The sequence below is a fragment of the Mesoplodon mirus genome (assembly GCF_964341445.2).
Source record: "Mesoplodon mirus genome assembly, chromosome: 7".
Classification (NCBI taxonomy): Eukaryota; Metazoa; Chordata; class Mammalia; order Artiodactyla; family Ziphiidae; genus Mesoplodon; species Mesoplodon mirus.
In genome coordinates, this window is record NC_138983.1 from 49,949,695 (window position 1) to 50,093,873 (window position 144,179).

A 144,179-nucleotide genomic window follows, 5' to 3' on the forward strand; every position below is an offset into this window, starting at 1 on the left:
TAATCAGCATCAAGATAGTCTATCATTTTTAGAGGCAAGTTGGTAATTGATGGAAAAGGAGTTATGGAAAATACTTAACACTACTAAACTGCATGCATTTCTTCTAAAAAGTCTTCTCTGATTAAGTTAAAAGATGATTCTGATTCATATAGGTCTCTCCTATTTAAATTGTAAAAGTTTGTCACTTTCCCCACTCTTTTAGCACAGGTCTCTTCAATTCACGGGCCTTATCTTCTCAGATGTAATTGTCTCCCTTATGTCTTCTAGTAAATGATAAAACACAACACAATGTAGTAAATACTAATCCACTGTCCTCCAGAAGCACAAAAACATAATTTACTTTTCCACCTTGGGAAATATGGAGAGGTTGAGTTATCCAATGAGCAGTTTTTAAACACACACACATACACCACTTATGCAGCTAAAAATATTTTTTAAAACCACTACATTAAGGCTTTAAAATATTTTAAATTTATACATCTATTTTCTAATTGTTTCAATAAAAATTTGTTGAATGTCAAATATGTCAGACCTTGTATTTAACTATACAAATAATAAAAATTACACACTCTTCTGATTTAATTGTAAACAACAAAGTCCATAACTATTATTGCTGCTGTTACAACTACTATTTGTATTACCAAGATTTTTTATCATTATATTATTTAATCTTCCCAGTGGTCCCATATATTGCTGAAGCAGATAAATATATGTTAAATCAGCAAAGGGAAAATGAAAGAAACATTTTGTGTATGACTTAGCATGGGCTTTAGATTTAAAAAATAATTAATTCCCATGAGAAACTGTGATCTGATTCAGTTTTAGTGTTCAAATTTACACTCCTTCTGAAACCCCCAAATTATAAGCTGGCTAGTCAAATAAGAGCTGTCCATACTGGAAGCATATGAGGGCAATTGATGAATCAAAAGTAAAATTTACCCAGAGGGAAATAATTTTCTTATTATTTCTACAGATTTGTTTTACAAATGAAACACAGATGTCAATATAAACTCACAATACAAATTACAGAACACACTGGAAATTTAAAAAAAAACAAACTGTGAACAAAAGTCAGCATAAATAGTAAACAGAAGAGATCACCCAGTTGAATGGATGGGTAAAATAACAGAACAGAAAAGACTAACCTGAGAATTAAGAAATATAGAAGATTGAGACTTCCCTGGCAGTCCAGTGGTTAAGACTTCACTTTCCAATGCAGAGGGTGCAAGTTCAAACCCTGGTTGGGGAGCTAAGTCCCACATGCCTCACGGGCAAAAATCCAAAACATAAAACAGAAGTACTATTGTAACAAATTTAATAAAGACTTTAAAAATGGTCCACATCAAAAAAAAAAACAAAAAAAATGAAATATAGAAGATAGATTGAAAAGAACTACACAGAATGCAACACAGTGAGCAAATGTATAGAAACTAAGAAAGAATGATTAAGAGATGTGGAGGACAAGCAAAGGTCCAATATATTTTGTTGTAGTTCTAGAAGTCAAGGATAGACAGAATAGGGGAAAGGCAATAACTAAAATGATAATGGTGGATCATTTTTTCTATAGATTAAAGACATGAATTCTGACTTCCAGGAAACCCAGTAAGTCACAAGCAGAACCAAAAGAAATGCACAATAAGCAGATCTTAGGAAAACTGCAGTATACCAAACATAAATAGAATATCTGAAAAGTACTCAAGAGAAAAGTCAAATAACTTAGGATAAAATGATAGTCTTAAATTTGACTTCTCATTAACAACCAAGGAAGCTAAAACAAGACAGTGGGATCTCTAAAGTGCTCCAAGAAAATACGTTCTCGAGCTAAACTATTATTCAAGAATAAGAGTAAAATCAAAATAATTTTTGACAAACAGAATATGTCCCACCTACAGCACTTCAATAAATGCATTTCTAAAGGATGTATTTTTAAACGTGATTTACTGAAAGAATTCTAGGTGAATAATCCCAGGAAAAGATATGAGGTGCAGGTAGAAGTAGTGATCAAAGAAAGTAGATAAGTGAGTTAATTGAAATTAACTGATTATATAAAATTATTAAAAAATATTTCATTGGATGGTAACAAAAAGTTAGAACAAACATACAGGAAGTGAAGAATATCTGAAATGGGGGATGTAGTGATAATTAGATTGAAGTATTATAACTTCCTTCAATGTTTCCAGGGGATTGCAGCTACCAATTTTAAAGTTCAGAAATGCATATTAAAACATATATAAGTTAACCTCAGAATAGAAATAAAATTTATAGTTTCCCAACTAAAAGGGAGAAATGGTGTTTTATAAACAGAATAGGTTCAAAGAAAGCATCAAAAGAGAAAAAGGAAACATAAAGAAGGCAGAATTAATTTAAAAATATATAACATGGGAAATATAATTCCATATACACAAATAAACAGAAGTGAGAACATAAAAAGTCTTGTGTCCTTAGCTAAGGAGTTTTCTATGGAAAGTAGGGAGTTAGTGAAACCTGCAATTTTATCTCTATCTCCCTGTATGACCGTAATTTATTTTATAGGCAATTCTTTCTGATGCCTCTATGTATCAACATGGGCAACCTGTGGTGATGTGCCTCAGTGCTCCTAGAGACTTAAAATTAAATGGGTCTTTGAATGATCAAGATGATTAATCAGATTGGCAGCTTCTTGACAGCAAATGCAATCTTTCTTTTGGTCCTTAGTTTTGAAACTGCCATGTAACTAGTAAATATTTGTAAAAGAGTGATCTCATCTCTTTTCTAAAATTGTGTTTATTTTATCCTACTGAGTTAATAAGAATTTGTAATGAACTTGTACCAAGATTTCATGACCATAACTGTTATGGATGTCATACTAAAAATGAGAGTAATACAATATAAATAAAATTAACCTTTATTGAGTGTTTACTATATCTAAGACCCTGTATTAAACATACAGTATCTTTCTGAATCCTGCTTCATATGTAATATATATTTATTAATTCCATTTTGTAGATGAGGGACTACAGACCTTGAGAGATTGAATGCCTTCTTAAGATTACACCTAAGCAGTGGCTAAGTAGAAATTCAAACTCAATCATTTTGCCTTCAGAGTTTATCCATTATGCTATACTGTTTCTCAGGCCTTCCCAAGCGTATCCTTCAAGTTCAGTGAAAGTCCATTTGGCTTGTTTTTATGTTGATGAATAAAAGAACATTCAGACAATCAAAGAGAAATGACATTTTATTTGCATAGTCGATGAGAACAGCAACAACAAAATTCTAAGATCTGTTTGTTTAAAATGTACATATTCTGTTGTTTACTTTAGATAGATTCTTGATTGTCATCAGAAGACTGCTCCCTTTTTTTCTTTTCAGTCTTCTATTCTCTTTGAATCTGACTCTTTGCTAGGAGATAAAAGCAACCTTAAAAAAATCTCATTATGAAAGATCAAGACTGTCATTTAATCATTTAATCAGCAATTATTTATTAGCAACCTCTCCTGTGTATATAATTGTATAGGCTCTGGGAAAAGGAATGAAAAAGTTTCTCTCCTGAAGGGCTGTATTGACTAGTAGAGGAGGAAGAAGAAAGCAAGCAAGTTTACTGTCTGGCATATAGTCAGCATTTACTAAAATTTGCTGGCTGAATGAAAGAGGAAGAAAGTGTTAGGGGGTATATGGGTTTCTTAGGGCTGTCTTATCAAAGTACCACAAACTGGTTAACTTAAAACAATAGACATTTATTTTCTCCAGTTCTGGAGGCTAGAATCTTGAAATCAAGGTGCAGGCAAGGCTGTGGTCCATCTGAAGGCTCTATCTGAGTATCGTTCCTTGCCTCATTCTAGGTTCTGGTAGTTGCCAGTAGTCCTTGGTGTTCGCTGGAATGTAGATGCAGCACTTCTGCCTCTTCCTCTGTTATCATGTAGTAAGCCCCCTGTGTCTAAGTGGACACTAGTCATCGGATTAGGGCACATTCTAATCAGTATGGCTTCCTCTTAACTTCATTATATCTGCAAAGACTCTATTTCCAAATGAGGTCACATTCACAGATACCAGGCTTTAGGACTTGAACATATCTTGGGGGGAGCAGATGATTCAATCCATAACAGGAGGTTATGACAAAGTGGCATAGAGGACAAGAGCTCACAGTGTGTGTGTGTGTGTGTGTGTGTGTGTGTAAGTAAGTGTGGATAGGGGAGGGCGAGGGATGACTTCCTAGAAAAGATGAAGCTTAGGTGACATTTGAAAAAATAAGGTTTTCCCAGGAAATGGTGGGAGATGAGGCAGGCATTGCAGATAGAGAAAATCACCTAAGAAGCTATAAGTATCTGAAAACATAATTGTAGATCCTGAGCCTCAGCCCAGGAAGTCATCACTGTGTGAAAATGTGTAAGCTATACTTTGCTTTTATTCTTTATTGTTTCAGCTGATCTTCTTATCCATAATTATATATATATATATATGTATATTTTTCACATATATATGTATATTTTTTCATATCTAGCAATCTGTATGTAAGCTTTATGGTAATGCTTTGGCATCAACTTTCAAAAACCTCCTGTCCCAGTGAGAAGCCCTTTGTACTGTCTCAAGTTCTGAGAATCAGAAATGGTAATGTTTGCACCACGCTAATAATGAAGAAGCTTTCCATGTTGAAAGTACCGACATCATTTGCACTTTCACTGTTATTGATAGCTGTGCCAAGCTAAAATGCATTGTCTTTTGGTAGTTTTAAGTGAGAAAACACTAAAATGAATCACAAGTACAAAAATTACAGGATAAAGTGCAAAATACTGCAACATCACCAAAGCAGTTAAGCTCTTAAAATAGCTCATAATTATTGTGATTTTGAGCAACTATTGAGCCTTTATATATGGACTTCAAACATCTTTGATGTGAATATCATGCCCTTGGTTAATAAAAGAGGTTATAAATGTTGCCATAAAATACACATTTAAAATATATCTGTTATCTGTCCAACAACATGGATTTGGAATTGGTCAAATATATTATGAATAAAGCTATATTATGGAAGGTCAAATAAATTAAGAATAAATCTATATTATGGTCCTCCATTAAAGCATGTTTTAAAGGCATATTTAATAACATAAGAAACCTTCCATGATACATTGTTGAAATTCAAAACTCTATTCACAGTTCATCTTAATTTTGAAGTAATTTGTGTGTAAAAGGAAACACCCCAAATACTGAACTATTACAAATAAATTTTATTGTGCTTTCACTGTTCCATATTTTTCAAATTCACTGCAAGAATGAGTAATGAAAAAGTGAAACAATGAAGACGTTTGTGGGAACTTCATTCATTTATTGGTAACAGTGAGGAACTTCTTTGCTAATTTAATAATAAATTTCAAATACTGGAAGAATATTTCCTCCATTTATTTGTGCTCTTCATGACGTAAGGGCTACAGACATGATACAGTTTTAAATTTAATCTGCTTTATTAACATTTTCTTCAGCACTTTCTTAAATCTGTACAATTATCAAAATAATAAACCACACCCTGATTTCTAGACTTTGCTCATGTCCTTGGTGAAAATATTCCCATTGGTTTTCAAGCTACTACTGCAATAATACCAAACTTGTAATTAGGAAAAGGTGCAGATATATAGATATGATAGATGTAAATAACCTCCAGGGTATAGATAATAGTGAATTGCAGTCAAATTCTTATAAAATGATGAGTTTTGAGTACTTATCGTATTTAATTTGAAGTGCATATACTCAATGTTGAATAATAGCTAACAATTAAAAAAAAAACCTGACTCTCACAACTTGGTACTAGCTAGCTCCAGCACACTATTATCCAGGAGAAAAAATATATATAAGCATAGGAGACAGAAATTAGGCAAATTTTGCAACTAGTCTGCATTTTAGTTTCCTTGGTTATATGAATGTTGTGAAAACCAGAGATATTCAAACAATTAGTGTATATACATATGGTAGAAGATAACCTAAGTACATTAATCTATCACCAACTCTGAACTCTGCTCATATAAAATTCAAACACACACACATATACATACATAAATATAATGTATGTTTGTGTGTATATACATATACACACAGACCTTTATACATATACAGGTAAGTATGTTTCTAAAATTTTACAAAGTTATTTATGAATATAGTTAAATATCCTCCATTGTGGATAGTTAGAACCATATGGAAATTGAGGCTAGAAATAGAAAGTAAAGGTAAAATGAAGAGCAGACCAGGATATGGTTTCTTATACTTTCTCAGTGTCTCCATTTCCTTATCTGTAAAATGGGCTGATAATAATAGGACTTACTTCACAGGCTGGCGGAAATGAATGAATGGGTCTGTATAGGTAAAGTGCTAAGGATGGTGCATGACACAAAGAATGTTAGAAGGAAATTAGTATTTGTGGTGATTACTATAATTTTGATTATTTTCTTAGAAAAAAATCCCAGAATGAAATTGCTGTATTTTGTATTTTCTATATATTTTAACAACATTCTTTCCAGAAAGGTTGTATTAATTTGAACTTCCATTAGGTGCATTTGAGACTGTTTAATAAGTGACAGTCTCTTTAATATCCTATATTGTCTTTTTATCTCAACTTTATAAATGAAAATCATAATTATTTTAAACTACAGTTTTTTATTGTTTATCAAGTTGATATATTTAATGTATTGGCCAGTAATAAAATGATTTTTCATTTATAAATTGCTGTTCCATGTCTGCCCATTTTTCTATGGGAGTATAAAGATTTTCCAAAGATTTTCCTCTGTTATTCACATCAACAGTTTAATTATTATGTATGATGAGATGTTTCCATTTTTGAGTTTCAGTTTTATTTATAGAAATTTTGAACGTGAAAAAAGTATACATATTAAACAGTCAGGTCAACCAGTATTTCCTTTATTGTTTCTTCCTTTGGTATGATCTTTATAACTGACCTTCTCACTCTTCATATTATAGAACTATAACTTCTTTATATTCTAAAGTATTTGAGGGCTTTATTTTTCACGTATTTTTATCCAAAAATTTTTATGATGTATGAAATTCAACTTTCGATTTTCTTTCAAATTTTTATAAATCCATATATTGACAATTCTATTCTTTCCTGCTTGATTTAAAATGTTACCTTTATCACATATTAGACCTCTAAATATAATTTTCTTTTTAACTTTCTGTTGAGTTTTATTACTATGCCAGTGCAATCCTTGTTCTCCTTACCTTTGGTCTGTTTTCAAAGCTCTTGTAACTTAAGTACAGAGCGGTATGTGCTAACTCTAAAGGCTGAAGTGCAATGACTGGCTAACATGGTCTCACTGTAACTATTAAAAGTGCTTCACTTAATTGTGAGGAGACATATGTGTTTTGTTTTTTGTTTTTATCATTTTATTTATTTATTATTTATTTATTTATTTATTTTTGGCTGTGTTGGGTCTTTGTTTCTGTGCGTGGGCTTTCTCTAGTTGTGGCGAGCGGGGGCCACTCTTAATCTCGGTGTGCGGGCCTCTCACTGTCATGGCCTCTCTTGTTGTGGAGCACAGGCTCCAGACGCGCAGGCTCAGTAGTTGTGGCTCACGGGCCTAGTTGCTCCACGGCATGTGGGATCTTCCCAGACCAGGGCTCGAACCCATGTCCCCTGCATTGGCAGGCAGATTCTCAACCACTGCGCCACCATGGAAGCCCGGCATATGGTTTTTTATTTTTGCCATTGCTTTGATTTTGGTCTTATTTTTTCCCCCTGAAAATAAATATCCATCTAAGTTAGCAAATAATGATTGAGTTTTGGAAAATAGGGGCATTGACTCACAACATCTGTGATGATATGCTTCTAACTTATGTTATTCATATATTTAATGTTTTAATTGCATGGTAGAATATTTTCTGTGTAAAGTAGATATTTCATCTTAATAGAGTTTTCTTTTTTTTCTTCCCTCAGTAGATATTTTAAGCTAAAAAGATATTTCATATTTGGCTAAAGAGAGATAATTAAAACTTTCTTTAAAAAAGCAATATGTTAAAAAGAATTCTATTTTATAGACTCACAGATTATCATTTCTTATCTCTGTGAATTAGTCTTAGAAGCTTCTAATTTAATTAATCCTTAACCAACTATAATACCACAAGGTGATATTTTGTGTATCTGCCAGTGTGCATGGATTTAATTATGGATTTGCAAACAGATTTAGATACATCATCTCCAGCTGACCTATCCCTATTTTAGGTTTAAGGTAAATGACATTTTAGTTAATTTAAATGTCTTATATTGATCTGCATTTGTTTGTGTAGTGTAGTGTGTCTGTGTTCATGTATGTGTTTTTGCACACTTATTTATTCTTTGTTTCAAGTTACCTAGAGCACCTGAAATATTTTTTGGGATGGGGTAAATAAATCTGTGTGAGGTAATAGAAAGAGATTGGGTCTGGAAATTGAGACCTGTTCTCCATTTTATCTACTCTCTCTTTCTGGGATTCATTTTCTTGAAATGTAGATATATTAGATACCTAGGACCACTTCAAATTCTAATATACTATAATTCTAAATTTAATAACGGTGAAATTTATTTCAGAAGGAAAATTATTGTTACATTATTGACTATTTATGTCTTCCATATCTAGATCTGAGTTTTAGAACTCTTGAACAAACTTTATCTTGGTCATTTGCCTTTCCAGTCACTACAAACTCTAGAAATGTGAGTTGGGACTTTTGATGATGAGTAGGTACAAAATATTAGGGAACCCTGGGAAAAAAAATATATATATATATCTCCAAAATGTATGTGCAACACATTATATGGCTAAAAGGAACATTTTCAAAATTGGAAAAAGAAGATACATTTATTATTGTTACAAGCTATATACGTAATAAATTATAAAAAAAAATTAATGAAGGCTAAAGTTTTAAAATACAGTTACTATCACCAATTAATTGGGGAAATTCTTTTTGTTTAGATTGTTCTGCTCTAAATTAAGAAAGAAAATATCTTCTACATGAAATGATTGTAGGGGTTGAATGAAACAGCACATATAAACCTCCAAGCATGGGTTTTGGCACAGAAGAATGGTACTTCTTACTTTTTTCTTTATCTCTGCAACTTTTTATTAAGGAACATTTCAAAAGTATACAAAAGAGACCTAAGAGAATAATGACCCCCATGTATCCATCATCCAGCTTCAACAAGAGTCAAGTCATTTTGTCCCCTACTCATTTAGCATTATTTTGAAGCAAATGCCAAATGTCATAACAATTTATCTGTAAATCTTTAAGTATGTCTCTGAACAATGTCTTCTTTATGTAAAAACAACCCAAATAATATTATCACATCCAATTAGTAATGATTTATTGGCAGTTGATCCAATCAGATGCAAACCCAGTTCTGCACACTAGAGGAGAAAGTAAGAGCAGAAGATGATCATAAGTAATAAATATTTTCTCTTTTTTTTAACATCTTTATTGGAGTATAATTGCTTAAATATCTATTTTCTTATAATGTGTATATATATATATATTTTTTTCTTTCTGTTTTATAATTTTAAAAAATGGGACATGGTACCTGAATCCCAGAGCAGTCAAATGGTTAGGTCAGTTATGAGCCTACAGCAAAAGTACTCACTTTGTGACACTCAGGTCAGTCCCTTCCCTATTTCACTCTAACACTTACATTTTAGGAACTGATCAATTTCCCACTGTACAGTGGAAAACACACTATTTGTAATAGTTACATTTTGTAAAGTAGCCATGAACACTGAATTAGTGAACACTGAACCATTGTTCCTAAAGGAAATACAGGATTAAGTTCCTGCAAGCCTCTGATCACAAAATTTTTGCTAAGTGATCAATATCTAACCTTGTTTTATGTGTGTTTCTGTTTAAAGACATCTTATCTGATATACATTGTTGATTAACTAACACTTACCTCATGGCCAGGAGCACTATATTTCATGCCTGAACAAAGCTTCTCTGCTACATGTATTTTCTCCACAAGGCACGTCTCAGCTTTCTTGCCCTTAGGGACACTAGATAGCACTTCAGCACTGCCCTCGGGACCCATTTTAGACAGTGAAATCACCTACAGAAAAGCACATAAAGATAAAAACTGTAGCACTAAATGTGCCAGGCAAAGGACACTTGTGTACAGTGCGAGAGCTGAAATGAGAAGGAAGAGCACCACCTTGTTTGACCTTAGCTGGGAACCCACGTGTCATACAACTCAAATGTTACACTGTTCCGCATGTGTACGTGAAAGCCCAAAATTATTGATTTTGGGGTTGCAAATACACTTTAGTAAGCAGGCAAATTTGCAAAAATGGAATCCTTGAATAATGAAGATTGATTTTACATACATTTATATATAGATATACATTTAGAACTTAAAAATTAACCTTAGAGAATAATAATATATAATAGATTAAGGAACTTAGGGGGCAAAGTAGGGGAAAAGTATATGGCAGAATGACAATAGATAATCTTTCAAAACTGAGCACTGAGGGAAATAAAGTAGGTTGAGATAAACACATCCAGAATTTTTAAGTGGCATCTCTGAGTCTGTTGATGAGGAAGGAGCTGGGATGTCTGGAGCGTGATGTGATGGAAGAGAGCACAGAAATCTGCTATGTGGCTATGTCCTGACCTGCCCTCACATGTATTCATCACAGCAGAGCTATTACTGTGTATGCCTGTGGCTTGCACTCTGAAATTGCTCCTTCAGTTCTGCCAAACTAGAATTTCCTAAAGACTGTTCAAAGCTTTCACCAATTTGACTGTCTAAGATTTTATTTCGCGGATCAGAGTGAACAAGTAATTTTCAATGGGACCAAGAGAATTTACATGATAATTCAGAAATTGCTTAGCAGTCAATAAACAGTAGGGAATAAAACAGCTAGTCACTGAAGTAAGGATTTTTTTTCATGAAGACATTATATTTTTAGGTATGTAATTGAGGATTAAAATGAAACAACCCTTAAATAGGACAGACTAACTCCTGTCAGATAATGCCTGGACCACTGTGGAAAAGCCAAACCCACAGTAACTGTAGCCTTTGAAGATAAGGACCACGGATATAATCCACTTGACTTATAATGATCTTACAAAGCCATTGGGCCTCATTTTATCTTTAATGTTATTAGGAGAGAGAGCAGTGGCCATACAAACTGCCCCAGCCCTTAAAACTAACTTTTGAACAGAGCAAAATTTTGAGGCTGAGGACAGGAAACATGGAGGGGATGATCATTAGACTGATGAATTCCAAAGGATCTAGCCCTGAAGCTTCTGTTTCATGGAGTGACGACTCGAAAATGTTGAGGATGTCTTTCCTGGAGATCTTCAAAGGCTCTTTCCTTCATTAATCTAATTCTTTGGTCGAGCCACTAATTTTGCTGATAAGAATAAGGGGTGTTTTATCTCATAAGAAACTCCACAATCATGAAGCAGCAACTTGATGCGATTAAAACAAGGTCTTTCCATGATAGACTCAGATGAGGAATTTGGATAAATGCTAATTCTGTGATTTTCATATTTCAGTGATTTGGCTCTCTTATCAGTTCCCGTTATGCTGACTTTGTTCATGGAATTGAAAAGAAAATGAGGGATTGCAGTTCAAGTTTCCTCTGAATGTGATGGCTGCCTTCTGTGAGAGTCATCAGGAAATCATCTCACTCAAATTTTGAAAACTGACTAGAATCCATAATTATTCATGTCCGAGGCCCATGCTCTTCTGAGGACCCGTGCATGCTCCTTGCCTTTCACTTAGTCAGAGGGAGTCCGTGCTTCTTTTCTTCTATCTCTAAACATTCCCAATAGAGGGAGCTAGTGAACTGCCCAGGTTATTTATGCTTGTTTCTAGAGTATTCTGAGCATGTAGGAGGACTGGAACCATCCCAATGTGATGATATTAGGAGGTGGGACCTTTGAGAGGTAATTAGGTCTAGCTGAGGTCATGAAGTTAGAGTCCCCATGATGAGATTAGCTCCCTTATGAAAAAAGGAAGAGACGCCAAAGCTTTCTATCTGTCATATGTGGACATGGCAGGAAGGCAGACATCTGAAAGTCAAGAAGAGTGCCGTAAGCCAGAACCAAATCTGCTGACACCTTGAGCCCTCACCAAGAATCCCCAGCCTCCAGAACTGTGAGAAATAAATGTCTGTTGTTTAAGCCACCCAGTCTATGGTACTGTGTTATAGCAGCCCAAGATGACTAAGACAAACAGCATTAATAACAACAAAATCACAATAATAATAACTCTAATGTATCTCATATACCATTTAGGAGACTTCTTTCTCTGTGACCCCACCATCCAAGTTACTATTGATTTGAACCTCTTTGCATTCCATAGGCTGTACAAAACTAAGTACTCTCTCCCAAAGTTTTTTCAAATTCTGTGTTCTTTTATCCTCATGACCTTTCTGCTTCCTGGCCTCCCATTTCTACACACCATCTCTGCGACACTATCCCTTGCCCTGGAGATGCAACTTAGCATATCTACTTGAATAAAACATTTGTAGACACAATTGACTTTGCAGATTTTTTTTCTTTTTGAGGAAGAGGAATGCTAAAATGACACTGATGGTGAAACAATGTAAATGATGTTAGAATCCATATTAAACCTCTTATTTTCTAAAATGTTTTTGTGAAACACCAAGGAGTTTCACTGGTGGTATTAGTTTTCTGTGGCTGTTATAACAAAATGCCACAAACTTAATGGCTTAAAACAACAAATCCAAAAATCAGTATCACTGGGCCAAAATCAGGGTCACGTTTCCTCAGTAAGTTCTAAGGGGATCCATTCCTTGTATCTTCCAGCTTCTGGTGGCCGCTGACATTCCTTTGTTTATGGTTTCATCATTCCAGTCCCTGCTCCCATCTTTGCATCACCTTCCCATCTGTGTGAGTTTAATCTCTCTCTGCCTCTCTCTAATAAAGACACTAGTGATAATATTAGGACCCATTCATATAATCCAGGATAGTCACTCCATGCCAAGATCCTTAATCACAATGTGTAGAAAGACCTTTTTTCTTATAAGGTAATTTATAGGTTCCAGGGATTTGGACCGGATATTTTCGAGTGGCCATCATTCAGGCTATTGTACTGTTCTCACTTAATTCCAGCCTATCTCTATTTTGTTGGCTGCCTTTGTCTCTTTTCCCTCCACTTCTCTCTTCTTAGCAACCTCTTCCAAGGACTGTCTGAGGAAAGCTGAATTCTTCTCCTTCTGTTATAGAAAACAAGTGAACTCTCCTCTATCCTTAGTGTGAAAAACCCATCTGTTGAATACTTATCAAAAAGTTCATATGAAAACAAAACAAAACAAGAATAATAAACAAAAACCTATTTAACAGAAACCATGATCTCCACCATATTTTTCTATTATGACAAAAGAATTGTATTATTTTACTTATATTATCTCTTAGAAACTCATGACAATTGAAAAATAATTGCAGTATCTTAATATTCTCATGACAATTCTGAATGAAGTATGTTAGTTTCACTATTTTAAAGATGAGGTAACTGGCCTCAAAAAGATCAGGCGACTGTGCAAGGTGGTACAGCTAGGAAAGGTCAGACCTAGACTTCTAAAGCATTGCTACCTGACTCCAAGACCTTGTTTTATAACTAAGCTTTACTATCCCTTGTGATTTAGTTTGCTACTCTGTTACAAGAGACAAACTTATTGTTAACCATATATTACTTGCAATGTTAAATGAAGTAAGTCAGATAAAAGGACTCTTTAGCATAAATTATAAAACTTTTTGCTAAAGTGACCATGATTACCTTCATGATCACCACCAATGCCACCATCACTGCTACCACCACCACTATCATTAGTAACACTTCCTTATCATCATCACTACCATCACCATTGTCACTATCATCACCATCATCGCTATCATCACCATCATCTCCACAATGACTATTACCACCATTACCACCAGCTCCATCATCACACTCACCACTGCTATCATTATCGTGACCACTACTAGTAACACTGCTGGTACCATGAGTACTAGTACTACTAATGGTACTACTACCATTATCTCTAGTGGTATGTTGGAACTGGCTCATACCAGCTCATGAAGTATGACTTGAAATATGATTGTTATTCTCTCTTCTTAACTCTGCATTCACTGATATCACAGTGGTAGCTCAAAATAGACCATGGTAGGGGTATTTATCCCATGAAATTTAGTGAATACTGCAAACCAGTGATGTTTGTCTTCTAGCACACCAAGAATCCCCACAACCACCACTACTACTATCACCAATACCACCATCATTACTGCCACCACCATCACCCCCCCACCCTAACTACCACCATCATCTCATTCTCAGTGCCATCTATGCATTGTTAATATCACCATCTAAAAGATTAAATTTTTAAAACATATATTTTGCAAATGAATCAGCATGTGATTGTGGTAATCATTTAGGTGCTTATGCATAAGGAAATAATGTAAATGTTGGCCTTGATTCATAAGCCCCGTGTGAGAGCATTATGGAACATGGGATGGGGGGAGGGGCTGACGGGACAAGTTTCAAGCTTAGCATCCTTCTTGGCTATAAAACATGCTGTGAGGTTTGCTGGATTTATAAAACAGGCAAAGTCTATCCACACCAAATCCATTAAAACAATCCTGCTGGCACTCTATTATTTTCACATGAGTTAAGCTGCAGATTGCTTGAAATACATTCATCTCTGGGAATAGGAGAGAACGATGAGTAAAGCTGACAAGTCTACATGCCAGGGGAGGGTTGAGGCGTGAGTAAGAAAACTCCTCTTTTCTTACAGTATTGGACTGGGCTAAGAAGTGAGTTGATTATGGCTTTAGGATGCTGCAAATCAAAATTCTGCAGTCTTTCCTTAGAGAGAAAAGGGAATAGAAAGCAAACAAGCGGATACATAATATTTGCTAAACACTTATGAACTCTGTCTTTATAACAAATCTGTATGAATGATATTATTTACATCTTACTAATAAATGGACTGAAGCTAAGAGAAGTAAAGTTATTATACTTGGCGTGGTGCGGTTTTCTGATTGAAACTCTGCTTTCCTACTGCATCTTACTACCTCATAGACAAGAGGAATGAGGATATCCAGTAAGACTTAACAGGTACAAAAAACAGTGTGATCTTTTCATTTGTATCTCTTTATATTATCAAAGCAAACTTGTAAATTATGCATTATCTTTATTTTACAGTTCAGAAAATGGAGATTTAAAGAAATTAAGTTACTTATCCAAAGAAAATCAGCTTATAAGAGCCAGAATCAGGATTCAAATTCATAGTGCAGTATTCTAAGCCTCTTCTTCTTACCCCAGACTTTGGGGACAATAGTACATGTGCATTTAGGAAGAATTTAATCATACTCTTTTATGAGATGATGTAAAATGTCCATTTCTCAGCAGCCACCTAATGCTTCTATTTTCATGTTATTGACAATTTTCTTTGTTTAGGTTTGTTTTGTTTGTTTGTTTCTTTCATTAGTTGCTTGAGCTAATATCAATTTCTGTTGTGAGAGTGCCTTTCAGGTTGCTTATTTAATAACACCCTCCTTGCAGATTGCCTGTACTTAATCCAATCTATTTGAAATCTGGAGCTTTATTCATTATTGTGCACATTAAGATAAATTAATTAGTTGACCTTTTGGGGTTCTTTTTAGACAATGTCATTTATTGTCCTAATTATTTAGGTCTTCCTAACCCTCTTTTAATGCCACGTATTGATTCTAATTACTGTTCCTTATGTGACTATTGTCTAATGTCTTGATAAAGGCAATCTCATGATCATTTATCTTGAATTTTCTGTATTTACGTTAAGCAAGATTTTTTAAGTGACTCATCTTCCCTTTAATCAGCTGTCACCTTTTGCATAATGCCAGTAGGAGAAATAAACTGACAGTAATCTCATGGTGAGAGGCACTAGAAACAATTTAATCCTAGACTAAGGAATTCCCAGCTGCTTCTAATGTGCATGCAAGATGAGGTTTAACAAGAATTCTCTTTTTCCTATACCCTCCGTATTTCTTCAGTTTACTCCTTTTCCTCTACTTTTACTGCACCTGACTTTAAGAGACTCTTACTTTCCTTCACGTGGAGTCCACATTATTACTTAATAGGGTCTTCATATGCATTTGTATTCGGTCAGATTTACAGCATGACCAAGCTGGATGTTCAGTCTTGAGCCTTCTCTGTGAAAGAGAAGGAAATGGTGATGTAACTGGAATGAATGCTTGTGTTACTTCTTCCTGTACCATTTACAGTTACTTAGATGCCAACTGTTCTGACTTAGGCACTGTCCTTTGTGCAGAAGAAACAGAGAATGCTATCACAGATAATATTACAGATACATAAACAGTACTTCATTACAGTGTAACCAGCACTAAAACCATTCAAATTAGTTGTTTTATAAAGACAGATGGCAAGTGAGGGCTAATTTACTTTGTCAGTTTATGGAGTGTGATGCATATGGGAGGGTTTAGGAGGCCAATAAGCCAAATTTTTAGATCCTTTCTGATTCTTAAAGGATACAGCCATTAACCAGGTAGAAAAGGGCAAGAGAGGAAGGAAAATTAATTCTAGAGCATTTTATATATGTGATATTATTTAATTTTCACACTGACCCTATTAAATAGACATCAGTTATTACAACTTGAAACCAAAAATCAAGGGTCAAAGAAGCTAAATAATTTGCCCACAGTTGTCAGTTAATAAATGGTCAAGCAATAATTTAATTCTGTATTGGTTTCTTAAAAACAAGATAATAGGCCCAATTTGCAGCAACATGGATGGACCTGGAGATTACCATACTAAGTGAAGTAAGTCAGAGAAAGACAAATATCATACAATATTGCTTATATGCAGAATCTAAAAAAATGATACAAATGAACTTATTTACAAAACAGAAACAGAAACACAGATTGAGAGAACGAATTTATGATTACCAGCAGGGAAGGGTGGGGAGCAGGGAAAGATTGGGACTGACATGTACACACTGCTATATTTAAAATAGATAACAAGGACCTACTGTATAGCACAGGGAACTCTGCTCATACTCTGTAATAACCTAAATGGGAAAAGAATTTGAAAAAGAATAGATACATGTATAGTTATAACTGAATCATAACACAACATTGTTAATCAACTATACTCCAATATGAAATGAAAATTTTAAAACAAGACAATAGGCCCAAAATAGAGTTGCCTATGCTAAGCTCCATGTCACCAACCTGAGACTTGACTTAATTACAGTTTTGTCTCTCCCATAAATGCAACCTTTAACCAGTCAATCAAGAATCATCTGATCAGCATTAGTTAGGTAATCTGCCTGGTAGACCTCTGCCATCCTCTAAAGGAAAGTAACCTTGCAGTAATCAACCTTCTTTTTGCCCCATGTAGCTTCCTTGTTCCTGCTTCCATCTGCCCTATAAACATCTTTCATTTTGTACAGCTCCTTGGGGTTCCTTTCTGTCCAATAGATTGGATGCTGTCCAATTTATGGCTTATTGAAAAAGCCAATAAGCACTTTAAAGTTTACTCAGCTGAATTTGGTTAACATGTTTGATTCTCAAGCTCACTTTTTTTTAATGGACATTTATCATAGGACTTCCAACATTATATTTTAAAAAGTAATGATGTTTTTAAAATATCTATTATCTATTAAAAATCCACTTAATAAAAAGGACTTTGAATAAAAAATTAGCACAAACATACATAGAGAACAAAAATATAGTCCTTTCCAAGAAAGTAGAGTTGGAAATCTCTATCTCACATATATATATACATACACAGACACATTATATTATTGTAAAATTTATTTTCTTCAGATTTTTGAAAACTTATTTGTGGATCAGCATTTGGAAACCACTACAGTAGACTAATAATTGACTTGGGACAATTAGCCAGGTACTATGCTATTCAATATACATCCTTTCTTATGGGGAGAGCCACCACTCAGAGGGTGCCCATGTGCTAGCACAAATGGCTGACTCCTGGGGTTGGGGGCTGTGTTGTGATGCTCTGTGCTTGTTTACATATAGGCCAACTCTATTTCTAACTAGTGTTTATTTCTTGTGGGGGTGGGAGTGTGGAGCCAGACTTCTTTTCTTTAAGAATGGATGGTCCGGGTGAGAGAGTGGAGCTCCTACAATTAGAATTAGAAATGCCAGCTTTCCCCTCTGGTTTATTGGGAGGAGGAAATAAAACTTGCCAAGTGCCCCACCAAGCCTCCCAATATAAAGTCCTATTTCAAATACTTATTGCCTGCTGTGGTCTGAATTTCCATTTAAATATAATTATCAAAACCATATGGGTTAAAGGGTTGAAGGGAGTCTCAAAATGGAAATATGTAAATTGCAACAACTTTGGCCTTTTGCATTTGGCTGAGTCTCCCCCAAGCTTCCCTCTGTGCCTTTTACAGTGTGCTTTCCCATGCTGCTGCCCCCACCAGGACATAGGCCAGCCCCATCCCTCCCTGCAATCCTGCACTCCAGCTCTGAGCAGTAGAATAGAGTGAACTTAGTTCTCTAGGTCCTAGTGGCTCTCCACTCATGCCTTAGAATCATTTTAAGCTCTTCTCCTTAATGAGAAGTCTTTTCTAGTTTCTTTCCCCACCACCAGGTAAAATAACCACTGACTCCTGTGTGTCCCCAACGTGTCCTGTGCTAACGTCAGTCAAAAACAAGCTCTCTCACATCCCAAATCCATTTAGTTATTTGCTCTACTAGATTATGACCTACTTGAAGGCAAGGAATAATTACTCATCTGACATATTCAGAACATGGCTATTGAATCACCAGATGCTAACAGAAACTTGATTTAAGCTATAGTGTTAAGTTATGCAATAATTAACTGGCTTTCTAACATAGACTAAAAAGGGTTTATTAGGAGTCCTCAATCCCACTATTAGAAATCATGTGTAGGAGCTTTCTTACAGGCCATTCAAATTTATGTAAGATAGTTAATTGAGACTGTTCCTAACTAGAGTCATATATGCCATGAAATTGTCTTCCTGAGTTAGGATTACATGAATAAAACAAACAAACAAAATCCCACAAAACAGGAGAAACGATAATATTGAGTACTAACTAGATGCTTGTTCCATAATGGTACTAACGTCTTAATGTTTCGGCATGGTGAAGGCACAGCTTTTGGTGTCAAGGACTACTTTTGGAGACTCTAAAATAACGCTAGCACTTTTATATATATAGAAATGGTAATGTGAATTTTTAATATAAATTTCTGACTGTTTTTCATATGAAATTCTATCACAATTTAGCTCTTGGAACTTTATTTTTATATAATGTCATAGACATAGATAATATGTAAATCTGAGCTGTCCAATATAGGTCCATGTATATCAATATGTGGTTACTAATGGCTTGAAATGTAGTCTGAACTAAGAAGTGTTGTAAGGATGAGCTATATACAAGATTTTGAAGACTTGGTACAAAAAATGTAAAGTACATATTATCTTTGTTTATTGATTATATGTTAAATGATAATATTTAGGGCATATTGGGTTAAATTAAAATTAAATTCACTGTTTTATTAACTTGACTACTAGAATATTTAAAATTACATGCATGCCTCACAGGTGTGACTTATATTTCTCTTGGACAGGGTTGTTCTAGATAGACTATGTATATGAACCAAGTTATGACTCCATGTTGAATTGAAACTTGAGTGCAAGCACAGAGGGTGACAGTATTTAACATCACTAACACACGTTTATTTAGAACCCTCCATACACCAAACACTGTGAAAAGCATTGGAAATGTAGGTTTGAAGTAGGCAGTCATGGTCCCTGCTGTCATAATATATAACTTGGTGAAGAAGACACATATCAATCAAAGAATTATTTGAATACCTAATATACCAATGTGGCACTTGTTACAGTGAGGGGCATGAAGAAGTATATAAGTCAAAGCATCCAGCTTCAAAGAATTTTCAAAGTAGTCAAATCCATTTCCTAACAAAAAGTGAAAACATTTGTAACACAGTGTATTTTTTCTCATTCGCAATTTTTCTCCTTGAATATTTAAAATGATTTGTATTTAACCACAGCTCTTTGAGAAATGATACATTCTAAGTATTCTAGAAATCTTAGCCTTTACTTAATCTCTGTGTGACCTTGGTATGTCAGCTTGTTGCATTGGAAAGATCACTAGATTGGACATGCAGAATCCTGAACTCTAGACTTAACTTCATCATGAGTCAGCTATGCCACTTTGGACAACTGTGTTCTTTCTTTCAGCTTAATCACCTATCTCTAGCAAAAGGGAGTTGGTCTAGGTGATGTCTATAGCTTTTAGAATGTTTGTTGTTACAAGTGGAATCCTCAACTTGGTTAAATACTGGGGATTAATTATGGACACAAGGACTTGAAAAGTTCAGAATCCCTCCAACCTCCCAAAATCTACAAGGATTGGTCCAGCAGCTTAACCAAGGATCCCACTTGCCTCCATCTTTCTATCTGCTCACTTCACTTTGAAGCTAATTGATCCTAAAATGGCTGCCAGCATCATTCCATTCATACAACCAACATGAGAGAGTGATGTTTGCCTCAACATTCTCAGCACAAGTTCTTATAGTAGATTCTCTGGTTGGAGGAGCTTAGATGGCATTCCCGTCCCTAAACCAAACTCTGTGGGTAACATAACACCCTAATGGACTTAGTTTAGTTTATGTTTCACCTATGAAGGCAGGAATGAATTGAGGTTTTTTTTTTTTTTTTTTCCTGAAACCACGTCAATTACTAAATAGAAATTGTAACTATTATGAGAGGGAGAGGGAGAAGTGTTTGATGTGAAGACAATTCATAATTGCTCCACCTGGCACCTGCATAATCTTGATCAAATTGTTCTAACTCTGTTATTGCAATATCTCATCTGCAAGATAACAAGAATAACATTGTAATCAATGTACAGGCTTATTGTGAGTTAGAAACAAAAAACCAAGAGCAAAAGTTCCTAGCACAGTTACCACAGGCATCTCTATAAAACTTTTCAGGCACACTTTCTTCTAGTCGATGAGTGTCAAAGTCCCACATTTCCCCATTCCTTACTATATCTATCTATACAATGTAAGTATGAAATCTTATCTTATTCTGAGAACTCTTATGAGAATTCACAGGTAACAAATATGAATTATGTGAAACTTTTTATACATTAACATAATTTCATTTTTTTTCTCTCAGAAGCTTAACTGCATTGGCCTGGATGTTTGTTTCAGTGTGACTTAATGTCTAAAGATGTATCAGTTTCCCTACATTGACTAATTGCCATTTCCAGCGACACATCCTGAGAAAAATGTTTTCACACTATTCTGCAAACATGTACTGATTTATCCTTCTGAACTTCCTTGTAAACAACTTATCAAGCCTTTCAAATTCAGACTGTCATTAATAGAGTACAAACAGCATAGTAATTTTTAAAACTGCTGATGTAGGGTAAACACCGAACAAAAACATGCACGCCTTTCCCTGTATCTGCAAACACACAGTTGGTACACAAACATGTGATCCAAATTACATTGTTACAAAAATACCCAGAAAATGCAGGTCAGTTTTCTCTGAATTCTGTAAATGAGCTTCAATTACATGTATTACTACCCATGGTGAGTCTATTTCAAAATATCTTTGAATTCATCTACACTGAGATGACCCAAGAACTCTTCAACTAAATATGTGCAAAAGAAAAATCAAGTTTGTGCTTCTGCTACCTGATTTTTCTTTCACATTGCTTATTTCTGTTAATGAAACCTCTATTCTAGGTTTGAAGGTCCCAGAATTATCATTAACACTTTTCTTTTTCTTATAATAATATCTTATCACCTTAACCACTACACTATATATGAAAAAGCTATTTCCATTTCCTCATCATGAGTGCTACTTTCCTGGCATGTATATTGACCATGGATCCAGGTTTATCAAATGCCTCTGAGTCTAATGTCTCTTTGCTGATCTCTCTCCCTGACTCATCTCTTTGAAAACTGTGCCTGACTCAGCTTTATGTCCCCAGCTTTTAGCAGACTTTCAAACACAGAGTATATGCTCATTAAATATTTGTTAAACTGAAACATCTGATTTATCCAAGTGCCCCAGTCTCTCCCCATTAAAAAATCAAACTAGATCTTGTTGTTTGATTAATTTCATCAAAGAACATCTTATTCATGTTATTCTTTTTTTTTAAACATCTTTATTGGAGTATAATTGCTTTACAATGGTGTGTTAGTCTCTGTTTTATAACAAAGTGAAGCAGCTATACATATATCCCCATATCTTCTCCCTGTTGCCTCTCTCTCCCAACCTCCCTATCCCACCCATCTAGGTGGTCACAAAGCACTGAGCTGATCTCCCTGTTCTATGCAGCTGCTTCTCAATAGCTATCTATTTTATATTTGGTAGTGTATATATGTCCATGCCACTCTCTCATTTCATCCCAGCTTACCCTTCCCCCTCCCCATGTCCTCAGGTCCATTCTTTACATCTGCATCTTTAGTCCTGTCCTGCCCCTAGGTTCTTCAGAACATTTTTTTTCCTTTTTTAGATTCCATATATATGTGTTCACATACGGTATTTGTTTTTCTCTTTCTGACTTACTTCACTCTGTATGACAGACTCTAGGTCCATCCACCTCATTCCAAATAACTCAATTTTTTTCTTTTTATGGCTGAGTAATATTCCATTGTATATATGTGCCACATCTTCTTTATCCATTCATCTGTCGATGGACACTTAGGTTGCTTCCATGTCTGGGCTATTGTAAATAGACCTGCAATGAACATTGTGGTACATGATTCTTTTTGACTTATGCTTTTCTCAGGGTATATGCCCAGTAGTGGGATTGCTATGTCATATGGTAGTTCTATTTTTAGTTTTTTAAGGAACCTCCATACTGTTCTCCATCGTGGCTGTATCAATTTATATTCCCTCCAACAGTGCAAGAGGGTTCCCTTTTCTCCACACCCTCTCCAGCATTTATTGTTTGTAGATTTATTGATGGTGGCCATTCTGACTGGTGTGAGGAGATACCTCATTGTACTTTTGATTTGCATTTCTCTAATGATGAGTGATGTTCAGCATCCTTTCATATGTTTGTTGGCAATCTGTATATCTTCTTTGCAGGAATGTCTGTTTAGGTCTTCTGACCATTTTTGGATTGGGTTGTTTGTTTTTTGATATTGAGCTGCATGAGCTGCTTGTAAATTTTGGAGATTGATCCTTTGTCAGTTGCTTCATTTGCAAATGTTTTCTCCCATTCTGAGGGTTGTCTTTTCATCTTGTTTATGTTTCCATTGCTGTGCAAAAGCATTTAATTTTCATTAGATCCCATTTGTTTATTTTTGTTTTAATTTCCATTTCTCTAGGAGGTGGATCAAAAAAGATCTTGCTGTGATTTATGTCATAGAGTGTTTTACCTATGTTTTCCTCTAAGAGTTTTATAGTGTCTGGCCTTATATTTAGTTCTTTAATCCATTTTAGTTTATTTTTGTGTATGGTGTTAGGGAGTGTTCTAACTTCATTCTTTTACATGTAGCGGTCCAGTTTTCCCAGCACCACTTAGTGAAGAGGCTGTCTTTTCTCCATTGTATATTCTTGCCTCCTTTATCAAAAATAAGGTGACCATATGTGCATGGGGTTATCTCTGGGCTTTCTATCCTGTTCCATTAATCTATATTTCTAATTTTGTTCCAGTAGCTTGCTGTCTTGATTACTGTAGAGTTGTAGTATAGTCTGAAGTCTGGGAGCCTGACAGCTCCAGCTCCATTTTTCTTTCTCAACATTGCTTTGGTTATTCAGTGTCTTTTGTGTTTCCATACAAATTGTGAATTTTTTTGCTCTACTTCTGTGAAAAATGCCACTGGTAGTTAGATAGGGATTGCATTGAATCTGTAGATTGCTTTGGGTCATATACTCATTTTCACAATGTTGATTCTTCCAATCCAAAAACATGGTATATGTCTCCATCTGTTTGTATCATCTTTAATTTTTTCATCAGTGTCTTATAGGTTTCTGCAAAAAGGTATTTGGTCTCCTTAGGTAGGTTTATTCCTAGGTATTTTATTCTTTTTGTTGCAGTGGTAAATGGGAGTGTTTCCTTAATTTCTCTTTCAGAATTTTCATCATTAGTGTATAGGAATACAGGAGATTTCTGTACATTATTTTTGTATCCTGCTACTTTGCCAGATTCATTGATTACCTCTAGTACTTTTCTGGTAGCATCTTTAGGATTCTCTATGTATAGTATCATGTCATCTGCAAACAGTGACAGCTTTACTTCTTCTTTTCCGATTTGGATTCCTTTTATTTATTTTTCTTCTCTGATTGCTGTGGTGAAAACTTCCAAAACTATGTTGAATAATAGTGGTGAAATTGGACAACCTTGTCTTGTTCCTGATTTTAGAGGAAATGGTTTCAATTTTTCACCATTGAGAAGAATGTTGGCTGTGGTTTGTCATGTATGGCTTTTATTATGTTGAGGTAAGTTCCCCCTAAAACCCTCTGGAGGGTTTTTATCATAAATGGATGTTGAATTTTTTGAAAGCTTTTTCTGCATCTATTGAGATGATCATATGGTTTTTCTCCTTCAGTTTGTGAATATATTTTATCACATTGATTGATTTGTATATATTGAAGTATCCTTGCATCCCTGGAATAAACCTCACTTTATCATGGTGTATGATCCTTTTAATGTGCTGTTGGATTCTTTTTGCTAGTATTTTGTTGAGGAGTTTTGCATCTATGTTCATCAGTGATATTGGCATGTAGTTTTCTTTGTTTGCAACATCTTTGTCTGGTTTTGGTATCAGGGTGATGGTGGCCTCGTAGAATGAGTTTGGGAGTGTTCCTCCCTCTGCTATATTTTGGAAGAGTTTGAGAAGGATAGGTGTTAGCTGTTCTCTAAATGTTCGATAGAATTCACCTGTGAAGCCATCTGGTCCTGGGCTTTTGTTTGTCGGAAGATTTTTAATCACAGTCTCAATTTCAGTGCTTGTGATTGGTCTGTTCATATTTTCTATTTCTTCCTGATTCAGTCTTGGCACATTGTGCATTTCTAAGAATTTGTCCATTTCTTCCAGGTTGTCCATTTTATTGGCATAGAGTTGCTTGTAGTAATCTCTCATGATCCTTTGTATTTCTGCAGTGTCAGTTGTTACTTCTCCTTTTTCATTTCTAATTCTGTTGATATAAGTCTTTTCCCTTTTTTTCTCAATGAGTCTGGCTAATTGTTTATCAATTTTGTTTATTTTCTCAAAGGACCAACTTTTAGTTTTATTGATCTTTGCTATTGTCTCCTTCATTTCTTTTTCATTTATTTCTGATCTAATTTTCATGATCTCTTTCCTTCTTTTAATTTTGAGGTTTTTTTATTCTTCTTTCTCTAATTGCTTTAGGTGTAAGTTTAAGTTGTTTATTTGAGATTTTTCTTGTTTCTTGAGGTAGGATTGTATTGCTATAAAATTCCCTCTTAGAACTGCTTTTGCTACATCCCATAGGATTTGGGTCATCGTGTTTTCATTGTCATTTGTTTCTAGGTATTTTTTGATTTCCTCTTTGATTTCTTCAGTGGTCCCCTGGTTATTTAATAGTCTAATTTTTAGCCCACATGTATCTCTTTTTTTTACAGTTTTTTCCCTGTGATTGATATCTAGCCTCATAACATTGTGGTTGGAAAAGATACTTGATACAATTTAAATTTTCTTAAATTTACCAAGGCTTGATTTGTGACCCAAGATATGATCTATCCTGGAGAATGTTCCATGAGCATTTGAGAAAAAACTGTATTCTGTTGTTTTTAGATGGAATGTCCTATACATATCAATTAAGTCCATCTTATTTAATTTATCATTTACAGCTTGTGTTTCCTTATTTATTTTCATTTTGGATGGTCTGTCCATTAGTGAAAGTGGGGTGTTATAGTCCCCTACTATTATTGTATCGACTGTAGAATTCCCATTTTATGGCTGTTCGCATTTGCCTTATGTATTGAAGTGCTCCTATGTTCAGTGTATAAATATTTACAATTGTTTTATCTTCTCTTGGATCAATCCCTTGATCATTATGTAGTATCCCTCTTTGTCTCTTGTAATAGTCTTTATTTTAAAGTCAATTTTGTCTGACTTAAGAATTGCTACTCCAGCTTTCTTTTGATTTCCATTTGCATGGAATATCTTTTTCCCTCTTCTCACTTTCAGTCTGTATGTGTCCCTAGATCTGAAGTGGGTCTCTTGTATACAGCATATATATGGGTCTTATTCTGTGTCCATTCAGCCAGTCTTTGTCTTTTGGTTGGAGCATTTAATCCATTTACATTTAAGGTAGTTATCAGTATGTGTGTTCCTATTACCATTTTCTTAATTGTTTTGGGTTTGTTATTGTAGGTCTATTCATTCTATTGTGTTTCCTGCCTAGAGAAATTCCATTAGCATTTTTAGTAAAGCTGGCCTGGTGGTACTGAATTCTCTTAGCTTTTGCTTGTCTGTTAAAGTTTTAATTTCTCCATCATATCTGAATGAGATCCTTGTTGGGTAGAGTAATTGTGGTTGTAGGGTTTTCCCTTTCATCACTTTAAATATGTCCTGTCACTCCCTTCTGGCTTGCAGAATTTCTGCTGAAAGATCAGCTGTTAACCTTATGGGGATTCCCTTGTATGTTTTTTGTTGTTTTTCCCTCGCTGCTTTTAATATTTTTTCTTTGTATTTAATTTTTGATAGTTTGATTAATATGCGTCTTGGCGTGTTTCTCTTTGGATTTATCCTGTATGGGACTCTCTGTGCTTCCTGGACTTGATTGACTATTTCCTTTCCCATATTAGGGAAGTTTTCAACTATAATCTCTTCAAATGTTTTCTCAGTTCCTTTCTTTTTCCCTTCTTCTGAGACCCCTATAGTTCAAATGTTAGTGTGTTTAATTTTGTCCCAGAAGTCTCTGAGACTGTCCTCTGTTCTTTTCATTCTTTTCCCTTTATTCTGACCTTCAATATTTATTTCCACTATTTTATCCTCCAGGCCACTTATCCATTCTTCTACCTCAGGTATTCTGCTGTTGATTCCTTCTAGAGAATTTTTAATTTCATTTATTGTGTTGTTCATCATTGTTTGTTTGCTCTTTAATAGTTCTAGGTCCTTGTTAAGAATTTCTTGTAGTTTCTCCTTTCTATTTCCAAGATTTTGGATCATCTTTACTAACATTATACTGAATTCTTTTTTAGGTAGACTATTTCCTCTTCATTTGTTTGGTCTGGTGGGTTTTTACCTTGCTCCTTCGTCTGCTGTGTCTTTCTCTGTCTTCTCCTTTTGCTTAACTTACTGTTTTGGGGATCTCCTGTTTGCAGACTGCAGGTTCATAGTTCCTGTTCTTTGTGGTGTCAGCCCCAGTGGCTAAGGTTGGTTTAGTGGGTTTGTAGGCTTCCTGGTGGAGGGGACTGGTGCCTTTGTTCTGGTGGAAGTGTCTGGATCTTGTCTTTCTGGTTGGCAGGACCACATCCATTGGTGTGTTTTAGGGTGTCTGTGACCTTATTATGATCTTAGGCAGCCTCTCTGCTAATGGGTGTGGTTGTGTTCCTGTCTTGCTAGTTGTTTGCATAGGGTATCTAGCACTGTAGCTTGCTGGTCGTTGGGTGGAGCTGTGTCTTAGCATTGAGATGGAGATCTCTGGGAGAGCTTTCACCATTTGATTTTACATGGAGCGGTGAGATCTCTGGTGGACCAGTATTCTGAACACGGCTCTCACACTTCAGAGGCAGAGGCCTGACTCCCGGCCAGAGCATGAAGACCCTGTCAGCCACACGGTCAGCAGAAAAGGGAGAAGGAAGGGAGGGAGGGAGGGGTTAAGGAAGGAAGGAAGGAAGGAAGAAAAACAGGAATGAAAAGTTATTAAGATAAAAAATTAAAAAAATATTAAAAATGAAAAATTAAAAGTAATAAAAAAAGAAAAGAAAAAGAAGAATGAAAGAAAGATGAGAGCAACCAAACCAAAAAACAAATCCACCAATGATAACAAGCACTAAAAACTATACTAAAAAAAAAAAAATGAAAAATAACAGACAGAACCCTAGGACAAATGGTAAAAGCAAAGCTATACAGACAAAATCACACAAAGAAGTGTACACATACACACTCACAGAAAGAGAAAAAGGAAAAAAAAAAAAATATATATATATATAAATGGAAGAGAGAAACCAAATCAATAAACAAATCTACCAATGATAATAAACTGTAAAGACTAAACTAAGATAAACATAAGACCAGAAACAAATTTGATGCAGAAAGCAAACCCCAAGTCTACAGTTGCTCCCAAAGTCTACCACCTGAATTTTGGGATGATTCATTTTCTGTTCAGGTATTCCAGAGATGCAGTGTACATCAAGTTGACTGTGGAGATTTAATCGCTGCTCCTGTGGCTGCTGGGAGAAATTTCCCTTTCTCTTTGTTCACATAGTTCCTGGCATTCAGCTTTGGATTTGGCCCTGCCTCTGTGTGTAGGTCGCCTGAGGGCATCTCTTCTTTGCTCAGACAAAATGGGGTTAAAGTAACAGCTGATTAGGGGCCTCTGGCTCACTCAGGCTGAGAAGAGGGGGTGGTACGTAATGCGGGGCAAGCCTGTGGTGGGAGAGGCTGGTGTGACATTGCAGCAGCCTGAGATGTGTGGTGTGTTCTCCTGGGGAAGTTGTCCCTGAATCACAGGACCCTGGCACTGGTGGGCTGCACAGGCTCCTAGGAAGGGAGGTGTGGAGAGTGACCCGTGCTTGCACACAGGCTTCTTGGTGGCTGCAGCAGCAGCCTTAGCGTTTCATGCCCATCACTGGTGTCCGCACTGATAACCGCGGCTCACACCCATCTGGGGAACTCGTTTAGGTGGTGCTCGGAATCCCCTCTCCTCTCACACCCAGAAATAATGGTCTCTTGCCTCTTAGGCAGATCGAGACTTTTTCCTGGACTCCCTCCCAGCTAGCTGTGGTGCACTAGCCCCTTCAGGCTGTGTTTACGCAGCCCACCCCAGTCCTCTCCCTGGGATCTGACCTCCGAAGCCCGAGCCTCAGCTCCCAGCCCCCACTCCCCCAGGTGGGCGAGTAGACAAGCCTCTCAGGCTGGTGAATGCTGATCAGCACCAATCCTCTCTGTGGGAATCTCTCTGCTTTGCCCTCTGCACCCCTGTTGCTTCACTCTCCTCTGTGGCTCCAAAACTTCCCCCCTGCCACCCCCAATCTCCGCCAGTGAAGGGGCTTCCTAGTGTGTGGAACCTTTTCCTCCTTCACAGCTCCATCCCAGAGGTGCAAGTCCGTCCTTATTCTTTTGTCTCTGCTTTTCCTTTTTGCTTTTGCCCTACCCAGGTACGCAGGAAGTTTCTTGCCTTTTGGGAAGTCTGAGGTCTTCTGCCAGCTTTCAGTAGGTGTTCTGTAGGAGTTGTTCCACGTGTAGGTGTACTTCTGATGTATTTGTGGGGAGGAAGATGATCTCCACGTCTTACTCCTCTGCCATCTTGAAGGTCTCTCCATGTTATTCTTTTGATAAACACAGTAAAAGCTATGCTTTGTTTAATGTCTACTATGTTTCATGGTTATTTTTCCCAATAACCCCACAGCAAAATGGAAGACATTATACCCCACAAAGTAGTATTTCCATTTTCATTGATGAGGAAATTAAGGTGCATGAGGGGAGGACATGGGCTGAGCTCACATAACTGTCAAGGTGTAGGTCTGTGTATCAATTCACATCTGTCTGATTCTGAGGCTGTGGTTTCCACTAGGCTACTTGCCATTCTCTGCACAAACATTTCTGTAATGCTTATCTAAAACTACATGTGCTTCTAGGACAGGAACTAATCCTTAACTATCTAGGCTGTGAGCATCTGGTGAGGTCTTGTTATTAGGAGTGAAGTGGGTAGAGCAACAACATACCATTCCTTAGAGCTTGTTAGCTATGCTGAATCCCAGGCTCCAACTGAAACCTACTGACTCAGAATCTACATTTTAACAAGATCCCTCAAGTGATTTGTAAACACATTGAAGGTTCAGACTCATACATCAGAGAAACACTGATCACTAGGCACCAGCATTGATTTACCAAGAACAACAGGTCACATTACTCTACCCTCAGCTCCTTCTTTTATGGGATTATCAAAGACATTGTTTAAGGAGGCAAAGGAGATTCTAGTGTTGAATTGTATACATATGTCATGACATACTCTAATAATTCAAGGCATTTTTATTCAAAGCAATCATCACAGCTTGTAATCACATGTTTTGAGAATGATTACTTGTTTACTACTAGGTGGCTGAACTAGGCTGAATATTCTAACAGGCAGGATCCCTGTGTGCCCTCTTCACCATTGTCTCCCCAGCACCAAGCCCAGGATGTAATAGAGATTCAATATACATATGCTAAATAAATGAATGCATTACTGAATAATGACCCTGGGAACAAAAGTTGGTCAAAATATGGAGGTTACTGATAAGAATATTTTAATTAAGGGATGAGAATTCAAAACAGGGATTCTAGTGCTGTGTTATAGGCCTCTGTCTATGTTTATGTGATCACTTCATTGAAGACATTGCAATCATGTTTTCTTTAAGTTTGTGGATAAGTCTAACCTGGGGAAAGGTTGAACATGTTGGATGACAGAATAAATACCCAATAAGATATTTTAAAAAGAATAAAATACATGGGAACAAACCTTCCTAAGGAGGCAAAAAACTTGTACTCTGAAAACAGTAAGATGCCGATGAAAGAAATTGAAGATGACACAAACAGACGGGAAGATACACCATGTTCTTGGATTGGGAGAATCAATATTGTCAAAATGGCTGTAGTACCCAAGGCAATCTACAGATTCAATCCAATCCCTATCAAATTACCAGTGCCATTTTTTTGGTATAATTTCTTAACAATGGTGTGTTAGTTTCTGCTTTATAACAAATTTAATCAGTTATACATATACATATGTTCCCACATCCCCTCCCTTACCAGTGCCATTTTTAACAGAACTAGAACAAAAAGTTTCAAAATTTGTATGGAAAAAAAAGACCCTGAATAGGCAAAGCAATCCTGAGAAAGAAAAACAGAGCTGGAGGAAACATGCTCCCTGACTTCAGACTATACTACAAAGCTACAGTAATCAAAACAGTATGGTACTGGCACAAAAACAGAAATACAGATCAATGAAACAGGTTAGAAAGCCTGGAAATAAGCCCACACACCTATGGTTAATTAATCTATGACCAAGGAGCCAAGAATATACAATGGAGAAAATGCAGTCTCTTCAATATGTGGTGCTGGAAAAACTGGACAACTACATGTAAAAGAATGAAAACTAGAATATTCTCTAACACCATACCCAAAAATAAACCCAAAATGGATTAAAGACCTAAATGTAGGACCAGATACTGTAAAACTCATAGAGGAAAACATAGGCAGAACAGTCTTTGACATAAATTACAGCAATATCTTTTTGGATCCACCTCCTAGAGTAATGAAAATAAAAACAAAAATAAACAAATGGGACCTAATGAAACTTAAAAGTTTTTGCACAGCAAGGAAACTATAAACAAAACAAAAAGACAACATGCAGAATGGGAGAAAATATTTGCAAATGAAGCAAATGATAAGGTATTAAACTCCAAAATATACAAACAGCTCTTGCAGCTCAATATCAAAAAAACAAACAACCCAATCCAATCAAAAAAAAAAAAAGGGCAGAAGATCTAAATAGACATTTTTCCAAAGAAGACATACAGATGGCCAAAAAGCACATGAAAAGATGCTCAACATCACTAATTATTAGATAAATGCAAATCAAAATTACAATGAGGTATCACGTCACACCAGTCAGAATGGCCATCATCAAAAGTCTTCAAACAATAAATGTTGGAGAGGGTGTAGAGAAAAGCAAACCCTCCTACACTGTTGTTGGGAATGTAAATTGGTACAACCACTATGGAGAACATTATGGAGGTTTCTTTAAAAAATAAAAGTAAAACTACCATATGATCCAGCAATCCCAATCCCGGGCATATATCCACAGAAAACCATACTTCAAAAAGATACATGCACCCCGATGTTCATTGTAGCACTATTTACAATGGCCAAGACATGGAAGCAGCCTAAATGTCCATCGACAGAGGAATGGATTAAAAAGGAGGTGAGGTATATATACAATGGAATATTACTCAGCCATAAAAAAGAATGAAGTAATGTCTTTTGCAGCAACATGGATGGACCTAGAGATTATCATTCTAAGTGAAGTAAATTAGACAGAAAAAGACAAATATCATATGATATCACTTACATGTGAAATCTAAAAAATGATACAAATGAACTTATTTACAAAACAGAAGCACACTCACAGACTTCGAAAACAAATTCTTGGTTACCAAAGGGGAAAGGTACAGGGGAGAAATAAATTAGGAGTTTGGGATTAACATATACACACTACTACATATAAAACAGATAATCAACAAAGACCAACTGAATAGCACGGGGAACTCTAGACAATATTGTGTAATAACGCATATGGGAAAATAATCTGAAAAAGAATGGATAAGTGTGTATGTATAACTGAATCAATTTGCTGTACACCTGAAATTAATACAACATTGTAAATCAACTATACAAAATATAAAATTAAAATTAAATTTTAAAAAGCCCAGAATGTGCTTTGAGTATCATAAAATAAAATTTAATGAAACTAAATATAATAACATGTCTTTGGGTTCAAAAGGTCAGTGAAAGAAATGGAGTTGTGGCTTAAGGAAAATAAATGAAAAGACATTTATACTTGGTTCAATATCATTCAAAAGAGTGATATTACTACCCATAAAATTATAGAAGTTAAGGGTGAAATAGAGAATAGGAACATCCAAGATGAAGAAGGTTGTAGTTGCCTTATTTCAAGGCTCAGTAAACTTTTCTGAAAAGAGCCAGATAGTAAATATTCTCAGCTTTGTGGGCCATAAACTCTGTTACAACTACTTAATTCTGCCATTGTAGCAAAATAGTTGTCATAAGGAATATTTTTAAAAATGAGTGACTATGTTCTAATAAACATTTTTATAGACACTGAAATTTTAATTTCATATAATTTTCATAAAATATTATTTTCTTGATTTTTTTTCAACCACTGAGAATGTAAAAACCATTCTTGATCATGAGCCGTACACAAAGAAGTGGTTGGCCAAAGCTGGTTCGCAGGCAAAAGTTTGGCGAACCCTGCTCTATTCTATTGTTGTCCCACCCCACTAAGAGGTTAGTTCTGGTACCTCCCTTTTAGACAGAGGTGGATACATTGTTAGGCCTTCTAATGGGAATGAGTACCATGCAGATAAGACTGAAAATCATTGTTGCATGAAGAAAAGCAAAATGAAAATTGGATGCTTAGTCTGGAAAAGGGCATTGGACAGCATGGTTGCCACCTTCCAATATTTGGAAGTAAATTATAGAAAAATATGAAATGGATTTAGAGAGATAGTATATCATTGCATCTTGAGGTATGGATTTGAGATTCATAAAGGCTTAGATTCAAGTTCTAGCTCTGCCATATTACATGTATGCTATTTTTGAACAATATCATAAATAATGCCCTGTCTCATTTGCCTATTTATAAAATAAATTATAATACCTATTGACTGAATTAGAACTTGTTATGTTAAAACTACTCCAAAACTTGGTGGCTTCAAACTGCAATATTTTATTATTCCTCTAAAGTCTGTGGGTAAACCTGGCAATCCCTCTGCTGGTTTTTCCTGGGCTCATTCACAAGGCTGCATTTAGCCAAAGCATCAGCTGGTCTGGAAGGTCTCAAATGGACTCACTGTCTGATAATTGGTGCTGATGATCAGCTGAGGTGCCTGGGATCTTCATATGGCCTCTCATCCTCCAGGAAATCTAGATTGGCTTCCTTGTTTGATAGCCTCAGGGCAACATTCCAAGAGAACAAAGGAAGATCCTTCAGGGATTTTTGAGACCTATAATACAAAACATCCACAGTGTCACTCCCACTGCGTTATATATTTCAGTGTGAGATATGAGACTATTCCAGATTTAAGACGGTGAGGAAAAAGTCTCCACCTCTGCATGGAAAGGACAGAAAAGTCAAATTGCAAGGGGTGTGGTCATAGGGATTTGTTATTAAATGTGGCCATTGAACAATCTACCATGCCTACTTAAGGGGGTATTGTGAGGGGTAAACAAAGTAACATTTGTAAAGCACTAAGCATAGCCCCCAACCCATAGTAATTGCTTAATAAATGGTAGCTTTATCATTCTGGATCAGATAGATCTTTAGATGAAGAGGGGAAGGAAGAACACAGAGTCAGAGGTGTCTCAGGTCAAAATGAGCTACCTCAGGGTGGAGTGACTTTGCCATCATGGCAAGTATTGAAACTGGATGGATTAAAGACAGAACAATACTGGATGTGTAGCTAGATGAGGGGGCACCCAAGATTCATTCAATCTTTGAAATTCTTAATTGAATTTCTCTTCCATTCATTGTATGATCAATATCAGTGGGGTACAGTTTAAGGCGAACTCCATGATGTGTATGAAGAAATACATATCAATTGTGTTGCTGGTTTTTAAATTAAGTTTATAATATGATCATGGGGAACAATTATGAACTTAATCTGAAGCTAATTGTGTGACATTCGGCCTTTAAAAATAATAAAGTGTTGTGCTGAGTTCCTTTGGTTTGTATTACCTATTTCAAATTTCCAGAGAGTATAAGAGAGGATACTCTCTGTACAGTTTGTTCCACCGTCATTTGGATTAAAAGATAAAGCAGAGAAACGTTTTGGAAAATATCTGGTACTTGAGAGACCAACTTTATCTAAAATGTGAGAAAGAAAAATAAAGCAAAAAAAAAGCCCTCCTCTTCATCCTCTCTAGAGACAGCTCCCCACTGCTGAGATGAGAAGAGGAAGATTTCTCTGACAAACAAGGCAATTACAAAGAAACATCTGAATCATTCAACCCCATAATGAATATGGAAGAATGCAGAAAACAGGGCCAGATGGATGTCTTATTAGCATGGCCATGCCTACTTTAAGGCGTTTGGGTGAATAGATTCCTTAGCTTTTTTTACTGTTTTTTACATTTGCTTTTGAAAGCCTGAGTCCACACAGGAAAACATTATTAAATAACAGGCAGATGTCAACTTCAGCCTTTTACTACAGAAATAAGTAAAATAAATAAAATTGTGTTATTTTCGGTGTAAAAACTTTGCATAATATACTGGATATTTTTGTTTGTTTCTTTACGTCTGTTCTCTACCTTTTTTTTGCAGAAGGAAGGTAGTCCGTACAAACTATAACAATAAATTCCCTTTTCCTCTGGCTTCCAGGTAGGCTTAGCCAGAGGAAGACAAGCAGGAAACTGAAGGGAGGGAGGAGAGTGACTGTCCCTGCTTCCACTCCCCCTGCGGATACTAACCTGGAGGCCCTCCAGTATCTCTTGTGATTTCCCAATACCTGTCTCACACCTTGGCAAATCATTTCTTACTAAACATTCTTCAAATTACTTAATTTTAACATGCCATCTCTTTTCTGCTTATATGCATAGAGATCCTAAAATATCTTATGGTCTATCCAAAACTAAAAATAATTTGTGGCAACAGACAGAAACTATAAGGGAATCATCTGCTTTAGCTAATATTGAACCCTACAAACATTCCATTGAAATATTTTCTCTTATTTCTTAAAAAAATATTGATTGAGTGCCTCCTCACTGCTCAAAAGACTGAGCCAAAATAGAGTCTGTGCAAGCATTTCATCATCTAGATGTGTAGGTAGTCATCAATCAATTAACCACACAAAAGTATATAATTTAAACTGTGGTAAATGCCATGTGGAAAAGGAATGCTGTAGTATGAAAATGTGTAAGAGAGGTTCCTGGTACTCTCTGAGTGAGGGAAGTTTAGCCTGCACAAATCTTATTTTTATGGAGATACAATGGGACTGTAGATATTAACTAGGTGTGGAGGTCTGGGAAGAAAATATCTGGCAGGGAAAAGATGTGCAAAGCTCTTATAACAGAGGGTAATAGGACACAGCCTAAGGACTAAGGCTAGTGAAGCCAGAGTTATGAAGGCAAGTGAGATCATTCCTTGTGTTGAAGATTAATAGAGTAGTTAGGGACAAGCCATAGAGGACCTCGGGAATCATATTGAGGATTTTGGTTTATATCCAGAGAACAATGGAAAGCCATGTTTAAATATGTCTTGAAAAGATCTCTGGATAAAATGTGGAGAGCAACTGGAATTAGGAACCTAATGCAACAGTCCAGGTGAGAAATGATGACAGCTTAAACAAGAAAAAAAAAAGATGAAAAAGATAAAGAGCAAAATGAAAATGATAGATTTGAGAGGTATTTAGAAGTAAAGCTGGTAAGTAGTAATGAAGGATTGGATCTGGAACAGTAAGAAAAAGGTAGGTGCCCAAAAATGTCCTTAAGTGCCTGGTTGGCTGATCCAAAAGTATGGTTGTGTCAAGAAGGACCACTAGAACAGCCTGGGTTTAGAGGAGGTCAGATGTTGACTTTTAGATATTGTTGAATTTGAAGTGCTTTTGAAATATCCAAGTGAGATGATAGGAAGTTAGTCCTGGATAGAGACCTGAAGCTCAAATGAGAGCTTTGGTTGGATATAAAAGCTCAGAATCCATCTGTATGCAGGAAGTCATCAAATCCAGGTGCATAACTTAGATACTCTAGGACAAAATTAGAGAGTGAGACAAGGACAAAACCCTGAGGAGTTCCAACATAAGGTGGCTGAGTAAATGAATAAAGCATGGAAATAAGACTAAAAAGGGGAATTCGGAGGTGTAGCAGAAAAACCGGCAGTAGCATCATCGAGGCAAAGAAAAGAGAATTGTCAACAGTGATTAGTGTGGACCAGAGCCAAGCAAAAAGATAAATAAATAAACAAATAAATAAATTCTATTTAACAATATTATGTAATTGATAATGGGACAGAAATCAACTTGAAATGAATGAAAGGTGAGAGTATGTAGACTATAAATACAGGAAATATGTTTAATGGCTTTGGCTATAAAAGGAAGAAATCAGGATTGGATGAAGAGTGTGGTTGAGGGAGAATTATTTTTGAAGATGAAAAAAACTTTAGCATCTTTAAATGTGAATGAGAAGAACATAGGGAAAGAGAAAAGGGTTGAATATACAGAAAAATTGGTAACATAAAATTCATAGAAGGCAAATATGACAATATCTGAAATAGAAGTATCATCAGATATATAATATAATAAAGAAGTAAACTCTATGTCAGAATATGTTTTAGACATAAAAATAGGTAGTGACGGAACAAAAACAAATGGAGATCTTGGAAATGAAAAACATCGCAGCTATAAAATAATAAGTGTCTGAAAAGTGGACTTGATTCAGCTAAGTAGTGAATTAATGGTCTGAAAGATGGAGTTAAGGATTCTCCCAGAAAGCAGTACAAAGGAAAAAAGTGGAAAGTATGGAAGAAAAGTTAGGAGCTATGGAGGATAGATCCAGAATTTCTTTGCATCTATTTGGAGTTCCAAATATAGAGTATAGAAAAAATGGAGGGGAATCAATATTTGAAGAAACAATGGCTGGGAATTTTCAAGAACTTATGAAAGACACGAGTCTATGGACTGAAAGATCCCAGTATTTCAAATAGTGCTGAACAAGCACACCCACACTTCACAATGAAATTTTGAAATATTAAGGGCACTTAGTAAATTCTAAAAAATCTACCAGAGAGATTATCAACAAAAGAATACAAATTATAGTCATCTATCCCTAAGCTTGATTCTGAGAAAAAGAAGGAAGCAAACGAAGCTCCTGTCCTCTTAGCCTTTACCAGATATAGGAGATACTGACAAATTCATAAAAAAGAATAATGCATTAATCTGTGATAAGTTATTGGCCAAAAGATACAAGCCAAGGATATGGAAATATAATTTATACAGTGCTCTAAATTGTAGAAAGTTGTTTTCACACATTCATAAATGGTTACTGAGGGCTTCTCATGTTCAAAGTACTGCATGTGACCCTCCAGGGTAAATGACAAGAATGAAGAATGATGCTTTCTGCCCTCATGAAAATATAGCCTAGCATGTTTTTATTGTACAGTACCCGGCAAGCTATAGGATCTCTGTAAAAACATAGTTAATGACTTTGATGTGTAGAAAATTAAGCCACCATTCAATGTTTATAAGCCAGGTAAAGGAGAAAATGGGAAAATGACTCAGCTTGGATCACTGCCATCTTTCAACACTTAGACTTGGAGATTGGTCAACTGCATTGCATTCTAAGCATCCTTGATTCACTTTCCTGAAAACTTATGTGAAAGTCACCCTCCCAGATGTGGTGTGGCCATCTCAGTGGTTGTGCCAGTTGTGTGCAATATTTACATGAGCCTACCACAATACATTACCCCCAAATTATTCAGTAAGTAGTTTTCAGCTCAAATTACATAACTGAAAACACAGATGCATTGAGTTGTTCATTTATGTTGTTTCTTTCAAAGAACTTTGACATTACAGAAGTTTACCTTCTAGACAACAAAAGGCATACATCTGTTTATACTGGTGTTGATCTTTCATAAATATAACAAATACTATTTTTGAGCTTCTGTTGCATACAAATAACACCATCTGTACATCATATGTATTGAGTTATATGCATATGTGTCATATTGCATATTATATGCATTAATATGTGATTCAATCATCACTACTCAATTTTGGCAGAGCTAGAATCCAATCCAACTTGGTCATCAAGATTCCTGTTTTTATATACATTCTACTGTGTTCCCAACTTTGCACTTTTTGAAGATCTTTTACACTCGATGTCTAATAATATGCATGAAAATGTTATTAATTTCATTTTACCAAAGTAATAAAGTTGAGAACTAGCCTTTAATACCAGTTGTTTACTATTTTGATTTTTTCTTTTGTTTTTGTTTGATTTTTTTCAAGGCCATTTACTTACTTTAGTTCTTGTACTCTTCACTTTCTTAGGTATTATGGTATTATGGAGATAAAAATAAAAGGTATTATGGAGATAAAAATTAGATAATGTTCCCATTCGTAATTATTTAAATAAGTATTATATTAAGTATGCAAATTATAAATAAATATCTTATACCTATTTGTTTGAGAAAAGATGGAAACACCTATCTATCTATCTACGTAGCCATCCAGATCTATCTGTTGTATATATGCTGTTCAGTATCTCTGGGGTCGCCCAAAAATATGCATTCTTTGAGAAAAAGAATGAGTTTGCAAGTCAACTGTTTTCACTGTGGCTTGCGATGATATAAGCAGTTACAAAAGAAATTAAAGACTGGGCTCTGAGAGGGCTTAAACATGGCTCAAAACTGTTAGTTTCCTTCCAGGTATCTTTAAAAGGGCAATAACATCATCGTGTTTCATGCAATGACATTTAGGTCCTTTTCTCCATCTGGAAGAGATTCTGTCCTAAGGCTTGGAAAACAGCAACATGGAAAAGGATGCATAGCCACTCTTTTTACTGCCCACTATGGACAGGCACTGTACTTTTCCTATTCTCTCCAGAAGGGCTTCCTCCTTCTCTCCCTTTGACAGTGATTGACAGCTACAACAAATTGTTGTGTCAAAGTTCTTGCAAGTCAATTATGAAAATGATGTGCACTTGCTTAAAGATGATTGTAAATTGCTTCTGGCTGATCAGAATAATGAGTTGTGGTGATACTAATCAACATTCAGCATATATAGTACCTTGTTCCTGCCATCGTGTTTACAGCTGCAGCTAGTTCAATCAAATGAGAGTGTTTTCATATTTCTCATGTTTTGAGTCAGGATGCTCACAACGGAGACATTATTGAAGGAGGGAAGGGTTGGCCTCAAGGAGAGACTGAAACAAAGCAACACTCGTTTTACGTCAGTCATATAGGTCATTATGTTTACCAGTCCCTTATGACTTGATTGAGGGAAGCAAAGAGGAAGCCAACATTAGCTAGAGCTGGATCCTTTTCATATGTGTAGAGCATTTTATTACTGCATTTTCATGGAAGGACTGTGAAGGGGCTGTTGTTAGCCCCATGTAATAGATGAACACACTGACACTAGGAAATTACCCAGCATTGCACAGGCAGTGGTAGGATTCTAATTTTGCTTAATTAATCTTAAAGGTTAGTCTGTACCAGTGTTGCCAAAATATTGTCTACAGACCTCCTGCTTTAGGCCTTCCTTTGTGTACCTGTTTACGGCTCAGCTTCCCAGGCACCCCCCCACACACATACTCAGTAAGAATCCCTGGTGGGTGAGATAGGTCCCAAGGATGTACAGTTTTAACAATCAATTCCAGGTTGTATTCATGCACACAGAAGTTTGATAGCAACTGCACCTCACCTTGACTATTCCTTCTTTCTCTTGAAATTCTATAAGACACACTGCAGGTGTTTAAATTCATCACAAAGACTTACTAATTTGGCTTTTATTCACTGTATCTCAGAAGTTCTGTTTTGCTTTTCCTTCAGAAATGAGAGAACTACCATTTCAGTTTATTGATTCATAACTTAGAATTTCCCTAGCCTGTCCTCTCTCCTGCATAATTGCTCTGTATATCAGACTGACTCCTTTTATTCAAATAGTTTAGGTGAGGCTCAGGACAAGGAGAAGATGAAATGACATAAGCCACAATATCATATAGTGCAGTGTACCTTGTCCAGAAAGGTATGGGGGAAGAATGTAGGACTAGAGGTCACAGAATGGATTCTAACTTTGGACATTTTTTTCTCACTAACTCACTCTAAGACTTTGCTGTCACTCTATCCCTTTGAATCATTTTTTCCCTAATAATAATAGGAAATATAATTAACTAAGATCACAAAACTAACTTCTTTTCCTATCGAAAATAAGGTATTGGCTTGCAAAAGCCAATTCAAAACTAGTTTTGCTGTTCCTCAAAATGTTAAACATAGAGTTACTAGGCAATTAAACTCCGAGGTATGTACCCAAGAGAAATAAAAAAAACATATGTCCGCTCAAAAGCTTGGACACATGATTAATTATATCCAAAAAAAAAAAAAAAAGGAAACAACCCCAAATGTCCATCAGCTGATTAAGGGATAAATGAAATGTGGTCTATCCATACAGTGGGAATACTTGGCAACAAAAAATAATATAGTATGGGTACATGATACAAAAGGGATGCACCTTGACAATATTATGCTAAGTGAAATAAGTCACTTAAAAAACACCATATATTATATGATTTCATTTATATGAAAAGTCCAGTTCATAGACAGAAAGTAGATTAGTCATTGTCTAGTGGGTAGTTGGAAGGTAGAATAACTGCTAATGGGCATGTGTTTTCTTCCTTTGCGGGGGAGGGTGATGTAAATGTTCTAAAGTTGACGGTCGTGATGGTTGAACAACTCTGTGAATATACTAACACTATTTAATTGCACTCTTTAAGGGAGTGAGTTGTTTAACATGTTAACTGTACCCCAGTGAAGCCACTACAAAAAATGAGGTATTAGAAAGTAATAAATTATGCAGGGATTGTTTCCAAGTTGTGTTTACTCACAGCAGTTGCTCACAGTATTAGTAAGCTCTTTTATTATTTTTAGAATAGAAATTATTTAGTACTGGAGCAACTTTCAGTCTTTCTGAATGCTGAGGTAATTGAGAAGTTTGGGGATTAAGATGTGTGCTAATAAAAAGATTAGAGCCATTAGATGGGGTGTTAGAATCTAGATCCACCCACCAGTACTGATCTAATGGAAATCAGTTCTTGAACGTCACAGTAAAGGAAAATGAAGAAGGGAAATCTGGCAAGGTACACACTGGATGGATTGAAGAAGCAGGGTCTTAGCATCAAGGAGAAAGCTTCCACATCAGTTGCAGTGACCCAGTCATTGAATGAGAAGTTTCTGTCCATGTCCCTGAAATGAATTTTCTCCCAGAAATCTATTCTTGGATTTGGAACAAACCAGACATCACAATAATCTCATCTTCAGTGCAAGTATAGAGTTTCAGTACAAAGGGAGAGGGCTAAATACCATCTTTGATTTAATTCCAGGTTTTAGACTCTAATTCTATGGCATTGATATCTCACGAATTCTCTATTCCTCTGCCAAGCTCAACAGGAATGAGCAGCTTTACTCTGGGAATATGAGTTTGATGGCTGGGTTGCATGAACCCTGCAAGCCTGGAATGTTTTGTCTCTTTCTGTTTGCAAGCTCTTTAATGTCTTCTGACTCTGTGACACTGCCCAAATCCACATGGCAGAACTAAAATCATTTCTCGTAAATCTCGTCAACTTCTGGGACACCCCTGCAAATTTCCTTACATTTAATCTCTAGCATTAAACTTAAGAAATATTTTTTATCCAGCCTCTACTCTTGTTATAAAATGATGCTGTTGTTGAAAGCTATAAGAAATGTTAGAGATTAAGATAGCACAGTACTAGACATTTCTTTGCTATTTCATTGAATGCCTTCAGTATAAGTACATGGTAGGTATTATACCACCTATTTTCAAGATAAGGAAGCTAAACTTTTTTTTTTTTTTTTTTTTTTTTTTTTGGCTGTGTTGGGTCTTCGATGCTGCACACAGGCTTTCTCTAGTTGCGGCGAACAGGGGCTACTCTTCATTGCAGTACGCAGGCTTCTCATTGCGGTGGCTTCTCTTGTGGAACATGGGCTCTAAGGAGCATGGGCTCAGTAGTTGTGGCACACGGGCTCAGTAGTTGTGGCTTGTGAACTCTAGAGCACAGAGTCAGTAGTTGTGGCGCATGGGCTTAGTTGCACCGCGGCATGTGGGATCTTCCTGGACCAGGGCTTGAACCCGTGTCCCCTGCATGGGCAGGTGGATTCTTAACCACTGTGCCACCAGGGAAGCCCTTTTGAAAGATTAAAAAGCTTGTTTATAGTCACATAGTTAAGAAATGGAGAGGGGGCAGAGTTCTAATCTAGATTTGTCTGATTGTGAATCCTGTTTTTTCCTACTATTTCACATTATTTGGCTTTACTGGCAAGCTCTATAGACAAGCTCCTAACATTCTTAATTTCTGTAAGAGACCTTAGCAAATTGAGGTTCAGATAGTAGAAAAAGCATAAATGAAAATTTTAGCATTGAAAGGAAAACTGACATTGATTAAGCAGTGATTAGGTGCCTGGAAACTTCACATACATAACAATAACTGTGGATGTTATTCCTTTCTTTAGGTTACAGATGGGGGAAATGAGGCACAAGATATCAAGCTAACTGATAGTGTTTACTTTGCTGCTAAATGGTAATTTGTCTGTCCCTAGAATCTATGTTCTTTCTAATATTCTTGTGACATATTTAGAAAAAGAATGAAAAGAAAGAATCTTGAGCTGGAAAAGAAGGAATTAACAGGTCTAAGTAAGGCCATGACAATAGATAGAGTCCATATTTCCAAGGTCTTAAAAGCTAATTTTAAGAACTTGAATATAAATTTGTAAATATGTTTTTCAAGAAATAGAGAGTTTTTGTTTGCTGGAGTAGTGGATCGTGAGTGAACTTGTGTTGAACTCACTGCATCCAGAAAGTCTATGAATTTTGTGATGCTATGCTCCTTGTATCTTGCATAGATTTTTTTAATAGCAGATACTGGAATACTACAGAGCTGAATGTCACATTCAGAGATGTGTAACATTCAGAACTATATACCATAGTACCATAGAGAGAAGAGATGAAAATCTCACCCAGTCTGAAAGGTAGTATGTTTCTGGAGGGCTTCTTGGTGCAGATCATGCCTTGGCTATATCCTCCAGCTTCAGGACAAGACAGGCTTAGACAGCACCCGAGGTGCTGAGATGGATATGCCAGTGTCACAATTATTGCAGAACTTAGTGTGGTTGGTAGAAAAGTGTAGTTGTAGAAAAGACACTCAGATAATTAAAATGTGCTTTAATCAAGAACAGTGAGAACACCAGATTCCATGACTCTACGGTGTCATTTCCAAAGATTGAGAAGTACCAGCTCACAGAAAGGGTGGCAGGAATCTCTGGTCCATTCCTCCCCAATAGTCTCTTTCTTCTAACCCAGCCACATTTTTTTTTTTTTTTTGCTCACTTAGATTGGATGGCATTAAAAATAAGACTTTATGCCAGGGAGATGCCTTTGAATGTTATTAATTATTTATGCTTTATGTTTTTGAAAAAAAGGGAGTTTGATACAATAAAGAGAAATAATGATGGCTTTATATAGACAATAAACATTTTTACAGTATTACACACTAAAATCAATATTTTATCTTTCTTATGTGTTGGTTACTAGCTTGAGAATTAGGATGTTCTAGTCTATATGGTATTTGACCATGGAAAACTATTATCTGTTTAATTACTATTTATTGGTTCTCTGGTTTCTTCTAATTTCTCAGATTTGTTCTTTGATTTGTTTTTTCTTTTGTTCACCTTCATGCTTTCAACTAAAAGTCACTGAATTAGCAGACAATCTTCCAAGGACATACTAAGCACATTTCCAATTCTATTAGAGCTCATGTGATGATACTACAATGTGGACAAAAGCTCTTTCAAACCAGAGGACACACTTTTTTTTTTTTTTGGTGTTTGAATATGTTCCAGGAGCTACTACAAGAATCCTGCATCTATATACAAACCATTATCAATGATAAGTACCTCTTAGATTCCTGCCTACATATTTTCATTTTTCTGTGTTTAGTTACCATAGTTTCCTTTTTAATGAAGATCACTTCACCTTGGAAGCTTTCCTGAGACAAATACACTAGAGACTGAAATCCATTCATTCTGTTTGTTGACTTGGAGAGAGACCAAGTTCTTGGCCATAGTTGGAGCATTGAAAGTGCATCATATTTGATGGGATAGGTAAAAGTGGGAATTACTGTGGCTTCATGAAGTTGTGAGACTAAAAAACCAAATTATTTCATAACTATTCTAGTACAGTCAGAAACTAAAAATATCTCTCCCTTCCTTGCCTTAATTGATCAGATAGGCAGTGACATTTTTACTAATGCATCTTTGTGTGATGGCTTTACATTTACTTGTGTCAGTCTTGGAAACTAAAAAAGAGGATCAGCAGATTTCTGTATTTTCTCTAAGTCTGTCAACTTTTAAGCCTCCTTTTATAGCCATAAAGTTTAAGAATTTTAGAATTCATATGCTTCAACCTCCTTATTTTCCCTACTCATCACCAAGACAGAATCCAAAACCTTTAGTTTGGCATCCCAGCTTATTTGTAGCCCCTCTCCCACTCTCAATCTCTCTGTCTATCCCACACTAGAGACAAATGGAATTCTCCATATTGTCAATGCACACCTTTCAGGATAGCGTGCCTTACCATCTCTGATATTTTTGTCTGATGTACATTCTCTTTCCTTCTGCCTGACAAAATCCTACTAAACTGTCACAATTGAACTTTTGTGTAAAGTCTTCTTCGAGTCATGTCCAAGTGAACTCAATTGTTGCATCTTCTATTTCATTTTCATTTCATTGCAATACATCTTTTTACAAATCAGACTCTTCAACTAGGACTGTGTTTTATTTAAACATAAAGATCATGTCTTGTTCATTTTTCATCATCAGTACTTAGCTCTAGGGTAGAAATCAAATAGTCCCAGATTTAAATCCCATTCTAATACTTACTCTATGTGATTTTGGAAAAGCCTACAGAACCTGTCTTCTCACCTATAAAACTGAGATAACATTCAACTTGCCTGGGTTTTGTTAGAATTCATCATAATATTTGTAAAAGAACTTAGTGCAATGTCCGAAACATAGTAAACATCCAATTAACTCTTGCTAAATAATTGTGGGTAAATGAATTAGATGTTCATTTTAACTCACTGACAGTATTTTGTTTGCTTATTATTTTCCCCAGAGCAGCTTCATTTCCGTTTGAAGTCTACACTGAATATTTATCTGTATTTGGTTTGATTCATTGTGTATGAATCAAGGAGTTGTGTATGAAAGGAGTTGTGTATGAACTCCTTTGTATGCCATGTGTATATATATATATATATATATATATATATATATCACATCTGTCTAGAGAGAAGTAGTTCTGAATGGCTAAAATTGTCACAGTACGTACCCTTTAGAAAAGCAGAATTTCTAGTTTTTTCAGATTAAGGGAGCCTGACCATGGCCTTCATAAGTGTATCATTTGATGTATAAACCTGGCTTTCCCAGTGTTTGAGAAGACAGGCCCAACCAGGTTGATACCATACTTCCCATCCTAATGTGGGGACGTCAAGCATTTTTTATTCTATAATCTTCTCTTGTTTTATGATCCACAACTTTACAAATGCTTCTCTCCTAGTTCAGATCCTTGAAGAGCCAAGTCATAACTATTTGGGGACTCAATTGTTGAAAAGATGAACTGATCCTCACATGGATTAGATGGGGAAATGTGGGCTGTTCAGTAGCGATTAATCTCTATTATCAGCAAAACTCCCACTAGTAAAACAGTAACTAAACATTCTTACACCAATTTACAGTTTACTAAGGGCATCACTATGCATCCTTATCTAGTTTGTTACTTACCATGACACGCTAAGCTGGTTACAGCAGATGCCATTTATTCAGACTGACTGTTTTGGAGACAGTATTGTGTAGCAGATAAAATCATGGGTGTTGAAATGAGGCCCAGGCTTGAATTCTTGCTTGTTCACAGAGTAGCTTCATGACTCAGGAGAGGTTACTTAAACTTCCATAACCTCGATTTTCTCACTTGGAAGATGAAAATTATAATTATGTTCATGTCAGTGCGTGCGGTGAGGATTGTTTAAGAAAGCCTAAGTATAGAATTTAGACCAGTGTGAGCACTCACTTCGCTGTTAGAATTGCTCTAGTGATTATCAATGTGGTCTACTTCCTTCCCTCAGTCCACATTCATCAACTAAGGTTTCCTTTGCCCCAAACTGAAGATATTCTTTTTGAAAACCTTCACCTCTTTTTTGGTTTATTTTTCTCTTTTTCCGTGAAGGGCATTATCAAGCTCTCTGTTACACAGGTGGCGAAAGCATGAATGAGACTATATTTAAACTCATCCCTTCCAGACCATAGCTTAGTAGTTTGCCAAGATCTGCTGCCTGCCTTGGGCCAGCTCACCTCCAGCCTAGGTGTGCTATTCCCATATCAGGTCTGCCTTGTCACTCCTCACTTGGATTCTTCTCATATCACCAACCTGAGACTCAGAATCATAACCCCTTCCTTTCTGATCAGTTTGCATCCTCTTGTCAGTTACATTCTTTTCTACAGATGTATCCCTCCCATATTTTCTCCCCCTCTGTGTATTTACTCATCTTATCCCTGGAGACTTAAGTTCTGTCTTCTCATCCTATATGCTGTTTATCCAAAATACTAATTCTTTTGTTTCAAATTTTAATCTTTATTGACTGCTTATACTATTGAGGGCACACAGGAGGTGTGCTAGATACTTTGATATATGCTATCTAGAATATCTGCTTCTCTCAATGACAGAACCCTCCTATTAGGTGGAAGTGTTATTATCCCCTCCTGAAGATGAGGAAACCAAGGCTGCCAGTGGTCCAGCACTTTGCCGATGGTCATCATATCATTGTGTTTGTTGGTAGAACTAAGATTTGAATCTAGGACGCTTCTAATTCAAGAGCTCTGTCTCTTAAACTCTAAGGTAAACTGCCTGTTTTTGAATGCCCTGCCCAAATTATCTTTCTTCCTCATCCTCCCTGTAAAAATTTTTCTCTCTCTTCTATTTTTGTCACCAATTATCTATGCCTGTTTTACAGGATCTGTCCTATCTTATTGTGTAGTGAAGGTCTTTGTGTATATATTTAATCTCCTCTACCATCTTCTCAATTCAATAAGAACTTAAACCATTTCCTTTTCAACTTTTCTTTCTAATGGTGCCTTACACAGAGTCTTATGCGAATGTAGAACTGAACTAAAATGAATTAAATCAATTGCATTGACCCATTGCCCTCAGGGATCCAACAGCAGAACCTGGAGTTGGACTCAGGTTTTTCTTTAAACCATACTGTCCTTAAAACCTCATAGGGTTAAAGAAAATAGACACTCAGAAAACAGATGTGGATTTTGATTCTATCTTTCAGACACTTAGCAGGACTGTGTCTTTGTGGTAAGTTACTTCAACTACCTGACTCACCTTACACATAAAATGAGGAAAAATACCTATATAGTAGATATGTTATGAGAATTAAAATGGAGACCATTTGTAAAGCATTTAGCACATGTTTGGCCCCTTATATGCTAGTAATAAATGAAAGTTTTATTCAGTAGGGCCCTTTCTATTATACAAAAATATAAGAAATAGGAACCACAAGCTGTTACCAGTGATTTTTTTTTTCAAGTAGGCATTGAAATGAGAGTGAGAAACTACGAGTGAATAAACAGAATTGCTCCTAACTAGAGTAACTGTCAAGTCTTCTGTGAGGCTTCAGCAACCTTAGAAAGCACTCTGAGCATATTGGAAGGAGAGTGAGCCAGTTTTAGGATAGAGCCAAGGCTAAAAATCCCTACTTCATTTTCATTCCAATTAGACTTTAGCTATTTGGTAGATGGAGTATAGGTGAGAAAATAAAGTCAAAAAAGCTTCACCTAGAACAGAATGTAAGAGTGGAGCCCATGTGAATTGTTTTTTGGATGCATGTAGTTAGTTACCTGTTAAGTGGTCAGCTTACGAAGAAAAAACTGCAGAGACTGTCACCATCAAAAACAATGCAGCAACTAGAACAGAAAACAATATTCAGAATAGGCCATCACAGAGAAGCCATCCACTCTGAGTCTTATCTTGGCACTTGACTGATTTTGGTATAGTCTATGAAAGCAGGAATTCCTGTATTCTGCCTCCCAAATTTCAAAAGCAGGATAACCGAGCCCAGGAAGACAATAGAATGGTAAATTTATCTAATCTTTGCTAATAGGAAATTTGTTAGATGATTTCTGATGGGGCAGTAATAAGTTTACTTTTTTTTTTTTTAATGAAGGGTATGCTGTGGAACAGAATAATATAAATTGTATTTCAGAGGTGACTTAGAAATCTATTAAGGATTCATTTATTCAACATATATTTGCTGAATATATACTATGTATCAAGAATAACGCTATAAATTTAGATATAGCTTTAAAAAAGACTTATCCTTTTCTCAAATATCTCTTAGTCTGTGGGAAAGATGAATAAACAATTACAGTTTGATGCTAGAAGTCCTATGCTAGTGAGTTATATTTTTTAACTCATTTACTTTTCTCCAAAAGTTTATCGGATAGGTATTATTGTTAGCCCTAGTTTATTAGATGTGAAGCTCAAACAGAGGGGAGCTAGCTTTTTTATAATGACATAAACAAGGAGAACAATCTCACGTTCGTACTAAAAATTCCAACTAGATTCACAGGAATCCAGTCTTTATTTGTAATGGAAAGTCCCAGCCTCCCATCCCTGTCCAGTGCACGTCCACGTCCACACCCGCACGCATGCGCTCACACTCAGGCTGCACCAGGACATCCACTTCAGGGGGCTCCTGGACCAACTGTCCTGCCTGTGGAACTGAGGTAAACTAGCTGTGAGTACTAAGCTGAGAGGGGCTACCTTACATAAGGTATAGGTAGAAGCTTGATTTCTAGACCCATGCCCCGCCCCCTCTGCCAATCCTAGCAGGTATTTGAGGCTCAGGTCCCTCCTCAGCTCCACACACAACAGTTAAGTATTAACAGAGCTCTCCTTGGGGGTGGGGAGGCACAGTCCCCTGCCACAAAACATTCACCCTCATTCACATAGGGAAGGGGGACTAGTTACCTCTACATCACATTACTTATAAAATAAGAATTACATTTTGTGTTTCCAGAAGGAGCTCTAGTCCCACAGGAAAGCTGCCTGGGAAAGCATTTGAGCCTCTTCTTCACACAGGCGTAACTTAACTCTACGGCTAAATTTCTAGTCAATAGCATTTATACTTAACCACTTCAATGAACCAAGCTTGAAGGAATTTAAAAGACAATTTAGCTTAAATACAAAATTAAATTTTTATTCTGTTAAAAAAAAAATCTCCTGTCAGAGCTGGGATTTGACCCTGGCTTCAAAGTTGGTACTTTAAAATTTTAAATGTGCCACAATCCTAAAATGTTGTTAGAAATAAGGTTGCCATATAAAATACAGGATATCCAATTAAATTTGACCTCAGATAAGTCATACATAATTTTTAGCATAAAGGTGTCCAATGCAATATTTGGTAGATATACTAAAAAATATTCATTATTTATCAGAAATTTAAATTTAACTGGACACCCTGCATTTTTATTTGCTAAATCTGGGAACTCTAGTTGGAGTACAAAACAGTGTTACCTAGTCTTGCTTTGGCATAAGAGGTCAAAGACACAGATGATAAATTATTTAAACCACTTTATTTGAATTGAAAGTCATATTTTCTCCTATCCTCATTTTCCTGTTGTACTTTTTCTATTTTTTTAATTGAACTATAGTTGATTTATAATATTATATTAACTTCAGGTGCACAACATAGTGATTCAATATTTTTATAGGTTATACTCCATTCAAAGTTATTATAAACCATTGGGCATAATCCCTGTGTTGCACAATACACCCCTGAAGTTTATTTTATGCAGAGTAGTTTGTACCTCCTAATCCCCTACCCCTGTTATGCCCCTCCTCCCCCCATTGGTAACTCTAGTTTATTCTCTATATCTGTGAGTCTTTTTCTATTTTGTTGTATTTCTTTGTTTTATTTTTTAGATTCTACATATAAGTGATAACATACAGTATTTGTCTTTCTCTGTCTGACTTATTTCATGAACTGTAATACGCTCTAGGTCAATCCATATTGTTGCAAACGGCAAAATTTCATTTTTTTAATGGTTGAGTAATAGTCCATTATATATACCTAATGGAATATATATATATATATATATATATATATATATACCACATCTTCTTTATCTATCCATCTGTTGATGGACACTTAGGTTGCTTCCTTATCTCAGCAATTGTAAATAATGCAGCTATGAACATTGGGTGCATGTGTCTTTTTGAATTAGTGTTTTCATTCTTCAGATATATATTCCCCAGGGTGGAATTTCTGGATCATTTGGTAAATCTATTTTTAATTTTTTGAGGAAACTCCGTAAGTTTTTCCATAGTGGCTGCACCAATTTACATTTCCACCAACAGTGTACTAAGGTTCCCTTTTCTCCAAATCCTTGCCAACATTTATTTGGAGACTTTTTTTTTTTTTTTTTTTTTTTTTTTTTGTGGTACACAGGCCTCTCACTGTTGTGGCCTCTCCCGTTGCAGAGCACAGGTTCCAGACACGCAGGCTCAGCGGCCATGGTTCACGAGCCCAGCCGCTCCGTGGCATGTGGGATCTTTCCAAACCTGGGCACAAACCCGTGTCCCCTGCAACGGCAGGCGGACTCTCAACCACTGCGCCACCAGGGAAGCCCCAACACTGCTTTCTAATCACAAGCCAGAGAATACATGAGAGCAAAGAAGGAGAATGATGGGGGGCACGGACAGAGGGTGACTGAGGGTAGAGAGGAGGAATGAGTATTATAGATGCAGGGGAAACAGAGTCTCCTTCTGATCCTGACCCCTTAGAGGACTGTGTTTTCATCACCCTTTTAGTTCAGAGGCTTCTGAACTATGGTTATTTCCTATATCTTACCTTGGGGGTACTTATCAGGGAGAGCAGCCCAGGCCAAGTCAAGGGCTGGCTCTACCACCTACCCATGAGTGCCCTGTGGTGACCATGTCCCCTTCAGTAACATGAGGCCAGGAAAGCAGTATTGCAGCCTTCCCCACATTATCCTCCCTCTGAGTTCATATATTACTGCCTGCATCAATTATTTGACTCTTGGCTTGTGCTGCCTTAGATTGCTATACCCCAGTACCCAAGTCTCCCTCTGTTCTCCCTTCCCCTCAGGAGAGCAATTATGACAGAATCCTTCTGTGCATCCCTGTGGCTCCCAGTTTACCTATCCCACAGAGTAAATGTTCCCTGGATGGGACTGTGTGAAGCACTGCACGATCAAGAAAGTTTTTGGAGACCTTTGAGGCTTCCCCATCTCACTATTCTGTCAGGATCAAAATGTGTGGATTTACATCATGTTTTAAAGTTTACAAGTGATTTCACTTCAATAATTTTCTTCGATCTTCACAACAACCCTGTGAGGCAAGCCATAATGATTATATCTAAATTACACAGAGAGGAAACTGAATCTTAGTGTGGTTGATTAACTGGGCCAAGGTCCCATAGCTAGCTTATACAATGTTTCTTGAATGAAAGAAGCAAGGAAAGAATGAGGTACAATTAAGACTTGAGACCAAGTCTCTATAACTGCATAATCAGTGCTCTTTTCAATATACTGTTCTGTCACTCCACAGACATCTTGCTTAAATTAATTCCGCAGAAGATGTTATTGTTTAAAATGATTTCAAATGGTACAACTCAGTGGACGGGGGGGAGGAACAAAGAAAAGAAAATATAGTGCTTTTTAAAATTTTTTGTAGGAGATAATATCTCTCAGGGAGCCTAGATCGGGCAAGCTGGAATGGGGCATATATATGGCAACTGGAAAATATATGCTGTCACATCCTCAAAAGTAACACAGCATATTTTGCCACATCTTCCACTTTTTAAGTCAGCCTTTGTAGAACAAAATTTCCCATTTTCCCCACATTAAAGGCCTTGAAGAGGATAAGGTGAAAAGTGCCTATAAACCATTTCTGATCTTTCTCTCCATCTCAGCTCTATGAATAGAATTGTCTTTTCCCTAAGCTGTAATCAGTGTCTCACTGAGTAAGTAGTGGTAATCAAACAGATTTTTAATACTTTAACCCACTATATTTAATTGGGCCCTTTAAGTTACAGGAATAAATAGAAATGGATGAACCTTTAAATGCCCTGGCACTAAATGCTGTTTACCCGATTCACTTCAGTGAATCAACCTCCCCATCTAACTACCCCCTCCCCTCAAAAAAAAAAACAACCCTGCAATTAAATGTATGGTGCTGGATCATTTCTTGCTAGGAATAATTATATGGGAGAATTTAGGATCTCATCAGAAGGTCTAATTTGGAGTAATAAACCTTCTAGCTAATCTTACACCTAAAGTCAACTGTCCCCCTCTAACGATGATGATAATGTGGAAGCCTAAAATAACAGACTGAATGAAAGATAACCGTCACTTTAAATTATTTCTGGGCATGAGTCTAACACACATTTATGAAGAAGACTCTCTGTTCAGGGTTGGGGAAAGAGAATTTGTTTTATGTTTCGGATGTTAGAAATATCAGTCAAGGCACCAGAGCAACCTGGAAGAGCTAGGATTTGAGCTGAGGTAAATGATAGAACTTTAGCAGGCTGAGACTCATGGCATTCCACGTAGAAGAGACAGAAGAAGCCAAGTCAATCAAGGAAACCACCTGGGAATAGCAATGAGTTCTATGTGATTCAAATATTTGAAGTGGATATCGATGGAAGAGAAGGCAAGCCTTCTCACTCTCTACTTTTAACAGATTGCCTGAGGTAAGTCACAGATTTGGCTCCAGGGCTGAAATGCCTTGCATTGTATTCCTTTCTTTCTTTCCCTTTCTTTATTTCTTTCTTTCCTTCTTTCTTTTCCTTCCTTCCTTCCTTCCTTCCTTCCTTCCTTCCTTCCTTCCTTTCTTTCTTCCTTCCTTCCTTCCTTCCTTCCTTCACAGGAATAATTAAAAGTGGCCCAAGTGAATAATGGCATGAATAGATCTGTGCTTTATACAGAGCCACTGTAGCTATAGAATGTAACATGAGCTGGCGGAGATAGAGATTGAAAGCAGTGAGGAAACTTGCAATTATCGAAGAGAGGGGAAATGAGGCTGGAGTGAGGCAGTGGTCTTTCAAGTAAGGATGTGGTAGAGTTTCTACTGTAGTGTAAAGTTAAAATTCCAAGAATTATAGAGTTAAAAAGTATTTGGAACAATAAAATGATTCAAATTTCAAACAGGAAGATAATGGCATTTCTTATACATACAGGAGAACAAATTGGAAAAGATGGGCAGAAAGAGGATCTATGTTAGCCACTGTGATACAGGAGAATGTTCTAGCCCCAATATACAGATGTCCTACTGGCAGCTGGGCAGGTAGTGCTAGGGCTAGTTGTCAGTGACTATTAGGGGATTAGAACAAAGCTGTGAAACCAAGACTATGTAGAGTCATGAGAAGAGAAGGGAGGGAAAAGGATGCTGCTTTAAGAAGTGTGTATATTTAAGGGATGGACAGAAGAGGAGGGAACACTAAGCTTCCAGTTTTTCAAGAACTAGAAAGAGACCAGGAGGATAAAGTGCCTTAAAAAATAAAATTTAAATAAAAAGAGAGAAAGTTCTTGCTAAGACTTCTGATAAGAGGTGAATGGATTAGGACATTAGGAGACCTGTCATAATTTAAAAAAAAAAATTCTAAGTAGAATTTTGGAGATAAAGACCTGAAGGATAAGATTTGAAGTGTGGCATTTAAGAAGTTCATCATGAACTTAACTTATTTTTACCAGATGTTCAACAGTGAAATGTTGAAGAGTGATAAACCAAGGTGGCTGAAGCTTGAGGGAGAAGCAGGGTAGCAAAGTGGGCTTGACTGCTGTTTTTATTGCTTCCTCAGTTCTATTGTTTGGTAGGATATTTGGGCTTTATACATGAGAGTAAAAGAATGAAAAAAAAAAAAGGATGGAAGTAACATGTATTAACCATTAAACATGTTTTATAGGCTAGTCATTTGCATTAAGACTCTCACATAAACTATCCCATTTAATCTTGTTAGTATCAAGAGGAGGTTAGCACATTTTACAGTTGAAAATGAAGCTCAGAGATGTTAAGTCACTTTCCTGAGGTTCTACAGCTAATTTTTGCCAAATTGTAATGATCGGAGGGCAGTAACCACTTCTTCCTTTTCTTCATTCAATCCACAAATATTCAATGAGTACAGATTTTGAAACAGATAGTGTACTGGGTGCTGAAGGGAGGAACCATCTTTGCCCTCACAATACTTGCTTGGGGGACAGCTAGAAGGGAAAAGCTGCTTCTTGATTATACTGAGGAGAGAAACTCAAAAGACAGGTTGAAACTTGAGATATGTGACAGAAATATTGCAGTGGAAGACTATGTTTTCCAAGAACCCTATTTCTAAATGAAACATTATTTACAGCTGTGGTTTTGCAGCCTCTGAACTGGAAACATTGCCCATCTTGTTCCACCTTCACTTTCAATTTTAATTTTCTGAACCCTTCTCCCCTTCACCTCTCCCTTCCCCTCCTACTCCCATCAAACCTGCACTGGAATACCTCTGTGCTCTGTGCCTTTGCAGATGTTTTCTTTGCCTGGGATGCCCTTTTCCCAGCTGTAAATCTGGCAAACTCCTACTCATCCCTTCAGCCTCACCTGAGACCTCACCTAACATCACCAGGCAAATGTAGATGGGTCCTGTGAGCATAGCTTGCCCTCTGTGCAGAACCCCAATTAAAAATTAGTCCCATGATAGAGTGTTTACTTTTCTTCCCTTAACCAGAGTCTTGAAGCCAGGAACCATGCATCTCCACCCTTGTATCACAATGCCTAGCACACTGGAAGCCCTGGGAAATATATGTGGAATAAATGGCTGGACATGTTGATAAAGAAGCTTATCTTTTTAATATCCACAGAGGTACAAATCTTTCCTTGGTAGCATTGTGAGAAAGTTTTTCCATGTGTCATGACCACATTTATTTTGCATTTTAGCCCATTACCATAATAATATCTCTCTATTTGCAGATTATGAATTTGAAAATAAATTGCCTTACCTAGGAGATAGGGGGAGGGAATGCTATTAAGTGACCATAATTGTTATTACTTTAATAAACCCCTGTATATTATAAAATCTGAACAGAAAAATTCAACTAAAAGAGCCAAAATGCTTGGTCCTTTATTGAGTAGGCTTCTTTGGTGGAATGATATTTTTACAGAAAATATTTCCCTATTCCACTCAGTTATATTTTATTTAACAAGAACATGAATGTTTCCTGAGTTGGGCTTGAAAAGTAGCAGAGCTAGTCAAATGCCAAAAAATGCTCCCGGCTCTGGAGCTAAAACTACACAAAGAATAGAGGAATGGCATTGGGGACAAGGGCTGAATATGGCTGTGAGTTCTCTTTTGTACACATCTGCACATAAAAGAGTTCAGCATGTCAAAGATGCCCTCCTTTCCTCCAAAATCTTGGCTAACTGCCATCTCACTTATTCCTCAGGGCACACCTTCTCTGTGAAGTTTCCCTTCTATTCTCAGACAGTACTTCTGCTATTTTTGCACCCATCTCATTTTACTATAATTACTTACAGGTCTATAATTTTTATTAATTGATTAACCTTTCCAAATCAATGACATTGTCTTCTCCATCCTTGTATTCCCCAGTGCCTGGTACATTGCCTGTTCCATAGAAAGTACTCAATAAATATTAAAGTGACATATCCCAACCATGGTTCTAATGATTGGAAGTAACTCAACAGTTATAAGGTTTCTGATCTTATACTAGATTATATATTTGGTTAGTTATAAGGAAACAAGATATAATAAATTTTAAATTCCTTGGAAATAGGGACCATACTATATTCAGCAGTATACTGATATTATTACTTTTGTAAGAAAAAGATGGCGCTCCTAGTGATATATACCACTAAAAAAAACTATAAAATACTGTCAATACTGTAAAATAACTTTGTTTCCTCCCATTTTCTGAACATTCTGCTTCTCCATTTATTTGGTAAGTGGATTTTATTCTCACCTAATATATGCCAGGAAAGATAGTTTTGTTTTCTTCTTTATTTTTTAGCAGTTAAGAATTATTGTCTTTTTTTTATTAATTTATTTATTTTTGCTGTGTTGGGTCTTCGTTTCTCTGCGAGGGCTTTCTCCAGTTGTGGCAAGCGGGGGCCACTCTTCATCGCGGTGCGTGGGCCTCCCACTATGGCGGCCTCCCGTTGTGGGGCACAGGCTCCAGACGCGCAGGCTCAGCAGCTGTGGCTCACGGGCCCAGTTGCTCCGCGGCATGTGGGATCCTCCCAGACCAGGGCTCGAACCCGTGTCCCCTGCACTAGCTGGCAGATTCTCAACCACTGTGCCACCAGGGAAACCCAGGGTATACATATTACAGTGCATACCTACTATACACTGGAAATTTTGCATAAATTATTTCTACTTTTCAAAACAACACTACAAGGCATGGGAATTATGGAATAGCATGAGAGTAAAACAGAAGATGAAGTTAGATTATAAAGGAACTTTTAAGCCCTTTGCATGGCCAAAGATATTGGGCTGTATCTTGATGATGGTAAAAAGATAGTAAAGGATTTTAGGTAGAAAAGTAACAAAATATGGTTTTCAAAACTAAAACTACACAAGAAGAAACTGGTGTATCTATTCCATAAAGGTCATTTTTCTCCATTAATAGATAAAAAGGCATTTTTGTGGTGTTACATAATTATTTTTTTTGTATTTTTAACATTCGTGTTAAAAAATTCATTTATATTAATATTTAGGAATCAAAAGAGAGTTACACAAATATCCCACCCAGAAGAATTCCAATTATTTTATGTAGATACTCTGTGCTCAAGGAAGTAGTACATGATTCCCCAACCCTGAAGTGTAGCCTATGCAGAGTGACGTCTTTCTAATGATTACAGTGTTGGGCAGAAGAAAACTTTCCTCAGCCCTTCTGGGTTCTGGCTGGTCTAAGAATTAAATTGACATGACACAGATTAACAGGAGAAAATCAAAGTTAATTCTGTGTATACTGGATCCCCACATACATGAGAGGTTCAGAGACAGAAAGGTAAAATAAGGGTATATATGTCATCCTGAGCTAAGGAGTAAGATAAGGGCCTGGGGCTTCCACGGACAGGAGGGTCATTCACAGGATGATAATAAGAAGAGCAGATGTTTGATTATTATTTTTTGAGCATGATAATTTTTATTTTATGTATTTTTTATTAAAGTATAGTTGATTTATAATGTGTTAGTTTCAGGTGTACAGCAAAGTGATTCAGTTATGTGTATATATATATATATATATATACTTTTTAAGATTCTTTTTCCTTATTGGTTATTACAAAATATTGAGTAGAGTTCTCTGTTTTATACAGTAGGTCCTTGTTGGTTATGTACTTTATATAGAGTACTGGGTATATGTTAATCCCAAACTCCTAATTTATCCCTCCCCCGCTTTTCCCTTTGGTAACCATAACTATGTTTCTCTGTCTGTGGGTCTATTTCTGTTTTGTAAACAAGTGCATTTGTACCCTTCTTTTTAGATTCGACATATAAGCAATAGGTATTTGATTATTAGATGTTTACCTTGCCAAATAGATGGGGCCACTTAGATAAAATTTATCTCCAGTAATAACTCTTTTTTGGGAAAAATCCACAATATAAATTATTCTAGGTAGTTAGGGAGGAGTAGTCGTTTCTATTGAACCCACAGGGTCTCGATTACCTTTAGCTCAAAATAATCCTCATGCAACAGTGACATGTATTGGGGAGTCTAGTTCAGTACCTCTGCAATAGTATGGGAATTATAGCATGAAGGGAAGCGTTATTTTGCAGTGGAAAAAGCTGTGGCAAAACTACCTCAGCAGGGTGATCAAGGTTAACATCAACAGTGATGAACTGTGTTGATAAGCATGTACCTTTGATATAATGTGGTGAGAATGGCACTTTACCTCTGTGGTCTTCCTTCACCAAACCCATAATTCATGCCTACCTGTGAAAACAGCAGAAAAATCCAAATCAAAGGACCTTCTATAAAGTAACTGACAGTACTCCTTAAAAATGTCCAGGTCATCAAAAACTAGGAGACACTGAGAAATTGACATGACCAAGAGGAACCTAAGGAGAAATGACAATTAAATGTAATTTGGTGTTCTGGATGAGATCCTGGAACAGAAAAAAACAAAAACAAAACAAAACATCCAAAAAACAAGCAAACAAAGCAAAAAACATTGGGTAAAAATTAAGGAACTCTGAATAAAATATAGATTTTTAGCTATTATTAATGTATAAATATTGGTCCATTCATTGTAGGAAATGTACCATACTGATCTAAAATTTTAATAACAAGGGAGACTGTGTGGTGGGGTATATAGGAAGATTCTGTACTGTCTTTGCATCTTTTCTTTAAATCTAAAGCAATTCTAAAACTAAATCTAATTTTTAAAAGAGAGTTACAGTGGGAATAATTGTATTGAAACAAACAGTAAATACTATTTAGTAATTCATTAATGGTTGACAGAAGGAAAATTACTACTAGGCAAAACAAAATTAGCTTTCTGAAGTTGGGCTACAGAATATGGTATTGGAATATTTATTTCCTGAAATGAATTCAACTTTTCTTGATGCTAGAGGCTTTTCTTAGGGAGAACACTTTGGCTTTGGGAAAAGAGCACTAGGCCAGGAGTCCCTTCTCTTCCACTGTGTGACTTTGAGAACGTTGAGTTTACAGTTTATCTGTAAAATAGAGATGGCAAAATCTCTGTCTATTTGAAAGTGATATGTCAAAAAGTAGATGTGAGAAGCACCATGCCTATTTTGAAAGAGGATTTGAGGCAAATAATTTGAAAACATATGTAAGGAGTTTCAAACTGTACAACCCCATAGAGATTTAAAAGGAGAGCTTCTAGACTTTACCATCTATATGTCTCACAGACACTTAATGAAGCATTTTGAATACTAAACCCATAATTGTCTTTCTAAATATCCTTCTTTTTGGACTCAAACTACCTTATATCTCTCATTTTCCTCATGTCAATTGCACACATCAGAATTTATTAAATTGTCAGAGAAAATATCATATTTAATTCAAATTTAAGAAGACCATAGAGTCTACTAGAAATTAGACCCTCTCCCCTCCAGGGTATTTCCCAGTTATTTCTGAAAGGCACCCCTTGGGTCTTACATGTACTTAAAACCTCTTCACAGTTGAACTCATCATGTAGTGTTGCAACTATCTGCATATTTTCTCAAGTAGACTGTGAACTCCTTGAATGGGACTGTGTTTTATAAATCATGTAGCACCTGTGGCAGTGCTTAACACACAATAAGTATATAGTAGGTGCTTGGTGGGGTGATAACATTGCATTCCCTTAATGCTTCATTCAACACACAAGTAATGAACATCAACTCATTGCTGGGCAGCATGATAAGTACAGGAGAAAAAGCAGCTCATCAATGACCTGGCCTTAACAGTCACAATGCTCCTTCAGTCACATCAACCGAAGATGAGCAGATAGGTATTGCCCCCCTCTTCTGTAGATGTGTTTGCTCATAGAGTTAGAATTGTTGTAGATATCACAATCCAGTCTATGTGGCATAAAGGACAGAGCTATGAAATTAGAACCAGGTGATTAGTTTATCTGTTCTAGCTCGATTACTAATTTTTCTCAATTCTAGTCTCTTCTTATTCAACCAAAGAAATGACCATATTTTTGGTCATTCCTTTGTAGACATTCTATATTATACAGTAAAGGTAGACATTATTATGAGGTCAAGTTCTTGAGCAATTACACATGTCACCTGACTGAGGGTCTGAATGCTAAATACACAATTGCAGAGAGATTCTTATAATAGACTAGTGCCCAGTAGGACACAGGTTTTGTTATTTATTTAATTGAAGTCATTTCACAATTTTAATGCACTCATTTGTTTCATGCCTGAGTGATTTATAATAACTCTATTCGGTATTCCCAAAATAGGAACAAAAAAAAAAAGAGAAACAAACAAAATTTCCTCCTCTGCTCATCCTATTGAACAATATGCTCCTATTATATACCAGAAAGGATCAAAGTCTATTATTTTTAAGCTGCAGCCACAAATTTTGTGATGCAGTTTTGCACAAAATGCCTATAATCTTTAAGGTGGAGCCGTGTAACCCTGACTCCAAAATTTTCTTCATCAGATCCTCTAAATTTGGCCTGGTTTCCCTCCTTCAGATCACCAGGGCCAGGTGTTTTGGAAGTCCTAGAGGGGCTCCGTTCTGAACTAGCAAAACCCCTGCTGTGTTGCTGGCTGGTCTCAAAAGAGGTTCTGACGGGAGACATGCTGTATGAAACAGCATGGCGTTAGGCAAAAAGCATGGGTTCTGAGGTTGGGGAGTTATGGTTTCAACTCTTAAAGAAGAAAGAGAAGTAAAAATACTTATGTTCTGAGAATATGAAGCAAGATTTTAGGCAGACAAGAATATTAGCACTTAGGAAGTTTTACAAAGAATTCAACACCTGGTATTTCCATCCTGCCCCCATCTTATTCTCCATATAGCAGGTTGACCCCAAAAGGCCATAGAAAAAAATCACTTGTCTGTGGTCTAGAGTCATTTTTTTAAAAAAAAGAATCTTTACCTTTTAATTTGGAAATAACTTTAAACTTATAGAAATGTGGCAAAAAAAATAGCACAACACTCAATAATCTAGGTTTACCTATTTTTAACATTTTACTCTAATTTATAATTTCTGCACATTTTCTGGGTCATTTAAGGATAAATTAGATAATTTATGGACATTTAAATGTAATGACATCATATTTCCTAAAAATAGGAAGATTCTCTGAGATAACTGAAGTACACTTAATAATGGTACAATATTTTATTCAATCTACTATCTGTTCTCCAACTTTGTCAGTTGACCCAAATGTGTCCTTGATAGTGTTTTCCCCCCTCAATGCAATAGTCAGTTGAGTTGGTATTATATTTAATTATCAAGCCTCTTTAGCTTACTTTAATCTAGAATATTTCTACTATAATCTTGTTTTCTTTTTTGACATTTACATTTTTAAAAATACACCCCCCCTTTTAAGAAAAATAGAGTGTTCCCTATTTATGCTTTATTTGATGTTTCCTCATGATTAGATTCAGGTTGTCCGATGTTTTGTTCTTCTCAGAGTATCACATCTTGAGGCTTACTTCTTACTGGTGATATTAATTTTGATCACTTCCTCCAGGTGTTGTTGAATTTCCCCCATTGTTGATTACTATTTTTTTCTCTTGCAACTCATACATGGTCTATGGGGAGATTTCTTAAGACCACGAAAATCCCTTGCTCCTCATCAGAATTTTCCCCTAGATTTAGCATCCTTTGATGAGTCTTTCTGGATGAAGCAGGAAATAGATGGGCCCCTGGAGCAAGCGATTTGAGTTCGTTCCTGTGGACTGATACTCCCAGACAAGAATAACAGGACAATTGAGAGAGTAGGCCAGGCCCTGCCCAGGTAGAAGATAAAAGACCACATATTCCTCATTCTCAAAGTCAGGAGACCTCCCCAACTACACATGCACAGAAGGGCTCCTTGGTGGTCAAAAGGGGAGTGATGGTAACTGATGCCAACTGATGCTCACTACCCACAGGCCTCTTCGGTAGAATCCATCTTGGCTAAGAGATGCGCGTGCACACATGGGAAAATCCTGAGATATACCAAATACGGACTTTGAACCAGGCAAATCAAAATGATTGGCCAAAGGAAACCCGGAAGAAATGCCCCATATAAGTGATTTAAACTGCCACGAGGGCGCGACTCTCTTTCTGAGCCCGCCTGTGTGTCTATCCACACGTACTCTACTTCTTTTTTCTCCTAATAAATACTTTGTTTCACTACTTTCCGTCTTTGTGGGAATTCTTTTTCTGCAAAGCCATAGGGCCAGGGCCTTGTCATTGACCACTGGTCTAGTGGCTAGGATTCAGTGCTCTTACCACTGCGACCTGACCTCAGTCACTGGCCGGAAACTGAAACTCTGCTTCAAGGAGCTGCAGGCCAAGGCCACCTGAGATCATGAGAGAGAGAGACAGAGAGAGAGAGAGAGAGAGATTTTTTTTTCCTATGATGGATACAAAATGCTGATTTTCTAACTCCAGCATTCCACCTGCATTTACCTGTCGGCATTCCGCATTCCACTGGGAGCAAAAGTCTTCCCTTCTACCTTTATCTACCTCTTCACCTCTCTATCATCTATCTACAAGCTAGCTATCTAAAATGGATATGAAATTAAGAGCTATCTCCTTCCAAAGTCTATATTATATTTTTCATTTATACCAAGTTGCTGATTTATTTTTGAAAAAGGACAGAGCTTCTTTTCCCTTTACAAGAAAGACCTGATCAGGGAATTCTCTGGTGGTCCAGTTGTTAGGACTCCACACTCCCACTGTAGGGTGCCCAGGTTTGATCCCTGGTCAGGGAGCTAGGATCCCATAGGCTGTGCAGAGTGGCCAAAAATAAATAAATAAAACAAAAGCTAACTTCCAACCTTTAAAAAAAAAAAGACCTGATCAATTCATAAGCTAATTTCTTCATTCACCTGTTAATAAGCTCAGTATTATGTTAATCCATGTGTAATATGTGTCAGGAAGTGATTTTGTGCTGGAGATTGTGCTTTCAAAGATTTCATATTCTAGGGAAGTACACATATAAGAGTTCTAGAAAATAATGTACGGTTATACTGTATTTTTATTAAAGATCAATTAAAATATATGACCTTTAGACTGTTATGGCTAACTTAATATGATACTATTGATATTTAAATATGGGTTGAGGATCACATCTATAATCTCAATAGATAAATAGCAAAATAACAATCACATATGTCTTTCAGCTCATTTCTCCATGAAGATGAGTTATGTTTGGTACTAAAAAGTTAAGAATAAAACTGTAGCTTAAATATAAAGCACAAGCCTCCCCATTTGGAAGCGCAGTATTTTCTATTTTAATCCTTCCTTCAAAAGCCTAATATGGGGCTTCCCTGGTGGCACAGTGGTTGAGAGTCTGCCTGCCGATGCAGGGGACACGGGTTCGTGCCCCAGTCCAGGAAGATCCCACATGCCGCAGAGCAGCTAGGCCCATGAGCCATGGCCGCTGAGCCTGCGCATCCAGAGCCTGTGCTCCGCAACGGGAGAGGCCACAACAGTGAGAGGCCCGCGTACCGCAAAAAAAAAAAAAAAAAAAAAAAAAAAAGCCTAATATGAGCAAGGTGCTAGGGAAGAGACAAAGCTCAGGGATGTCTTCCTGTCTCTCTCTTGAAATGCATTCAGAAAGAAGAAGAGTCCTGAATAAGATACATGGATGGGGGCTTCCTTGGTGGCGCAGTGGGTGGGAATCTGCCTGCCAGTGCAGGGGGCATGGGTTCGATCCCTGCCCTGGGAAGATTCCCACAGGCCATGGAGCAACTAAGCCTGTGTGCCACAACTACTGAGCCTACGTTCTAGAGCCCATGCTCTGCAACAAGAGAAGCCACGGCAATGAGAAGCCCGCGCACCACTTGCTGCAACTAGAGAAAGCTGGCACACAGAACAAAGACCCAACATAGCCAAAAATAAAAACAAATAAGTAAATAAATTTATAAAGAAAAAAAAGATACATGGATAGTAAAACAGGTGTGCTTTAGTAGGCTTTATTCTGATACATCAATAGCAACCTCATATTTATTTTGATACTTTGCATGTTAAGAATTCTTTTTATGAAAGGGGTAAATGAGCAAAGAATAGGATACATACATTTTATGGACACTCTTTCTAAAAAGTTGTAGTAGGAGGTCTCTAAGCTTTTACAGCTGTGACCTTTATTACTGCTCTGATCCCACTTGCCTGAAATTATCTAAGGGCTTAGAACACTGGCAGAATAGGGTAGGATTTGTGGAATTGAGGAGCATATACTGAACAGTTTTTAAACACCAGACTTAAATGTGGTTTCTTCTATAACTGTGTGAGGTAGACCTTTTTACCCATTATGTAGACGAGGAATCTGATGTTCAGAGAAAAAAGTGATTTGGCAAAGATTATAGAGTGGTAATTGACTTTTCTGAGGTCAGACTCAGCTCCTGCTAGAACTCTGACTCTTTTTACTACTGAGGTGTCTGCTGCCTGGTGCATAAATCCAGGGTAACTTATCATGAACTTTTGCTAAGACTCCACGACCATCTGCAAAAAATAGCCTATATCTTGATGAAAACTGTCAAGGGCACCTGTACAATCCCAGAGAAGGGCCTAATCCAAGGTTTCAAAATTACAGTGTGCACTGTGCATTATTCTTTTCAGACTGTCTTTGTGTCTTTTATCTAATGTGATCAGCAATAGATTTCATTAAAAAGAAAATGTTGTATTAAATAATTAACTTAATTTGCTTTCATTAAACTAATGGACAGGAATAGAGTATAGGGAGCATTGTATATCACCAGGCCAAAGCCCTAGCAGGCTAATTCATTCTGTTGCTTTTAAACTCCCTTTGAGTTCCCTCAAAGCAATCATAAAGTTGGGCTGTGTGATGTGTGGAGTCATTCCACCCCTGTTGCCAGTCCAGGTGCCTCCTGCACTTGGTAATTGGGCGAGGGTTTGACAGATTCATCTCATAACACTGTGACCCTTAATCTCAATGAACAAATAGACTGGCAACCAGTTTAGATATCCAAGGGCCAATCTCTTTTTGGTAGCAGCTGCTTGGTAGCGCCTGTCAGGAAGTAGATGGCCTTGGCATTTGGAAGTTGAGTCACCTTCTGGAGAAGTGACTGTATTTTCTCCAAATATGTCCGTAAAATACTGGCATACAGGAATGGTTTAAAGACTCCACTTACTTAATTTTTTTGCAGATGATATTCGTGATTTAGCCAACTTTTTCTTTTCTGAAATAGAGAGTAAAAAGAAAATGAAAAGGGAATGTGGATGCTCTCTGTGGCTAGATATTTATTTTGGATACTTTACCCACATACCAAATGTCATAAAATCTGTTTTAAAATGTCCATTTAAAAGCCATTTTTAAAAATATTTTATTTTATATTGGACTATAGTTGATTTAAAATATTGTGTTAGTTTCAGGTGTACAGCAAAGTGATTCAGTTATACATATACATATATTTATTCTTTTTCAAATTCTTTTCCCTTTTAGGTTATTACAGAATATTCAGCAGAGTTCCCTATGCTATTGGTTGGTTATCTGTTTTAAATATAGTAGTATGTATATGTCAATCCCAAACTCCCAATCTATCCCTCCCTCTGCCACCTTTCCCCTTTGGTCATTTGGTTTTAAGATGATATTTCATAAAAAAAAGATAGTAATGTCACAGCAGAAGATTGGCTAAGTGTTCTAACATGGATTTTATGATAGGTGGGCTCAATACAGTACAAGCCTGATGGAGGCAACATGATTTTGAGGCAAGATTCAACTTTGTGGAATCAGAGACTTGGCCAGTATATCCAATGATGATTAAAGTCATGAATATTTAAGTCACAGTAACCAAGTTTATTTTTGATAATGAAAAATTCATGTTTGCCAGCTGTACCTGGATCCACATAGAGATCACCTGCAAAGTGACCAGAATACCTGTGCTAGTTTGTCAGGGCACTGAAATTTCCTCTGAATAATGTTGGAGATGTGCTGGCAATTTTTTTTTTTTTAAGTATTTGGCTTTCCTTTTAGTAATTTCTTGGTAGAACACTTTTGTTACATTTTTTTTTCCCAATCGAGTAGAGTTGTAGTCTATTCCATCTACTGGCTGTGGAGTCAGAGAATATCTGAATTGTAGTCCCTGTTCTGACAGTTATTAGTTGTTTGACTCCCAGCAAGTCATTTAAGCTCCCTGAGCTTCAGTTTCCATAGAACGGGCATCTCCTATATAGGCATTGTCAAAACTTAGAGATAATGTGTATAAAATATTTACTACATAGCCTAGCACATAATAGGTATTCAATAAATGATGGCTATCACCACCTTTGTCGTCATCATGATCATCATGTAAAAGCTTTACTCTAATTTTAGACATATCTTTATTAAATTTCCAAGTTCTGCTTTTCTGATTTAATTTGGGTGGAATTCTGTCCCTTGGGCAACTTCTGCTAATCTAAAATATTACGTATAGGTTTTACAGACCTAAGTCTCAGAGAGAAATACATCATCTAATTATAGGAAAAAAACTATATGTGTGTGTGTGTGTGTGTGTGTGTGTGTGTATACATACATATATATATATGTATGGCCAAAGACAGAAAGAAAAGTAGAGCTCCCCAGTGTGAACTTATGCTGTATATTGATGTTCTTTTATAGTGTATCAAACTTGACCAGAATCTAGAGATTCACTTTGGAAAAAAGTAGAATAGCTACCATTTATGAACACCTCCTGCCTACTAAGCGTGCCACCTCATTTTAATCTTCTCAATAGCCCTGAAAATTAGATTGTTATTTCAATTTTACAGATTAAAGAATGAAATTAAGTGAAGTTACAGAATTTTTTAACTTCACACAATCAGAGAGTATTTGATCTGGGATTCAAACCCTAGGACAGTTGAATTGTAATGCCTGGGAACATTTACGATACTCCACCTCTTAGAAAACACAAACCATTAAGTGTTGAGGTCCTCAGTTTGAACACTGTAGTCCAAAGAGGCTTCATTTCTGTTTGATATTAAGATATGCTGAACCTTCACACATTTTGCATGTAACCTCCCTGTGGAATAGAAGACTCTGGGCTAAATCATGAACTCAGAGCAGAGATCCAGCTCTACAGGATTTACAACATAAGCTCTACTCGGAGACTAACCAAACTAATAGCCTTCATACTATATTATTAATCAACTAATGGCAACAGATAGGGGGAACTATAATCCTTGGGAAATAATCATTGGGTATGACTTTCTTGCAAAAGAGCTGAGATTTCAGTTAACATAATGGCAACTCCTTCTATTTCTTATACTTACTCTTCTCATGCCAAAGAGCAAGATTTACAGAGGATCTTTTTATTTACCTGTGGCCTGGCAAACCAGTATTATTTCACAAGTGGGATTTTTCTTTTTCAGTCTTAAAATAAAAAAGAATTTTATAAATATAGCACCATTTTAATAATAAATCCAGACTCTGAGGTGGATAGTCTAGTTTCTCAAACAGAATAGTTTGTAAAGTTACCGAATGCAAGATTTAAAATAAATATGGCAGTTCCCTCTGGGACAACTAATAATGGTGTTTCTCTGAACTCACTAAGATTGAGCCACAAAACATGTCTAGACAAATTTCATAAAAATCATGTAATATTTTCAACCTGCAAGGCACTGTGCTAGGGACTGGAGATTCAAAAGATGAATAAAATGCAGCCCTTAATATTAAAGAAGTCAGAGTGCAATGAGAGTAAAGATTAACTACAATAAGTATAATAATTGATTTGACAAAGATGTCTCAAGCTGTAGTGGGAGAAGGCAGGGGAAAATCATGAGTTTGGAATTAGATATACAGTCTTTGGCATGAGGCCCTTTTGAAATATACAAGTACATGAAACAGCTAACTGTTGACCATAAGAACATAGGCATAAGCAATACTTCAAGACTTTTTTGGGGTATTATTTATATTGAATAGTGTGTTGAGAAATAAACTATTTATTTGGAGTAGCACCTAGCATTTGTTGAGCAATTAACAGGGACTATGTCAAGTGCTTTATGCACACAGTATTAAGACTCGGTAGCAGTCTTTTGGTGTAGGGGTTGTAGGGCAGTAAAATTTTCCACCTCAAAATGTCTCTGGGGGGGCTTCCCTGGTGGCACACTGGTTAAGAATCCGCCTGCCAATGCAGGGGACACGGGTTTGAGCCCTGGTCCGGCTAGATCCCACATGCCGCAGAGCAACAAAGCCTGTGCGCCAGAACTACTGAGCCTGTGCGCTAGAGCCCGCGAGTCATAACTACTGAGACTTCGTGCTGCAACTACTGAAGCCCATGCGCCTAGAGCCCGTGCTCCGCAGCAAGAGAAGCCACCGCGATGAGAAGCCCACGCACGGCAACCAAAAGTAGCCCCCACTCGCCGCAACTAGAGAAAGACAGCACGCAGTAATGAAGACCCAATGCAGCCAAAAATAAATAAATAAATTTATTTAAAAAAAAATGTCTCTGCTATGAGGATTATTTTGAGCTGAAAACAACCAAGGCCAAAAAGACTCAGGAAGTCTTTCTTTTCACCTCCCTTTAGATAAAGGACCTGTTCCAGGAATACAGCTATCACTAGAGACTTTTGCAAAGAATAATGGCCAGGTGTGGTGGGCAAACTCAGCAAGGCCTAGAGATCAGAGTCCACTCTGTGTCCCATGGTCTCTGCATGGCCCCACAAACATTTGTTTAGTACATATTTGCTTTTCGATCTTCATGTGAATTGCCTTCTCCCCCTTTAAGGTCCCAAACCACTGGCCCCAACATCCTCTTTTGTCTTTAGCTGAAGGTGGTATTGAAAGTGAGAGTTTGGGCCATTTTGGTGAGTTACTCAGTTCTCCTGGGTCTCTCCCAAGTATACACATTATTAGACTTTTGTTTGATTCTGTCCTTTTAATCTGTCTCATGTTAATTTAATTCTTAGAAGAACCTAAAAGGTAGAGGAAAAAATTTTCCTCCTGAACAGTGTTATTTCTGTTTAGGTAAATGAATGCTAGGTGATTCCCAGTGTTGCATAGAAATGAAGAAGGGAAGATGGAATTTTAACCCATTTCTGCCTAAATTCAAAGACTGAACATGAAGAAAGTTGTGTTCCAAGACTTCAGATAGAGGTAAAAGTGTGTCTATAATTGTGCTAGAAGGGAGTTTTGGAGACTTGATAGCAAGTTTACCAAAGTAGGGCTTGATGAGCTGGCTACCAGCTTCCTATAAAAACTGGCTTTGAAGTAGAGTCATCAAGTCAAGTTCAAACTTTGCCACTTGCTCATTGTGTTGGCTACATTATTTATCATCTTTGAGCATCAACAAAAAGAATGATAACAACACAAACTTTACAAAACTTCGGGGGGGATTTAAGAAAATTTCATATCAAAACATCAATTCTGAGCTTGGTACATAATAGGTGATCTGTAAACATCTGTTTCCTTCTTCTTCATCACATGCCTTTTCCTAAAGAGGGTCCAGAAAAAAGGGCTTGCTGCCTGCTCCATTTAGTGTGCCCAAGGATGTAGAGCAGGTCTTCTCAAATGCAGTATGTGTAGGAATCACCTGAGGATTTGGTTAAAATGCAGATTCTGACTCTGTAGGTCTGGGATGGGACCTGAGGTTTTGCCTGTCTCATAAGATCCCAGGAGATGTTAATGCCATTCTTCTATAATCACTTTTTTGTCAGCAAGTTTTATATTGCTTGAATTTTTATTCTTCTGTGGTGTGTTAAATGCCTTCAAGTTGATTTCTTCCTACTTCGCTTTTGTAGCAAACAAAGAGCAGCTGTTTTCATAGTCACAGGTTTGGCGATATTGGACACCTTCCTAACAGAGTGCTTATTATTTGGAAGAATAATTGAACAGGAGCAAAAATCTATATGAGCAACTACACTAAGACTTGTGAGCATTCTTATACTGCTTTAGAGTTTACAGTGTGCTATCTGGATTTTTCTCAGTTGATTAAGCTGTTCTACAGGTATCCTTTGAGAGTCTACTGTGTCCAAGGCAATGAGGGAACAGAAAAGACTAATTTAGAACTTCATGGTGCTCATAGATTAGCAGGAAAGAAAGGCAGAAAATTTGGTGACAACAGGATCATGTAAGTAATAAGATCCACAGTGGAGTATGTTCAAAGTCGTATAGTGACATCAAGGAGGGCATTCCTATCTCCAGGGATCAGGAAAGGGGAAGGGAAGGCTTCCCAAAGCATATTACATCTTCACCACCTTAGGCATCATTATTATCACTGCCATTGTCTCTAGAGCACTGTTGCCATCATCATTACAACCATCAAATAGCGTTGATTGCAAACTTGCTGCTTACCAGGTACTATGCAAGGCACATAATATGCATTCTCTCAAACTATCCCCATAACTTCCTCATAAGTTGGGTACTATTATTACCCCATTTTACAGGTAAGGGAATGATTCTTAAAGAAATGAAATAGCTTGCTTAGTATTAAATAGCAGGGCCTGAATTCAAATGTGGGTACTTATCCCAAAGCTCATGTTCTTAGCCATTATGCCACTACTATCTCAATTCACTTTATTTAAGATAAAGGATCAGAACAATCTTTATAGATACATAAGATAAGTTAATTGTTTCAGTTTTAAGGTTGAGGACCCCGAGGTTCATATAAAATATTTTCCCAAATAATGGGATAAGAGGGGAGGACAAGGCTCAAGTGAAGTTTCCAGGTTCCACATCTTTCTACCCCATTTTGCAGGTGCTGAGATAGAGGTAGGGTAGGCAAATTATTCAATCCATGTGCATCTACATTCATATTATACATCTGCACACCATGGAAAAAACTCTCTTCATTTCCCAGCCTGCAGGTCTATATATATTCTGCTTTTGCTTCAAAGTCCTTGTGTTAGTAATATAATCTGCTTTTCATCTTTGGTTCTATTTTCCATTTGAGTTTTATTTCTCCTGCTTTTCTTGATTATTAACTATGCAGCTTTTAGTCGCCCTTTGAAGAAGCCCTAATGTGTAATAATCTTCTTTCACCTTCTGGAGGCTGAATATTTTAATATTCTTAAAAGTATTATTGTCTGGGAAGGGATGCTTAGCTCAGGTAAGCATTATCTTCTATATCTCTTAGTTCCTTTTTCTTCCTTCCCTCACTCCTTCTGCTTGTTCTCATTCTCGTTCCTTCTACATTTTACTCTGTGTCTCTTTTATCCTTCCCTCCTGACTTCTTCCCTTCTCTCTCCCTACCCTCTCTCTATCTCTCTTGAATTTCAGAGGTGAACAGTGCATTCCCATTTAACACTTGGTGATGAATTTTCTGCATTTATAATTCCAATGTGAGCACAAGATGTCATATGAAGAACTGGACTTTGCAACGGAAAGGAACCAGCTAATATTTCACCTTTACGCGTTTTTGACTTTGTGGTCCCAGGAAAATTAAACTAACTTTGCTTTATTTGCTCATCTCTAAATAGAGATAATAATACCTTTGTCACAATATAAATGCAAACAAAATATTGCCTGAAACAGAATGAAAAGTGCAAGAAAATATAAAGAAATTTAGGGTGAGGCCTGGAGTTAGGCATTCGCTTTTGCATTTATCTTCATAGATTGGCATGGCTCTATCTTGCACAAGATTGTACAATTTCATTGGAAAAGATTGCTTCTCACTTATATTTTTATCCTAATTGCCCAGCCCATGCATTATATGAAAGGTTCTCAGTAAGTAGGATCCTTATTGAATGGAGCCAGGAGAGAAGCTGGATCAATCCAGGGATGAAACCTTTATTGTCAGACAGTCCTGGTGTTCTCTTTCCCACTTTGCTCCCAAAGCAGCCTCTCCTAAAAGGAGAACATTCAGGTCAGTCCCTCTGCCAGCAAGACATTGTTGGCAGCATTTCCCTCTAAACTGGAGAGTAGAAGAAAAGGCTGCTCCACCAGCTGCCACCAATATCTTCAAAAACTTGGATGTTTAGGCCATTATAGGTTTCCCATGGTGTTCTCCAGTGCTCTTTTCAAGTATTCTTTTTCTTTTTAATCATCTGAACAAAAGCCTCATAAAAATAGCACAGTATAGCATCTCCACCTCTCCAAAATGCAGGAGACCATAGTATGTATTTTCTTTCGGAAATCTTCTTCTATATTTTGCCTTTGAGACACTACTGCTCATTCCTGAACATGCTGATGTTCTCCAGGTTCCTACCTTGTCCACCCAGAGCCTTGTGGCTCTACAGCTGCTTCTTGGGCAAATCTATCACTTTTCTGCACTTCAAAAGTCATCCATATCTGATGGCTCTCAAATCTCTATGCCTCTGATCTGGCTGTTCAGCTCTGCCCCACATACCCACTATCTTTAAGTATTTCATGACTATCCCACAGGCATCAGAGCTTATCACAAGAATGAGTTTCTATTCCCCACCTGAACTTGTTTTCCTTCTATACTGACAACCACGGCAATGGCATAAACAGCCAGTTAATTCTCACCACTGCCTTGTAAGTAAATATTATTGCCCGTATTGGGCTGATGAGAAAACTAAATTTGAAGAAATCATGTAGCTGGAAAGTGAAAGAGCTGGCCTGCAATCCCAGATCATCTACTCCAAAGACTGTGTCTCTTCTGATAAGTTTTACAAGAATTTTCAAGAATATTTTATAAGAATAGGGAGGAAGAAGCAAAAAGTATTGACTTATTAAATAATAAGGAAATTATAATAGACTCCAACTATTGCCACAAATACTAATCAAATGAACATAATCTTGCTTCCTTAGACCACCCACCCTGCTTAGTAAAAAATCATACATTAAATAACTTAATGGAATTTTTTCAAAAGTTGAATTTATTTTACGAAATGACCCCATAATGTTATGTATGTAATCTCTCCCTTGGCCATTGCAGCAACAAAAGATTCTTATTGTCAGAAAATAATTGAATAAGTCGGGGATAGTGTCATTCAAATTACTTTTTATGAGCAAAACACTATTCTTGGCTCGTATTCAAGACATAGATAAAATAGCTAAGAGATTTTAATGTTGTTTATAAAGATCAGGCACTAAAATATATACAGTACTCCCATTATTGTCTTTTTGTCATTGCCTAGATCCCAAATGCTTTCAAGGCTCAATGTTCTAGAGTCAGCTTGATATGGTACACATACAAAGAAGGGAAAAAAAATGTTAGGAGCAGTTTTAGGGCTTGATTTTGGTTAAGGAGTTTGTCCACTGAAAGAGATTATCTTGCCTTGTTGAGGTGGTGATTAACATTTAGGGAATTTCTCTAATGTCAGGACTACTATAATAATATTCATTTAAAACTCCAAGTATATCTGTTTTTTTATTTGTATTGAAAAAGAGTCTTATGAAAATAACTCTCAAAGGTCCAAATGGGCTTTATGTAATACAGGAAGTATTTCTGGGCAATACTTGTCCTGTGTGATCTGTCATAAGTAGAATGATGCCTGTTAAGAAGAGAAGAGCCACCAGGCAGCCAGATGGTTCTTCTTATAGACAGAACTATAAATGGATGTCCATTGCTAGAAAGTTGTTCTTAGTTTTACAGACTCAAAAACATAGATCAATGATGCTATGGGCTGAATGTGTCTGTGTCTGTGTCTCCCACAGATTCATATTTGAAACTCAACCCCAATGTTAAGATATTTGGAAGTAAGGCCTATAGGAGGTAATTAAGGATTAGTGACCCTATAAAAAAGACTCCAGAGAGATCCTTTACCCATTTCCTACATGTGAGGACACAGTAAAAAGAAGACTGTCTATGAACCAGGAAGTCGTTCCTCAGCAGACACAAAATTTGTTGATTTTGATCTTAGACTACCCAGCTTCCAGAACTATGAGAAATAAATTTCTGTTTTGATAAGTCACCTAGTCCATGGTATTCTGTGATAGCTACCCACTAAGAGAAATGGAAAATGGATGGGATTGGAAATCAGGTAGATTTGGGTTTGAATGCCAGTCTGCATCCCTTCTTAACTGCTGACCTTGGGCAAATCTAATCATTTCTATATTTTAGTTGCTACATGTTAAAAAATGATATGAAAATATCTCTGTGGTAGAGTTACTGGGGCTTAAATACTTGTCATTGCTATTGTTACAACTGTAGCTCAGTGCTTAATACATGGAAGAAACTTAGCTGAGCATAGCTTTTATATTGCTATTTCTCTGTCAAGTCCATATTGACCAAACTTGAGAGATTGCTTTATGTTTAAAAGCAACTGAAATATTAAAGAGGGGTTTATCCCATTTCAGTAATCAACATTTATTTCCTTTTGTGCAAAGCACTTTACTCCCCAATATGGAATCATAAAGGAAGTCAGATTAACAAACACGTATAAATTAGCCAGCAACAATACAAAGCAAGGCTGGTACTGCCGTCCTATTCCTAGGTACTTACCTAAGAGAAATTAAGACATATGTCCACGCAAAGACTTACACTCAAGTGTTCAGGGCAGATATATTCATATTAGTCAAAACCAAAATAACACAAATTTTCATCAACTTGTGAATAGTGTTCATAAATATAATAAATATCTCTACAATAGAATAAGCAAAAAAAGGATGAACTATTGATATGCACAAAACATAGACAAATCTCAAAAGCATTTTGCCAAGTTAAAGAGGCCAGACATAAAAACAAACTTTATGATTTTATTAATATGACATTCTAGAAAAGGAAAAGCCATAGTGACAGGAATCAGATCAATAGTTGTCAGGGATCAGAGGTGGAAGGGTAGGTACTGACTGCAAAAGAGCATGAGGGAAGATTTGGGTTAATTGAAATAGGTGTAAATATTTTCTATTATGACTGCTGTAATACTGCTATATATATTTGTCAAAATGTATCAAATTGCATGCTTAAAATTGGTAAATTTTATTGTATATAAATTATATCTTAATATAGTTGATGAAAGGGAAAAAAATCAAGAAGAAAAAACAAAAGATTGGAAATTTCAAGTGATTCTTTTCAATCAAAACCAAGGACATTATTCCCCACTTTTCTAGTGACCAGATTGTTCTAACATGAGCCGATGTGTCCAAAACACAGAATCACCCAACATCAGATCTCATCCCAGATTGGCCTTCCATCAGCCTAGACATTATCCTCATTTTGCTGATGAGGAAACTAAAACTTGATGAGGTTATGTAGCTGAAAAGCAAAAGAGCTGGCTTTCAATCTCAGATCATCTCACTCTAAAACTTGTGTCTTTTCTAATAAGTTTTATCAGAGAGGAAAGAACAGGGTGATAAAGGGGAAAATGCTGGAACAGCAACAGACCTACCACACACACACACACACACACACACACACACACATACACACACAAGAAACAATTTAGGAGTAACTGAGAAAATTATGTACTCAGCCCCAGTTTAGTCCTTCTGTGATCTTAGCTGTTCCGCGAGGAGAAATCCTTTTGCCTAGTTGTCAGTGAAAGGTGTTGGCAAAATCTTTTCTCCTCTTCTCCCTGGGCATAGAGCCAGACTACATTTCCCATTGTCCTTTGCAGTTAGATTGGTCACGTGACTGAGTTATAGCTAATTAGACTATGAATGAAAGTAATATGTACCAATTATAACCATAATTATAAAATCCTTCCACATGTTCCTTTATGAGTTATTTTTCCTTTCAACCTGGGGAAGAAGACAGTTCCAAGGGCAATGTTGGGAGCTATGAATTAAAGATGTCAGAGCCGCCATAGTCTTGGTTCATGAATGACTATGTAGGGAAGAGACCACACACTGCCACCATATACAGACACTACCACAACCTGCTTCTACCAAACTGTAAACAGTCTTTACTGTAATATGAGCAACAAACATCTGTTTTGTTGAGCTAACGACAGCTATAGGTTTATTTGTCACCATAATCTTGTCACCCTAGTTAATGTAATAGGCTAGCAGCAATGTAAAGCCTAGCATCAAAGTAGGTAGAGTAGTCTATTCTGGACTTTCAATTAAATCTCTACCAAATCTCAGGTCATATTACTTCAATTTCAAAGTACAGATAATTTTGGATATACTATCCATAGTGAAGGAGACAGTTTTTCCTAAAGCCTAGAGATAGCTGGATTTTGGTGCCCATTGAGGTAAATCAGTAGTCCCATGACTCAGGACTGTCTTGCTAGCTTTTTACAAAGAAAACTATTTCAAAGAAGTATAGAAGAGGCATTTACCCTGGTAAAGACTTATTCTTAAACCAAAACTCTATCTCCTAGAAAATCTGGTCAAATCAGTCTTCAAACTTGACCACTCTTAGTAATAATCCTCTTACTAGGAAGGGGCATATCTAACAAGAGGGTCTTGGACTGCAGAGGAGCACTGAGTTTCCCTGAGACAAGACTCACATGATCCAGATTCAATTTTTCTTTCCTTGGACACTGTCCAGATACACACCACTAACATTGGTTTTCCTCTCTCTGCATTTTTCTGAGCTGCCATTGCTGACAACTTATTTTCTCTTGACATTTTTTTTTCTTCTTTAGCTTAGCTAATACCAATGAGTCAAGTCTTGTTCTAGCTTAGGAACAATTCATTCTCCTTTACAAGGCTATTTATATTTCTAAACCCATCCATTATATGTTGACTTTATCAGTCAAACATTCAGAGTTCTCTGGAGACACTCAGGCATTACTCAGCCACTGATTCATTCCAGCTTACCAATACATAGAGAAAAAAAACAAAACCAACAACTTAAAAAACAAAAGCCTTCCCTCATTTAGAGTCTGTGTGACAGAAGTAATCAGCAAAATGATTTGCTTATGTTTTGTTTTGTTAGATAATGTGTTGTACAAGAAAGAGCCAGTTAGATCTAGGTTCAAAAACACTGCACAAAACCTACCGAGATGTGCAACTTGCATCAATTTGTTTCGACTCTGTTAATGTATAAAATTAGAAAATCAATACCGTATGGTTTTGGTATATGTATTAAATTTCCTCTCTTCCCAATCCAACAGAGGGTGGTCAAAATCAGGGTTTCCATCCCTGTGGGTACATTCTATAGTGTAGATATTTACATTCACTTGTAAGGCATTTCTAGAAACTTCTCAAGAATCAGATGGGATGTCTGATGAAATGACCTATTAAAATCACTTGCAAGCTCAAGGGCCTAATTGGCCCTTAATTAGCCCATAAAAATATGCTAAGTATGAGAGCAACATGTGGGGCTGAACTTGCCAGAGTTTTCACATTGTGAAAAACACTACTGTCATATACCTATGACTGAAGAGCCAGTGGGTTAGGGCCATGACACATTATGGCCTGGTTCAAGTCCACAATGCAAACAAAAATAGTTACCTTCTTTCTTAGTGTATTTAATACTGTAGTGCTTTAATTCTCCTCATAGAATGATAGACTGTCTATGGAAGGGGGAATCTTTGGAAAAAATCATTGAATCTAACTAACATGAAGCTGAAATTTTAATTAGCAATAAAGAAACTGCTGATCAGATTATCTGACAATTAATCAGACTAAGTACACAGAAAGTTTTCTAATCCTGGAAATATATAAGTAGAGGTAGGATGATAATCTCTCAGTGTAAAAATGTAGACATCTTGGTTAGAAAGCAGAACATTGACTTTTAGCAAGACTGAAACATACTAGTTCTATGACATTGTGAAAGTCACTTAATCAGTTTGAGTTTTAGGTTTGTTATAAATGAGGCTGACTCATAACACCTCCCATAGAGGATTATTATAAGGAATAGAAACATCTGTGAGGTACTTAGGCAATGAGTGACACATTGTGGAGAGAGTAAGATATAGTGATGGTAGTTGTTATTTAAAAAGAAATTTCTACACTGAGTTGGGCCATTCGGAAAATCACTAACTCTGGGATCATCTTGTCTGAAATCAAAATATAAATAATATTTGTAATATAAATAGTAGTAATAGTAGTAGTATTCCTTTAAAATCTATATTTGTAACCCTGAATATTAGGGAAACAGACAAATAAACAAAGAATCATTGAGTCAAGGGTGAAAATGAGTAATTTTTTTTTCTCCAAGATTAGCCTTCTTTTATAAAGAATCATTTGTACTAAATATTAATTTACTTAAAACAACAACAAGGACAACAACGTTATAGGCTTCTCTCACTCCAGTTCTCGAGTATTTTCTGCTCCAATCATCATGGTCATGTTAGGTGGGTATTCATCATATATTGAAAAAGTCTTCATTCAATAATCATATTACACTTCTCTTATAACTCATGTAATCAGTCCTCCTTTCACTGTCAATGCCTAGCATATATATTTAATAGCCAACTCAGGCTCCACCCTGACCCAATTTAGCTATTCTCCTGTTCTAGACTTTGGCAGTTTATTCATAAATTTTAATTTTTTTTTAGCATTTGTTTTTCATCCGTGTTTGAAGCTTATGTCTAATGTCTTATCTCCTGTTTATCAGAATCACTGTTTCCTTATATGGAGACAATATTCTCCATGTGGTCTCCTTGAAGCCTTAGGAGATACTATGAATACATTCAGTAGCAGTCAGTTTTATTTCCTATGGCATCTAGTGTATGTTCTATTCCCCAAAGCTTTAAAAAGTGAATATTATAATAATGGGAATAATGGGAAAAAAACACAACTTATTTGTGTTAAGAGTCTCAATACCTGGGCCCTATTATATTAGTTAAGCAACCAACTTATCAAATGAGTATTATAAAAAGAAATTTGGAACAACCTTGCCCAGACTTCAGAGACCTCTTTCAATGAAGGACTGTTCTACAGATTCTCACTGACCCATAGTCATCTTTGCCATTTTTATCCCACAAGGGGTAAGTAATCTTAAAAGAGCCAAACAGCTATATGAAAAATTAAAAGAAAAAAATCCCTTGAGCTTAAGGAATTATTCTGAATACTGTGAAATATGAAGTCTTCTCAAATGAGGAATTCACATCTTTGCATTTAAAAAAGGAGGAGGAAGAGGACTCAGCAGAGGCAAATTCTCCAGAGATTAAAGTTTTTAAGACCAAAGCTGAATTGCTATCTCCCTCTTTTTCTCCAAAGGAAAGGCTCCAAATATGACCTCCTCATGGCTTCTGAATCCCTTCACTACTAGAAATCTCAGGTGTGAAGAGTCACTATTCCCTTGGGTATAATGAAAACAGAACAGAAAGCCATGGACACTTGCTATTGTATCTCTGCATGAACTGTTCTTTTAAGCAAAGTTAGGCTGTAGAGCTTTTCTGCCCCATTATCTAAAGTAAAACAAGATGACAGTCTGTCAAGCAGTGTATCATTCATTAATCCATTCACCCATTCTGTCACCACACATTTATTGGGAATAGTGTATACCAGGCATTATAGATTATGGGGATAAAGAGATACAGAAAGTATAGTCAAAAACATAATGGTGAGGCAACACAAAAAGAAGCTAAACATGTGTATGTAGACCTGGTCATAAGAAACTTATACCAAACAGAATTAAGTAGGTTTCTGTATGGCTCAGTTTTTCAATGCTTTTGACATACCAATTTTTAAAAGAGATAAACCTACAGCATTTCCAAATTTATTGGACAATGGAAACCTGCTTTGTTTTGAGTTTACTTTTTTTGTTGTAGAGCAGTGACTAGTATTTCATGGGACATGCTTTGGAAATTAAACATCAGATGATGGAAAGTTGTTTAATGATTATAAACTGGGGTAGTTTGTGAACAGATTTAACTTAAAAATAGTTTACATCATTAGCAGAATAATTGTATGAAAAAAATGTGTGGGTTGGAGAGAAGTAGAAGAATCTGTATATTAGTCCAGATAAAGTTCAAGGAAGTCCTGCACTAAAGTAGTGGTGGTTGGAAGAAAGGATAATACGTAAAGAGGCTCTTGATTTCTAGAAGGTCTGGTAGGATTAGACTATATATTAGAAACTATAGAAGGACCAGATGGAAAATTGGGGGTAGGGGGAATGTGTGCATTTGGACACATTGGATTTGAGGAGCCTTGGGTATGAATGTGTAGTAGGTTATCCTGTCACTGTGCCTATGGACTCTTCCAAGTGAAAAATATGGCAATAGATGATACTTTCCAGAGCTATAAAGGCAAGAAACCAAGCTACTTTATGATTTTGCAAAAAGTGAGTTCTGCTTAAGGGTCTACCTTGTTACATGTTGGGCATTCAGGACATACATAGTGTCTCCAGCTGGTCCTTGGTACATGCACTTTATCAAACTCACCTACCTCTCGTTCCAAAGACTCAAAAGGAAAAAGAGTTATTACATCACCTAACTCCTCACTCAAAAAAGAAAAAAGAGAAAAAATTCAATGGAAAAATCCTTTTATGAGGTTTAAAACATTTCATGCCTAAGGGTTCAGATTCTACTAAAATGTTTCTTATGAAACCATCTTAGAAATAATTTATGCAATCTATAAAGTTTAGGAAAGAAACAAAAATAAGAAAAATATGTCTACTGGCCAAGGCTCCTTAGAGGCTTATTTTTTCATTGACATATAAAACCTGTTTTGTAAACGTCATATTTTGCTGTGAATTCAGATTTCAAACAACTGTTTTTTTCTTTTTTTTTTTTTTTTTCTTTTTTTCTTTTTGCGGTATGCGGGCCTCTCACTGTTGTGGCCTCTCCCGTTGCGGAGCACAGGCTCCGGATGCGCAGGCCCAGCGGCCATGGCTCACGGGCCCAGCCGCTCCGCGGCATATGGGATCCTCCCAGACCGGGGCACGAACCTGTATCCCCTGCATCGGCAGGCGGACTCTCAACCACTGCGCCACCAGGGAGGCCCCAAACAACTGTTTTATGTTAACTATAAAGTTTTTTTTTTCCTTAATCTTTCACTTACGGAGTGAGTTAAGTAAAACTGGGCATCAAAAAGTAACAGGGAAGACTTCCGGGTAAGATGGCGGAAGAGTAAGACGCGGAGATCACCTTCCTCCCCACGGATACACCAGAAATACAGCTACACGTGGAACAACTCCTACAGAACACCTACTGAACGCTGGCAGAAGACCCCAGACCTCCCAAAAGGCAAGAAACTCCCCACATACCTGGGTAGGGCAAAGCGGAGAGATCCCCACACAGAGGATCGGTGCCGAGCGGCACTCACCAGCCCGAGAGGCTTGTCTGCTCGCCCGCCGGGGCGCGCAGCGCTGGAAGCTGAGGCTCGGGCTTTGGTCAGAGCACAGAGAGAGGACTGGGGCTGGCGGCGAGAACTCAGCGTGAAGGGGGCTAATGTGCCACAGCTAGCCGGCAGGGAGTCCGGGAAAACTCTGGAGCTGCCGAAGAGGCAAGAGACTTTTCCTTCCCTCTTGGTTTCCTGGTGCGCGAGGAGAGGGGATTAAGAGCGCTGCTTAAAGGGGCTCCACAGATGGGCGCGAGTCGCGACTGAAAGCGCGGAGTCCAGTGACGGGCGTGGGACGCTGGGGCTGCTGCTGCTGCCGCCAAGAAGCCTGTGTGCGAGCGCAGGTCACTGCCCACACCGCCCATCCGGGAGCCTGTGCAGCCCGCCACTGCCGGGGTCCCGGGATCCAGGGGCGGCTTCCCTGGGAGAACGCACGGCGCGCCTTGGGCTGGTGCAACGTCACGCCGACCTCTGCCGCTGCAGGCTCGCCCCGCACTCCGTGCCCCTCCCTCCCGCCCGGCCTGAGTGAGCAAGAGTCCCCGAAGTGGCTGCTCCTTTAACCCTGTCCTGTCTGAGTGAAGAACAGACGCCCTCCGGCGACCTACACGCAGAGGCGGGGCCAAATCCAAAGCTGAGACCCAGGAGCTGTGAGAACAAAGAAGAGAAAGGGAAACCTCTCCCAGCAGCCTCAGAAGCAGCGGATTAAAGCTCCACAATCAACTTGATGTACTCTGCATCTGTGGAATACATGAATAGACAACACATCATCCCAAATTGAGGAGCCAGGAGTCAGTGCTGTGCCTCTGAGGTGGGAGAGCCAACTTCAGGACACTGGTCCACAAGAGACCTCCCAGCTCCACATAATATCAAACGGCAAAAATCTTCCAGAGATCTCCATCTCAACACCAGCACCCAGCTTCACTCAACGACCAGCAAGCTACAGTGCTGGACACCCTATGCCAAACAACTAGCAAGACAGGAACACAACGCCACCCATTAGCAGAGAGGTGGCCTAAAATCATAAAAAGTCCGCAGACACCCCAAAACACACCACCAGACGTGGACCTGCCCACCAGAAAGACAAGATCCAGCCTCATCCACCAGAACACAGGCACTAGTCCCCTCCACCAGGAAGCCTACACAACCCACTAAACCAACCTTAGCCACTGGGGACAGACACCAAAAACAACGGGAACTATGAACCGGCAGCCTGCAAAAAGGAGACCCCAAACACAGTAACATAAGCAAAATGAGAAGACAGAAAAACACACAGCAGGAGAAGGAGCAAGATAAAAACCCACCAGATCTAACAAATGAAGAGGTAATAGGCAGTCTACCTGAAAAAGAATTCAGAATAATGATGGTAAAGATGATCCAAGATTCTATTTCCAAGATCCAAAATCTTGGAAATAGAATAGACAAAATGCAAGAAACAGTTAACAAGGACCTAGAAGAACTAAAGATGAATCAAGCATCGATTAAAAACACAATACATGAAATAAAAAATACTCTAGACGGGATCAATAGCAGAATAACTGAGGCAGAAGAACGGATAAGTGAGGTGGAAGATAAAATAGTGGAAATAACTGCTGCAGAGCAAAATAAAGAAAAAAGAATGAAAAGAACAGAGGACAGTCTCAGAGACCTCTGGGACAACATTAAACGCACCAACATTCGAATTATAGGGGTTCCAGAAGAAGAAGAGAAAAAGAAAGGGACTGAGAAAATATTTGAAGAGATTATAGTTGAAAACTTCCCTAATATGGGAAAGGAAATAGTTAATCAAGTCCAGGAGGCACAGAGAGTCCCATACAGAATAAATCCAAGGAGAAATACGCCAAGACACATATTAATCAAACTGTCAAAAATTAAACACAAAGAAATCATATTAAAAGCAGCAAGGCAAAAACAACAAATAACACACAAGGGAATCCCCATCAGGTTAACAGCTGATCTCTCAGCAGAAACTCTACAAGCCAGAAGGGAGTGGCAGGACATAATTAAAGTGATGAAGGAGAAAAACCTTCAACCAAGATTACTCTACCCAGCAAGGATCTCATTCAGATTTGATGGAGAAATTAAAACGTTTACAGACAAGCAAAAGCTGAGAGAGTTCAGCACCACCAAACCAGCTTTACAACAAATGCTAAAGGAACTTCTCTAGGCAAGAAACACAACAGAAGGAAAAGACCTACAATAATGAACCCAAAACAATTAAGAAAATGGGAATAGGAACATACATATCGATAATTACCTTAAATGTAAATGGACTAAGTGCTCCCACCAAAAGACACAGATTGGCTGAATGGATACAAAAACAAGACCCATATATATGCTGTCTACAAGAGACCCACTTCAGACCTAGAGACACATACAGACTGAAAGTAAGGGGATGGAAAAAGATATTCCATCCAAATGGAAATCAAAAGAAAGCTGGAGTAGCAATTCTCATATCAGACAAAATAGACTTTAAAATAAAGACTACTAGAAGAGACAAAGAAGGACACTACCTAATGATCAAGGGATCAATCCAAGAAGAAGATATAACAATTGTAAATATTTATGCACCCAACATAGGAGCACCTCAATACATAAGGCAAATACTAACAGCCATAAAAGGAGAAATCGACAGTAACACAATCATAGTAGGGGACTTTAACACCCCACTTTCACCAATGGACAGATCATCCAAAATGAAAATAAATAAGGAAACACAAGCTTTAAATGATACATTAAACAAGATGGACATAATTGATATTTATAGGACATTCCATCCAAAAACAACAGAATACACATTTTTCTCAAGTGGTCATGGAACATTCTCCAGGATAGATCATATCTTGGGTCACAAATCAAGCCTTGGTAAATTTAAGAAAATTGAAATTGTATCAAGTATCTTTTCCGACCACAATGCTATGAGACTAGATATCAATTACAGGAAAAGAGCTGTAAAAAATACAAACACATGGAGACTAAACAATACACTACTGAATAATGAAGTGATCACTGAAGAAATCAAAGAGGAAATTAAAAAATACCTAGAAACAAATGACAATGGAGACACGACGACCCAAAACCTATGGGATGCAGCAAAAGCAGTTCTAAGAGGGAAGTTTATAGCAATACAATCCCACCTTAAGAAACAGGAAACATCTCAAATAAACAACCTAACCTTGCACCTAAAGCAATTAGAGAAAGAAGAACAAAAACATCCCAAAGTTAGCAGAAGGAAAGAAATCATAAAAATCAGATCAGAAATAAATGAAAAAGAAATGAAGGAAACAATAGCAAAGATCAATAAAACTAAAAGCTGGTTCTTTGAGAAGATAAACAAAATTGGTAAACCATTAGCCAGACTCATCAAGAAAAAAAGGGAGAAGACTCAAATCAATAGAATTAGAAATGAAAAAGGAGAAGTAACAACTGACACTGCAGAAATACAAAAGATCATGAGAGATTACTATAAGCAACTCTATGCCAATAAAATGGACAACCTGGAAGAAATGGACAAATTCTTAGAAATGCACAGCCTGCCAAGACTGAACCAGGAAGAAATAGAAAATATGAACAGACCAATCAGAAGCACTGAAATTGAAACTGTGATAAAAAATCTTCCAACAAACAAAAGCCCAGGACCAGATGGCTTCACAGGCGAATTCTATCAAGCATTTAGAGAAGAGCTAACACCTATCCTTCTGAAACTCTTCCAAAATATAGCAGAGGGAGGAACACTCCCAAACTCATTCTACGAGGCCACCATCACCTTGATACCAAAACCAGACAAGGATGTCACAAAGAAAGAAAACTACAGGCCAATATCCCTGATGAACATAGATGCAAAAATCCTCAACAAAATACTAGCAAACAGAATCCAACAGCACGTTAAAAGGATCATACACCATGATCAAGTGGGGTTTATTCCAGGAATGCAAGGATTCTTCAATATACGCAAATCAATCAACGTGATACACCATATTAACAAATTGAAGGAGAAAAACCATATGATCATCTCAATAGATGCAGAGAAAGCTTTCGACAAAATTCAACACCCATTTATGATAAAAATCCTGCAGAAAGTAGGCATAGAGGGAACTTTCCTCAACATAATAAAGGCCATATATGACAAACCCACAGCCAGCATCGTCCTCAATGGTGAAAAACTGAAACCATTTCCACTAAGATCAGGAACAAGACAAGGTTGCCCACTCTCACCACTCTTATTCAACCTAGTTTTGGAAGTTTTAGCCACAGCACTCAGAGAAGAAAAGGAAATAAAAGGAATCCAAATTGGAAAAGAAGAAGTAAAGCTGTCACTGTTTGCAGATGACATGATACTATACATAGAGAATCCTAAAGATGCTACCAGAAAACTACTAGAACTAATCAATGAATTTGGTAAAGTTGCAGGATACAAAATTAATGCACAGAAATCTCTGGCATTCCTATATACTAATGATGAAAAATCTGAAAGTGAAATCAAGGAAACACTCCCATTTACCATTGCAACAAAAAGAATAAAATATCTAGGAATAAACCTACCTAAGGAGACAAAAGACCTGTATGCAGAAAATTATAAGACACTGATGAAAGAAATTAAAGATGATACAAATAGATGGAGAGATGTACCATGTTCTTGGTTTGGAAGAATCAACATTGTGAACATGACTCTACTACCCAAAGCAATCTACAGATTCAATGCAATCCCTATCAAACTACCACTGGCATTTTTCACAGAACTAGAACAAAAAATTTCACAATTTGTATGGAAACACAAAAGACCCCGAATAGCCAAAGCAATCTTGAGAACGAAAAATGGAGCTGGAGGAATCAGGCTCCCTGACTTCAGACTATACTACAAAGCTACAGTAATCAAGACAGTATGGTACTGGCACAAAAACAGAAAGATAGATCAATGGAACAGGATAGAAAGCCCAGAGATAAACCCACGGACATATGGTCACCTTATCTTTGATAAAGGAGGCAAGAATGTACAGTGGAGAAAGGACAGTCTCTTCATTAAGTGGTGCTGGGAAAACTGGATAGGGACATGTAAAAGTATGAGATTAGATCACTCCCTAACACCATACACAAAAATAAGCTCAAAATGGATTAAAGACCTAAATGTAAGGCCAGACACTATCAAACTCTTAGAGGAAAACATAGGCAGAACACTCTATGACATAAATCACAGCAAGATCCTTTTTGACCCACCTCCTAGAGAAATGGAAATAAAGACAAAAATAAACACATGGGACCTAATGAAACTTAAAAGCTTTTGCACAGCAAAGGAAACCATAAACAAGACCAAAAGACAACCCTCAGAATGGGAGAAAATATTTGCAAATGAAGCAACTGACAAAGGATTAATCTCCAAAATTTATAAGCAGCTCATGCAGCTCAATAACAAAAAAACAAACAACCCAATCCAAAAATGGGCAGAAGACCTAAATAGACATTTCTCCAAAGAAGATATACACACTGCCAACAAGCACATGAAAGGATGCTCAACATCTTTACTCATTAGAGAAATGCAAATCAAAACTACAATGAGATATCATCTCCCACCAGTCAGAATGGCCATCATCAAAAAATCTAGAAACAATAAATGCTGGAGAGGGTGTGGAGAAAAGGGAACACTCTTGCACTGCTGGTGGGAATGTGAATTGGTACAGCCGCTATGGAGAACAGTATGGAGGTTCCTTAAAATACTACAAATAGAACTACCATATGACCCAGCAATCCCACTACTAGGCATATACCCTGAGAAAACCATAATTCAAAAAGAGACATGTACCAAAATGTTTATAGCAGCCCTATTTACAATAGCCTGGAGATGGAAACAACCTAAGTGTCCATCATCGGATGAATGGATAAAGAAGATGTGGCACATATATACAATGGAATATTACTCAGCCATAAAAAGAAATGAAATTGAGCTATTTGTAATGAGGTGGATAGACCTAGAGTCTGTCATACAGAGTGAAGTAAGTCAGAAAGAGAAAGACAAATACCGTATGCTAACACATATATATGGAATTTAAGAAAAAAAAATGTCATGAAGAACATAGGGGTAAGACAGGAATAAAGACACAGACCTACTAGAGAATGGACTTGAGGATATGGGGAGGGGGAAGGGTAAGCTGTGACAAAGTGAAAGAGCGGCATGGACATATATACACTACCAAACGTAAGGTAGATAGCTAGTGGGTAGCAGCCGCATAGCACAGGGAGATCAGCTCGGTGCTTTGTGACCGCCTGGAGGGGTGGGATAGGGAGGGTGGGAGGGAGACGCAAAAGGGAGGGGATATGGAAACATATGTATATGTATAACTGATTAAATTTGTTATAAAGCAAAAAGAAAAAAAAAGTTTATTAAAAAAAAAAAGTAACAGGAATATTTGACTTTTAATTTAGCTTCCTTACTCTTATTTTTCAGTGAATACATCCTACTGCAATTTATTGTGGTGATTGAGGAAGGAGGAGGAAGGGGTATATATCACAGGAGCAGGCGGGATGAGTAGACAAAAGAGCATTCCAAGCCTTTAATGTCTTTTTGCGGTAATGAAATTAGGTCCATTTCTCTTCTGGTTTTGCCACCAACTGTCTCCATGACCTTAGTAATGTTACCTCATTTCTCTAAATCTCACTTCCCTTATCTGTAAAATTAAAAAATATCCTTTCAGGTTTATGCTATATAATTTTAATTTATCATATTTTACTTGAGGCTTACACAAATATCTCAGAAAGTTGGTTTAGAAAAGAATCTGATAAAAAAGAACACACTTAACATTAAGGAGACAAAAAAAAAAAAAAACACCTTCCTAATTTCTAACATTTTTCAATCAAAACACAGAGCTTTTCCCTACTTGAAACTATAGATTGCATATTTTTTTCATAATAGTAATACTATTAATCCAAAGTGGTAGTGACATTCAAAATATTCATCCCATTTGTATTTATCCTTAAATGTCAATTAGCGTATTTCTGATAATAATTATTGAATGGTATCTTTCTAAAGCCAGAGTATAGGGATCTTTATTCCCAAGCCCCTACTTATTTTTTCGACCTCTGTCATTAATTCTAATTCTAGTTAAATTAAAACAAACTGACTTACTGTCAATTCCTAAATCTTACTGTCAGATTCCTAATTCTTATCTTAAAATTGCCTTGGTTTAGCTTTTGATAGCATCAGAAATCACACTGTGGCCTTAGAAAGTACTACAGAACCCCTCCAAGATTTTCTTTCCTTCTTTTCTGTCCTCTCTTGAGTGCATGCTTATTATTTATGGCAGAATAGAAGGTTCACAGTGAGATTCTTGATAGTATTGTATCAATATGTAAGGGCAGTTGAAAATTTGAATGTTCTTAAAATCCTTTGGAATTATATCTGTCACATCAAAGGAGAATTACTTGAGAAGACTTGATAGTAGCTATAAATAAGCACCAACATTCAATCCCCTTCTAAGAATTTTACTTCAAAATTTCCAAGCAAAACTTGTTCTGCTTTTAATGCCAGAACATAACTACTGAGTCAGGATAGTAGAGGAGGAATAAAATCACTGGAGAGTAGGAGGAGAGAGAGTAGAAAGATAAAATGTCTTATAAGTTCTGATTGGCATTATAACCAGCAAAACAGGTAAAAGTTGGGGAATTGTGGGAGTGCGTATTGAGAGAAATGACCGTTCTCTTTTCCAAGAACCCTGACCAACTAGGTAATAAATGAATCATAGCTAGTGGCTGGAAGGAATATTCTCATATATATTTTACTGAGAGTTCTGTCTATATGAGAGAGCATATATTATTGAAAATAATATTTTTATAAAATCTGCAGCTCCCCCCATCAAAGCTAAGTGGGGATTAAAAAAAGAAGTCAGTCTTAATCCTGGGAAAAGACAGACAAAATAAGAAAAAATTAAGTTTGAAAAAATAATAACTGTCTCTCAGATCACAGTACTTTCATGTTTTTCAAATGCAGCTTTTACTTGATGTTAATGGAATTTATTCATGCTCTCTGGTCTGAAAATACTCCTTCCACACAGGCTGAATTTCTCGGTGGTGCTGAACTGCATCCAATATTTAGTCTGAATTCAACCACTATTAAGTATCCTCTAGCAACAGGTTTTCTGGATGCATTAATGGAGGTTGCACACCCAGTGGAGATTTTGTAAGAAACTCTTATTCTGGATTTTTATTCTATTTTGGTACCTAATGCTCTGTGATTATTTATCTCCTTTTAGTTGGTTGTGCAATGTCTCAGGGTGGGGCCCTTTTTTCAGCTGTTCCTTTGTCTCCGAGGTTAACCACAGTGCCTGGCACCTAGGAAGGACGCACTAAGCATTAGCCCTAACCATGAAATCCAAGAATACTGTACCCAACAGCTGTATTTCTACCCCTTCCTGTCATAGGTAGAAAAAAATTATTTCCTTGGAATTGGTGACCAAAAATCTGTAAGATTTTCCCCAGGAGGGTGAAAGAAAACAGAAACAGAAACATACTGAGTACCTACTGTCTGTTAGATTGCACCAGGGGTTATCAAATAAATAGTTTTTAAAAATCTTCACAGCAACCTTGATAGAAAGGTACTATCACCCCCTTTTATAAGTGAGAAAAAATAAGGGCTCAAAAGATGGGGTTAACTTGCTGTTGGTATTTTAAGTTTATAAAGTTTGTAAATGTAGAATTAAGATACAAATCACAAGTTCTTTTCAGACTTTGCTAAAACATTTATAGATGCAACGTAAAGTGAATGTTTATATGTGTGTCTGTGTATATGCAGAGAGAGAGAGGAAGTACAGCTATCCTTTGTGAAGATCCTTTACGTGATTCTGTTCCCCTGGGAGCCGGTCACCCAGTACATCCCATTACTAATACTGATCCACTGGGCTAGAAGAGAAATGAAACCTTCATCATATCTGTCTTTCTGAATATTCTTTGAAGTAATCTCCCTCTGCTCAACTTTTGTAATACCAGGGAGGAAAGAATCAGATGCTACATAGCAGTAAAGTCATTCCTATAATAATGTCTTACCTCCCAATTAGACTGTAAGCTGCTCAGCAACAGGATCATGGCTGACCTGTCTGAATGAAATAATCGTCTTTCTGTTTTTTCCTCTGCATTTTCTTGGACTCATAGCGCTCGTTATTGTCCCTTTTAATTAGATTCCTAACTGGCCTCTGACCTCTCTTCCAACCCATTCACCCAAATACAGGTCTGATCATAGCAATATTTTGATTAAAACCCACCTAACATAACATTTAGGACATTCTCAATCCTGCTGTCTTCCTCTGCTGTCACATATGCTACTTCCTACATGCACGCTCTACATTCCAAACATAGAGGGCCCCTTACTCAAAACACCCAGCTCTCTTTATTTATGAGGTTCACTCAGCCTAGAATGTGTCTCTTTCCCCCTCCAATTGGAAAAACGCCAACTTATCCTTCAAAACCTGTCTTAAATAGAACCTTCTCCATGATGCCGTCTCTAACACTCATATAGGGTGTTGTTTCCTCAAGTCGTCATTGTATCACTGTTTAAATTCTCTGAGAATATTTCCTTCTTCATCCCTCTTACTACATGATATCCTCGTTTGAAGTCTGAGAATATTTTTTTTCTCCTTAGTAATGTTTATTTTTTCAAAAAGGAAAGGACTGGCTAGGTTCTGGAACAGATAAGGAACGGTGGGTTGTCAGCATTTCATCACCTTTGTCCTCAGGCATGATTAATTCTTTTTTTTTTAAACATCTTTATTGGAGTATAATTGCTTTACAATGGTGTGTCAGTTTCTGCTTTATAAAAAAGCAAATCAGCTATACACACACGTTCCCATATCTACTCCCTCTTGCATCTCCCTCCCTCCCACCCTCCCTATCCCATCCCTCTAGGTGGTCACAGACCACCAATCTGATCTCCCTGTGCTATGCAGCTGCTTCCCACTAGCTATCTATTTTACGTTTGCTAGTATATATATGTCCATGCCACTCTCTCACTTTGTCACAGCTTACCCTTCCCCCTCCCCATATCCTCAAGTCCATTCTCTAGTAGGTCTATGTCTTTATTCCCGTCTTACCCCTAGGTTCTTAATGACTTTTTTTTCATTAGATTCCATATATATGTATTAGCATACGGTATTTGTTTTTCTCTTTCTGACTTACTTCACTCTGTATGACAGACTCTAGGTCCATCCACCTCACTACAAATAACTCAGTTTCGTTTCTTTTTATGGCTGAGTAATATTCCATTGTATATATGTGCCACATCTTCTTTATCCATTCATCTGTTGATGGACACTTAGGTTGCTTCCATGTCCTGGCTATTGTAAATAGTGCTGCAATGAACATTGTGGTACATGACTCTTTTTGAATTATGATTTCCTCAGGGTATATGCCCAGTAGTAGGATTGCTGAGTCGTATGGTAGTTCTATTTTTAGTTTTTTAAGGACCCTACATACTGTTCTCCATAGTGGCTGTATTAATTTACATTCCCACCAACAGTGCAAGAGTGTTCCCTTTTCTCCACACCCTCTCCAGCATTTATTGTTTCTAGATTTCTTGATGATGGCCATTCTGACCGGTGTGAGAAGATAACTCATTGTAGTTTTAATTTGCATTTCTCTAATGATTAATGATGTTGAGCATTCTTTCATGTGTTTGTTGGCAATCTGTATATCTTCTTTGGAGCAGTGTCTATTTAGGTCTTCTGCCCATTTTTGGATTGGGTTGTTTGTTTTTTTGTTATTGAGCTGCATGAGCTGCTTGTAAATTTTGGAGATTAATCCTTTGTCAGTTGCTTCATTTGCAAGTATTTTCTCCCATTCTGAGGGTTGTCTTTTGGTCTTGTTTATGGTTTCCTTTGCTGTGCAAAAGCTTTGAAGTTTCATTAGGTCCCATTTGTTTATTTTTGTTTTTATTTCCATTTCTCTAGGAGGTGGGTCAAAAAGGATCTTTCTGTTATTTATATCATAGAGTGTTCTGCCTATGTTTTCCTCTAAGAGTTTGATAGTTTCTGGCCTTACATTTACGTCTTTAGTCCATTTTGAGCTTATTTTTGTGTATGGTGTTAGGGAGTGTTCTAATCTCATACTTTTACATGTGGCTGTCCAGTTTTCCCAGCACCACTTATTGAAGAGGCTGTCTTTTCTCCACTGTATATTCTTGCCTCCTTTATCATAGGTAAGGTGACCATATGTGCGTGGGTTTATCTCTGGGCTTTCTATCCTGTTCCATTGATCTATATTTCTGTTTTTGTGCCACAGTTAAGTTTAGGATTGTTCCAGAAAAGCTCAAGGGAAAGGGTGAAAGGTTCTGTACTAGGAGCTTCAAAATTCACTTATCCAATGTCACTGTCGTGATAATAACATTCAAAGTATTATGATACTTATTTTCCAGAATAAGGATCTGAGATCAGAGTTCATAGAACATGCCCAAAGTGCATCCGAGATGAAGGTGATTTTCTCTGACTAATTGGTACTTAGTGCCATAGAAGCAATAATGAGATGAGAGAGTGTATCATTCATTGTTACAGTGCACCTGTACTGAACTAACAAGTGAATATTTGGGGTCTAGAATTTGGACTCCTATGTCTGAAGAGATTACATTTTATCTAGGGTTTCTCAAGTTTTAAGGACAAGGCTGAGTGGGACTAAGGCAAAATCGTTGGGCAGCCCCAATAATGCCATTACTTTATAATGTATGAGGAATGAAAAAAAGCCACATGCGTTTTATATAATCCTATCCATTACACATAAGTTATGCAAAGTGCCATAGGTTTTTTTTCTCAGATAAGCAATGCTACTCTGTCAATTTTTCAAGGACATGGTAAGATGTATGTATCTGTGTGTGTTTGTGTTTAACACTGATAGACATTCTTGCTGTGCATTAGATGCCCGGCATTTGGCTTTGTGTGGAATTTACAAAACTCAGATAAATAGTGGATGGGTGGCAAAAATAAATAAAGTGCTGCTTTGTCAAGAGAAAAAAAAGAATGTTCTGAAACTCAGGATATAGATAATAACATATGTCACTATAGACTGCACATTCTGTTTGACTAGTTGATTTGAGGAGTCATAAGATATTTTTAGACCTAGAAATAACATAAGATGTGTTCTATTGTGTTTAGTGTTTACCATCAACAGAGTACTCTACTCTGTAAAGAACATAATATTGGAACAAACTGTCCAGGTTTACACAAAAAAATGTGGAAGCCAAGAATAAGCAATTATTCTAGGCATTTTGACTGTGTAAATAGGTCAGTGATGTGGTGTCCAAATGTATTATTTCCTTTACCTATGTATTACACAGGCTATGTCCACAAAAAGATTGAAAGTGGCTTGTATATGGTGCATGTACTATTTAAAACAATGGTCACTCTCTGTTACTTCCTTTGTCTAGGGCATTTAACTTGGTGTTGTCACGTGTATTATCTCATTTGATGCTCATATTAACTGTATGAAGTGATCTTTGTTACCCTCACATTACCAAAGTGATTAACTTACTCTTCCAATACATTGTAGCAGAGTTAGAATGGGAACCAGTTCTATCAAAGACCAGTCTTCTGCACTGCACTTTCAGATGCCATTCAAAACAGTCCTCACTGCCACATAAATGAACACTGATATGAAATGTTCATGAAGTATTCGAAATCATGGAAGGTTAGACCTTTTCAGATGAAAATGTACTATTAGTTGCAATTGGTTACATTAGTATTAGTAGGTCTGATGTTTTATCTGGCTCCAAATTACTGGGAAAAAAATCAGCATGACCCACATACACTACTGTGTAGAAATGAATTATAAATAATTTTGTACAAGTTTCCATAGAATCTAGCATACATTGAATCATTTCAGTGTGTGAAGTGGTCTAAGAGTGTACTCAGGACCATAAAACATTTTCTTTAATATACTTTATTAAAAGTTACCCAAGATCCAGGAAGTTTTTAAAAATTCCATTAGATTTTCCATTAAAATCTAACTGATGAGGCTAATTAAAAGGTACCATTTATTAAACATTTAAATGTATTAAATAATACTATAGTAGATGGATGAGATATGTAATTTTATAAATCTTCATTCTCACTGTTTAATGTAGTATGTATTATTCCCATTTTGTAGCTGAGAAACTGATGTTCAGAGACATTAAGTACCTTTTTCCAAGGAGACATACTCCTAAATGGCATAGCATGGATCAGACTCAGGTTTTTCAGTTCCAAAGACTCATCCGCACTACATCAAGATTTGTAATATCTTCCTTTACAATAACAAAATTTGAACTTGATGAAAACAGTCCAAAATGACCAATTGAAGGCATTTCTCTCACATAAGGTGTGTGTGTGTTGGGAGCTGGGGGAGCAGGGTTAGATGTCACTTCAGTTTCCTTAACGATCTTTTAAATCTCTCACTTCAAATTGATCATATGGTCACTACTCTCATGTGATCCTGTCAGAAAGTGATTGAAGCCTGATATACATCCATAAACAGAAAGAAAACCTGCTTCTTAGTTGGATGATCCATTATCACAAGTAACTTTCACTAAGACATAAACTTAGTGTAAGGATAAACTTAGGTGTAGGATAGAACGCAGATCTTGGTTTTCTTAAACTAATATTTTTGGTACAGAACTTCCCAGCAACGCATTTTAAATTTGGTTAAGCAACCACTTAACTATATATACTTTTCAATATCACTAACTTACTTGATGAGTATTGCTGATCAACAGAACAGATCTTACTTACCCAGGTGTCAGAGGCAACTTGCAAGGACTTTAACATTCCTAGATTCCCAGAAGCCCAGAGCTGAAAGCAAAATTATGACTTTGTCCAATCAGCACATTTGACAGATGAGGAAACTGAAGCACACTCTTTCAGGACAAGCTTTAGACATTTCAATATTTCACTCATGACCTGACTCTGCCTACAGTTCTAGTGTCATCTCCCCATGTTCTCATTCCTACCATTTAACTCTTCTGAAATATTAAGCTGCATAAAGTCCTCTTTCCACATAGCCTTTTTCACCAGGCTGATTCTTTCTCCACTTTCCCAGAACTCAGTCTAGTTTTCTTTCTTTTGAGGCTTTCCTTGTCTGCCCCAGGACCCCATGTCCATCCACCTCCCAGGGTGCTGTATTTCCCCATAACACCTTGTATTGGCCACCAGCATAACAATTTTCAGGCTGTTTTTAGTTTCTAATTGCATGGCTCAATTCCTAATGCATATATGTGTCTATCTTTTTAACCATTGTTATCCCAACCCAAATACAGTGTAGTTATGCATCTAAGATACATGTCTAGCTCTATCATAGCATACAGAAATGAAATAATAAAAGTACAGGGAAGGTGTATGTTTCCTCTAGGGCTTCTGTAACAAAATAACACAAATTCCATGGCTTAAAACAACAGGTATTTATTTTCTCATAGTTCAGGAAACCAGAAGCCTGAAATCAAGGTGTCAACAAGGTTCTTTTCTTCTGGTGGCTCTAAAAGAGAAACTGTCCCATACCTCTTTCTTAATTTCTGGTGGTTACCAGCAATCTTTGGTATCCTTGACTTCTACGTGCAAAACTCCAATTTCTGCCTCTGTATTTATATGGCCTTCTTCTCTCAGGGTCTCTCTGTGTCCCCTCCTCTTCTTATAAGAATACCAGTAATTGGATGTATGGTCCACCCTGAATCTAGGATGACTTCTTCTCAAGATCCTTAACTAAGTACATCAGCAAAGACCTTATTTCCAAATGAGATCATATCCTGAGGTTCTGTGTATATGTGAAGTTTGGGGGACACTATTAAACCCATTACAGAGGGTTAAACATTTTCTCTAGTCACTTGTTTTTTGATGGTAGAGCTGAGACTAGACATTTCTATTTCCATAGAGCACACTATCTTGTAAATGATTCACTAATTTGATTTTGTAACTGAAAACCCCCACCTCTTCACTTTGCTGTAGGAATTTGAAAGACAGAAACGCTCTTCAACAAATGTTCTATTCTCTAAAAGAAAATAATGAAAATTAATTTCCCATACCTCTACCTGTGTTCACTTCACAGTGCTTTTTCTAGGATAGGAAAGTTTGTAATTAACCAGGTTTTTCTAGTCTAGGAAAGTTCGTAATTAACCAGGCATGTAATTAACCAGGCATGCAAGCCAGAAGTTTGTAATTAACCAGGCATAACCAAGATGGATGGAGTTAGAGAAGACTCATACCCTGTAGGTTTGTGTATGGCTGTATATACATCTTAATGCTTTTAATTCTCTAGGGTTGTAATTATTTAAAGATAGGCAAAATTATTTTTAGGAAACTTTTTTTTTTCTTTTCTACTGGGAGAAACTCTTCCTTCCTTGGGCTGTTTGCTAAGGCACAAGACTTGATATCAGCCTGGGATCTCTCCTCTCCTCTCCTCTCTTCTCCCCTTCTCTCTCATTAAATAGAAGTATAGGAATTGAGTCAATCTTAAAGTTTTTCTTTCTATCCTGAAGGAAAAATTCTCAAAAAAATCAAGCCAACAGACCAAATAAACCACCTCAAGTGAAAATACTTCCAAATGTTAACACTTGATTCATTTGTTTTCTGTGATGGAATTTCTTCTCCCAATTTTCTGGTCACTTTGATTTTTATTTACATTAGCTTTGTCCCACATCAGCAACATATATATTATCATGCCCATTTTACAGATGAGGAAAGTGAGATTCAGAGAGCTGCTGTGTCTGTTCAAAATCCCATAGCTAGCAAGTAGCAGTGTTGGGTTTCCAACAAGTTCCTCTCATTCTCAGTTCCAAGCTCTCCCCTGACCCCCTGTCTATGTTGAGCTCATCTCATTTAGAAGCCTTGATCTTTCTAAATTTTTATATTATTACAAGCTAAGACAAGAGTGAGGAGGCCAGATTTGGTCTTGGGATATCCCTGCTGCTCTACTCATGGACCTTAGACTTTTCTTTAACGTGACATAAGGATGGTTAATAATGGAAATTAAATGACCATTGGCCAAGAATGTTCAAAGGGGGTATTTTTTTTTCCTCAGGGAGAGGCCAGAGGGAGATTCCTTGATTTCCTGGGCCAAATCGGTCATTGCAAAAGAATTTATATCACTCACTTGCACTTGATTAAAAATTTAAGCAGCATACATCCTTGAATTTTTATAAAGGTATTTTCACTTGAAATAAACTTCCTAATGTTCAGATAAAAGTTTCTGTGTTCTGTTATATGAATTTGATTCATTGGTGAGCACCTGTAGGAAGAATTTTGTTTATTGTGATTGGCCCTAAAATGATAAGAAATTATGGCTGCTTACATAACCTGTCTATCATTGTGGCTTCTGGTTATATTGGTAGTATACATTTTTTTTAAAGGAGAGAAAAGGAAAGGAAAGCAATGAAAAGGAAGGGAGGGGCTTCCCTGGTGGTGCAGTGGTTGAGAGTCCGCCTGCCGATGCAGGGGACACGGGTTCGTGCCCTGGTCTGGGAAGATCCCACATGCCGTGGAGCGGCTAGGCCCGTGAGCCATGGCCGCTGAGGCTGCGCGTCCGGTGCCTGTGCTCCACAAAGGGAGAGGCCACAACAGTGAGAGGTCCGCGTACCGCAAAAAAATAAATAAATAAAAAGGAAGGGAGGAAGAAAGGAAGAAAAGGAAGGAAAATTAACCAATACATTGGACAACATAGATTCACCAAATAAGTTGTTCATGTGACAATTGTTTATCACTTGTTACTATATATCAGATACTGGGCTAGAAACTTGTGAACAAACAACTTATTATAATACTGTATGTTAAAGGATGACAAAGTCAATATATGGACTAGTGGAAATCCTTAACTGGATATTCAACACCAACTTGAGAAGTAAGGTGTCACCCCTCCTTTTACAGGTAAGGAAACTGGGCTTTAGAGGACACAGTTAGTGAGCTTACCAATAGCATAAGATGTCTAGTATTTATTTTACTCAACTGTGAGCTATGTAGATGTTAATACTGGGAACTAGGATTTTCACTTTTTTCTCTGGTGCCTGAAAGATCAGGTCTTGCTTTATAAACATAGGGAATTATCTAAAATTTCTTATAAATCCCGTTAGAAGAGCTTTATAACTATATGCATCATTCTCTAAATTCTGTTCCTGGTTAAATAAATGCAGAAAATAGTCAGTGGAAAAAGCCAGATTTCAATCCTAGGTCTTTTTTCTCCCAGTACACTGCTTTATTATTTTTTTAACATCTTTATTGGATTATAATTGCTTTACAATGTAGTGTTAGTTTCTGCTGTACAACACAGTGAATCAGCTATATGTATACATGTAACCTCTCCCTCTTGAGCCTCCCTCCCACCCTCCCCATCCCACCACTCTAGGTCATCACAGAGTACCGAGCTGATCTTCCTGTTCTATACAGCAGCTTCCCACTAGCTATCTATTTTACACATGGTAGTGTATATACGTCAATGCTACTCTCTCATTTTGTCCCAGCCTCCCCTTCCCTCCCATGTCCACAAGTCCATTCTCTACATCTGAGTCTCTATTCCTGCCCTGCCAATAAGTTCGTCAGTAACATTTTTCTAGATTCCATATATATACGTTAATATATGGTATTTGTTTTTTTCTTCCTGACTTACTTCACTCTCTATGACAGACTCCAGGTCCATCCACATCACTACAAATGGCTCAATTTCGCTCCTTTTTATGGCTGAGGATATATTCCATTGTGTATATGTACCACATCTTCTTTATCCATTCATCTGTCGATGGACATTTTGGTTACTTCCATGTCCTGGCTATTGTAAGTAGTGCTGCAATGAACTTTGGGGTGCATGTTGAAAAGATGCTCAACATCACTAATCATTAGAGAAATGCAAATCAAAACCACTGGTTTCACCTCACACCGGTCAGAATGGCCATCATCAAAAAACCTACAAACAAATCCTGGAGAGGGTGTGGAGAAGAGGGAACCCTCCTTCACTGTTGGTGGGAATGTACATTGATACAGCCACTATGGAGAACAGTATGGAGGTTCCTTAAAAAACTAAAAACAGAAATACCATATGACCCAGTGCTCTTTTAATTCTACTATTTCTTCTAACTCGGTGACCCTCAACTGTAGGTAATTTTGCCCTTTAAGGAAATTTGGCAATGTCTGGTGACATCTTTTGATTGTCATGACATGGCTGGTGGTGCCATTGGTACATAGGGAACAGAAGCTAGGGATGCCACCAAATATGCTGCAATGCACAGAACAGCCCTGACAATAAAGATTTATCAGCCCAAAATATGTGGTTAGTGAAAAGCAAGTTCTATCTTGTTAATGTATAATTTATGATAACTAGAACATTATACCAATTTTCAAATCAGCACATCTGCTGGAAGATTTAGGAGGAAAAATATATATATATATATTATATATAATAGATAAATTCTGTTTTAGTTTGTTTTATTTGTTGGATTATTTTTCTCATAATATGTATATCCAAGTGCCTAGCATAGTGCCCACCGAACACATATAAGGCCCTCAATAAATATTTTTTAAATTTTAAAAAAATATTTATTAAATTATTACTAATGATTATTGAGTGCTGTCTTTTGGTCGATTTCTACACATACCCTCTAATTTTAAAAATAATCCTCAAAGAAGGTGTTAACATCTCCACTATTTAAATTTAGTTTCAAATCTCTAAAAATGACTAAGTTGTACTTGGAATCCCTCCAAAACTTTAGGAGCTGACAAAAGAGTCCCTGCTGCTTTCCTGGAAGCTTATTTTGTATATATTAGCAATTATAAAATGTTTTTGTGCCCACAAAATATAGAAAGTTGTACAATATTGCTGTCTTTTCTTAAAATATATGAGTTTGCTACCGCATAAATATTTGTAACTTTTGAAATTTACATAAAATTGGACTTTTATCACACTTACTGTAGTTTGGAGAACATCCCCATTGTGATTTGGGCTCAGGGGCTGCCCCAACGAGGGCAGCTAAAAACACAACACAAACAGACAAATAAACAAAGCTTCCTCAATTTCCCACACACTTCTTTTTTTTTTTTTTTTTACTTTTCTTGAAATATTGATTAACAATGCTGTGTTAGTGTGTTAGTTTCAGGTGTACAGTAAAGTGCTTAAGATATATATATATATATATATATATATATATATATATATATATATATATATATATTCTTTTTTTACATTCTCTTCCATTATAGGTTATCACAAGATATTGAGTATAGTTCTCTGTGCTATATAGTAGGTCCTTGTTGGTTACCTATTTTATATATAGTAGTGTGTCTTTGGAATAAATTCCTCATTAGCCAGGTCATTTAATTCTAGGCTCTTTCTCTTTGTTAAGTTTGAATGCAAACATGAATATAATACGACAATTTAAATTCAGCTTTTTACAGAAATGCCTTCAGTGAATTAGGTGAGTATGCATGTGTGTGAGAGTGTATATACATGTGTGCTAAAGAAGCATTTATTTGAACAATATGAACAATATTTTGGTATGTTTTAAAAACCTTAGAGGAAATTGTTACTTGTCATTTTATCAAGTAGCTCTTAGCTGTATAAAGGGTGAAGGCTAAGGGTGGTTATTGATAAATGTTAAATACCAGCTCTGTACCAGGACTTTTGCTGGGTATTTTGGTATGTATCTCTTTTATCATTTTAATAAATATGTATAAAATATTTCACTGAGCTTTAAAGATAAAGTTAAGAGAGCTGACTAGGCAATAAACATATAAAAATATACTCAACTTCACTAGAAATAAAATGAAATCGCATTACCATGACAATGAGATAACATAATATCTCATCCACCAGATTTGGAGAAATTAAAACATCTAACTATTGGCTGTAATGTGAAGCAACAGGTTCTGCTAGTAAGAATGTAACCACTCTGGAAAACAATTTGAAATTAACTAAATAAGTAAAAAATGTGAATGCTTGCATGGAACTTTTTTTATTAGTGTTTCAGTAATCAAGTATTGTGATTAATCAAATATGAGCACCTGATGCCCATTAGGCCAGAATGGTGGTGATAGGCTCTATATCCTTTTGACCAGTAATGAAAATCACTGAACTACAGCTAAATTTATCCAAAGAGATGAATCTCAAACATACATTTCGGTGAAAACAGCAATTTGCGGAAAAAATCATTCACTATCATTACATGTATATGAATTTCAAAAACACAAACAATTAAACAATATCTTGTTTAGAGATACACAGACATAAGGGAAGAACTTTAAAGTACCCTAAGGGATTGGCTACTCTAAAAATTCATGAGCTTGATTATTTCTGAGAGTGGGTGGAGAGAAAGGGATGGGTCCCGGAAGGGCCATCCAGGGATCTTCAGAGGTATTGGTCATACTTTGTTCCTAAACATGGGTATACATAGATTTCATTTGTCATTTTTCTTTTTCAATTCAAATGAGTATATATATATATATATATATATATATATATATATATATATATATATATATATATGTTTGAATTAATTAAATGTTAAACATAAATTATGTTTACTGAGGTAAATCTTAGAAGGGTTAGTTAACCTATCCAAGTTTGTGCACAGAGAAGTCCCCATTGAGGACTGTGTAATCAAGAGTCCATGCTCACACGTTTCAGTTTTGGCTCTGCTCAAGGTGAAATCCTCCTAGTGCAGTGCCCAGGAAAAAATTGCCTCTTCTGATAATCATCTTATTTTCTCGTATCCGTGAATGCTATGAACCACCAAGTGTCTTCCTTCATTAACTTAGCTGCCAGAAAGTTGACTCTAATGTACATGTTCAACTACAGTAATTAACTTATCATAAACACTTAGTCCATATATTTTTTCTTGTAATGATTTCTGATTTCTCACTCACCTTTAAAATTAATTCATTGCAGCAATCCTATTTCATATAGTCTCATATTATAAATAATCTAAAAGCTTTTCTTATGGGTAGTGAATAAGTAGCTTTTCATAAGAAAATATATAATTTAGAAACATTACATTTTCTTTAAAGATCTAAATTATTGCCTTTAAGGCAGAATCCATTAGTTGTTGTTTTTTATTTTTTTCTTCTTTTTTCTCATTTCCTAACCCTTTGAGGTTATCATGGTCCTAAAACTGATGAGTTCTCATGTAAAGGAAACAATCAACAGATTGAAGAGAAAACCTATGAAATGGGAGAAAATATTTGTAAATGATACATCTATTAAGGGATTAATATTCAAAATATATAAGGAACTCAAATAACTCAATAGCATAAAAAGCCAAATAACCCAATTAAGAAATAGGCAAAGGACTTGAATAGACATTTCTCCAAAGCAGACATACAAATGGTTGACAGGTATATGAAAGATATTCAACATCACTAATCATCAGAGAAATGAAAATTGAAAATACAATGAGATAGCATCTTACATCTATTAAAATGGCTATTATCAACAGGACAAAAGATAACAAGTGTTGATGAGGATATAGAGAAAAGGAAATCCTTGTACACTCTTGGTGGAAATGTAAATTGGTACAGTCATTATAGAAAACAGTTCATCGAAAAGTTTGAAATAGAACTACCATATGATCCAGTAATCCCACTTCTGGGTATATATCCAAAAGGAAGTAGAATCAGTATCTTGAAGAGATATCTACATCTCCAAGTTCACTGCAGCATTATTCACAATAGCCAAGATATGGAAACAACCTACATATCTGTTGATGGATGAATGGATAAAGAAAATATGGTATACATATACAATGAAAACATATACAATAGAATATTTTTGAGTCAAAAAGAAAATCATATCATTCGTGACAACATGGATGAAACTGAAGAACATTATGCTAAGTGAAATAAACCCAACACAGAAAGACACATACTGTATGATCTCACTTACATATGGAATCTAAAATAGTTGAACTCATAAAAGCAGTTGGAAGAGTGATTGCTAGAGACCAAGGGTTGAGAGAAGTGGGGAGATGTTGGTCAAGAGGTATAAAGTTTCAGTTATTCAGGATGAAGAGTTCTGGAGGTCTAGTTTACAGCATGGTGACTATAGTTAATAATATTGTATATTGGAAATTTGCTAAAAGAGTATATCTGTATAACTGATTCACTTTGTTATAAAGCAGAAACTAACACACCATTGTAAAGCAATTATACTCCAATAAAGATGTTTAAAAAAAACAAAGAAAAAAAGCAGTAGATCAGAAAAAGATCCCCAGACTACTATCTGGTAAGGGGGAATACAACAAGAAATCAGGAAAAGTTTATTAAGTTTATATTTTTTCCAAGTATATCAAAAAAGCCATTCCTATTTGCCTTTAGTGCATTTTCTGACAGCCTTTGTAAGGTTTTACTTCAGCTGATACTAACAATCACACCAACTGTAATTGTAGTGGTGCCCCAAAATGTGGGTACATTCTTGGTAGCATGAGTAAACTGGCTTCCTTAAACATCTCTGGGACTGCCTTCTCTTAACAAAATAAAATAAAACAAAAATAAAGTCTATTGAATTTGTAAAAAAAAAAAAAAAAAAAAAAGTATATCTGAAATGTTCTCACCACAAAAATATCCAAATGGTAACTATGGGAAGTGACATATATATTAATTAATTTAATTGTGGTAATAATATCACAACATATACATCTATCAAAACATCATGCTGTACACCTAAACATATACATTTTTTTTTTTTTTTTTTTTCCCGTACGCGGTCCTCTCACTGTTGTGGCCTCTCCCGTTGAGGAGCACAGGCTCCGGATGCGCAGGCTCCGTGACCATGGCTCACGGGCCCAGCCGCTCCGGGGCACGTGGGATCTTCTCAGACCAGGGCACAAACCCGTATCCCCTGCATCGGCAGGCGGGCTCTCAACAACTGCTCCACCAGGGAAGCCCCATATACAATTTTTATTTGTGAATTATAATTCAGTAAAGCTGGAAAAAATATTAGCTATTAAAAGAAAAAATAAAATAAAATCAATGAGTTCTCAGTTTGAGATAAAACAGGTGTATAGCATTGCCCTGGGAAAATGTATGTACCCCAGGTGCAGTTTTATTTTGGAGAATATGCCAAGTCAGTAATCACAAGAAAGCTTCTCCAGAATGAATCACCTTTTGAAAAATACGTTGAGCTATAAAAGGCCTTACATAAATACATGATTATCTTTCTATGTATGGAGAAGGCAGGGGGAGGAAAGGATCAGAAGATAGATCGTACTGAGTTATTTAGGGGAAGTACTAGGCTCTCTTTTACACAGCTCCTCAGAAGGCAGCTGAGGCCAATGTGATGAAGAATGTTATCTGTAATTGAGTATTCAGCTTTTCTCATAGTTTTAATTATCTTTTTCAGGATGAAGGTTGGTAACTATAGTAATATATCTGACCAGTAAACCTCAGTGTCATTAGGAAAGTGGGTATAATTGTTTTAAACATTGTGAACCAAATTTATATAACTTTCAAAGGCATTCTATAGCCCACGTACAAAGAAAAGTGCAGGCAATAAAGAATCAGAATGATATGATTTGAATCTGAGTTCTGCTACTTCATACGTGCTTGGCTTCTTAATGCATCAAATGTAAGGTCTCTGAGCCTTTACAGATATCTGAGATGGGAATGAAAACATATTTTACACGGCTATTATGAGGATTATATGATTCAGTATGCGTAAGAGCTTACCATCGCAGAGTCACAGAATACCTGTCACAGAGTCATATTTGGGTAGTAACTGTCAGGTCTCTTGGCCACAGTGTGAAATTAACATGAGTTTGTAGCTTAATCCAGTTTCTATATTCAAGCATTGATGAGGCGCTTGATTGATTGATTGATTCCTTAATGCATTCATTTTGATTAATTTATTCATATAAAAAGCATTTATTAGTCACATACTCAATGGTGAATAAAACCTATTTTTTGCAAAATATTACTTCAGAAAATATTACATGCATTATCTTGAAGAATGCATGAGAAATTAAAGCACTACTCAAATATCAGCAATATATTCTATAAGCACTCCCAGAAATGAAAATTAGTATATATTAACAACAGTAGGTGAAAAATAGTCAGGATATATTAGCATTCATGAATGGTTGTATAGGCAGATAAGCCAGGGCAGAGGCTGGGGAAGCAGACACAAGAAGAAAATCTTATCACAATGTCAGACCAAAAGCCAACCCGCAGGCATTCAATCTTTTCATTTTTCTCAGGCATTCATTCAGTCATTTGTCTATCCTCCAGTCTGCATATTCTTTCTTTCTTCCATCTCTCTCTATCCACCAACTGATCAATCCATCCCATAAATACTTATTAAACCCCTAGTTCTGGGCATTAAAAATGTAATGATAGGTCCATTTCCTCAAAGACCTAAGTATGTAGCTGCAGAATGAGCATAGAATAGGTAATTATAAAGCACTGAATTTTAATAGCATTTTATATAGACTGATGGCTATGAACTCAGGATTTGGAGTCATGAAGACCTATATTTGAATCCCAGCTCCTCTACATAGTAAATTTAAGCAAACGAACTAACCTTTGTTAGCCACCATTTGTTTAGCCATTAGCTTGTGATTGTAACAGTGCATATTTCGCAGGACCATTGTGCAGGTGAAATGAAATAATGTGTGAAAAGTTTGATTCAATATTTGAAATGTCATCATGATATTAGATGATGTAGAGAAACTAAATTGATCTTGGTGTGGAGATGCCAGAGATATTCTCCAGAATGACCCTTTAGAGCTGTGTCCTGGAAGGGAGTAGACTTTTCCAGGTAACTAACCACAGTATAGGAAGAGATCGTTGTGAGCAGATAGAATGGCATTTGCAAAGCATTGTTGAGACTAAAGTGTTGGGTGTAAAATTCTGTTGCCACTTTAGCCCTTCATTTTTCAAAGCCATCTGTGGGAAAGCAAGTGAAGGAAGAAAGGATCTAAAATAAAGAAAGTACAGTCCAGAGAGAGAGGGAGAGGAGAATGTTAGTGTGCCCTAGAGAGAGCTTAGAAATAGAGACTTAACAGAGTTCTTCTGGCTGAGTCTGTGTAGTATTTAGGAGCTTCACAGTTTTAAAAGCTAACACATAAGATTAATGGCAATTATTAATAAAAGGAGAATAAACTTTTATTTCAAGCAATGAATTATCTGATTTGCTAAATGGAGTAAGAAAACATTAGATCTAATTAAAAGTTTTAGTAGGTTTAATTTTTTGCCCAAGTACATCAGTACTTTTCTTCAAATATCTGATTAAATATAGGGTTTCTGATATTTAGTGAACTGCAAAAAAAAATATGTTAGCTCTTCTCTGTGGGATATATTGCACAGAATATATTGTACACAGACAAGCAGAATATATCATTTGCTATTAAAGTGAGGTTATTTTGATGGATCATAAAAATATATTTAAAATGTAGTTAAAGGAGAAGGATGACATCAAACACTTGTAAGTTCCTTGAGACCAAATGTCTAATCCTGAATATTTACTATCAAATCTCTACCATAGGGCAGTGAAGTCTATAAATATTCACCAAGTGCTTAACTGTTCTGTTGAATTAAGATTTTAGAGGGTGGGAATATATTTTGATTTTTATAGTGTCTGGAATTGTAATAGAAATTTATGAAGTTATATTTTATAATTATAAGGTTTCTTACTTCTGAGGATATTAACAGTGATTCATGGTCACAGAGTCCAATTTGAAGAACAATTCAAGTTAACCCTTTATAGTATCAGGCTTACTGGTTCTTTCAATTTCTTGTAGATTTATTTAGAGATTTTCATGTAGCAAACATTTGAGGTTCTATTATACATCAAGGTAACATACTAGGCACTAAAAAGGTAAGACACAAATGAAGATATGGGCCCAACTTGCTCAGGGAATATATAAAACAGGAATACCAAAGAACTCTATCACAAGGTGAAAAGTGGTAAGTCCTATGGTAGGTCCAGATAAAATACGGGGCAGTTCATGTATTTCCTGAGCACAGGTATTCTCCACTCTTTTAGAAATCTGGACCCTCAATATTTTTTTTTCTTTTTTTAATTAGGGGAGAAAATAAGATCTAAAGGAATGAAGTCATGTTGGTTAATCAAGGTCTCTTGACATAGGTAGACAAATCGGTCAGCTCAGTTAACACTGAGATCCTTTTATGTGCCAGCTATCTTTTTAATCACTTCACATGAATTGGCACAGCTAACCTATAAAGTAGTTATTTTGATGATTCCCATTTATAGATAAGGACACTGAGGCACAGGGAAGTGGAGTAATTTCCATAAGTCCTCTCAGATAGTAAAAGGTAGAGCCAGGACTGGTTCCTGCATCAACATTCTTACTTATTATGTAACACTATCACTAAAAACAAACAAACAAAAGGCATGTTTCTTCCACTAGAAGACAGACAATTTATGTACAATGTGGAAATGCCATCATAGACACATGTACAAGGTGCTATAGATGATCTGAGAAGGGAAACCTGTTCCAGAATGTGTGTGGTCATGGGAGAGAAGGTATGATCACACCTAAGTTAACCTCCAAGGACAAGTAGGAGTTAGAGAAGAACAAAAATAAATATACTGTATGCCCAAAGGGAGGCAGCAGCATAAACAAAGCCAGAGTTACAAAAAAAAAAAAACAAAAACCTCATGTCTTTAGGAAGCAACAAATATAGCAGACTCCATCCCCACCACTCTGCAAAACTTCATAGTTACAATCCTGAAAAACCTCCAAGGTTGGAGGATTTGCATCTGGGAAAATCTAGAATGGAGGGAGACCACTGTGATATGCAAATATATAAAGGTCCTTATAAATACTTTTTCTATGTTTGTTTGAGTAAGTGAATAATAACAGCATACCAAATAAAGACTATGATAAAAAAATTTAAAGTCTTTGAGAATAATAATAAGTGAATAATTGATACTTATTTACCATCCCTTCTTGGAACTTGCTAAAACATAAATAGGATATCTGATTCTCTCTCTCTTTCTCTCTCTCTCTCTCCCCCCACCTCAATTCTCTCCAGCCTATAGAATTTGAGAGTGTTGTTCAAAGATTTTCCACTGCTTTCTTTATCTTTCTTTAGACTTCATTTAAATCCTCCTCCTACACTGTCATGATTTTGTCTCATATTCCTATTTCAAATATTGTTTTCTCTCTTTTTAAAAACTTCCTGAAAGAAATAGAAATGCCTTAGTTTCTTTGTTGTGGAATAAAAATACTCAGCTACTAAAGCTCTGTTTTAGAAGAAAATGCACTTGTGCTCCCAGTATAAATGAGGAAGCTCATGAATGGAGAGAAAATGGAGATTGGAGTCACAAAACCATACTGAGTGAAGCAGGAGTGGCTCCAGAGAGAAAGATATTGATCTTGAACCCCTAGCTTCACCACTTAGTAATACTGTAACTTTGGTAAAACTACCCTCTCTGAACCTCAGTTTCTAATCTATAAAATATGGATCATAGTAGCACTCACAGGAGATTGTGCTGAGTTTTAAAGGTATAATTCACATTAAAGACTTAGTGCAGTGCCAGGCACATTAAAAATGGTTACAAAATGTTAGTCTGGACAGTTGGAGAAAAGCCAGGTCATAGCCGATCTTGGATAACTTGCCAAGAATTTGTGGTTCATTCTGTGAGCTGCATGACTCCATCTAAAGGGACTGAAGCAGTGGAAAGACTGGGTCAGATATTTATTTAAGATGGATTACTCTGCCAACTAAGCTGAAGATGTTTCGGAAGTGTGCAAACCAGAAGCAAAAATTGAGAGAAAAACATGGATGCAGCCATACAGTGCATTTGTTCCAAATGCATATCCTCTGGCTTACCACCTAAGGAATGCCAGTTTATGGCAAAGACAATGGAAATTCTAAAATGTCAGGGCCCCGTCTTAATAAAGTGTTGCTTTTAGCAGTTACTCTGAAAGACAGGTTTTAGTAATTCCATGGCTTCCCTTAGGACCATAGGTATGATGAAGTCTTTTACTTGTAAATGTACAAGATGTAGTTTTTAACTGAAGTGAATATAAAATTTTGCATGTCACTGCAGGCCAAGCTATTACTCTCTAAGGCCACATAGAGACTCTGCCAGGAATTGATACCCTTTTCCCATCCAAGCCATCTGTGCAGGGATGCACCACCAGTACTTTACTCTTGGGATATGAATTCAAGAGGTATATATCGATGTGATTTTCTCCACATTAGCCAACATGCTTGGAGCATAGCCTTCATCACAAGTCCTTATGGTAAAAATTCAATGAAATGTGTGTACCTTTTACTCTTCAGAGCAGAGGAATTGTAGGTCACAAATGCCATGGATAGCTGAGACACAAAAATGTATTATTCACATTCTAATGCATTTTGAGGTCAATGGACACAATGCCATTTAATTCTGGCTTTTCCAATGCACATGTAGCTTTTTTTTTTTTTTTTGCAGTATGTGGGCCTCTCACTGTTGTGGCCTTTCCCGTTGCGGAGCACAGGGTCCGGACGTGCAGGCTCAGTGGCCATGGCTCACAGGCCTAGCTGCTCCACGGCATGTGGGATCTTCCTGGACTGGGGCACCAACCTGTGTCCCCTGAATGGGCAGGTGGACTCTCAACCACTGCGCCACCAGGGAAGTCCCACATGTAGCTTTTTTTTTAATTGAAGTGTAATTGACATACAATATCAGTTTCAGTTATACATCATATGATTCAATATATTCTGAAGGACAATAAGTCTAGTTACCTTGTTACCCCACAAAGTAATTACAATATTATTGACTATATTCCCTGTGCAGTACAGGACCACTTGCACTTGCCAGTCCCAGCCAAGGAGTCAGGTGCTGTAACCGCGGGAGCTCTTTGGCTTCAGCAACGTAGGAGTGTGCCACTATCACTTGCCCCATGTTCAAGCTCACCAGCCTGTGCTGGCAGGTTAGGCTGGGAATGCAACATTGGCATCTGCCAGTGCCTCCATCTCTGGGGAATCTTTCCACCATCTCCTGCCCCTCTAGCCAATGCTTTTCAACTTGCAAATTTCTAACTGCTGTTATTTCACTAGGTCTCAAGGAGACTGAGACCACATATGAGCCCTTTAAGAGGGAAGTCTTTGTTTCCTATAGCGCTGTGGGATCCTTGGATCTCAGCCTCATTGGTTTTCTAAGCTGACATTTTGGGGACTCATCTTTCTGGTGTAGATCCTACGGGCCGGGGTGCCTAATGTGAAGTGGCAACCCCTTGCTCCCCTGGGAGAAATGCCTGTCTGGTGAGATCCCTCTCTATTATGTGCTGGCATTCTGGGTCGGGGCATTTCTCTGCCTCTCCTATTCATCTTCATGTGGTCCTTTTTATCCTATGTCATGAAGCAGGTGTTCAGTTTGTTCTCTGGTTCTTTTCAGAGGGAATTGATCCATAGGCAGCTATATATTTGTTGTGTCAGTGGGAGGAGGTAAGTTCAGGCTGTTTTCATGCTGCCATCTTGAACCACTCTCTCAGATGTGTATCTTTATCTTAACTATTAAGTACTTTCCGCTTTGTACCACATGATCTAACAATCGCAGTAAGTATATTAGTAGAACTATGATTATATCTCAAGAATCTTCTAATGTCAACAGAAGTTGTTTATGTCCCATGTATAAATTCTTTCAATAGAGCTCTACTCTATTTGACAGGGAGGGTAAAAAATTACATGTATTATATAGATAAATATAATAAACCTGTTATACAGATTTTTTTAATTGGGAGTTTTGGTAAAGTCATCTTGAAGCTAGTAAAAGACACCATGTCTAGGGCTCATTCTAATGCATTGTGATTTAAGTTTTATTTATTTATTTTTAACCTTTAAAGTTTAAATATTTAAAGATGTGTCTCCCCATACTCCGTATTGCTGCTTAGAAGGAACCACTTTAACTCTATTAATTTATCTTATTATTTACTGTGGTCATTAATTTCATATTGCCAAATGAAATAATTACACTGCTAATTCTTGAGTTATAAGTTTTTGACATTATTTATTGACAGATGAGGACTTATCACACTTATACCATCCCCATATCTCAAGATTAAGGAGGTTCCCATGTGGAATAATGTGGTACAGGTCTCATTCTGTGTCTTTTAACCCTACTTGGTTACTTTCTCATTTTGAATTCTTAATCAAGTTATTAATTTTTCTGATTCTCTCTTTTCTTATCAATAAAATGGGGCTAACAATACACTAAACTCTACTTCTCAGTACTTCAATTCTCTTAAACTTATGATTTTTTTTTTTTCCCGGTACGCGGGCCTCTCACTGTTGTGGCCTCTCCCGTTGTGGAGCACAGGCTCCGTACATGCAGGCTCAGTGGCCATGGCTCTCGGACCCAGCCGCTCCGCGGCATGTGGGATCTTCCCGGACCGGGGCACGAACCCGTGTCCCCTGCATCGGCAGGCGGACTCTCAACCACTGTGCCACCAGGGAAGCCCCTATAGGTTATTTTTATATTCATTTTTATTTCCCAAGCCTCTCTATTCCCCCTAATCAGAATGAACTGCTTCTTTACTCTTTTGACATTTTTAAGCCAATCTGGATGGTTTCATGTCTTAAGTTTTACACTTTGATCTCTCCCCTGCTAGACTCAACTACTTGAGAGAAAAATTATCTCATGCATTTTTGCCACCTACCAATTTGCTTACAGTGGGACACAGGAATTATACATTTTGTTAAACTAGGAACTCAAAAGAAGGGATGACATCACTAATGATCTCTGACTGAGTCCTCCACTCCATTCCTTTATATACCATTCTATCGTAATCCTTTATCTCTTGGCTTTTGCAATCATAACTCTTCTAAATCTACTCTTTATAAAATTGCTAGTGATCTCATAGTAAGCATGTTGTATTATTTTGGACTGAAGCTGTAACAAATTGTCACACGTTTTAGTAGCTTGAAAACAAAAAATTATCATCTTACCCTTTTGGAGTTCAGAAATCCAAAACTAGTCTCACTGAGTTCAAGTCAATGTGTTAGCTGGATTGGTTTCTTCTGGAGACTCTCAGGAGATTCTGTTTCCTTGCCTTTTCCAGCTTCTAGAAGCTACCTATATTCCTTGATTCATGGCTCCATATTATATCACCTCTTCTTCTTTTGCTTCCCTTATCACATTAACTTCTTCTCTGATGTTGAAGCTCTTGCCTGTCTCTTATAAGCACCCTGTGATTAAATTGGACTCACACAGATAATCAGGATAATCTCCCCATCTCAAGATTCTTAGTTAATTCATATTTGCAAAGACATGTTTACCATGTAAGGTAGCATATTTACAGGTTCCAGAGATTAGGATGTAGACATCGTTGAAGAGTCATTAATTAGCCCACCACATGTGTCTCATGGTGTATCATCAGTCTGATCTCATTGAAATATTTAATCAGAAAGAAATACTCCCTACTTTGTGAGAGTCACTCTCCTGCTGGCCTTTGTGACATAGCCCAGATAGTCTTAATAGACTGTTTCTTTCCACTCCTTTGCAAGTGTCTGTGCATACTTTAGCATGGTAAAAGTCAATCTTCATCAAATATTCTCTACCAATTGCTTACATAAAGAAAATTCCAATAAATACTTGATAATTAAGTAAAGATAATAATACCTAACCCTTACTGAGTGCTTAATGAGGGTCTAAATGTTTCACATATATAATTGCATTGAATTAATGCAATAATCCTATGAGCTAGGTTCTTTCGTTAATTGCATTTGTGACAAAGGTGAACAAATGGAGGCTTGGTTTCCTATGATGCCTTGTATGAGGTATAGAGGAGGGTCTGAGAGCTTTAGTGACCCCTATGGGAACACAAAATATGTAGTTTTCAGGCCCTCCTCAAACTCAAAGTTGTAAAGCTACACATTATCCCCTAAACAGAATATAAGTTCTTTTTTCTTTAATCCCTCACTGTACTTTCTTTCTTGTAGTTCTTATGGCCAAGACATGACCCTCCTTCCTGAGAGAGAAAAAAGAAACTGAGAGTTGTATGGTAGCCCAAAGCACAGTGTCTAAAGAGGGGAGGATAATGCAGACACACTTTAGGGAGGTATTAAAACCTGGAGAACCCTTTCCTAGTGATTGGAAACAGATTTGGTCTTGCCACCATGAGGTGATTGAACTTTGGTAGGCAGGGGTGTTCTGGTTCTGGATCATCTATCTGTCACTAAGAATATCATTAGATTTGTCACCGATATGTTGTAAAAACTTTCAAGGTCCCAGTTAAACAAGTCTGAGTATTGCTCCAAGAATATAAGGAAACCAGGGAATTAGTGACTTCAAGTACTAAACAAGACTGGAATACAAAGAGGTGATTTTAATTTAATCGGGGTTCAGGTACCCAAGTCTCATACTAAAAACTAGGCAATGTATCTTTGGTGGTAAAATTAATATTAGGTCCTATCTTTTGCTGATATAAGCATGCAATCCGCAAGTGTTAGTTAAAAGTTTAGTTAAACAATGAACAAATGTTGAATAGACATTTCATCAAAGTAGATATAAATGGCCCATAAGCATATGAAAAAATCTCAACATCATTAGTAATCAGGGAAATTCAAATCAAACCACAATAATATAGCACTTAATACCCACTAAGATGGCTATAATCAAAAAGTCAAATAATTACAAGTGTTAGCAAGGATGTGGAGAAAGTGGTACCCTCCTACATTGCTGGTGGAAATGTAAATGCTGCGGCTGCTTTGGAATCTTTGGCAGTGTCTTTAAAATTTCAAATATAAATTTACCATATCATCCTGCAATTCCACTCCTAGAAACCTACCCAAGAGAAATGAAAACATGTACACACAAACACTTGTATATGAATGTTCATAGAAGTATCATTCATAATAATCAAAAATTTAAAATATCCCAAATACCCATCAGCTGGTAAATAGGTAAACAAAATGTATTATATCATACAATAGAATATTATTCATCAAAAAAAGGAAATAGTGGCACATGCTAAAACATGGGTGAACCTCAAAAGAAGCTAGGCACACAAGACCACAAACTGCATGATTCCATTTATATGGAAGATCCGAAGCCATCAAATTTATAAAGATCGAAAGTAGATTAGTGGTTGCCTGAGGCTGGAGATGGGAACCAAGAGTGGCTGCAAAGTGCAAGAGAGATTTTTTTTGGAGTAATTGAAATGTTCTAAAATTAGATTATGCTGATGGTTGCAAAATTGAATTTACTGAACAATCGTTTAATTGTATGGTTAAAGTGGTAAATTTTATTGAATGCAAATTATGCAATTATTTCTCAATAGACTATATATGTGTATAAATATATATGTATATATATTTTTCAATAGTCTAAATTTTACAGACAATCAGTGGCAGGATAAAGGCTCACACTCAGTGTGCTGGATGCAAATTCCAGATTCTATAAATAGGAGTGGAATCCCATTAGTATATGCATTGTTAATGCAAAATCATGTCAAATGCAAGAAAGTAAACAGCAACAAACATACAAGTAAAACAGAGGGAGTGATAAAATTTCTTGGCTTACTTTATCACTCTTCTAGACCTTGGCTCTCACCGTACTGTTTGGGGGCAGGGGGGTGGTTTGAACTGCAGCCAGAATGCAAGAAAAAGCAACATAAATTAAACTATTTTTAAGAATAACTTTGATTATGCAGTATTTTCACTTTTTGTATGAATTTAGAACTTAACCCCCATATAGATGTGATTGTGTTGTACTAAAAATTCTTCAAACCTTAGGACAAGCTTGTGACAACTATAAATATTCACCTTTAAGATAAAAGCAAAAGTTTTCTATCTAACAAGTGATAGAATACATATGTGGAGGTATATTAGATATAGTTACCTAAAACTATTTCTACCACTGTAGAGAAAAGAAGTGTGCTTTTAAATGTTGTTTATACCTGTGGTAGATGAAATAATGGTCCCCCAAAGATGTCCACACCCTAATCCTCAGAACCTGTTTACATATTACCTTATAAAAAGGGCTTTTCAGATGTGATTATGCTAAGGGTCTTGAAATGGGCAGATTAAAAGGACAAGGGTCTTTATAAAAGAAAGAGGGGGGCAGGAGATTCCGAGACAGGAAAGGAGATGTGATGATGTAAGCAGAGGTCAGAGAGAGTGAGAGAGAGAGGTTTGAAATTGAAGATGCTTCAATGCTGGCCTTGGAGATGGAGGATGTGGTCACAAGCCAAGGAATGCAGGTGTCCTCCAGAAGCTGTAAAAGGCAAGGAAACAAGATTCTCCCTAGAGCCTCAAGAAGGAACACAACTCTTCTGACCCCTTGATTTTAGCCCATTTCAGACTTGCCTCCAGAACCCTGAAATAATAAATTTGCATTATTTTAAGCCACTAAATTTGTGGCAATTTGTTACAGCAACAATAGGAAGCTAATACAACACCTAATCTGGTTTTCCTCACAAGCCCCCACCAAATATTTAGTAAGGAGAAAAATGAAATAAAACAAAACAAAAAAGAAACTAAGAAATTCTAATTCAGATTAAAATTCATCTCACCTGGTAAATTAAAAAGAGATTTCAGGTCATGCTAAAAGATGCTCTCCAGGAAAAAAAAAAATGCTGAGTCTCTCAAGTTCATCTCCTCTCACCTGCTCTTCTGCTTAATACAGCATCCACAGGTTTGTCTTAGTATGTCTTCAGCTCCAAGCGTTCAATTGGCATAGAATTAAATATTAAGCAAGGAGTTAGTCTGTCTTTTGATAAGTCTCTAACTAATGTCAGTATCTCTGAATTTCTTTTGCTCCTGGGTTCATGGTCACAGGATGGCTGGGCACATTTTCAAAATAGGAAGAATGAAGATGGGGATGAGTTGGAGGCATAAGCATCTGTCTCTTGTATCAAGAAACACAAAAGCTTTTCTAGAAAATACCATCATGGGCCATTACTTGGAGTTGTGTCCATTTATATTTGGAAAAAAGGAAAAAAAGAAAATGGGGGGAGGGCATAAATAACAGGAGGGAAAAGATGCAAGGCTTATGTGAAATAATGGCAGAGGGGAACTTCAGGCTCCCTAGGTGAAAGCCTGCTGGCCTCTGGCAAGGTATGCATAGTCCACTTGTTGCTTGCCTTGCTGACTGGCCTTTAACATTGAAACCGGGGCTGGTGCACCTCATTGTTTGGTCTCTTCTCTGTCCAGACCATACCAGGGCCCACATCGGCAGCTCTTCAATTGAAAACCACCCTTGGAATACTAGAGTGTCTTTGCCACCAGTCACAGAAATGGAAGCCCCTGAGAGTGTCCTGGGTGGCTCACAGCTAAAGATTGACAATTTCAGGAGTAAGAAAACCCATTACTCACCTTGGCACTGGGTGACAGAATAATTTATACTCTAGAATTTCTCTGTGGGCTCCAGCTGAAGCACCCTGCTGTTGTAAGGAATAATTATGTCACTTAATTTTTTTTTTTTTTTTTTTATGATCAGTCAGGTGTGGACATGGAATAGGACCATGGAGAGGTGTACGAAATTGAAAGACATTTGTTATACAAGTCGTGGAAGAGGGAGATAGGGCATGCCAAGTTGGGGATCACATGGGAGGAGAGCCAAGAAATGTGGGAAGCTGGGAGAGGATGAGGACTAGTGGGCAGGTGCTTTTATTAAGGGTCAGGGTGAGAAACACAAACAAGAGGTGTGAAGAGATTTTATTGGTATGTTTGAATGTCATTAGGCCACACTCAGGAGGGGGCAAGAAGGGGTACTCACAGACTGTTTGTGGGGAGCTTGAAGCATCAGAAAATAAGAAGTTTTAAAAACTTACAATTTACACCCCCTGTAGAACTTTGTCTGAAATCCCACCTTTGCTCTACTTCTTTTCCTCCCTTTTGGTGCTTCCCTGCCCCCTTACTGGTTTCTCCTAGGAGTGCTTCTTAAATACATCATTTCCCCAAGAATCCATGTGTTTGAATCTACTAGGAGCACAATGATTTCAAATATTGCTGTTTTAGAAAGATCTGCCATGTTGACCTGTATTCCTCTTTACCACTCTTTTGGTCATGTTGTCAAGTCTGTGAAAGAGAGAACCCCGGATATCTACGCAGTTACCCAAATTGTATTATCAGTGTGAACAATCTGAAAATATTTGTTAGAAAAATGTCAAAAATATAATTTTGTAGATGTTGTTAAAAACCTAGGTTTTCCCAAATATGAAGCATCTTTTTTCAAGTAACTGTATCTACAGACAAGGATATTTATGGACAAAGTAAAGTTATTAAATTATCCCTTTATTTACAGTGGAATTGAAAAATGAGTCAGCATGAATTAAAGCCAGTTGTATGATATATTTTGGTAGGGTTTTTTTTTTGTTTGTTTTCCTTCAGAGGGGAATAAAAGACAACAAAACTTGTCTTTGTCAAAGCCTGTCCCTAAAACATCTCATTTTTATGCTTAGAGTAAAGGTTACACAAAAGTGCAAAGGTGTTTCTCCTTGTTCATTCCCTTATCCTCAAAGCCAACTTGGGAACTATCAGAAGTGTGAAAAGTTCACGCTTATCAAAGAACATTCATGACAATTACTGAAAAATTATTTTTTGAGAAATTAAAACAAAATGGTTTTTCTTCCCCTCTTCTCCCTCAACTGACAATCATAGGTGACAGTTACCCATGTCAAAAAAATATTTTCTTACTGGAAAGAAAACTGGTAAGGAGGGCCTGTCATTTTCTCTTTGTTCACTGTTTACAGTTAGGAGAAAAAATGATTTATGATTACTGTAATTATATCTCTCTTTAGGAAAGCTGTACTAATTACATAATTTTTTTAGCCATTTTTCTTTCTACAAGCTCTTTGTTAACCTAAGAAGTGTATTAACAATTTTGTATCTCATTACATTTCAAACCTCTGTGTGGGTCACAAATTGAATGGTCCAGGATCACTTAATGAGTCAAGTCTGTTCAATGTGTTCATGATGATTGTGGGCTGACATATTCACAACTGTGATATAGACTTTCCCTCCATAGATAGTATCTTCATAGATGTTTTGAAGGAGTTTACAGGAAATGAGTTTTGGGCAAAATATTTTGTAATCTGTAGTTTCACCGTAATGACAATGAACCTTAGGAGTCAGCCTGAGATGTGTTTCTGAGCTAATATTACCAGCTACCTATCCCTTTCATTTTATAACTTTATATCACATGTATAACTCTGGTTTTCTCTATTGTCATTTGTGATTCATCCCTTTTTTTTTTTTTTTTTTTTTTTTAATGGTTCCATTCTGCTGTTGGCTCCTCTCCTGAAAAACTGCTTTGGGCCATAGAGATAATAGAATATTGTTTTGAATTAACATTTCCTTGAAATGAAACTTCTGTGTGTTTACAGAATATTTTTTAAGTACTACTTTTCTAAGATAGTTTTATTTAGGTAGCATCAAAGCAGTTGCATCTAAAAATTTTTTATTTTTAGTGTAGTAGATAATATTGGGTTAGGAAATAAAATGCCATCCCCTCATACACCTCCAAAGATAAGAAATAGCCCTTATTGAAGAAATTGTGTTTATGTTTTCTAAATGCTGCCATTTACTTAGTATTTAAATGATCTGATATTCTTGGAAAACATTAAAGTGTCTTCTTTGTCATCTAACTCAATCGTCCCAACTCTGAAGTGGGTACTGTTATTTTTCACTTTAAGTATGAGGAAGCTGAGACTCAGAGAAGTCAATGGTCTTCCCAGGAGCCAAACGGCTATAAAGTGGAAGAAGCATTTCAATTGACATCTTCTTGCCTCTGTAATACTCAAGTTCTTCCCTTTAATCCTCCTAAGATCCATATGAAGTTGGTATTATTCCCCATTTACAAATTAGAAAACTAGGTATGAGAGATTAAGTTAAATGCCAGTAAACAACAGAACCAATACATGTAATCTCCTTTTTCCAATAAATGATAGGAACCATCATTAATATATACCTGAAAGAAAATGCTCATATGTGTTCTGAATTTAAAAACTAGTAATAAACCCATGTGAAAAATTTTAAAGAGCTCTATCCCATGCAGAGTCTCAGGATTGTATCTAATTTAATGCATGGTAAAAAAAAAAAAAAAAAAAAGAGGGGAGGGAGAGGACAGCATGAATTATCTCCAATAAATGAATTGTTTAGTTTGCTCAAAGTAAATGAAGACAAACAAGCAAACAAGGGGATAGGCCCACAGCTAGGTCCCACTGTTGTCAAATCAAACAATAACAGCCAAAGTGAGGTTGTTTCGTCGTGTTGTCTAAAATAAGTTACCATGTCACCTTGAGTGACTCATTTGAGAATAACAAAATCACATGCTCATGAATATATTCATCCAAATGAATTAAATGTTGAAAAGTATGAAGGCTATCACAATATTTCATGCTAAGAAACAATGAGAAAATCCGCATTTTTTCTTTTTTCTGGTTTTTACATTACCTTTCTGTGTTTTTATTTGTATTGGCTTATGACCTTGTGACCCCCCACCAAATGAATGGATTGAAATACTATTGTAACTTTTCTTTAAGATTGGGAGGATGGCAGAAACAAGACCAGTGGAGTATTTTATGTCCATCATTACATAGAAAGAGCTTTATACACAGTAGCTATTTCTTACATTTTTCTTATACACAAAAGTTATCTCAAAGAAATATAAGAAACTTAACAGAAGGCAATTTATTTAGGGCAGTTTTCATTGCAAATAAATAACAATTTTGACTATTCATGTTGGAAAAGGGTAAAAGGACATTTAGCATGTATAAAAAGAAATTCAAAAAATAAATAGGAAAATGGGTTAACAAATAGAAAAGAATTCTAAAACTTGTGGAAAAAAAATATTCCTATCCATATGTGTTAACAGAGTTATTTAAAACACTGAATTTAGGAAAGTAGTAATCCAATTCCATTTCACAAAAAATGAGCTCCCCAAATAGGTAAAGCTTTATTATAGGTATTAGTAAAATGCTCTGCAGAAAGGGTTAAAAAAGGAAGAAGAAGCCTGAGAAAGACATGGTACTCATTCTCAAGTCATTTACAATCTAAGGAGGAAACAATAATACTCTTCAGAATAATTCAAATACATACATCACTTAACCTTTCAAAATTACTTTCTCATATGTCATGTCATACTGCCCTCTCAACAACCCCGAATAATAGGCCAGAAACTTGCTATTTCCCCTGATTTACATACAAAAAGGGAGGGGCAAAGGTGGGAGAAATTAAATGACTTGCTTAAGTCACTTAGTAGAACCACATGATAGAACAAAGACTGACGTTAATTGTTCTCGTTGCAAAGGTTATAGAATGGTGAAGAGGAACTCAGCACATGTGGATGGCTCACAGCCTCAGACCCTCCTTTCCATCTTATAATAAAAATCTCTCATCTTTATTCTCTCTCCTGGCGTGCATGACCTTCAAGAAACATAAATACAGCTGGGTCAGAGTGATAATAATTTTCTTTGATGAAAAGAATGAAAACCCTGAGAGATGAGTAAAAAGAGAAAATGTAATTATTGACCAAGTCAACACCATCAGGGAGATGACTTATTGGAATCTGCAGTGTGTCTTAAGTAGAAGGAGCTGCTCTGTTGGGAAGTTGGCTGGGGATACACATGATAAGTGGGACAGTGGGTTGAATAGCATCCCTCCACAATGCATATCCAACTGGAAACATTTAATGGGGCCTTATTTAGAAATAGAATCTTTGCAGATGTAACTAGTTAAGTCATTTTGGATTCTAATGATCCCCAAATTGAATGTCTGTTGTCCTTATAAGAAGGAAGGAGTACATATAGAGATACATAGGGATAAAGGCCATGTGAAGATAGAGAGAGAGATAGGAGCCAACCAGCTACCAGATGAAGAATGCAAAGAATTGCTAGGAGCCCCTAGAAACTAGGTAAAGGCAAAAAAGGATCCTTGCCTAGAATTTTCAGAGGGGGCCTGGCCCTCAACATTTTCATTTCAGGTTTCTAGCCTCTAGAACAATGAGAAGATACATATCTGTTGTTTTCAGCCAGCCAGTTTGTGGCATCTTGTGGTAGCCCTGGGAAGCTAATGCACATGAAGGCCTAGAAAGAAGAAAAGCAGCAATATCCTCTCCCAGAAATTCAGAAAGTGTACTTTCCTTGGGAAAAGTGTTGGTGGAAGGAGGGAGTATGGAAGGAGCAGGTGAGGAAGCTGTTGGTAGAGAGGGTTGTCAAGGAGAGAAATTGTCCTTATCAGGTGACTGTAATATTCTAAGCTGTGTATCTGTAATTTTACATGTGTTTTCTCTCTTCCTTCTCACCACAGTCCTGTGAGATAAATTTGACATCACTCTTTAAAGTGAGGCTTAGATAGCCTAGGTTCCTAGCTCAAAGTCACAAAATAATAAATGACAAAATCAGGAACCAAATCCATTCTTCCTGATTCCTAAGCAGGTGTTCCTTAAGCCTGTAATTAAATAGCCCTCCAATAATATAGTAAATATTTCTTTCCTGGAGACTTTTAAAACTAGTCAGGACACAGCAATAAGGAACTCTCAGGAGAAATAGTCCTCTTGGGGCAGAGGGATGAAATTGGATATCCTAATAGTTCTTTTCCAAGTCTAATTATTCTCAATCTGTGTAAGGCATTGACTAAATGCAAGTTCATTATCATTTTTTTCTACGTTAACTGAAAAACAAGATTGATTGACATTTTGGAGGTATTCAACATTTATATGCAGGAAATTTAGGAGACTTTAAACATTCAAAAAAGCTTTTCTTAAGATAGCTCGTACTGTTGTTTGTTTTGTTTTTGTTTTTTACAGTGAAACACTCTGCACAAAAACAGATGCTTTCTAAAATTTCTTACTGCTGTTCTTCCCAAGCTGATGACCTTGGTGTACTCAGGACCTTGTAGGCAGTATGCAGTCTTCCTCAGCTGGAAAAGAAAATAAATACTGTGCTTCTTACCTAAATTCCTCTGTGTTCACACACAAATTCTGGCTTACTCTCTTTGCCTCTCAAATGTACTGATTCTGACCTTTATTCACAACAGATAATAAGAATATTATAAATTATGATTATATTTAAAAGTGTCTTCATATATTTTGTTTCATCCAATGCACACTACAATATGTAGTACTCATGTTTCAAAAAAGAAAGAACATCTGACAATGAAAGTGACGTTGCATAAAAGCACAGGTGATGAGTGTCAGTGTTGAACTCATAGCTTGGTAATATTACTTTAATCTTTAAAAAAATCATCTCTCAATTTTAACCAGAATAAGTTTGATGTTTACATTGGCCATTTCTATGCTAAAAAGAAAAAAGAAAAGAAAAACAAAATAAAATAAAACAAAACAACTTAGTAAAATTATGAAGGCTACCATTTGTGTTTCTTATCCCACTTTGGTATCCTAAGCATGCTGATCTCTTATAAAAGAAAACACATCTCAAGAAGAATAGATTATTTTAAGACTTATCTCTCTAAAAGAGAGGTGTATCTCTCACCTGTTCATCCAGGATAATGATGTTTTGCAAAAATAAGTTTTGTTCACTTAGATTAAATGTCTCCTTAACCAATATAATTAATTCCTAAATAATACCTAAAGTACATTTTCTTCTTGGGACTTTTTAGAGTTGATAAAATAATTAATTATGAAATTGACATCCTTCCCCACCTCTCATCTTGATATGTTAAAAAACTTTAAATTAATATGTAGGGGGGCTTCCCTGGTGGCGCAGTGGTTGAGGGTCCGCCTGCCGATGCAGGGGACACGGGTTCATGCCCTGGTCTGGGAGGATCCTGCGTGCCGCGGAGTGGCTGGGCCCGTGAGCCATGGCCGCTGGGCCTGCGCGTCCGGAGTCTGTGCTCTGCAGCGGGAGAGGCCACAGCGGTGGGAGGCCCGCGTACCGCAAAAAAAAAAAAAAAATGTAGGTATACTTCGAGTATGCTTTGAACACTAACTTCTGATTCCTATCCACTAGAACATGGAGACCTTACCTAAGAGTGAGTGGGACATGTACTGTGCTGACCCAACCAATCTTCTTAAGACAAGGGCAGATCAAGTCAATATCCCTGGAACCATCCTTGTTTTCTCTCATCTGCCTTCTAACACCAAATCAATCAGTCCTAGCTTTTCTACTGCATTGATATAAGTCAAATATGCTAATTCTATCCATCTCCTCTGTCGCCACCCTCATCTGCCACTATCTCTCACTTGGACCACAGAAACTTGTCTCTAACCCTCTTGTTTGTCACCTGTCCTCCACAGTCAGGAAAGTCTCTCTAAAGCTCAAATATGATCGCATCACTCAGGTGGCTAAAGCCCTTCAATTGCTTCCAAGTGCTCTCAGGATAAAGCCCATGCTCTCTAATGTGATGCATGGATCCTGTCACAATCTGGACCCATCCTACCTCCCTACTTTCCATCCTCCCTTACCTTTCTCTCCCTCTCCCCCCACATATATCCCCTTCCACCTGTTGCTCTAACAATGGTGAACTATTTTCAGCTTAAAGAAGGCTCTGGGCTCTCACATCTCTAGACTTTTCTACATAACGATTCCTTTGCCTGAAATATTTGTTTAGCTATAAAATTTCTACTCTTTATTCATGTTTTGGAAAAAGACCATTTCTTCTATGCAGCATTCTCTGAATCCTGACTCAACCCTGACTACATCATGAAGCACTAGTTGACTGTCCTCCTATGCTATCCCACACTACCTTAGTTACTAACAGTGACCAGTTCTTATCTCAATTATGGATTGGAATATAATAATCTAAATTCTAGAGATGTGTCTTGCTCTCACATTCATTGTAGCTTCAAGATACTCAGTTAATATTTCATATACATAGGTATGAATGAATGAATGAAAGGATATATAGCATATCTCAGACACAAACTGTTTGACATACAAGACATAAAACATATAACATATGTATGTTTATAAGACATATAAATTTACGATATAAGGCATCCACCTTAATATGAATATAATTCTGTACTCTAGACAGAAAAATCTTCTCCTACACTATGTTCTTTTAACTAGGTCTCCCTAACTATTCTTCATTGATTCCTCCTTCACAATTCCACCCAACCACCCTAGTAACACTTGTTCAGTCTCTGTACAATTATGAAAAATGTCCTCTGAAGCTGGGGTATGGTATTTGAATAGATGAGGCTGTCATTACAAAGACGCAGTTAGATTCATTGAGAGGAGCCATTGGCTCATCCTGAATCAAGATGCTGCCAAAGTTTGACAGATGCGGTCAAAGGACTACCTGGCACTTTAAAAGGTCAGAGAAGTTAGGCATGACCGACTTCTTCACAGATGGCTGAGGCTGTCAACTCTACTTGAAATAATCTATCCTGAAGGTGATGGAGATGAGTTGGCCTTTGTTAGCCCCGAGGAGTTCTGTATTTCTAATGACTTGTGTGTCACTCCCTGCCTCTGCTTGCCCCGGACATCTCTCTGTGAAGACACCCACATGGTCACTTGGGGCCCCACCTAGACCTTTTCAGGAAACTTATGAGACAAGCCTAGCTTTGAAACTCAATTTCCCAGTGTAAGGAAAGGTCATGAGAAAAGAAGTCTTTCAGTGTTTAAAATCTTGTTTCTACACACCTTCTCTTTAAACTGAGGAGGGAAGAAATGAGCACAAAAGAAGCTATGACTTGATTTGACTGAATTTAAACATTAATGAAAAAGCTCTTTGCACTATTTCATAACTTCATTCAACATGTATGTACTAATCACCTACTCCGTCCTAGATTCTGGGCTAGATTCTAGGATTACAGAAAAGTATGACACATATCCTTTGAGGATCTCACAGTCTGGGTGGGGATGAGGTAGACAGGAAGTCATGGAAAACTAAATATTAAACAGCATGATAAGTGACTGCAATTATTGGACCTAATTTATTCATTTAATCAATAAGCATTTCCTCGGCATCAATAATGGGTTGGGCTCCACGCTGGATAGTGGTATATAGAAGTTGTAAAGAAAACATTTGTGCCCTCAAAGGACTTTCAACTCTCAGTGAAAAAAAAGAAAAAAAAAGGCAATAAGATAATGATATTATGAAGAGAAATATACTATGAAGGGAGGGATTCTAGGGTGCCCATTTCTGATTCTTCTTATCTCTGGGATAATCATTTCCCTATACACATTAAAATAACTTGATGACATCCCTCATTGGCAGGTCATGTTTTGCTCATATCAGTGACTCAAGGCAAAGGGAAAAAAGAAAAGGTAAAAATATGGACTGGATTTCAGGAGTACTGGATGCCCTCCATTCGTTTCCTGAACAACTTTGTGGCTTTGGAAAGCACCTATCATGGAGAGCACTTTATTGTCTTTGGGGCTGGCATTCAGGGTCAGAATGTCATTCCCTGAAGGGAACTGATAAGAATAAGCCAAACTCTTTGCCTTGTCAGAACTATGTTATGAATGCAACTTTACCTACCCCAGTGGGTCTGAGACCCAGCTGCAAATCAGTATCACTAGAGAGCTACTGAGTACACCTCAGGAATACTGACCCAGTGCCTGTGGTGAGACCGGGAATCTGTATTGAATATATTTCCCAGGTAATTCTGATGTACGGCTTGTTTGGAATCACCAACCTCAGTTTTAACACCAAACTTGGGCATGGCATTAAATACCCTTCCCAATCTGGCCCCAGCCTATCTCCCTAGAGAGATCTCTTGTTATGGCCATGCTATCATCCCATCCCAGTGTCAGAAACAGCCTGTACTCCAGGCTCACCTTTGTTTCCCACTGCGTTTATACATGCTGTGCTTACTCTATTTTCCCTTTAAGACACATCAAACTATGGCTCCTCCTTTAAAGGCACAACCCAAGTTTCTCTTGCCTGAAAAGTCATTCCTGACTTTCCGAGCCAGCCTAAGCTGCTTCCTTCTCTATGTTCCCAGAGAACACACTCTATTTAAACCTGGATTGTAAACACATATTTCTCCCAACTGGATCATAAGCACCATGGGTATTTCCATGCCCTTGTATTAAAATGCCTAATAATTATTCTGGCAATATAGTAGATAGTTAATAAATGATTATTAGGTGAATGATTAGGACTTAGGAGCAGGTGAGCCGTTATCAAAATCAGGGCATAATATCACAATAGGAATTTGGTCACAAGACTGATTTAGTACCAATGTTGGAGAAACTGGGGAGTTGGACAGCTTATTAAGAGAAGAAAGAACCAGTTATAAACTGAGTCTCTTAACATGTGGGTCAAAAAGATTTAATAAAATGTTAGATCTGATGTTGAGCTATCCCAAGCCAACTAATGCTTTGCACATATAACCTATTCTATGTAGGATTGTTCTAGATTCTGGGGTAGTCTAGGTGCAAATGTAGCAGTAAGATGGCCCCAGAATGTGAAAAAAAAAATCAGACAAGTCATGAAGCAAGTAAAGCACCAAGCACAGTTCCTGGCACAAAGTGGAGCTCAGCCAATGCCAGCTGCGGGGGGTTGGGAGGGCAGCAGCAAGCAAAAACAATAATACCAGTGGGAGGATGGCCTTGGCTACAGCAGCAGATGTGGCAGCAACTTTCTTCTTCTCTATGTTTGTTCAGATGCTGCCTTTATAATGGTAATGGATTACTTTAAAATGCAGAGTCCATTCTAGTGATAAAGAAAAATGATAGTGGGTTTCCCTATAATTAATGGCACTTTTTAGCATTTCAGTCTGATTATAAATAGAATATAAGATGCCTTCTTTGGTGAGTACATGTCTCTCTAGTTTTCTAGATTCATGAATTTAGCCCATATCAAATTAATTATTGTGGGTGTATTACATGGATGTGAAATATCTGGAATAATAGGACTTTACTGCTAATAGACCTCTCAGGAGCTCATGACAGACGTCCTTATAATAGCAACACATGCCTGAGTTTAATGAGAACCATCACTGACAATTAATGGTTCTTGTGCTTTCAGTAAATTACACAATTTCAAATTTTATATTTATTTTCATCTTTATGGTTTCAGTTTGTGACTTGTGTGAAATTTATGCCAGATCTCCTTACAGAGGAAGAAAATGTTTATGGAATGTGTACTATGTGCCAAGCTTAGTGTTATATATTTTACATATGTGAGTATATATGAACATGTAAGTACATTTGAACCACAAAGCAATTAGACATCCCTTTATGTACAAACAGGAAAACTGAGACAGGGTGAGATTCATGACTTATAAATGTGAATGTCCATGCTAGAATTAAAAGTTGAGTTTGGTCTTTCATTCAATAGAAGAGAAATTAGACTATTGCAAAAAGATTCCCTTTTTGTCAACCAAATTTCTGCTTGCAGTAGACTCTTCAGCTTTACATATAGTAACCTTCTAGTGATCCCTGGGTCATATTGGTCTTAAGCTATGTGCATAAGGAATTGATTAAAAAATCTGTGAATTTAATGTTTTGACATATTTTGGAACCTAATCTGTGTGTACTGCAAGGTCAAAAGCTGTGGATATATCTAGAAGAAGAATATACTATTGTTCCTTGTTCTCTTAGTGCAGGAAAAGGAATTTTTATTGAGGACAAGGTACAAAAAGCTATATCTTGGCATTGGATAACCTGATGCTTTAAGTGGAAGATTCTTCCTGGACCCCAAATATCACTCTGCTGCTCTTTCCCCATTTGTTCATTTCAGCTATTATATAATTTTCAGATACATTGCTGATGAAAAGGAAACATCATGAACATGTTTTAGACAAATAATATGGACTTTTTTAAAAAAACAACAGAAAGAGAATGTGATATAGCAGCCAAACCAGAAAATGTGATCAGGCAAAGGAAAATAAATGGTAGAACTATCATAGTTAGAAAGAAGAACTAGCCTCCTTCATGTTTTATTAATCTGGATTTAGTCATAATTGCCTTTGTATTGATATAGAGGCAAAATTCTTACCACAGTATCCAATTTTATTATCTCCAGGGCATGCATATTATTTGAAATTTTCCTGTTTAACTGTTTGAATCTTGATTATGACTTCCTCCCCTCATAAGAATGTAAGTCCCATGAGAGTAGATACCTTTTCTGCTTTGTTTTCTGTTATAGATCCAAAGGCTAATATAATGCAGGCATATAGTTGGCACTCAACAAATATTTACTGAATGAATGAATGACTACCTTTCAAACTTATATATTCATTCACTATGCCATCATTTAAGGAGTGTATACTGTGTGCCAGAGTGGGTATATCTACATAATACATGCACATATGTATGCAAAAATGAGAGGCAAAATTGCATAACAGGTAAATTTGTAAACTCAAAGTAGTGTCTGGGCCACTTGTCACATAAACTCAGAAAGTTCCACGACTTTTCTGAGCCTCCTTTATTTCATCTGTAAAGCACAGATAATATATGCCAGCTCCATCCTGCCCCAATAGCAACATGCATTCTACTGTTTCTGCCCTGACGCATCCTTGGGCTTCTGGGAATCTGACCTGGTAGAAGAAGAGAGGATTCTCTCTTACTATAACAAGGCATCTAGATATAGTCTGTGGATTACACACCACATGCTCATGTGCATGGTTAAGAGAAAAACTGGGCATTTTTGGAGCCCTAGGACATGGCAGTTATCTGTTCACTACCCAAGTGACAGTTCTTACAGCATACGGGCTGCTGTAAGAGTCTCAGGTTCTGCCTCCAGTCCCCACTGGGAAAGGACCCTGGTACTAAGGACACAGGCCTGTGATGGGCCTGGAACCCTCACCTTGGTGCTGCCAACCCCTTCCCTGGAGTCTGGGTACCACTTTCCGCTTTCTAGATATAATCTCAGGATCTTCTGATCGTATGTCTTGGACAAATCTCAGATGCCCTCAACTGCCATCATCTGACACCTTACATCTGATGCCTTAGATGTCAATATCTCAAGTCAAAGTAAAGTTTATTCCTCAACTCTTCTCAGTCTACCAAACTGAATAGCTGGGCCCTCTGTAGCCAACTAATCCAGTGAACTTCCCTCAGTTTCCATACTGTACTTGCTACTGATTCAGTGTTATGAGAAGAGGAAAATATGGATGTAAAAGTGTGTAACTTTGTGCTTGTGTGTATTCAAATCAAATCTAACATGAGCCATTGAACACCCTTGAAAAATAAATCCCTCTTGACATGTGAAGAGTGTAATTTTCAAGGTCAATTGCAAACAATCTCCACAAATCATGAAATATAAGGCGCATTCACACCTCAAGTGACTATTTTCTGCTTTTTTAACCTAAGCTAAATACAATAAGCTTTAGAGAGATCCTCACTAATGATAGAAATTATCTGATACTGAACTTGAGCTCAAGATAGTTCTGCATATCCAGTTCTGCATATCCAGGAGCTACATTAGAAATTTGGTCTCGATTCCATATTATGAAGTCCAGAGACTCCTTAAGATTTGGGATGATAAAGATGCTCAGTGTAATATAAAGTTTCCTAAATCTGTTTTCACTTTATTGACCGCTTCCCAAAAAGAAGAGAATAAGACTATTAAAATGAATAGATTATATTCAGCTTGCTATTTATGGAATGAATAAATCATTGATAAATCCCTACAGCCCAGCAACATACCTAGCATCTGCCAGTACTCGGTAAATGTTTGTCGAATGAAAGAATGTCAGTCACTGACCTTTTTCCTTATGGGTCATGGGAGCTGAGAAAGACCAAAGTCAGAGATAATGAGACTTCACAACCTCATGGCCATGGTGAGAATTATGAAAGTGCTTTATAAGTGAGTTATTTGAAGCTCAGTAGGGAAAGATTCTTCATCCTCCCGGATCTCTGCTGTCACTTTACAAAGAGAAATAAAGACTCATCTTGATGACAAGGGACATTTGGGGATAAAGAGGCTGAATATGGTCTGAGTCTGGACCTCTCAGAGGGCAGTGGGTGAAGCAGTTTGAATAACAGAAGAGTCAATCCTTAGAATCCTCCACAGAGGCTCAGATAGATGTGTAAAGCACTTGGGATTTGATTTTACTTTTCAGAATTTTCTATTTTGTTCTTGTATTTGCTGTCACTGAGTGGAACAGAAAGCAAACCCAGTAGAGTGTTCAGGTTGTATAGTTTTGCCTTTTTTCTTTTCTTTTCTTTTCTTTTTTTTAAGGGGAAAGGAAAAAGGTCATAGAAAGCCTTGTGAGGAAGATGCCTTTTTTTCTGATACAAATATCTGTACAACATTTTGAAATGGAATTTAGAACCTTCTCATCTTCCTTGGGAAATTTTTAATGTACAAAGAATCTGAAGACTTTCTTTGAGTATCTGAGGAAGGAAGGAAGGAACTCAACCAATTTTGTAATCTATGAAAATTCTTCATCTTCTTATTCCCTATATCCTTAAAATAAGTAACCCATAAAAAATGATTAATGACACAGCCTTTGCCCTCTAAAGGAAATGGAAAAAAAGGCAATATTTATCATGTGTCTACCACCTGTCCGAGTTTATGATAAACATAGTCCTACCTCACTTAGTATTCATAACAATCTTATGAGGCAGATGTAATTATCCTAATTGTACAAATCGTGAAATTGACACTCAGAAGGTTGAAGATGCTTGTCTTTTGCCTCTGTCAATCCCTTATCACATACTATGAGCACTGACTCTCCTGGAAGTTTCCCCCGCCCTTACCTGAGAGAGCTAACCCTTCCCTCCTCTCTGCCATTTATGTACTTTGAACATGCTTTTAACGTTATATCTCTGCATTTGAATTAATTTCTTTTCAAGTTTTGTTCCCCTTTACTAGAGGATATGTCTCTAGATAGTCAGGATTGGGGTTTTCATCTATATATTCTTTGTACCAACCACAGAAATGTTTCATTTTTGAAGTAAATTCCACATAACCAGTTAGGTATGGAGTCAGAATTTAAATTTAACATCTTTTTGATTCTGAAAGCTCATGCGTTTTTCATTATACTGTGATGTCAAAACTTGAAGTCAAGACAGAAAGATTAACGCAATTGTGTTGTCACGCACTTAAGTAATACTATTATATCCCATTTACATATTTAATATAAATATAGCAGGGTTAAGGAATAGGTAGACGATTCATAGGTAATGCAAATTCAGAAAATGTGAAGCCCAGGGAGAATGTAGAGCTCATATGATAAGTCTAAGAATTTTCATTTTGCTTCACCAATTAATTATTATTATGATACAACTCTAACATAATAGGCCCTATAGGAGGTAGAAAGGTAAGGTGAAAAGAGCAGGAATCCTGCCCTTCCTACGTTGTCAGGTAGAATTCACATACTGCAACGTATTCTGTGGTGAGTTATTTATCTCTCTGAGCTGTACTTTTTGATCATCTAAATTGGTGCTAATTGTACCACTCAGGATCATTATAAAAATTAAAACAGATAGCGTATGCTATTGGCCTAGTGCCTAACATAGATGAAGATAAATTTATCAATACTCTTTCTCAGCTTAAATGTAGGTATGAATATGGATATGGATAAAGACTTAAATCAGAGGTTCCAATGGGGGAGATAGGGACATTTGTTTCTCCAGGGAGCATCCGGCAATTTCTAGAGCTATTTTTGGTTGTCACAACTGGGAGTGTGCTACTGACATCTACTGAATAAAAGCCAAGGATGTTGTTAAACATCCACTAACGCACAGGGAAGTCAGTCCCCCAACAGAGAATTATAGAATTATCTGGCCCAAGATGTCATGGGATATAAATGTGGATACAGATATAGATGCAGATATAAAAAGTGCTAAGAGTCACAAGTTATCAGGTCTATATTTGTGAGGGTGTAGATGTGGAAGAGAGATGACCACTGGCTCCAAATCTGAGGAGAATTTATGGAAGAGTCAGGACTTATCTGAGCTTTGGGGTGTAGCCAGGTAGAGAGAGAGAGAGCACATTGGATTTTACAAGGAGCTTGATTAATGGTGAAAAGAGTCTTTTGGGGATTAGAGTCAACAAAAGGATTTTCCAATCATCCAGTGAAATCTGGAATAATAAGTGCAGGACTTAGCAGGGCTATATAATAGGAATGATGGCATAGGAGGCAAAATGCGTGGAGTAATACAACATGAGGACCATGGTAGAGAAAAAGGACAAGGATCATAGCCAAGGAGTACATAAAGAGCGCACACTGTAATCCTTCATTTACTGAAAAAGAGAAAAAGACACTTAAAAATATCAAATGTCCCATGGATACCAGGGACAATGAAAATAAAAACATAAATAAAGCACAGCTCCTAAATTCATAAAAGAAAACCTGAAAATTTTGGCAATTAAATGTATAGATTGAATAAAAAGCAAGTTGGAGATTAAGGATGAAAAAGAATTCATCTTTGATATTAGAGAAAATTATGGTTTGATTAATCCGTAATTGCTACATTCAAACCTGGATTTTGGATGCTGGATTGCTACATCCAAACTAGGTCACTAATTTGCTATGTGAACCTGGGCAACGTCCTTAACCTCTCAAATTCTCACTTGGTTGTTTGTGAAATGTAGATACCAATACCTCCTACGAGTAGAGCCATGCTATTACTTTATACTCAATAAGTATAAATGCATACATATACATAAAATGAATCATTATTTTTGCTCATATTCTAAATTGATAGCCACATTTATACATTATTTCAATGACATCTTTTAATGACTTAGTTGTTTTGAATCCATAGCTAAAATATTGATTTTTTCCAACCTTTTACCGATGTCAAAAGTTAAACTGAAGCTAGATTAATATGATTTTAATATCCATATTTAGTCATTATCTATTCATATAGTTTACTAAGTAGCAATTAGCTTTGCAGTACCTCAGAAACCAGAGGCTGAGGAGATAAAAATCTAATCTTTGGCCTGCAGGAGATTATAGTTTAAAATATTAAAAGGGAGATCCCTTCGACAAATGTATAACTTAGAATACCTAGGATGTAAGTAATAACTTATCTGTGATATATCTAATACTTTTTAATATTTTATCTCATTTGCTAATTACAACCATCCTGTGAGGAAGGCCTTATATTATTACAATTATTTTTATTATTACTATTCCCATTTTATGGTTGAAGAAACAGGGGATCAAAAACTATCCTGGTTTCTGAGTAAACAAAATTGAGTAAGACAAGATCATTGTTTTTAGCAGTTTCTAATCTATCAGGGAGGCAAAATTCCCAAAAGCCAGAAAAAAAATTCTGTTATAAACAACTTTACAATGGAAGTAATATCAGGTTTGTAATAATCAATGTTAATTGTGGTTGGCACAATCATGACCGTGGAGAAGCTGAATTCTGGAATTGCTGGTACATCAGCTGTGTGACCTAATAGCTTTTTTTGCATATAAACTTGAATATTCCGTAGTGTTTTACATACAAAATCAACAAGTGATAAATATGAAAAAAGACCCCAGAGGTCATATAATTCAACAGTCTCCATTTTGTGGAGACTCTCAGAGGGAGGTTACATGATTTATGTGGGAGCTGATCTTGTGACCAGGCATGTGGTGACACAAGATAACCCCAGTTGACCATATTCTTGAGGGGAGTAGCATTCTTTTCTCTCTGACAACATCCTGAGCAGTTACTTCCACATCTTCTCAGTGTTGGGAAGAGACCTACTCAAACAGTGAGGGCATATTTTACTTCATGAGGTTTACACCATGAGGTGGCAGAAACAATATCACTCGTGGCAAAAAACCGGCAGCCCAATAACAAATGATTCTGCTTCTCCAGATATCCTTCCACAATGTGTTGGAAATAGGACTGGCCCCACTGGAATTTATAAAGCCCCTACTTTCTTAGATAACTTAAGGTAGGAGTGGTCCTCTAAGCCTACGGGAGCTTGAATAATTAATTTGAATAATAAGAATAAATGTTAAGTTATTTATATTCTAAGCAGATGAGAATAAGTGTCAGTGGACTAAATAATAATAATAACTACAATTTCCTGAGCCTCTACTACGTTGCTAGGAGACTTCTAAGAAATGTTTTATAGATTTTTCTCATTTAACCCTCAGAATAGACACAAAATGCAGGTATTTTTATCTTCATTATACATAAAGAAAGAGAGGTTGAGGGGGTGAAATGATTAGCCTTAGGACACACAGCTATTAAGTGGCACATTCTGTTTTTTAATGCTGTCTTCTAATGCACAGTCCTGTGCCTTCATGCATCATTGAACAGTTTCCTCCTACTTTCCTTTCCTGGATTTCTTGGCAGAGGAGGCTTCTGGCCATGGTGGAGGTACAGAAATATTGTGACTGGAGTTAACTCATTTAACAGTATTAGTCATTAGGTAAAGTGAGTGAGAAGGAGACAGTGGTAGTACACAAAAGTGACTATAGCACGAGGACCGTAGATGTGACCATAGTTTGACATTATTATTTTTGAAAGAGTGTGTGATTTGTATTAAAGGAGACTGACATTCATTGAGGACCCAGTATATTTTAAGGCATGTTCTTGGGTGGCTGTTTTACTTCATTTATAGATGAGAAAACTGAGGCTGTGGGATTCCAAGAGGGTTGGCTAAGGTCACTCATGGAGCAGGGATTTAAACAAGCCTAGCTTCGAAGTCTTCACTGTTTTCTTTATACTGCATTACCTTCTGGAGAAAAAAAAAATCAACATAGCAATGGAAAATTCAGGACAGTTATATTTTGCTTGAATGGAAGGGAGAATTTTGGCCAGTTGGAATCATTCAATAATGGAAGGACCACCTTTGACACTATGAGCTCTGTGTCCTTGGAAACATGCAAGTTGAAACTGAGAGATTATGTATGATGGTGGTGCTATAGAAACAACTCTCACCCTTGGTGGTCTGTTGGGGTAAGAAATTTCACATTCCCTTTCAATGTCATAGGGCTATTCTAGGAACCTATGAAAACTCTGGATGGGTGGTAATACCAAGGAGTTTCCAAGGAAAATTGCATTTCCATTTCTGTTTTTAAGAGGCTTTATACACTGGGAATGAAGGGTCATTGATGTTGAGTTGTTATGAATCTTTGGAACTGTATCTGTGATACTAGTTTTGCACATTCTACACTATTAAGCAGGACAAACAGATAAGGGTACTATACTTCAAAGGACAGATTGGTCAGAGATTCCTTCTATCTGCTGGTCCTATCACTGGAGTAGCAAAACTATAAATAGGACTGGTCTAAAGTCACACATAGAGAAAGATGTATAGATGGTATGTCAAAATGTATTATGTGGGGCAATATCAGGTTTGGAAGGAGACTGGAATCAGGAGTCAAATAAAAACAGGAGATGTCAGATAGCCCAGAATCCAAGCAATGATCAGAAGTCAGAATAGACATGAATTGATGTGTCCAACTCAATTTAACAAATATGTATTGATTGCATCTGATGTGTTGAACATCATGCTAGGTGCTGGGGAAAGATGGAGATTACAAAGATGAATTTCATATGGATTTATTCTCAAAGAACTAGTAGTCCAGCAGGAAGATACACATGTAAAAATAATTAAAATAGATTGCAATGAACCCCATCCTATATGTCGTCTGTTACTGCTTGCTTTTTCATTCAACATTTTGTTGCTAAAATTCATCCATGGTGTTGTGTGTAGACTTTACTCATTTTCACTACTAAATAATTACACATCATATGATTATGTTATGTGTTCAAATATAAAAATTCATGCAAACGAATGGTATATTGCTAAAGAATAAAAGAACATATACTTATTATGGTAACAAAATGAAGATGACTATAAACACAATTTCAGGCTAGTGATACCTCTGGGATAAAATGAAAAAATAGTCCAGGAATTAAGCACATAGGTAGATGTAGTTCTTAAGTATGGTTGATTCACAGCTATTTATCATAATGCTTCAGAATATATACTTTATATATATGTATATACACACACCACATATATATACATTCATATAAGTGTATGTATACACACACATATATCCATAGATACAATGCATTATTTATATTTGTGATATATAAAAACATTGATATATAAAAAACATTTTAAATTAAAAAACTTTTGAAATATGTAGTATAGTATAGAGACATACAGACATGGAATGCAATGACCCAAGAAAAGAAAGAGAAATCACTTATCTTGGCTGGGTGTATGACAGATGAGATTTTTAAAAAGGAAGACTTATAGAGTATACTATATATGGTTTACTGAGGTTTGTGGTTTACTGAGGAATGTATAAGTATTTACCTGATTCAGAGAGAAAGGGCATGCCAGGCAGAAGAAAAGGTTTGCCTGCCCTGGAAACCTCTTTGTACAGTTCTGTATCATATTTATTATACTATTCCCTGTGTCCCTAACCCCACAATATATGTTTGTTACAATATATAAATGTTAAATAAATGAACACATTCAGGATAGAGTGTAGTATATGAATGTGGTTGCATGTATGGAACATGTAGGGAAGAAAAAATTAGACAAGCAGAAAGGAACTGGCTCAAGTTTTGATTGCCATGCAAAGGATTTTAGGAAAGTAATATGGTGTTTAAGTAGGGGAGTAATAAATTTTGATTTGAATTGTAGATCAAATGATCCTACAATGAGAAAAATTGCTTGAAGGTGGGGATGAGCCCCTATATAAGAAACAAGGGGGCCCGTTAGGAGGTGGCGATCTAGTACCATCTAGAAGTGACAGAGTAGAGCTGGGAGAACAACCACAGGAATGGCGGGGAGGGAATTTTCAGATGGTTAATGAGGTGCCAGGCAAGGAGGCAGTTTCATTGCCATGAGTCTAGAAAAAAATTGCCAGTATCTGTAGCATGTTTCTTTTGGTTTTAAAGTGATGTATATCTTGCCCCAATTTTTCACAAAGACTTTATTGTCCTTTCTTTCAACTTCTTGGATTTTAGCTTTAGGTGGATGTACAATAGTTGTTTGGACAGCATATTTTAGAAGGATTTGTAAAATTATAAATCATTTTCTGGTGATGACTTATAGTGTGTTTGATTTTTTAAGGCTAAAATTCAGGGGTTGGTTTGTTTTTTGCATATGGCATAAGACAGCAGTCCCCCAAAATGACTCTGAAGGCATGAATTGAACTTATCTACAGTTATTCATTTGTACCATAAGTATTTGGCACTTGCTCTGGTAGGTGCTGTGGCAGACTGCCCATTTCCTCCCATCCTGATAAAGGCACTCATCCCCCCAAGTTCTGGAAATGGTGGCAGCTGATGGCTCTCAACTGAATCCCTCTCTGGAAATTGCCTTCAGCTGAAGAAGGTTGCTTTGCTCAGCTCACGTCCACTCCCAGAGAAGAGCTTACACTATTGACTGGCCAATGAGTCAGTTAAAATCTATTCATTTGCCTCAATGTGGGACAACTCTGAAGGACTATTCCAATTCGAGAATTCCCCATGTAATGGAAGGAAGCCTTTAGTACAACTGCATCACAATTCAACTCCTTTTTCAGCTCTATCCTACTTTCTTTACTTGCCCACAGGTACTGATCACTTATAAGTTTCCTGCACATGAATTCTCATCTCAGAGTCTGTTTCTCATGGAGCTCAAATGAAGTTTCCTGTCAAGTGCCTGGCACAGAGGATATCATAATTTTGCAGTCACTGAATAGGTACAAAAATAAAAGTTAAAGCAAGAGTGACATTTAGGGGTGTGTGAGGGTAGTTGATCATGCTGTGCATGCTGTGTGCACTGTTTGAATGGTAGATTGGCATCCTTGAGAAGCAGTTTGGTAACATCCAAGAAGTTGCATGAAGGCGTAACAATATTTTGAAACCACTGGAGTAGGACACTGTTAACTCTTAAAGAACAACAGAGATATGTTATGGGGATTGGCAACATTTTCTGTCCGTAGACATGGATGAAGACTTAGTTATGACTCTATGGAGGATTTACTCTGCCTTAAAGCTTTAGAGAACACTGATTTACTCTTCAAAAAATTTAGGGGCTTCTGCTGACATCCGGGCTGAGGGGAGTTTAACTTTGTATGAAGACATTTTGCCTTTTCTGCCTATATACAAGGCAGTGAAGGGAATACATTAAAGTATGTCCGAGTTCAGTGTTACAAGGTATAAAGGTCACTTGTTTTCATATCATAGGCCACAAAACAAAATTAAATAAAGAATCCTGTTAGTTGGCCAAACTGTGTGGACTTTGGCAGCCTAAATCAGGAGGACAGCACTCTTTCACAGAGAAGTCTGGATTGAAGCTTAAATGACAACACCAATCAGTTGCTGATTAAAATTTTTAAAATAAATGCAATATTTGCAACTGCCCTGCCCCAGCAACATAAGCACACCCACTAATATTTGGATATAAAAAAAAGAAGAGTTTTTCTAGTTTCCCTTCTGTTCATGATTATTTTAAAGTGTCAAAGGAGTAAACGAAGCTCACCTCTTAAAAATGAGAACGGTTATATAGCTGAACAACAAGGGATGCTATTTTTTTGGAATAAATGAAAAAGAAAAACAATACAAAATATATGAAATCATGTACTTCATTAAATACAGACTTGGGTTTCTACTACCCTTCTCCATTTACTAGATGAATGTACTTGGTTAAATTGCTCAACTTAATCTCAGTTTTCTCATCTGTAAAATGTGAATAGTAAAATATTTCTACTGGGTTGTGTGATAATCATGTAAGTTAATGTATGTGAAGTTTGTAGAAGGGCACATAGTAGGTTCTCAAGTGTAATTATCTTAAGTAGGTTCTTAAGGTACCTTTAAGTCTATGCATAGAATAAATTCAAGATCAGATATGCACATAAGAATTTCTGGCAAATTTCTTAAATCGTAAGCTCTAGGGAAAGATCTGTGGCTTCTACTTTTTAATTGGTTCTTAAACTTTTGCCACCATTAGAGCTGTAACATTTGATCTAAGTCCTTGGCCCTTATGAAAGTAGAGCTGTATTGGGAAAGGAGAAATGTGGTGTGAAAGATGAGCACTATGTGGATAGTAATGAACTCAGAGTGGTTATTCTAGTTTTTCCATCAGTTGGCTTTCAGATCTTGAGGACATTATCATATCTCTGTGAGCTGTGGTTTACTTACCTGTAAAACTGAAATACTAATTCGATTTTTGTTTTCAATACTCTAAGTTCAACATACATGTATCCTCTAAGTGGATATTTTCATTGATATATTCTGGGAACTTGGAAACAGACACACATCGTCAATTTCTTCATGGAACTTAAAGTCTAGGGATACTAGGAAGAGACATAGAAAGAAAGCTCCAAACACTTAAAGGAAAGTGCAATAAGTACTTCAGTGTACAGGGAGAAACACCTAACCTGTTTGAGGGCTATCAAGGAAGACTTCCTTTTAAAGGTAGAGGAAAGGAGAGAAGCAGAGATGTCTAAGAGTACACATAGACCTAGAAATGAGACCGAATATAACATATGCTAGAAGCTGAAACAAGTTTAGTTTTACTAGAACAGATTGTACAAACAAGAAAAGAGGAATTGTATGTAGAGAATAAGGACTGATGAAATAATACATGTTCTCATTCATCTGTGTACTCATGGTATTAAGACTCCCTCATAAATATGAAAATAGATTAATCAACTGGAAAATATCTTTGAATAGGTTAGGTGAGAGCCATGACCACCATTCTGCCTTGCCCTCCCCTTGCATAGAAATGTAGTGACATGGTCTGACCATGCTGTAAGTGCAAACAGCAATTATTCAAGTGTCTTAAACATTATGGCAAGAAGCACCCCAGTCTTCACGTCTGAAAATAGCCATGCCCTTTATGGTCTCCTGGTCAGCTCCAGGTTCCATCCATTTTAGTTTATATGCCCCAGAAAAGGACAGGAGACAGACCTGGGACAGGAGAAGAACATGGGGTAATAGCTGCCTGCCAGTACAGACTAGAACTAGGAGTCCTCTGGTCCTGTCTGGGGAAGTCTGGGTAGGGGCCAGAGCTCCTTGCTGGATTTCAGAGGCTTGGTATCAGCTGTTTGCCTTAACTAGGAAGGCCTCTCACTGCTGCCTCACCTCATACTCAGCCACTGGGCACTGGGAACCCCAAAGTTGAGCCTGGTTTGGCTTAGCCTGCCTGCTCTTTGGGCCCCAGGGAAGAGTCAAGAAATGATTATTAGACCTAGAGATTATCATACTAAGTGAAGTAAGTCAGACAAAGACAAATACCATATGATATCACTTATATGTAGAATCTGAATAAATGATATAAATGAACTTATTTATAAAACAGAAATAGACTCACAGGCGTAGAAAACAACCTTATGGTTACTAAAGAGGAAAAATGGGGAGAGATAAATTGGGAGTTTAGGATTAGCAGATACAAACTACTATACATAAAATAGATAACAGAAAGGTCCTACTGGATAGGACAGGGAACTATATTCAATATCTTGTAATAACCTATAACGGAAAATAATCTGAAAAAGAATAGGTATAGATATATACATACAACTGAATCACTTTGCTGTACACCTGAAACATTGTAAATCAAGTATACTTCATTAAAAATTAAAAAAATAATAATTTTAAAAAATTTTAAAAATGATTATTAGATCTTCAAATACATGAGATAAATTAAAGGTGTTATTACACCTTTCTTTCTCATTGTGAATTAAAACTCTGAGAGCAAGTTTCTATAAAGGATTATTGTGGAGACTAGAAATCACCTGAGAGATTAAGTTGAGGTTGGAAGGTACAACACCTTGAGGGAAAAGGCATCTATGATTAGAGAAATCTGTGAAGTGATACTTATTTCTTGATTCACTGAACATATGCTTATTGATCAACTAATCACATGCCAACTACTGCTCTAGCTCCTGGGAATATGGTAGTGAACAAGACATCCAAGTCTCTTTGAGTATGGAGTTATCATGAACTATACATCTTGCATATGGAACATCTCACATGCCACTCATGGAAAGCAATTCAGTATAAAGAGTTATCTCAGGATGGGCTGATCTCTGCAAAGTGGAATGCATCTCTGCAAAATGGAAATCCAACCTGTTTTAAAATCAGTGCCAAGCATTCTGTTTATTTATGGCTATGTGAAGGATAATTAGATATCCTGGTTTCACTCAGATCATGTGACAGCATTGTCATTAGTTTGCCATATTAACAGGGAAAACAAAAACCTTTCAATATATGCTCATGTTAACATGGCATTAGTATTATTTTTAGAAATGTTACCTAATCATTCAAATTATAGAAAAGTGTGGCATATCATTTTTAATAGTAGAGTCATTTTTCATTCCTTGGGCCACTATTTGTAGGTTAAAATGAAAAGATCTCATAATATGAAGAAAGTACTGGTGTGCTCACTCCCTCTTGCAAGAGCACTGGAATCACAACTAATTGCTGAACAATCATGGACAAGAAGACACTGGAACTCACAAAAAAGTTACCCCACATCCAAAGACAAAGGAGAAGCTGCAATGAAACAGTAGGAGAGGTGCAATCACAATAAAATCAAATACCATAACCACTGGATGGGTGACTCACAAACTGGAAAACAGTTTTACCATAGAAGTCCACCCATGGGAGGGAAGGTTCTGAGCCCCACCTCAGGCTTCTCAACCTGAGAGTCCAGCAACAGGAGGAGGAATTCCCAGAGAATCAGACTTTGAAGGCTAGCGGGATTTGATCACAGTACTTTGACAGGACTGGGGGAAAACAGAGACTCCACTCTTGGAGAGCACACACAAAGTAGTGTGCACATCAGGACCCAGGGGAAGGAGCAGTGACCCCACAGGAGACTGAACCAGACTTACCTGCTAGTGTTGAAGGGTCTCCTGCAGAGGCGGGGTGCGGCTGTGGCTAACTGTGGGGACAAGCACACTGGCAACAGAAGTTCTGGGAAGTACTCCTTGGGGTGAGCCCTCCCATAGTCCACCATTAGCACAACCAAAAAGGCTCCATTGCTGGATCGCCTCAGGGCAAACAACCAACAGGGAGGGAACTCAGCCCCACCCATCAGCAGACAAGCAGTTTAAACTTTTACTGAGCTCTGCCCACCAGAGCAACACCCAGCTCTACCCATCATCAGTCCCTCCCATCAGGAAGCTTGCACAAGCCTCTGAGATAGCCTCATTCAGAAGAAGTCAGACAGCAGAAGCAAGAAGAACTACAATCCTGCATCCTGTAGAACGAAAACTACATTCACAGAAAGATAGACAAGATGAAAAGGCAGAGGACTATGTACCAGATGAAGGAACAAGATAAAACCCCTGAAACACAACTAAATGAAGTGGAGATAGGCACCCTTCCAGAAAAAGAATTCAGAATAATGATAGTGAAGGTGATCCAGGACTTCAGAAAAAGAATGGAGGCAAAGATTGAGAAGATGCAAGAACTGTTAAAAAAAGACCTAGAACAAGCAAAGAACAAAAAAACAAAGATGAACAATACAATAACTGAAATGAAAAATACACTAGAAGGAACCAATAGTAGAATAATTGAGGCAAAATAATACATAAGTGACCTGGAAGACAGAATGGTGGAAATCACTGCCCTGGAACAGAGTAAAGAAAAAAGGATGAAAAGAAATGAAGACAGCCTAAGAGAGCTCTGGGACAACATTAAACACACCAACATTCACATTATAGGGGTCCCAGAAGGAGAAGAGAGAGAGAATGGACCAGAGAAAATATGTGAAGAGATTATAGTCAAAAAATTCCCTAACATGGGAAAGGAAATAGCCACCCAAGTCCAGGAAGCACAGAGAGTCCCAGGCAGGAGAAACCCAAGGAGAAACATGCTGAGACACATAGTAATCAAACTGACAAAAATTGAAGACAAAAGAAAAATGATTAAAAGCAACAAGGGAAAAATGACAAATAACATACAAGGGAACTCCCATAAGGTTAACAGTTGATTTCTCAGGAGAAACTCTACAGGCCAGAAGGGAGTGGCACAATATATTTAAGGTGATGAAAGGGAAGAACCTACAACCAAGATTACTCTACCCATCAAGGATCTCATTCGGATTCGACAGAGAAATCAAAAGCTTTACAGACAAGCAAAAGCGAAGAGAATTCAGCACAACCAAACCAGCTCTACAAAAAATGCTAAAGGAACTTCTCTAAGTGGGAAACACAAGAAAAGAAAGGACCCACAAAAGCAAACCCAAGGGGACTTCCCTGGAGGCGCACTGGCTAAGAATCTCCCTGCCAATGCAGGGGACACAGGTTCATGCCCTGGTTCAGGGAGATCCCACATGCTGCGGAGGAACTAAGCCTGTGAATTATGACTACTGAGCCTATGCTCTAGAGCCCACGAGCCACAGCTACTGAGCTTGCATGCCATAACTACGGAAGCCCACAGACCAAGAGCCTGTGCTCCACAATGAAGAGAAGCTCCTGCTTGCTGCAACTAGAGAAAACCCGTGCACAGCAATGAAGACACAACACAGCCAAAAATAAATTAAAAAATAAATAAATTTATTAAAAAAACAAAACAATTAAGAAAATGGTAATAAGAACATACATATCAATAATTACCTTAAAGGTGAATGGATTAAATGCTCCAACCAAAAGACAGAGTCTTGCTGAATGGATACACAAACAAGACCTGTATATATGCTATCTACAAGAGACCCATTTCAGACCTAGGGATACATACAGACTGAAAGTGAGGGAATAGAAAAAGATATTCCATGCAAATGGAAATCAAAAGAAAGCTGGAGTAGCAATACTCATATCAGATAAAATAGACTGTAAAATAAAGAATGTTACAAGAGACAAGGAAGGACACTACATAATGATCAAGGGATCAATCCAAGAAGAAGATATAACAATTATAAATATATATGCACTCAACATAGGAGCACCTCAATACATAAGGCAAATGCTAACAAACAGCTATAAAAGAGGAAATTGACAGTAACACAATAATAGTGGGGGATTTTAACACCTCACTTACACCAATGGACAGATCATCCAGACAGAAAAGTAATAAGGAAACACAAGCTTTAAATGACACAACAGACCAGACAGATTTCATTGATATTTATAGGAC